The sequence below is a fragment of the Agelaius tricolor genome, unplaced genomic scaffold (assembly GCF_023055355.1).
Source record: "Agelaius tricolor isolate 1412-34295 unplaced genomic scaffold, bAgeTri1.0.p SCAF_4, whole genome shotgun sequence".
NCBI lineage: Eukaryota > Metazoa > Chordata > Aves > Passeriformes > Icteridae > Agelaius > Agelaius tricolor.
Genome location: NW_027269264.1, coordinates 46,680,731 through 46,816,014, shown reverse-complemented (window position 1 = coordinate 46,816,014; position 135,284 = coordinate 46,680,731). Strand labels below are relative to the sequence as shown.

At 39.8% G+C, this 135,284-nt stretch overlaps 4 protein-coding genes across 18 annotated transcripts; 1 reads left to right on the top strand and 3 right to left on the bottom strand.

Moving 5' to 3' along the window:
- Positions 1-17,659: 17,659 nt before the first annotated feature.
- Positions 17,660-51,096, bottom strand: LMBRD2 (LMBR1 domain containing 2). Of its 6 annotated transcripts, none has more exons than XM_071425541.1 (19): positions 50,940-51,090; positions 49,602-49,768; positions 44,403-44,629; positions 43,886-43,965; positions 41,638-41,733; positions 40,611-40,778; positions 39,545-39,755; positions 36,654-36,728; positions 36,206-36,319; positions 35,449-35,632; positions 34,943-35,124; positions 34,033-34,166; positions 33,719-33,824; positions 32,904-33,001; positions 30,976-31,079; positions 28,870-28,916; positions 27,059-27,161; positions 25,749-25,878; positions 17,660-23,391 (listed from the first exon to the last, which is right to left on the bottom strand). In XM_071425541.1, exons 3-19 carry the CDS (start codon positions 44,574-44,576, stop codon positions 23,331-23,333), a joined length of 2,067 nt encoding a protein of 688 aa, XP_071281642.1. In that variant the 5' UTR covers positions 44,577-44,629; positions 49,602-49,768; positions 50,940-51,090; the 3' UTR covers positions 17,660-23,330. The 6 variants fall into 6 exon arrangements, 5 of the variants coding, with proteins under 5 accessions (XP_071281642.1, XP_071281643.1, XP_071281640.1 ...); XM_071425542.1 differs by lacking the exon at positions 49,602-49,768 and adding an exon at positions 45,203-45,326; XM_071425539.1 differs by lacking the exon at positions 49,602-49,768 and having other exon boundaries at positions 50,940-51,094.
- Positions 51,097-51,145: 49 nt separating this feature from the next.
- On the top strand, positions 51,146-63,106 carry SKP2 (S-phase kinase associated protein 2). 3 transcript variants are annotated; one of them, XM_071425554.1, is made up of 10 exons: positions 51,146-51,261; positions 52,106-52,314; positions 53,821-53,932; positions 54,216-54,359; positions 54,841-54,975; positions 56,206-56,304; positions 57,783-57,910; positions 59,504-59,555; positions 60,204-60,311; positions 61,416-63,106. In XM_071425554.1, exons 1-10 carry the CDS (start codon positions 51,254-51,256, stop codon positions 61,627-61,629), a joined length of 1,209 nt encoding a protein of 402 aa, XP_071281655.1. In that variant the 5' UTR covers positions 51,146-51,253; the 3' UTR covers positions 61,630-63,106. The 3 variants fall into 3 exon arrangements, with proteins under 3 accessions (XP_071281655.1, XP_071281654.1, XP_071281653.1); XM_071425553.1 differs by having other exon boundaries at positions 51,159-51,261; positions 52,058-52,314; XM_071425552.1 differs by lacking the exon at positions 51,146-51,261 and having other exon boundaries at positions 51,796-52,314.
- A 795-nt stretch (positions 63,107-63,901) lies between these two features.
- Positions 63,902-96,129, bottom strand: NADK2 (NAD kinase 2, mitochondrial). 7 transcript variants are annotated; one of them, XM_071425544.1, is made up of 12 exons: positions 95,723-96,129; positions 81,061-81,149; positions 80,621-80,709; positions 79,014-79,095; positions 77,624-77,707; positions 74,391-74,527; positions 73,506-73,584; positions 71,263-71,406; positions 69,119-69,174; positions 68,983-69,036; positions 68,399-68,522; positions 63,902-66,666 (listed from the first exon to the last, which is right to left on the bottom strand). In XM_071425544.1, the coding sequence occupies exons 1-12, from the start codon at positions 96,068-96,070 to the stop codon at positions 66,528-66,530; spliced, it is 1,425 nt and encodes a 474-aa protein (XP_071281645.1). In that variant the 5' UTR covers positions 96,071-96,129; the 3' UTR covers positions 63,902-66,527. The 7 variants fall into 7 exon arrangements, with proteins under 7 accessions (XP_071281645.1, XP_071281647.1, XP_071281652.1 ...); XM_071425546.1 differs by having other exon boundaries at positions 71,263-71,358; positions 95,723-96,128; XM_071425551.1 differs by lacking the exon at positions 95,723-96,129 and adding an exon at positions 81,821-81,916.
- A 4,867-nt stretch (positions 96,130-100,996) lies between these two features.
- RANBP3L (RAN binding protein 3 like) lies at positions 100,997-133,561 on the bottom strand. Of its 2 annotated transcripts, XM_071425538.1 has the most exons (15): positions 133,145-133,561; positions 123,557-123,615; positions 123,258-123,294; positions 122,595-122,672; positions 121,492-121,566; positions 119,605-119,679; positions 118,833-118,957; positions 118,166-118,269; positions 113,886-114,006; positions 112,401-112,500; positions 111,154-111,284; positions 110,030-110,150; positions 109,329-109,471; positions 107,761-107,953; positions 100,997-103,491 (listed from the first exon to the last, which is right to left on the bottom strand). In XM_071425538.1, the coding sequence occupies exons 1-15, from the start codon at positions 133,386-133,388 to the stop codon at positions 103,448-103,450; spliced, it is 1,650 nt and encodes a 549-aa protein (XP_071281639.1). In that variant the 5' UTR covers positions 133,389-133,561; the 3' UTR covers positions 100,997-103,447. The 2 variants fall into 2 exon arrangements, with proteins under 2 accessions (XP_071281639.1, XP_071281638.1); XM_071425537.1 differs by lacking the exon at positions 100,997-103,491 and having other exon boundaries at positions 103,919-107,953.
- Positions 133,562-135,284: the final 1,723 nt, after the last annotated feature.

Genomic DNA, 135,284 nt, shown 5'->3' with positions numbered 1-135,284 from the left:
GCTGAGCTTGTGTTCATTTGTAGCAAGAAGAAAGCTGAAAAGGTTAAACACCCATATGATAAGGAAAAATTGCTCCCTCCCTAGACACAGCTATTAGCAACTCGGTCTGCAGAAGGTCACAAATATCGTCAATAAGATAATGTACCACTTTGGTAGGGAATCAGGATGTTGTTAGATTCCTTAGGGGTAGGAAATAGCCTGTGTGTGTTCCTGGCCCTCTGGGGAAGCAGCAAGGTGAACATGTAAGATCAAGGCTGATGGCAAAGGCAGCATGTAGAAGTCAGTGTGAGAGCACGTGGGAAATGAAGGGAGAGCCCTGTTCTGGCCATGGATGAAACACTGAGCAAGAACAAAAAAGTGCATCGCTTCCTGGCAAAAGCAGAAAATTATTTTAGGCAATTGCTAGACTAATACCACTTGCATCCTGGCAGGCTGCTTATCTCTCATCAACAGGTACTTCCTGGTACTAAACCAAAGCTTGTGCAAGACTTAGAATATTCTTTTATATCTCTTGTGTGGCAGCTGATTGCACATTAATGCATAAGCAGGGAACAAGGCTTATTTAATCATTCACTGATTCAGAAATACTGCCTTTGTGAAAATATAACATCCTTCCATCCTCAATCTTTATTTCATGAATTGATCTCCAGAGACCTCCTGGGAATGCAGAAGAGATAAAGGGCTATGAACATTATCTGGGCTGCTGCCTGGTCACACACTCTGCAAAGAAAAAACAGAGGCACCAAGGGCCAGAAAAATGGTTTTCACTGAACAAGTTGGTCCTTGGAACTCAGCCTCCCACCCCAATAAAGAAATTGTTCAAGTGCAGAATTTGCATTGACTTTCAGGGGTTTGCAGCAGATTGAAACAACAGGGGTGGGCTCTTGAAAGCAAAAAAAAAAAAAAAAGTTAATTCAATATCTGGATATTCAGCTGCATTCTGCTGCCTTTTCTTCCCTCTGCCAGTGAGCCCAGGGACACACAGACACACATGGATATTTACTCTACACTCCTCTGGAAACTGGAGTCCAGCTAATGACATTGGTTAATGACTTACCAATCTGAAAAATTATTAACAGGCTTTCAGGTGTCTCAGATTACATCAGGGTGTGATGAAATTTACTTGGTTGTACCTGCTCTGTCACTGTGCACAGAGCTGTAAGCAGAGTTCAGTGAATTCAGAATTTATCATAAAGGATATAGGGATTTCATCAGTACTCTGACATTTTTCCTTATCATTTTCTAACTAGCACTGAATATATACATACCTAGTTGATGGTTTTTTCTGAACAGCCTGCGCTGTCTGCTCAGTTTGTAGTTCAGCACTGGACTGAATTAACTAAGGAAAATATACTATGAGGCCTAATGTGATCTATAAACTCATGACAGAGTCAATTTAAGTCAATTGAAGTTTCTAAAAATTCAGATTTTCTGTTGAATTTAGCCAGGAGGGAAGGTATAATTCATTATAAACTTTATAAGAAGTGTCTCAAAAAAAAAGGCAGCCCTAGTTGTTTTGCAGTTTAGTTTACAAGTTTTAGCACTGTTTCTTAATCTGCCACCTGTGACCATTGTTGTGGAGAAGCTCTTCGGCTATGAGAAGAACAGATATGAGCATATCTGCTTGTCCTTGGTAGAGAAACCAGCAGGGTTGTTTGTGTGGAATAGAGATTAAAAAACAAATAGCAAGCATGAAGTCCCAGAACACTATGTAGCAAAGATGGATAAACCAGGATTTACGGGATAAACCTCTGTGGTCTTTTTCCTGCCATTAAAATTAAGAAAGTTTCGCATACACTAAAAAAGAAACCTTCGTCGTAAGTACATTGTCAAGGGAAAAGTATTCTGTTTTTAAACCAAGATGTAATCCAATTAAATTACAGAATCACAGAATGGTTTGTGTTGGAAGGGACCTTACAGATCATCTAGTTCCAAACACAACTGAACTCTGATTCTAAATAAAATGCTTTTATATCCAAAAATGCCGTCTCCCTGTGTGGTTTGGAGTTATCCAGCTGAAATTAATTGTCTGCTCTCCAGAGCAGACACCAGCTGGCACATGCAGACTGTGCTCATGCTACTGAGCTAATTCCCTAGAGAGTGGTCACCACCAACCTGCCTGCTGGGTGCTGGCCCCAGACCAGCTCTGTCACAGAGCCCCAGCCCAGTCCCCACGGTGGTCTGACCCCACACCAGTGACCCTCACCTCACCCCTCTGCACTGAGGAGCATTTCCAGCCCAAAGGGTGCATGCTGCCAGCAGTGCCTGAGTGATGGATTGCTCTGCCTGGCTACACAGCTACAGCATTCCTAACTTGTACCTTTAATTGCCTTTTTCCCTTGCTCTTGGGAAGCTCAAGCAGGTTTTGTTTTTTTAATGCTATGTCAGGTGCTAAATGCACTTGACAAGTTTTTTTGAAGGTGATTTGAGACCAGGAGCATTCCAGAAAAAGAGGCAGTTAACTTTAAAATTTTTCTTTTCTTGAAAATCTACAACAAATCTGTTTTCAGTTGGAGAATGAAAAATGAAAACACTAGGTATTTCAGTTTTTAAGAAGTTAAGTGACTAATATTTACTCGAAATAGATTCTTTTTATCCTGTGCCTTGAAATAATGTGAATTTAAGTTCTTGAATATTTCAGGCCAAATAGAAAAAAACAATGTTGTGGGTGTTGGTTTTTTTTTTTTTAATTCTATGGCATTTCTCAAAAATTTTGGCAATTTTCTGTCAACCACAGTGAAACAATGTGATGGACATGCATGAGAAACTTCTGTGCTCAATCCTCTCTCTTTTGTCCACAGAAGAAAACAGTTAAATTGCCCCAGCATTTATTAGGATCAAATACCTTTTGATGCTGAAAAGCTGTCCTTAATCATTGCAAAGTGGGGGAAGTAGCAAAGAATAGAACAAGAACAGTCTGCAGTTTGCTTCAACAACAACCAGAACAATCTGTCCTCACTGAAGGGGGCAAAGAGGAGGGAGCCAAAACCAGAGAGGAGAAGGTTTCAGCAAGCTGTTCTTCAGAGAGGCCTCCCTAAAGACGGTCACCACGTGCTGGAATGTCCTGGGGAAGGAAGAGTGGTTGTGAAGTGTGCTCTTGGCACAGGCATATGCCAAGCAGGGGAGTCTTGATCATTTTTTTACAACCCTGCCAGTCCTCTGAATTGTGGATTTTTACAGTTGTCTGGGATCATGCCAGCACCACTAGGCAGGAGAGGAAAAGGTGGTGGGAAGTAATGTCAGTAGTCATACAGGAGAGGGCAGAGCCAGGCCAGGCACTGCTGCAGGAGGATCTGGAGGGGGCAGTGAGAGGGGAGCTGTGTTGGCTGCCAGGGCAGGGAACTCTGTGCTTGCCAGCCTGTGGAGCCAAACTGACTGCAGCTATGACTTCAGCCTGTGTGGTATCATTGCTTAAACAACCACAAATGGGATGGAATCTTTTCTTGTTATTCACTGGAGCTTCCTCTCTAAATTATCAGGAACTGTTTTGATTCCTGACTCCAGAAATGTACTGGTGGTATGTGAGCTGAATGTTTTTCCCAACCAGGAACCAGGGCACATTTGACATGGCAGCAAATTCAGCACTCAGCGTGCTGGGGACACTCATCAGCACGGCTGGTGATACACAATCACTCTAGAGGGCTTCGTGGTGTCCCAGAGCCCCTTCTCTCCACGGCCTCTGCATTTCAGAACTGACTTCTGCCACCCAGAGCATGAGCTATTGCCAGGCTCCTCTGCACAGCAGGCCTGTGCCAGGCTGCCACCTTGGCACAGGAGCTGCTGTTGCCTCAGTCAAGGTTTCTTTTCTCTGTCTGTGAATAAGAGACTCAGGGATGAGTCAGCAGACAGAACAGACGGGTCTCAAAACAGATGAATACATCCTCACTCATAAATAAGGGCTGGAAGGAAAGAGGTGATGTGGTTGTAAAAGTCCCACAGGAGTGTCTCTGCCAACAGGCCTGCCAACTTTGCAACGGGGGCTTTAATGCAGATTTGCTGGGACATATGACAAAAGCCTTAGAAAGAGGAGAGGTATGGGATGGCTCTTACATTTTCCAGCATTGGAAACAGCAGTGCTGGCAACCAGGTCAAGTGCCTGCATAGCACAGATGCACATGCACAAGAAGAACAGGAGACAAAAGTCTAAGCACGGTCCTCAGAGTGACAGAATCACAGAATAATCAAGGTTGGAGGAGGCCTTCAAGATCATTAAGTCCATCTGTCAACCCAGCACCACAATAATAATCTCTAAACATATTCCTGAATGCCATGTCCAGATGCCTCCTGAACACTTCCAGAGAAGATGACTCTGCTACCTCTCTGGACAATTTATTCCAATGCCTGACCACTCTTTCAGAAAAAAATATTTTTCCTAATATCTAGTATGAACCTTCCCTGGCATAACTTAACACTATTTCTTCTCATCCTTTCGCTTGAGACATGGCAGAAGAGACTGACTTCCACCTAGCTACATCCTCCTTTAAGGGAATTGTAGAGAGTGATATGGTCTCCCTTGATCTTCCTTTTCTGCAAGCTAAATGCACCCAGATCCCTCAGCTGCTCCTCATCAGATTTGTGCTGCAGACCCTTCTCCAGTTATGTTTCCCTTCCCTGAACTCTCTCCAGTGCCTCAATGTCCTTTTTGAAGTGAGTGTCCCAGAACTGAAGCCAGGGTTCAAGGTATGGTGCCCAGCACAGAGGAACAGTCACTGCCCTGGTCCTGCTGGCCACACCATTGCTGATCCAGACCAGGATGCCATTGGCTTTCTTGGCCACCTAGGCACACACTGGAAAACTCCTCATTTCTTCCCATTTGCCCTGGTAGAGAAGTCAGATTTAAAGATTTTTAATTCCAGGCTAGGTCATTAGGCTTTCTGAGCATGCTAATTTTCAGCCTTGGTGGAATTAAAATTTCTTAGCACCCCTTCCAATTTCATAAGTCTCTAAAATTTAGATGTCTGGGTAAGTGTCTCTCTTAAAATGAATGCATGCATTCCCTGCCTGAACAGTGGACATGTATGGGTGGTGTCCTTGGCACATTCCAGGCAAGCCCAAGGGAGTTTGGGGTCAGCTTCCCCCAAAGCTTCCAAGGGAGCAAATGTCTCCCAGGGACATTCACAATGCCCAGCAGAGGGATGGGAACCTGCCATCACAGCATGGGGTGCTGACGTGAGCCCACAGCTCTCATGGGGCATTCACAGGGGATAAAGATGAAGACAGGCCCCTTCTCCACTATCTCTGGCCCTGTATACTTTTGCTTGTGGATTGTTTTTTCCAGTATCAACATCCAGTATCCAGTCTCGGCATGCTCTTCATAGATGAAGCAGACCACTGAGCCAGGAGACTCCAGCTAGAACTCGTGAACTGTGGCTTTGTCAGTGCTGAGTAGGAGAAACAGCCAAATGCCCACACTGCAGTTTTTAGAATCCAATTAGGGATGTCTTTCTATACTGTTCTGTCTCTACTACAATGACTTTAAAGGCTCCAGCAAAACAGATCTCACTATAAAAGTCCTTTTTTAAAAAGAATCCACATGAATGGGTGAATGTAAACTAGTTCCATCTGCTTACTACCCCCCCTGTGTATTACAAACCACTGAAATGAAAAATCACAGCGCTGAGGGAATTATCTGACAAGGAAGATTTTCTCATGCCTTTGACATAAACTTTTGATTCCAGTTAGGCAGCACAGTATTAGTGGTAGGAAATGTCCTGAAATGTGTGTTTGTGCATTAAAAGCTTAATTTGGTAATTAAAAATGAAAAAGAACAGCTTTACTTTACTGCTTGCTTTACTATTTCATTCACAGCTATTGATCTCTAAGACTTGCAAAATTTGGATAATCCCTTTCATGAGTGAACATCCAACTAGGGACATATGGACTGGCACTGGATGTACTACTTCTACTACTTAAAAATTTAAAGGCCTTCTCCACATGACAGCTTGTCCATTTTGCTGAGAGGGCAAGCAAGAGGAGCAGCAGGGTGGACCTGCACTGGCACTGCCATTGCTAGAAACAAGCACCAAGCTTCTGCAGAGCTTCAGGACAAGGCTTGCTCTGTCTGAACTTTTCTTGATCTGCCCATAGATTTGTTTCACATTCTGTGACCGTAATTTCTCTAAGTGATGAGCTGTGGTAATTAATTTTAATTTTGTTTTTCTTTGTATGGTGCAGATTTATATAGGTAGAAATAACAATTAGTACTTCTATGAGTAATGGAGATATTTACACCTAACACAGTACCTGGATGGAGACACAGCATGGAGCTTAGAGCAGTACAGGGCATGAAATAATGAAATCTGGGGCACAGGCTTGGCAGGGGAGGCCTTGCAGCCCCACAGCAGTGGTCAGTTAGAGAAATATGGACTTGGAGCTGGACAAAAAAAGAGAACAAAAAAAGACCCTTTAGTGTATGTGGACTAAACCATACACAGTAAATTCAGCTGTAAAATGTAGATGCAGACCTGTGGGGGAAAAAAGGGCATACTGTAATTGCATGTTAGGAAACAGACAAATGACTTTGATCAGATCCTAGAGCATCAATGTGATATTTTTTCAAGGAAGGACACCAGAAGCGGAAGAATTACAGTTTTAAGTCTGCAGGCTGAAGATTCTAACTTGTTTAATGCATTCTTTGTTTATGTCTTCAGCATGCATGAAGGACCAAGAGAGTCTCTTGGCTTCATGAGGGGAAAGTCCTGCTTTGTGGAACCTCTTTTCCTTCTACAACAGGGTAGCCCACCTAGCTGATCAAGGGAAGCCAATTGATATAACCTTTTCAGATTTCAGCAAAGCTTTAAATACTATCCCTGAGGATCCGTCTGAACAAAATGTCCAGCTCACAGCTGGATCAACACATCCTGTGATGGCTGAGCAGCTGGCTCATGGGTGGGCCACAAAGGGTTACAGTGACTGAGGTGACATCAGGCTGGCGATCTGTCACCAGTGGGGTTCCACAGGGCTCCATTCTCTGCCCTGTGCTCTTCAACATCTTCATAAATGACTTGGACACAGGACTGGAATGGATGCAAAGCAAGTTCACAGAAGATACAAAACTGGAAGGAGCTGTTGACTCCCTTGAGGGCAGAGAGGCCCTGGACGAATGAGAGGGCTGGGCAATCACCAACTGCATGAAGCTCAACAAAGGGAAGGGCTGGACTCTGCACCTGGGCCAGGACAGCCCTGGATGAACAGACAGACTGGGGAAGGAGATGCTGGAGAGCAGTGCCATGGAAAGCAAAGCCATGGAAAAGGACCTGGGGCTCCTGGTCAGTGGTGAGCTGAACACGAGCCAGCAGTGCCCTGGCAGCCAGGAGGGCCAACCCTGTCCTGGGGGCATCAGGCCCAGCATCACCAGCCAGGCAAGGGAGGGGATTGTCCTGCTCTGCTCTGGGCTGGGGCAGCCTCACCTCGAGTGCTGGGGGCAGCTTTGGGTGCCACAGGGTAAGAAAGACATGAAACTATTAGAGAGTGTCCAAAGGAGGGCAATGAGGATGGTGAAGGGTCTGGACAGAAAGCCATGCAAGGAGTGGCCAAGGTCACTTGCTTTGTTCAGTCTGGACAAGAGGAGACTGAGGGGAGACCTCACTGCAGCTACAACTCCCTCATGAGGGAAGAGGAGGGGCAGCCACTGATCTCTGCTCTGGGGTGACAGTGACAGGGAATGGCCTGAAGTTGTGGCAGGGGAGGTTTAGGCTAGATATCAGGAAAAATATTTTCACCCAGAGGGTGGTTGGGCACTGCAACAGTTCCCCAGGACAGTGCTCACAGCACCAGCCTGACGGAGGTCAAGAAGTGTTTGGACAATCTCTCAGGTGTGACTCTTGGGATGTTCTATACAGGGCCAGGGGCTGGACTAGATGATCCTGATAGGTCCCTTCCAACTCATCGTATTCTGTTGTATGATTTTATGACTTTAAGACATAGAAGAGCAATGGAAAAGTAAGCATAATCCTAAAAAAAAAGGACAAAAAGTAAGTGTATTGCAATTGTATTATTAATACGACTATTGACACTTTTAACTATACTGCAATTTTAACTGCCTTATTATTTTTTTTTTCTCTATCAGATTTGGATTAAAGATAACATACTCTGCAGATCTCAATTAACAATAAAATCTTGGCTTTACTTTCATGTAAGGTGTTCTTTCTTTTTGCCCATAAACAAGACCTTGAACATAACATAAAGCAGGAGAGAGGAGTATGAGGGCCTCTTCAAACTCAGCTCCTGGCAGGGGGCCAAAAGGCACTCTATAGCATTTCTCCTGCTCTTTCTGGGGCAGGTGGCACATTTTGCCAGTTGCAAACTGCTTTAATGGGAAGTTAGGCTGTTATGTTGTGTGTCATTTTTTTTCACACCCACAGAGCTGAGGTCCGTCTCAGCAGTGAGATTGCTTTGCCCCTCCCTGTTACCATTTCCTTTGAAATGGGATGGTGGTTTTTTTCTTAGCTGGGAAGTTAGGCAGGTGATATCTCTCTCTCTCTATGGGCTGCAGGGTAATGATGTCCTTAATCTTTTCTTCACAAACAAGGAATAGGTAACACATCTCTAGACCTCTTACTTGAGCCTGTTTAGCAGATAATCAAGAATGATTTTAAATAGAGATGGTAATATGTCCTGGTGATGCCCAGAAGATTTTGACATTGGTTATTTGGATCATCCATCACAGACCCTCCTGTCCAACCTGTGGGGGAACATGCCCTATCTGTGACTTAATCTTTCTTGCACAGCAGCCAGAAAGCTTCTATCTGACCTCTAGTCTAGCAACTGTGGGAACAACAAAATATATGTTGAATTCCCCAAATGCACCCAAGGCTTTCTTTTATAAATCACTTGTTCTTGGCCTCATCTTATACAGAGCAGTAGAAATCTGTGTGGTTTGTGTGGGAAGGGACCAAGGAGAATTCAACAGTGGCCCAGTGACACATTCTACAGGGACATCCTGCAGAGAGCATCAAACAGGGAAATGCAGAGAAGTAGGCACACTCCATGCTGCAGAAATGGTAGCAGGACTCCCCAAATGTTTCAAACTCCATTTGCCTAATTACACCATGTTACAGACCCTGGTGTGGTTCAAGATCTTTTCCACTACTCAAGTCATAACTTTACTACCTAGCAAAGTTCCTGATGATTTTAGAAATGTAGCATCTAACCTGTATGTTTAGGCCTGAGACAACAGAAATGAAGTGCCTGGTATCTATATTGCTCCTTAAAGTTAGTCACCCAGTCCCTAGCCCTTCACACATGTGAATGTTCTTGCTCTGTGTCTTGTTGTGCATCTCCATTACAGACACTGATACTGATGGGCATCCTGCCACAGCACAAACCAGTAGCAGCTACCAGGACTCAATTATTGTAGGATACTGACACAAGTCAGCATTTAAGTGTTTGCAGACTACTTTTTCTGTCTAAAGGCTTATCCTTTAAAAAAAAAAGTCATATTACCTCAAATGGATTCATGCTAGTGAAAAATTTAGTTCAGACATGTGAACAAGAAACCAGACTACAACTACTGTCATGTTTCTGATACACCATTTCTGCATTTGAGGCCAGATAATGCTATCAAGAATTTGCTAACATTATCTACCCAGAAATTGCATAATCTGGCATGTTTGTTATCTGCAGGGGCAAGTCACTATCTTCTGATGGATGAAACCTCACAAGTTTCTGTACAAACAGTCATACCACCCGGATGCCACCAAAGATGGCTGTTTCAATGATGCCAAGAAGAAAAAAAAAACAAACTAAAACACCCACTCAAAACCAAAAAAACAGCTTACAAAAAGTAACAAAACATTTCTTAGAATAGACTATTACAAGACAAATGTTCATTCTAATTATACTATAAATATTATGTAAGCTCTAAGAGTGGCACATTCAGTCTACCACCGCTTGTGTCTGCCAAGGACAGAAGCTGCAGTGCTGTGCTGCAGTCCATGACATGCAGCTTCCTGGAGTGTAAGAGGCTCCTCCGAGCAGAAACTCCAGTGTGGGAGTCCAACTTTTCTGCTGACATGGCTCCCTGCCTGCACTGACCTGGCACAGCCCTGTCCTGCCATCACCAAAAAGGCATTCAGCATTAAGAAAGAAGGTGGCTTTGGCTGCTTTCAGCAGTGCTTTGGCACAAATGTCAAGTAAACACTCCTAACTGCACTGTCACACTGGTTCCTTGTTGCCTATAAGGAACCAGACCTCATCTTAAGAAAAACAGAGGGCTCTGGGCCTTTGGAAAATTTGGAGCTCCAGCCATATATTGCAGCATTTGTCATTACATGACACAAAACTGTGCACGTTTCTTAGTTAGGGACTAAGGGTAAAGTGGGAGGATGAGGACCAAGTGGCTTGCCCCCAGGCAGTGGGTCTTTCTGAGAGGTTTGCTGCCTGACCTCTTCTCCTACAGACATTGTCACAAATGTGATTCAAATCACAACAAACTGAACTCTCTGCCTCCTTTTACCCCAAAGTGGTGGGAAAGCATTTGTTACCTATTCCTTGTTTGTGAAGAAAAGATTAATTTTAGCCTCTGAAGAATCCACAGGAAAAAAGGCAGTATATGAAAATGTTTTGCACTTTAAAATATTGGAACTATCATGGGAGTTAAAATGGGAGTAGCCAAGTCCCCGGCAAGGTAACTACTCTGATTGACAGGACTGCAATGCTGTATATAAGGGTTTGCCAGCAGCACTGGCAAACTATATAAGGTATAAAAAAGGGTTTGCCAGCAGCACTGACAGGTTTGTGGAGGACAGGTACACTGTCATTACTGTGTAGGGTTCCTTAAGCAGCTTGGGTTATCTGCAAAGCCCATCTCCCTTCCACACAGTCCCTGACAGTGGCTTTCTAAATAACAGGCTTTCTAAATAATGAAGTAAGGCTGCAAAAGTCATTAAGTGGAAGTTAACTCTTCCTTCCCCATGCACGTCCAATTCTTTACCATGTTATTCCTAGTCAAAGCTAATGCAGACAGATAAAACAGATTTTAGACAAACACATTCAGGGAGTTAAGTTAAGCAGTTTCAAGTCCAGGTATATCCCTGGTGGATCTTGTACTTTGAATAAAATACAAAACATTCCTAGGTATGAAATCTAGGTCAGTGTAGTTTTTTATCTATCATCAACATTTCAACAGTTTGCTACCCAAACTGAGGCATGTGGAAAGAAAAGGAAGCACAAAAAGCAATACATCTCTTCCTTTTTTTCTCAAAGTTTTGGATTTTTGCTTGGCATATCCCTGGTCATCAGCGTGAGAAATCTTCTGTAGGTTGAATGGATAAGGCATCGGTCCCCTTAATGTTTAGTTCAGGAGCCAAGGAACACACTGGAGCAGCCCTTGGAGGGTACAAGGCTTCTTTTGCAAAGTTTACAAAGCACTTAATTCAATGAATGTCTAGCCTAGAGACTTTCCTAGAAAAATTTCCTGGAAAGGGATAATGTGTTAAGGGCTCTTGACATGGGAATTGTGAAATGTCACAGCTCAAATCCAAACCCACTGAACTCCTTCTGTCCATGCCAAAGAATTCAGCCCTCCACTGTTGCAAGGGAGGGGAAGGAGGTCCTCTTGAACAATTCTGCTCTAGACTTGCCCCATTCTTGTGGAGACTGCTCTGAAAGGGGTTTTTCAATTGATGAGGAAGATGAAAGGATCACTACACTGAGCTCAGGGGTTTAGTGAGTCTTATAGAATATTCAACAGGTTTCTCACTGAGCACCTGCTGTGGACAGCTAGCTAGCTGTACACATAAACAGGTATTTAAATAGATCTTCATCATTGGCACAATCTGTTGTGTAGAGTTTTTGAAGGCTGTCCATGGTTTTCTGGAAGGCAGGACTTTGCCTCACGTGAATACCAAGGTTATTTCAAACACAGGGATACTTACCTTAACTAGGGTCTGTTGGAAAGCAGCCCACAGTTTCCTGTTGCAAGGAAAGCAGCAAGCAGTCCAGAGGGGTGTGTGGTGGTGCGGGATGGAAGTGGCAGTGTTTGGGTGGCACAATCACACATGCAGCTGACAAAGAGGCTGCTGATATACAAGGTATGTGCTCCTAAGCAGACATGCTCTGAAAGAAATTTAATCTTCAAGTATGCATTGAAGTGGTAAAAGGAATAAAGGATATTTTCTATTCTTCAAGGATATTTTTTATTCTTTTCAAAAGGATTAATTGAGGAGTTAGCTAACCTCATTAACTTTTAAACTATTAAAATTTAAAGAATTCACAATTTATAGATTTGACAAGGAAGGAGCAATTAAAATGTACAAAAGCAATAGAACCCAAGTAAAGAGTTTTGCTTTTTTTCCATTACAGATTGAATTTCAGCACTTACATGAGTTTTATGAATCAACTTGCATACCACTATTATGCACATACACCTCAGTTCCTTGAAGGAAATTTTGGCATAACATGGTTGATGTTTTTAACTCCTTCCTGCTCTGCTGTAGAAAATTAAGGTGTGTGCTGTAGCAGAGTGCCCTACTGCAAGCAAGCCACAAGCTCGGATGGACACTCTGTGTCTTGTAGTTCACTCTGTCTCTCTGTAGTTCATCCCTACTTAGCTGGGGACTTCTCAAGCCATGTGAAGAAAAGTTTTTTGCACCTTTCTAGGATCACGAGAAAGTCAGGAACACAGCAAATTTGAAAATGTTGCCAAAGAAAGAAAATTTGTATCCACCAGAAACTTGACTCTGCACAGGTTAAGAGTTGCTATGGTGCTCTTCCTGATTTTGTGATAGAAGCCAAGGTGGAAGATAGCAGAGAGAGTTGGAGTTCTTGATGTTAAAGTAACAGAGAAATTAAAAGTATCTTGAGTGTAAGCATCCAAAGAAACAACTTTTGAATCTAATACTGTACTGTTGGAACCCAAGAATAATTTTGCAGACTGTGATATTTTATTGTTCTCTGCAAGTGCTAAAAGATTTCCAAGCTAAAACTAAAAGCTCAGATCTCTTCATTGTGACATTGGGCCAGCTATTCTGAGTCCTGTTCCTGAGCATACTTTTCTGTAGGGATACTGCTTTAGTATTTATCAGCATATCTACTCTAAAGTAAATGAAGTGTCATCTTGCCCTGTGGTAGATAAGCTCAAATTGCAACACTGAACATTACAGCTCGGATCCCTTTGAAAGATCAACAAGCTATGGGCTCCAGTGGATAGAATCTATAGCTAATCTAATGACTGGTTTAATATCTGTTCTTTGTTCAAATGTACTAATGAGCTCAGTCAAGCCCATTAACAGTTCCCAGAGAAATAACCACCTCAGACATAGTTTGCTACTGCTGCTGACAAAGGCCTTCATTTCAATGAGAGTAGAATCAAGCTTGTTAATTCTTATAGCTCATTAGTAATTATGGCTCCTGGTAATTCCTAGAGCTCATTAGTGTTATTGTTCCCAGTAAATTGTGATTGAATATCTGATTATGTTTCAATAGCCTTTCAACAGGAAACAAGTTCATCCCATTTTCTGGAAGTGTTTTTAAGGTTTTTATTTATTTATAGTTCTAAATTAATTCCAAATCGTTCAGAACCAACAAAAGGGGTACACTCACCATAACTCATGCTGTCATCCCCTCTAGCAGAGGGCTTCCACCTCTGTGGGTACCTGGGACAGACTCTGCCCAGCCACTTGCTGCCCTGAGCCTGCAGATTCCGGTCCTGCTGTTCTAGACTTGCTTGGCTACTGCTTTACACTTCATCAGTGTTCTTTAACTACAGTCTCTGCAATGTTTATTGCTCAGAGAAAACAAGTTTCTGGTGATCTGTGAAGCCCTTCTAAGCATTAGTTCAGAAGGCGTGACTCCCAGTGTCTCTGTCTTCCCAGCCCACCACTGAATTGTCCAAGAGGCAAAACAACAAGTATTTTATTTTGGTGCTCTGAATTGCATGAATGCTCACACTCCCTCCCAAATCACTTCCTTGATTTCCCTGTGTCAGGAAATCCCTAACTTCAAGCCATGAACTTTGCTTGGGTTTAATACCAGAAATGAAAGGCAAAAGCTACAAGGTGGTGGCACAGTACTAAGCTCAACACAGGCTTTTGTCACGCCTCTGCAGTCAAAGCTACATATTCTTAGGCCTTAGGGGCCAGCCACCAGCATGTTGCTATCAGATTTCCTACAGAAAATACATGGTGAGTCTGGAAGCAGCAAAAGGTGATAAACTCACCCCAGGAGTCAGCAGAACTCACACCTCCCTTCCCACCACAGCTCAAACACTCCCTCATGCTTCACTTTGCCTCTCAACACGCTTCCTTTGTCCTGTCTCTCTCTACCCCAGGCTGGCTTAGCCTCATTCCTTTCCACACACAAGCTGTCTCTGAAGGGAGTGGTGCTACACCACACTGGCTGCCACGGGCCTCATGCAATAGACCTGGTAGTTATTTTGTGAAACCTGGGCTTGAAAGCTATTGCTTGCTCACTGAAATGTGTTGGAAGTCATACACCACTTTCACTTACCTACATGACTCCCACAGATTTTTGTGGTGGTGCACCCCCTGCCATTCCTTCCGAGGCTGCAGTGTGATCTGAGAAATGCTTGTTAGGCCTTTCCTTGGAAACACCACCTGGGCTCAGCTCTTTCTGAGCTTATCAGAAACACTGCCTGTTCCCAGGAACTCCTAACAAGCTTGTTTTTCTCATGAGCAGCCTTGGAAAGCATCTCTCTGGCCTGAATGGCATAACATTCCGATTCTCACACTTTCAAAGAAAGTGCCGACCCAAACTGTGGCCAGGATGAAACATTGTTATGATTAAAGCCTTCTCTTTTGCAACCCTGTAAACAGCAGTCCAAGATGGGGCCTATTGAGCTCTCCTGGACTGCAGCAGGCCTGTGACCAGCAATGTCCCTCCGAGGGGGATGCCTCTCAGAGCCAGCAAAACTCCAGGGTTACTATACCTGGATGATCACTGATCCACCATGTGTCCTGGGCTGACACCCTCACTCCTCAAGGCCCAACCCTTTGCCCATCAGGAGATTGCAAAGCAGCCAAAGTGAGTTTTTTCATAGAGCTCTGAGGGAGATTTTTCCACAGCTACCTTATCTTGCACTGACTATGTCTGCCTGCATACCCTCTGCACATATGCTATGGCAAATCTGGAAATTAGGTTAAGTTACAATTATAATTTAGGCTAAATGCTGGTAAGTGATTTCTCTGTTAGATTGTTAAAGTGAAGCTATAAATTAAGGTATAAGTTGTTAAACTTTAGGCTGCATTCATTTTCATCCTTGTTTACACTTTGTCTAGACTGTTTGACACTTGTTTACACAGTGTCTTTACACATACATACACACACACACACAGACACACACACACACACCCCCCCCAGGCAATTTTCAAATCATTTCAGTTTTGATTGCCTGGATTTTTTTTGGTTTTGCTGTTGCTTGCTTTCCCTTGTTGTGCCTCAGTTGTCCTTTGTAAGTAGAGTGAATCTTACCAATGCATTCATTGTGCTTTGTAGTTTAATATTAATTCTGGCTTTTGCTCATACCCTTGCTGGTGATTTTTTGGGCGATCTCAAGCACATTTGTTCAGGACTGATTTGAAACCAGCAAAATCTTCCAAAATAAAAAGCATGAGTACAAATGCTTATGAAAGGAGCAGTCTCTGGGGGAAAAGATGAACAGAGAATACACATGGAAAATTCTCACCAGTATCCGGTCTTTATGAAGTTTACTTAGAATAGATAACCTTTCCTAAACTCTGGAAGTTATTTTTTTGACTGTGGATGATTTAACTATAAGCATTCACTTAGATTGCAACGGCTTAGCAGGTTTCTACAGACATGCCTAGGCACTGGCTAAGTTACAGCACAACATCTTGCTGAGCAACTCAAAACACACACTTTTAACCAGACATTTCTGTGGGAGGAACCTGAGAGCTTTTCTTGTGTTTGTGCGCAGCCCATATTCATAAATCACTCCAGTATCTGACCTCTGTTCATGAGCTGACTCTCTCTTTGCAGTCCAGGTCATGCTGCCTGTGAAGGGAAATTATCTTCTCTCTCAGCCGGGCCCTGACCAACTTTGGCTTTTTGACAAAGCTCTCAAAAAATCCCAGATGGGATTGCAACGGCATGTAATGAACCAGTGCAGAATAAGATGCGAAAGACAGGATGTTTATGGAGAGAAAGGGTGAAGATCTTTATCACAGCATGCAGAGCAGACACCAGGATGAACAAGCACCATGGCACTCTGCAGGTGGAGCTGCAGAGGGAAGGGTAGAGTTAAATCAAAAGTCTGGTAATTTCACAGTCAGGCAGATGGTATTTCAGAAGATGTAAAATCCACTGAACACTCAATGTAGTTTCATTACCAACTGCTAACAACTAAACAACAGAATTTATATTCTTCTCTGAGAAAACAAACATCTGACAACAAATAAATGTAAGTTAGTATTGAATAAGGACAATTCCCATTAACTGAAATGCACAGATGGTAGATTGGTAGATTTAAGAGTAGTAACTTATCACTCTAAGTTCTGGAGGAAGAGTGTGGCTGGTTAACTATCTGGAAAATGATTCACTTCCCTATTCAAACCACCTCTAAAAAAAATATATATATACACAGATCGCTCACTGAATCACAGAATAGTTTGCGTTGGAAGAATGTAAAGATCATCTAGTTTCAACCTCACTGCACTGAATGTGAACACCTTTAGCTAGATCAGGGTGCTCAGAGCACCCTCCAGCCTGATCTTGAAAGTTGCAAGGGATGGGACATCCACCACCTCTCAGGGCAACTTGTGCCACTGTCTTACCACTCACATTGTCAAATACTTCGTTATATTTTACTTTAATCCACCTTCTTTCAGTTTAAAACCATTATCCCTTATGGGCTCTATCTTAGTTGTAAACCCCCCCAGAAGTATTGAAAGGCTGCAGTGAGATTTCCCTGAAGTCTCCTCCTCTCCAAGCTGAACAAGCTCAACACAGCCTTTTGTCACAGAGGAGGTGCTCCAGCTCCCTGACTGTCTTTGTGTCTCTCCTTTGGACTTGTTCCAACAGATTCATGGCTATCTTATGCTGGGGACCACAGAGCTGGATGCAGCAGTGGTGGGTCTCACCAGAGCAGAGCAGAAGGGCAGAATCACCTCCCCCAACTTACAGAGGTAGTAAAATACTTAAATTAAAAAAAATTCTCTTCTTCCTTTACCTTTTTTTTTTTCTGTAGGGAAGATAAAAGCAATAAACATGTAAGCATGAGAAAGATGAGATGGAGTCAATTCCTTTGCTGTGTCCATCTCCTCACAGCTGCAGTGGATCAATCTCTTGCCTTCATTGTCACTAGGGGCCTGCATGAACTAGAATTGTCCTAGTATGAGTTCTCACAAAAGAAGAGGAGAGTATGGACCCTACCTTTCATCCCTCCTTATGCCCCACAGAAATACTCAGTGCCAACTTGGTCCCAGAAGCACACAGGGTTCTCAGAGGTTTCCCTGACAACACCACGTATGCAATATTCTTCTTGATTTCCCTTCTTAATCTGCCTTCAAGAAGATTCAAAATGATAACCAAAACAAGGTTGGATTATCTTCTAAAGCATGAATATACTTTTAATAAAAGTATAACTTCCACCTGGAAAAAAGAAGTAGGTCAAGTTTCTCTAAAAGACTACTTTCAAAAACACCTCAGAGAAGTATGAATATCTAAAATACACCAGGGAAAATGTATTGCAGAAATTATTTATTTCATGCCAATTTAAGTATTTGATTAGATATATTGTAACACACATTTCAAAAATATAATCCAGTAACAACAGTAATTCAGAACACTACAGAGAAAAATGTTTAACTCCGTGAATTTCAAAACAAGGTATTTATGCATACATATAAGGCAAAAGAAGATAGTCTATCCATAAGCAGCACTCCTACAGCCTGTCTTGATATACACTGGAGAATGGAGGTCTGTTACTAAACCTATACTTACAAATGAAACCTATACTTACAAATGAAACCTATACTTACAAATGAATTCCCTTATCTTCCAGATGCCTCTACAGAAACACAATGTATTTCTATTGAAAATAATTAATTTCTACAGTGACAGCTAAAGTATCGCTCTGAAACTACTAGTTCACAGGAATATGTCAAATATAACAACATTATCCTGAGGAAATAACTGAAGCTGCATACTAAAACACACACATGCACACAAAAGCATGCTGAGGACTTCATTCCAATGCATTCTAAGAGAAACAAAGAATAAACCTGATTGGACTTATGATACCCAAACAGAGGGTATCAAATATAATGCAATAAAATGAACAACAGCAATTAATGTATTTAACAGGGATCTAGTTCAACGTGCCTTTTTGATTTTGGCTAGGAATGCTGAATTTCTGTTAACATAATCAAATGGTGTAGGAGTGTCTCAGCTTCAGATTAGACTATTTAATTAGAGGCACAGCTAGTATTAGGTGACTGCCATGAAGCAGTACATATTCCTGCAGAGCCCATTAGGGAAAAGGAATGTAAAAGTTTCAGAAAGTTTACAAGATTCACAACTAAGCTGCTCTGAAAAAAGTAACAATTTTTTGAATTTCAAAGAAAAATTAAAAAGTTAGGACACGATATATCCCCTTAGTAGTGTTATTGTTAATAATTAAGATGCACCTATATGTCTGTAATGAACCAGTCAGACTTTTTTAAGAAGCTTCATAAAAAGTTTTCCTTCATAAAGTGTTCTCTATTTGGTATTATGAATGCCCCTCAGATTTCAAGTAATTAAAGCAATAATGAAAACTGAAACTAAATGTAGTATTTTTCACATAATATTTACAGTACTCCAAGACAAATTTAATAAAATACAAATTACCATAATTATAGAAAATCATAGTAATAATTTTTAATACTTCCTATGTAAAAATCATTGTTCATGTTATATTTTACAATAGCACAAAAAAATATTGAAAAGACAGCAGCTTTCTACCATTCCTGTTAACACTGTTAATGACTACTTTACAAGTGCTTGATTGCAAAATAAAGTCAGATTACATACCATGACTTTTCCAGTAGTGTAATTTATAGAAGCATAAAGTTTCTTTTTTTCTTAACACTTTACTGTAGTTAAATAAGAAGCTATGTCGTCCTTTGCCCAAAGGAAACACTCACTATGAGCACAGATTAGAAGTTACATTATCTTTTACCTTCCCTCAAAAAAACACTGCCTCACTTCACAACTGAGAGATGCACCCCTCCTTAGCTCAGTAGGGCACATATTTCCCAATATACATATCAAAATATGTATTAAGAAAAAGAGAACTACAAATCTAGTAGGAGTAATAAGTTTGACTACAGCTTTTTGCCTATCCATACGTTTTAAGAATTCCAACACTGATTAGGTACTGTTTTCACACTGCTTTTTGAAGCTCATTGTGACTTGCACACATTATTTTCACTCATTTAAATCTTTGACAGGAAGACATTCAAACATTTGTACTTAATTTGGGTGGGATTTTTGGTGTTTTGGGGCTTTTTTTTGGTGTTCACTGATAGGGAGAAAACTGCAGAAATGATGGCAAGAAATATACACTAACTGCTCAGGAATTCAGGAAGTGAAACAATAAAGATATATATAATTTACATTCTTTAGCAGCAAATAAATATGACTCTATAAATACACTGACAGAAAAATACTTTAACACTCAGTTTCCAACAGCACAGTTTGCAAGGGAATTGTATTTAAAATCACCTAATCTGGAGCATCAGAAGTGATGCAGGAACACTGTTAGTCTAGAATACAGTCACTGCTTAAACACATCAAAGCTAGTTTTAACTTCATTTAGCTGTAGGGCTACTAGGACTGGAGCTGAAAGAAGCAGGAAAGAACCCATCAAGAGTTGCCACAATCTATCTGAGAAGCACCACGGAATCCCAGAACAGTTTGGGTTGGAAGGGATCTGTAAAGGCCACCTAGTCCAGCCCTCCTGGTTAGCCAGCACATCTTCAACTAGAACTGGGTGCTCAGAGCCATGTCCAGCCTGGGCTTGAACGTTTCCAGGGACAGGGCATCCACAGCTCTCTGGAGTGGGGTAAATGCTTAGGGACACAGCCCCCAGCCAAGTTCTGCACTATTTGTACTAGCAGTAACCAAACTTGTTTGAAACTAGCTCAAGTGAACAGCAAATATCATTCTTCTATAGTTGTACACCATATTTCTTTATTGAAAGTATTCCAGATTCAGTCGTATGAACCCATAGTGAGTTTTCAAAACATACTTTAATTAGCCAATAAATTGCATGTAATTAGAGCCTGGATAACTCCTGGTCAGCAATACACACTATGGAGGAAACCTGACTTCACTTATCAACTCCCTGTTTAACCAAACAGCATCCAGGGAGGATGTGACACCAGGCATTGCCAAGCATGATACAGAGAATTCTTTAGAGCTTTTCAGAGCTCAAAAAGCAGCCACTGGTTCTCCCTTACTGCACTGCAACATCAATAATGTTCAGCTCAGAATGTCTATGTTAGAATCTGAAATCCCACGCCATTAATTTATCCAGTCAACTCTTCAAATTGCTGTATTCCAATGAAATCTGCACTAGGGACTAGTTACCTGTTTTATATAAAACCCCGACCACGTTTCCTCTGAAAATTCTGTTTGCAGCCATTTCACTGAGAGGGGAAAAAACAGGCCTCAAGAAGGCTCAATCCCATTGTCTGGTCACCAGGGAGTAGGTAAACTTATTTCACAGATTTTCAGAAAACAGAAGCTCCTTCTAATAGCTTTTCTACTGGCTCTGAATTAGATCCCTTTGAAGTGACATCTCAAGAGTTATATAAAGAGTTTGAATTTTATTTCTGCCAAAGGTTTTTCTAAATAAACTGCTGATACAAATTTTTAAAACAGAAATATAGAGTCTAAGAACAGTCATATGGATGGGTGCCCAAGAACATATACAATGCCTTTCATATAAGGATGAATTCAAGATAGTACTACTAAGTAGTTCAAAAATAAATTAAATAGGTGCTGCCATAGAATTCCTAAAGAAATATCTGAATAGAGACTCATCTTCTCAACTTCCAGTCCCTGATAAGATTCAAGCTTTTACAAACACAAAGTACTCAAACTAAAAAGTGACCTCATATGAGTAGTCTGGAAATTGCATGAGCTTGAATGCCTGTGGGCATGGCTGACATTCACTGTATTCACCTAAGAACAAAACTGACAATTATTTTATGTCTGCTAATTTATTAATATAATTATTTCTATACAAATAAAGATTTTTTTTCTCCTTCATAGTAACAATTCAGTGTTTCAAAACAGGCAGATCAATGTATTACAAATACCACTACTGTTACAACACATGTACTAAAATCACAGGAGGTAGAGTTAGATCCCCATTAACAATTACTTGAGAAAACACAGACTATTGTTAAAAATTACTAGAATATGTCATTCATGAAAACTTACTTTTCAGAATAATTCATTCCTAGCTGCTTTAAGGGATGTGTTTTTTAAGCATGATAAAGAACGTATGATAAAAACATGTTCTCTTTTAGTTTTCAACATAATTTTGCAAAAAGCACATAAGAAAGCTCCCAAGTGGTAAAGATTTCAGACAAAAACCAAAATGGTTTAAATTATTCAAATTATCGAAGTTATCACAAATTTGACCACACCTTTTACCTTATGATTATATTTGAAAATTCATACAACTAACTATGGTTTAAAAATATGCCTATACTAATGAAATTAATGTGAAGCTTTTTTACAGTGTTAATAATTGGCATTTTTGAATGGCAAAGTATTATTCTTTTTGCAACAACCTACTGCAAAATACAGGCACCTTAAAAACTGATATATAATGCAACCAGGGTAGTTAGGATATAAAAAGTGTTTACCATTACCTAGTCATGCTATGTATTTCCCTTCTTTTAAAGAAATAGTCTAGGGTTTGAAGCCGTGCCTGAGGTGCGTGCAAATTATCATGTTTCAGTATTTAACTCCATCTTCATAGTATGTTTCTTTTACAGTTACAAAAACACTAGTGCCATGATTTTGAATCATTACATCTGTAAAGATCTTAAGCAGACATTGTATCTTCAATAATGTATTCTTGCTATTGCACATATGCTCATATGACAGTGACACTCAGGTCCATATTCAATTTCAACTATTTACACATGCTAAAATCATGTATCTGCTTATAATGTTGGAAAAGAAAAAATATAGCCTTTTTTGACCAACACACATCACTCCAAAATTTATACCAAAAAAACTCATGGAATCACAGAGTACCAGGATGGAAGGAACCTCAAGAGCTATCTGTGGACACCAAGCTGTGCGGTGCAGTTGATAGTGGAGGGAAGGGAAGCCATCCAGAAGGACCTGGACAGAGACCTTGAGAGATGCGTCTGTGCAAAGCAAGAGCAAGGTCCTACACCTGGGTCATTGCAATCCCAGGCACAGCTTACAGGTGGGGCAGGGACCTGCTGGGGTGAGCCCAGAGGGGGCCACCAGGTTGGTGAGAGGACTGGAGCACCTCCTTCAGTGAAGATCAGCTGAAAAAGTTGGGGCTTTTTGGCCTGGTGAAGAGAAGCTTGTGTGGAGACCTCACAGGAAAAACCCTCCAGTGTCTGAAGGTGCCTAAAGTGGAAGCAGTGGAGAGGGACTCTGTATCAGGAAGTGTAGTGAAAGAACAAGGGGAAATGGCTGAAAATGTGAAGAAGACAGATTTAGATTAGAGATGAAAAGAAATTCTTTACTGTATGGGTGGTGAGGCACTGGCACAGGCTGCCACGCAGAACTTGTGGATGTCCCATCCCTGGGTGTGTTCAAGGCCAGGCTGGATGGAGGGCTGAGCAACACTAGAAGGTGTCCCTGCCCATGGCAGAGGGGCTTGAAATTAGACAATCTTTAAGGTTCCTTCCAACCCAAACCATTCTGTGACTATGATTTTACAGTCCAACCTTTCTCAGCAAAAGCATAGTTGATATAACTGCACTTTGGATACATCAATATGCTCTCACAACATTGGTTAAAATACAAAATAAAAAATTCCAGAAAATCTCTTCCCCAAACTTAGACTGTTACAGTTCAAGTTGAGCCCTAGGTATATTCGTGAGTTTATAATCTATTAACTTTAAATAGTTTTCTCCTTTTGGTCATGACACAAAAGCCCACACTGATGCACAACAGTATCTACAACAGCAGAAGCATATTCCTATCACTAGTGGTGAAGTTATCATACACGTGCATTCCCAAAAGAGTTGTTCCTTCATGTTTTTTTTTAAAGAGTCTTTGATGGTTCAGTGACATATTGCAAATACAGTATTTTCCAAGCAATGAGTAGGAGCTAGATTTCCACTGAATTTTCTTTAGCTTTGATGATCTTAGACATCATCAAATATTTTGCTTCGAGACATTGACAGGTATCTTCCACCAGGCTGGTACCTGCAGAATCAATTTTAGAAGTGAAAAAGTGTCACAGGAAATAGAAAAATAAAGACCCATTAAATCATCTAACTCTCACTGCAATCTTTCTCCTTGACTCCAGTGGATGATCAATTTGATGTTCTACTGAATTAGTTTTCATGAGAATTTTAAAGACAGTCATTAAATTAAACCTCATGTGACCAAGAGAAACAGTTATATGAATACTGGGAGTCTTAAAGAACTGTTTCCTAAAACAAAGGAAAGAAGTTGGATGTTTTGGCTGAACAGGGCCTTTCTTAACAATCCCAACCACACCAACAACTTAACAAACCAACAGAAACCCAAAACACAATAAACCCAAACAAACAAGGGTACATAAAGTAGCTGCGGGTGCTTAACAGTACATCTCATGGGGTATTCTTAGAAGAAATACAATATCAAAGATAATGCCTGCATCAAACAAATGCCTGTATGCTTAATGGTAAAAAAGAACCTTCACAAATTGTTGATCAAATATATTTTAGAAACACTTTAAAAGCACAAAGTCCAAAAGAGGGACAAAGAAGCTACTTGCTGGAGTATTTAGTAAAATCTGAATGAACACAAAGCCAGAACCTGGTATCCTAACTGCCCTTACAGTCCAAAAGTGTTCTATTTACTGCAGGAGCTCTAGTTTTGAAAACTAATGTTACATAAGCTACTTCTAAATTAACTGAAATTCCATATGCAATTACTCTTGACTTGTTACATCCAGGAAATGAAATGAAGGTTACTAGGCAAAGCCTAACTAAGCTTTGAAGCTCCTGATTTTCTTTTTAAAGAAGAAGTTTAGAATGTTCCGCTTTGAAAAGCATATATAGATTCCTGGAGACTTCTGACACTGTGCTTGAAAAGTATTTGCTCCAGAATAATTACATATACCTACTCCTGTTTATAGTAGACAATCCCTTTGACACTGCATGGAAGCCATCTGCTGACAGAAATTCTAGGGTAGCTCCTCTTTAAACTCTTGTGTTTAGAAACCCCCAAGTGCTCAAATGTGGTGACATGAGACTAAACCAGTTGTCTGAATCAACCTGTGAAACCTGGCAGTGCCATTTCACAGCATTCTTTACATGTTTCTGAGCTGGAATTTGTTATTGACATTATAGATAGAAGTCCACTAAAACAATGACTAAAAAAAAAGCACCCATACAATGTATTGCTTGTTTCTTAAATAAAGCACAGCTTAGCAGTTACATAAGGTACTCTGAGGAAATTTGGTGTTGCAGTCACAACCACAGAACCACAAAATTCTCTACTACAGACAGAGCTACACAGTGCAGTCTGGTATTCTCTGTTCAGGAAGATCAGATTTTAATTTACTTTAGTAGCTCCAAGATCTGATACCCAGCTGCATTCCTGCAGCGGATCCAGTAACATTATTTCCTGCAGCCTTTTCATAATGGATTTTTTACTGGGAAATCAAGTGAGCTTTCTCCAGCTGAGCTTTGTAGGAAATCAGGGAAAACGTTACACTGTACCTCTGTCTGTTGAGGCATACACCTAGACCTGGTAGCTCAGTGTGCAGCTGCAGGTTGTGCCCTGGATGTCAGGAAATGGGAGCCCTGGGCAAGGTGCCAAGAACAACTAACGAAGGGCACAGGGACCTTTGGCCCAGCCAGTGGACTGGACACTCTGAGACTGTGCAGTAGCCAAGGGTTCAGCTGGAACAGCCTGGAATACGGTGCACATGGGCTGTGAGGGTGTAAAAGCTCAGGGATTCTTTTGTTTGGGGTTCCTCCCTAAAGGCACCAATTCAAGCTGTTATGCTGTCACTGCACCATGATTAAAGGAACTAAGTATCTGGGACTCGACTATGGGAAGCCTGTGGTTGAGCTGGAAAGGGAAAATTTTCTGACTGTGAGAGTGGGGTGAGTAGGGAGGGAAAGGGGGACTTGGTCTGCCTGGTCCTTGGGTCACTGGAGCTGCCTGTGGTGAAGGGGCTTCAGTCCCAGCAGTGAAAGTCTGGGGTGGCACAATTGTGATCCCCACACTGCACCATGAATGGCCACAGATGGTCACACCAGGAATGTTTCCTTAACATGCACGTCATTCACTAGTTTTACATGCAGTGGTTTTCAAGTTATTCCATACATAATGTTATATCCAGTTCAAATCTTATTCTGACATTTGTAAAAACCTGGAACAACTTCAGGTTTTAACAGGTTTTAAAATTATTTCCTAATTATAGGGGAAAAGGAAGAAAGGAAAAAAGTTAGATGAAATTATAAACTTCGTTTACAAAACTGTTATTATGAAACATTTAATACAGCTGTCATAGGTCAGAAAACAGTAGAAACTTTTAACTGGAAATTACAGAGAATATTCCTCACCTTCCTGAGTCCAGTTCAAGCGGGTCATCATTAACAGAGTCTGCATTAAAATCCAAAGGTTCTGCATCCTGGAGGAGTTCTATTCTATCTCTTTCAGTCCTACCATTTGAACGGGTATACTTTGATAGTGCTGAATAAGTAAAAGGAGTGAAAGACACTTATTTGCCTTGTAAAGAGCCTGGAGGGTATGGAGACATTAAATTTAAAAAACCACTAAGAATAACAAAGTAATCTCATCCAAAGCAAAAGTGTGATGATTTAGAGTAGATTTAGTATTAAACCAAACTTGCTCAAACTTGTAGTATTTCGATTTTGTATCTCCACAGAAATGCAACTACAACTTTTGCCCCTCTAATAGGTTGAGATCTACCTTGCAAAGAATCATGGAAAATAAGAAACTAGTGGCAAGCATTACTTTTAAATGATCCATTCATCCTCCCAGCTTCATGCTTTAACTAAGCTGTTCAGACCAGTTTTTTGTTTGCTTTTGTTTATTTTTAAAAAAATCAATCTGATGTGTTGTTTTGCAGTTCATTCTGTGACCTTCACTAGGTCAGTACCTATGTCTTGTTTTAGAGCTGGAATGCTACACAGTCACATGATGAACATTAGAATGCAATTTCAGTTAGTCTGCCACTAAAAATCTGGGTTTGCAACTTTGTACAGAGGAGAGGGAAATCTACGAGTGTTGTCTTAAAAGCATATTCAAAGCTTCCCTCCTCCTCCCTTTTTTCCTCCTTTTTCTTCAGTTTCATTTGACTTGTTAGCTTACAAGAGCACAAAAAATACAGAAAAAAACATTCATATTCTGACAAACTTTTTTGGAAGTTTAAAGCATCCACAAAAAAAGTATTTTGCTAATACACATTATTAAATGAAGGTATATACACTTATGTGATGCTACATTTGTTGGTCATCTGATTGCTCCATTATTCCAGTCTGACACAGCTCACTTGCAAGCAGAAGACGTGAATTTTAAGATTTACAACACCCAACTTCAAGATGCATCATGAAGTTTCTTTGTTGACAACTGCTAGCCTAATGGCAATCATATAGCCCATAAGACCAAGTAATTGGTCTGAAGAATAGTAAGAATCTCCAATCCCAACCAGCTGGAGATGGAAAGAAATACAGTACTCTTTTGAGTGCCTTAAATGGCAAGGCGACACTGAGCCACAGAGGTGAACATTATCAGCACAGCATCTAAGACAAAAAGAAGAATATTTGAAACTACTTTCATAGCCAGTGTTGTGAAGAAAATGTACTGAAACAAAACAAAACAAACTTCCCCTCCAACCCACAAAGCTTACGTCTATTGGCATTGGTCTCTGAGAAGCTGGATTCTTTCTGGTCTGTGTGGACAGCTCTGCTTCTGGTAGAATCCTCTCTATTTCCATACCGCTCCTTCCATTCCTGGAAAAAAAGACCACCAAGAAAAATGTAAGTTGGGAGGAAAAAGCAACACAGCAACTAAAAGTTCAGTATCTAAATACAGGAAAAATTTTTGTTTCATTTTAAACACAAAATGTGTTCCTTCACTAAACCAGTTATCATAATTGTTCTTAAGAAAAAGACTTTTTTAAAAGAAATTGCATTTCAAATCTGCTCTCAAAGTTCAGCTAACTGCTCTAAGTTATGGTGGGAACTGCTGCTTTTATTGATCACTACTTCCATCTAGTGGCAAAATGAAAAATAACGAGATGTACATAGCACAGAAAAATTCATGGCTTAGTGTCAGGTCATTTCACTGTATATTAAATGTATCATAGATTTGCTGTTTTGCTTCCCAACAAGTTCAAGTTTTAAAACTACAAGATGGAGGGAAAGGATCTGTCCTAGGGTGACATTATGATGCTTGTATCCCCAGTCATCTGTTCTGTTTATGCTGGATATTATATTCTGTGCCTTCAAGACTGGTTCTGAGAGTGAAGGTGGGAAATGAAAAAGAAGCACGGAATTTGTTATCAGGGACTGCACTCACTCCTCCACATTGGACGGATCAGAACAGAGCCCTCCTTTGCTTTTTAGTTAGTTTAGCTAGCTGAGGCAGAGAAGATTTCCCTGGACTGGTTTTCTTTTCTTCTTGGAACTGTTCGAGCCTGCTCTGGGCAGCAGCCTTTCCCAGGGCCAGAGGGACTGATAGCAGAGTGACCACCCACAGGAGAGACTTTCTGGATTTGTCATCTCTTCAAAGAGTTTTGTCATCTGGTATTGTTTATTTTGTGTGCTGGGGAGTGCTTTGCCTGTTAAATAAACAGGTTCTTTCCACTTCTCTCTGAGGAAATTTTTCCTGATCCAGCTGGGGGAGGGGCCGTGTGGGTTTGCTTGCAGGGGGGCCCTGTTGGAGGTTTTCTCCCAAATTTGCCCTAAACCAGGACAGGATCAAAAGAAAGGTCTATGCAGCACTGGCTGTCATTGGGGATTAAACTATACCTGATATTGGAAAACCAAGAGATTTCAGTCCCAGTATTGTCTTGCATGCACCCTTTCTCTCTTTTTTTTCTAATCTACCTTTTATTGTGACTTTCTATACTAGATTTTGTTACAAACTAGTGAAAAATGAAAGCTTCACAAATCTTTCAATACAATATGCGCAGAAAACACGATTTGAATCAAACATTCTGTTTGTTATACAGCGGAAACTATTAATTCTGTCTTAAATGTAATTCCCTCCTCTGGGAAAAAAACAAAATATAACCTATGCCTATGACTTTCCAATGAGCACACAAAACAATAAATTTGGGAGGAGTCCACATTTCAGTATGAGAACTCTGCAACTGCAGTTATTTCAAGCAGAGCAATATCAGTGTAAGAGACTGGTAATATGCCATTTTAAGTTATTCTGTATCCCTAGTAATCAGGACCCTTTTCAATGCTTGTTATACCTATTGGCATACACCATAGCACATTGAGTAACAATGGTGTCCAAGTAGTGTTATTAAAATTGTCCTCTAACCTTCTATAAATAACCCAGTCAAGACTATTCAGCAAGATTAAACTGATTCCATCAATTATTTGGGACTATTTTATTGTGAAATAGGTAATTCTGAATTAAATATCCATGATAAATCCCATCAGATATTGCAGTGTAATGTTATCATTAGCCAAACAAATCTCATACCCTTCTTCTGTTTTCACCTTCTTCCTGTCTCTGTCGTTTTCTTTTCTCTAAAAATAAAAAAAAAACCTTCTCTGAGCTCCATATATGGAAAATTATTAGCATTTTTTAAAAATAAACAATGAAAATCTGAAGTTAACTAATGAAGATTCTTACTGAAATACATGCCTTTTACAATTAAACAAAAACAAAACAAAAAGCAGCTTGTCTATCATTATGGGACTTCCCATCAGAATTATTTTGTCATGATGATATCTTGGATCACAGCATAACATTTGGATATCAGCTAGCAAAGAAAAAAAAAGTGAAACAAACCCTTAGAAATAACTGGGAAAGTAAGATATTAAGAAAAAGAAATGAAGAAAAAACTTCAGCATTTTTGAATCAAGATATATAACATTACAGTATCAATGTCATCATTACCTTTTATTTAAGGGAATGAAACTTTGGTCTTTTACCAAAAAAACCCATACTATTTCTCTAAGTAAACACAGGTTTTTCATTAACTGTTGGAATAAAGGTATTCCATAATATAACACTGTCTCCAAAAATTTTAATTTCTAAACATTTACTCAAAAATTACAATGGCTTTTTGCAACTTTTAAGAAATACTTTCAATAAAAATTAATGCAAAATAAAAAGCTTTCCATACCAGCAGGTAATTCCAGTTCTACACAAAAAACATGCCTTCTCTAATTAAACACAACTAGTTGACATAAGAAAAAAGACTGAAGAAATGACTGAATTTGTGCAGCTCAATCAATACACAAAAAAAAGATTAGTTTCTTGATGATAAAGACAGTGTAAATGTTAACCATCCTTTATGACAGATTACAAGCACCTGCTAAGGTATTATTTGCTCAGTGACACACTGTAAAATATTTAGAAATATCTAAAATTCAGATACTGGATGAGTAAAACTGGTACTTCATTTAAGATGTCAATGAAGTCCATCAGCGGACTTTACACAGTGACCAGAGTGCTCTAAGCTTATTGCAGTTTGTGCTGTGGCCTTCCTCAGTACAGCTTTCAATATACTGACTGACAGTATGCTTTTTTTTTTCTGCAACATTTCAGACAAATGTAAACCAAAAGCTACTATATGATGATGAAAAGACTGAGGTACTTACTGCATTCTTTACCTCAGTCTTTAAGACTGAGACCAGTTGTTGTCTGAGTACCAGGTTCCCTGAGCTGGAAGGCACAGATGGGGAACAGAATAAAGTCCCCAGAATCCAAGGGGATATGATCTGTGACCTGCTACACTGCATGGACAGACACAGATCTGTGGGGCCAGATGGGATCGACCCAAAAGGACAGAGGGAGCTGGTGAAAATGCTCATCAAACCACGTTCCTTTCAATTTTCAATTGGGTCACAACAACCTACACAATGCTAAAGGCCTGGGGCAGAGCACTTGGAAAGCAGCTGCTTGGAAAAGGACTTGGGAGTGCTGGCTGAGAGTGGCTGAGCATGAGCCAGGGTGTGCCCAGGTGGCCAAGAAAGACAAAGGCACCTGGCCTGGCTTAGTGGTGTGGCCAGCAGGACCAGGGCAGTGATTGTCCCTCTGTGCTGGGTACTGGAGATGCCACATTTCAAATCCTGTGTCCAGTTCTGGGCCTGGGTCCAGTTCTGAGTCCAGAGAAGGGCAATGGAGCTGGGGAAGGGTCTGAAGCATGAGTGTGATGAGGAGCAGCTGAAGGAGGTGGGGGTGTTTAGCCTGGAAAAGAGCAGGCTCAGGGGAGTCCATATCACTTAACAACTCCCTGACAAGAGGGTGTAGTGAGGTAGGGGTTGGTCTCCTAAGTAATAAACAACAAGACAAGAGGGAATGGCCTGAAGTTGTGCTACGGAAGTTTGGATATTAGGAAAAAATTCTTCACTGAAAGGGTTGTCAGACATTGGAATAGGCTGCTCAGGAAAGTCTGGAGTCACCATCCCTGACGGCACTTAAAAGATGTGCAGGTGTTGCATTTGCAGACGTGGTTCAGTGGTGAACTTGTCAGTGCTGGAATAAGGCTTGGATTCTATCTTAGAGGTCTTTTCCAGCCTTGATAATTCTATAGTAGTATGATTTCACAGGGAGACTGTGACAGAAGACCTAATTTACCTCTTCTGATTAGCTCTTTTCCTTCATCAATCAAATCAGAGGTCATTTCGCTATCACCCATGAACTGCTGGAACCCCAAAAGATTCAAACAACGAGTTCCTAAACTGGTAAAAGAAGAAGCAATTTCCTTTGTTAATTTACAATTAGTAATTTAGATACATTACAGAACAAAATGTAAAACAAACTATTCAGAACTGTATGAACAATCCAAGTAAAAAGGAAAAACAAAGAAAAAAAAGATGGACTATTACACCAGCTGAGAAAACAGAAAATTCTGAACTCAGAACAATAAGTGGTGACCCAGAACAGTAGGGTGACCTAGGTGACCGAGAACAGTAACACATTCCTAAATACAACTGGAAGTGATAGAATAACCCTACTCAAACAGAGATTAAAATGCATATAATCTGAGAGTAGTGCAAATGACACTTGCTTTAAATGTGTCTGACATGAGACGTTTGCTTTATATGTTCTCAGATATTACAGAATTTGTACCTGTATCATTAACTCTTCTTTGCCAGAAGACAATTACTATAAAAATTCTCCTTATTCTGATTTCTCTGTTTTTGAAACAGTAACAACATAGGAAATCCACTTTCACCTCAGGGTTTCACTCAGGAGAAGGTGAACTGCCTACTTTTAAGCTGTAGGGATGCTGGCTGCCCATTTGGATAGCCATTGGCAGCAGTCAGGTAGCAAGCTTGCTCCACCTTTTTTAAGCCAGTCCTGGAACTACATAGCATGAAATCACTTTGATCTTTTCAACTTCACACCAGAAAACAAAACTGCTGTTTTTGTACTGTTTTCCTTCCTCCAAACTGGAGTATTGGTAAATTTTTTCCTGATACTACCTTAAATTTAAGACTGCTGGATTAAGCAAAGGAGAATCCTCTTTCCTGAACAGATTTTCATTCAACCTTAGTTTTTGCATGTATCTTTATTAGCAGAGGTCATTAAAGCAACCCTCTCTCCTTTAATTTTTATTCTTCCTTTTCACTTCGGCATTCAAGCCCCAGGATGATCATCATGGACAAGAGATCCAAGAGATCAAATTTCTCTTTTCTTGTAATTTGCTTTCCTGTTTGTTGTTCATTTTGTTTTTTTTTTTTTTAGCTTTACCACCACTTTTGTCACTTAACTTTTAAGGTAAAAGGGAAAACTCACAACTAGATACCCGTTACTTACTATCTATAGATACACATACAATATTAATGGATATCCAAGGCATTTCACTACATTGTACTTGACTAAAAAACACAGAGATTGCTTCTGACTGAATGGTAATGCAGAATTGAAGATACTAACATAAATTTGTATTTCAGCAAGATCAGACTAAAAGTATCTCATCCCTTACAGTGATCAAAAGGAGACATTTTGAAATATAAAGCAAGAATGTAATGATGTTTTCCGCAGTTACCCTTCCAGCGTCCAACAAACTGTGCTTTAGGGAAACAAGATCAAATTACTTAATCCAGCATGTGTTACCAGAAGTTTCATAACACATCAGGAACTTGATATGAGTCTTTAGAAAGTTCAATACCTAAAAATGCTGCTAGGCGTCATTAATTTATTAGAAAACTTTGCTGAAAACAGCTTTCTCATGATAATTTTAATCTCAAAAGCACAATCTAAATGTCCTCAGGCTCCAAAGTTTGAACAGATCAACCCTTAAGATCTAGGAATGAAGTTTAAATTAACTCAGTTATGAGTTAATACAATCTGTATTTTTAAAATACATTTCCCCTATATAAATAGCAATCTACGGACTTAGGTTTGGCATTTTTATTAGAATGACACAACTCAACTGCTGGAAAAGGAGTACTGAATCTCTTCCTGAATTAGATGAAACTAGTTTTATTACTGTAAAGAAGCACATTAATAAAGAAGCTTTATTAATGTAAAGAGGATTTATTTTGCAAATCACTAACCTGAAGTACGTAGCAATACAGAGAATGACAACAAGCATTGGGTAGTAGATATAGAATCCATCTGCAATGAAGGACAGCACTCTCATGGATCCCATTATCTAGGAAAAAACATTCCCAGGAACAAGCTCTAATTAGCTATATTCTACACAAACCCATGAAGAATGTGCCTTCTCACAAATACACAATCCTTTACAGTAATTGAAATATAGGCAATATTATCACAGGTCTGCTTGAGAATAAGCAGATGTAAAGGTCACCTCCAGCACTTTGAGATTTCTAAAATGCTAGATTTTGTAGTCTCACCCACTCTAGAACAAGGGCAAATCTGGTGGATTGTTTTCATCTGCTGTGAAAAAGTCTCTAGACAACACAAAGAATCTAGTTACTAACAACAAAGACATGAGATATAACTTGCCACAGAAACCAGGTCTTCAATAAAACCAAACTCACTAGTTTTCAGTAGGAAGTTAGGATTGCTCCTGATCTATACGGATGGCCTACATGCTAAAGCCACTGAAAGCTAAAACTAACAGAAATTAGTATTAGGAAATGAAATTGGTATTAGGAGATCAAGAACACCCTTAACTCTAAAGTACAATACTTTACTTTCTTAAGATAAAGAGGGGGGGGAAAAAAGCTATTGATGACTTCTGGGAATCATTACCAAACTCCTCGCCTATAACCAAGTATTTTTTACCATGTTGGAAAGATTGAAAAGCTTTGAATATCTGTATTTTACAATAAGATATATTTAAAAATACTGTGTCTATTCTCCAAACCATATCAAAAGCTCAAACCCATATTTTCTTACTTACAGATGTATAAGCAGTTGGCTGAGTGTTTTTGTGAGAGATTGTTGCATCCATATGGGTCAAGCCCAGAAAGTTCAAGCACAATGGTGGAGTAAGACGGCAAAATAACCTGCACAAATGCAAGAGGCAACAGCATTTAAAAGCATTTCTTACATAACATACAAAGTCACAACTGGATCTATCATAGAACAACGGTGTAGAGCTCATTAGGAATTATACCCATAAATTACAAATTAAAGAATGTAAATGGAAGTTTCATCGACATTTTCAATTCAGTACTTGATAGAACACCTGTAAAACATATACCAAATACTTACATGCCACTGAAAAGGAGACTGTATGCATCAGTCTGATGATGTGAAGCTAAGTAATAATAGTTAAATACACGGATCCTGAAGACAGTAGAGTAAACACAGATACTTAAGAAAAATATGGTAAGAAAACAGGCCATCTAGGGGGAAAAAAAAGGTGTTGTTAAGTTGCTTAAATGTAGAATTCTATTAAAGGTTTTAATGTGTTTAGCAGATAGCCTGTCACATGCAGAGACCATCTCCAGCCTTTACTTTTCATTTTGAGATGTGAGAACACCACCAGCTCTGAGAAGAGTTTTGGGAGTTTTTCAGAGCAATTTAAATTGGAAATTATAGCATTTTACACATAAGCTAACACAGCTGACCCTAGAAACATTCTACTACTTCTTGTTAATGTAAATAAAATTGCTATAATTGCCTCAATAATTACCATGACTGATCTGGCACTTATTCGCACAAAAAAAGGCATAAACCAAGTGTTTTCAAATCAGCCTTTGCTAAATATACTGGAATTTTTCAGCTCGGTATTTTACTGATAAATTTATGCACACATATGCTAGCCACACCTTTAACTGGACTCCCGGTCATTCGCAAATTCCTGTTTAGGAAACTGAGGTCACACACATGACTGTTTAGACAGAAAGTCTAATTCACACCTATGTTCCAACCTACTGTTGCAGAAACACATGATATTCAGGCCAGCTAGGTCATGCCTTCACCAGGTATTTCTGAGTTTTAACAAGTGGCAAAAGGCAGACTTCCTCCACACAAAGAAAGTTTAGTACCATATATTTAGAGACCTCCTAAAAGTTGACAGATTATTTAGAGATTTATTTAAAAATCTATTTTATCTACTGCTGTTATCATAACCATTGATCTGAAAGTATTTTTTTCCAAGTGACTATCTCCAACTTACCTCTATGTATATATAATTGTATGTCTTTTCTGCCAGCTGTATGAAAACCGCAAATAGTGACAGAACTGGTTTTGTGCTGAAGAATGTGCACTCTGACCACACAACAATTACAGAGAATGTGGCCAGCACAACTGCAAGCACTCTGTAAAACCATGGTCGGAGAAGGCACTCCCAGTACCACTCTGGAAAAACAAACACACAGACATATCCGAAACAGGTTAATGAAAATTACACAACCAGAAACAGAACTCGCTCACAAAAGGCTTCAAAGTTTGCTGTTGCTTTATTGCTTTATAATATAACTGCTACTGAATTTGTAAATAAAATTGAGGCTTATGGCCAAGAGCATAAATTAGTATCTGATAGCTCTTCTTCATAAATACATTAATATTCCAGACATGCTTCCCTCTGCTGCAGCTGAACTTCTTACATAAAACAATTGGTTTTTGTTACAGAAAGTATCAGTTATGCTTTAACATACCTAAAACCCGCATGACAGCACTTACCAACTGTTGGTGTATAGAAGTACTGAATAATTTTATTTTCTGGTTCCTGGGAATGAAAGGTATGAACAAACTGTCGAGTTGCACTGCTTTCATTTTTTGCCACATCTTCCAGGTAAAATGCTTGCTCTAAAAGAATTTGCCACTGGACCTGTGTACGACGATGTCTCTGCACTGAATAGATTACCTACAATAAATTGCAAGAAATTAGGGTTTCAGGGTACTTGTTTCAAAAAATGGCAGAAAATCCTTGCAAAATCCCTTGAAAACACATACATTGCAGAACTGCAAAGACTGTACCTTCAAAAAAGCAGGTAGGTAATTCTCTAAAATACATAAATCATGGAAGTACTACATACACGATTACTGAGTTTTGCAGCTCTTTCATCACAAACCATCTGTAGCAGGTAAATCCTACTTTTCCCAACCTACCTCTTTATTTTTGCATCTCAGTAAATATCAAGCTTTTACTATAATTTCTTTTTCAGAATGCACTGTCAGTCAACCATTATAAGGTTTATTCACAGACAGCTATAACACTATCAAGATACAACACAAGAAGAACATCTTTTACACATCCAGAACTTTGATCACTTGGCATATTAATTGTCTGTGCATTCTCTCACCAAGAAAAGTTTCTGTTAAGTAGCATAAACCTACTGTACTCAACAGTCCAGACAAAGTGCATTCAAAATCTTTGCCTCATTTAGGCTATTGTAGTGAGAGTAAATGCTAGTCATTCTCCCATCTATTAATATACCTGCTTGTGAAGTTTGGCCAAACTTTTTTCACTGGGATAACTGTTCTGTCTTTCATCAAAATCTTCATAATCATCCATGTTTCTACCCATTCTTTCCTGGTACTCAGTAGGGCACTGGAAGGAAAAGGGAAAATTAACTGGGAGACGAAAGAGTAGCAAGCAGCTTTGGCTAATTATTTGTAAAAGTTTCATGCAACTGAAAAGCTCACTCTTAGCATACATTTTTCTCTCTTTCTACAATGCTATGTCAAAATACATCTGATAATTCCATATGTCATAAGAAAATACTTCACAAAGAATTTCAACTCAGTCTCAACAGAAACTCAGAAGATGTCAACTAGAGATTTTATATTAAGAGCAAAAGAAAGTAATGTACAAGTATTCTGTATGTGCAGGAAACACCTCCTCCCAGTTGAGTAATTATGGTTGAAGATGAGCAATTGGTTACCTTTTTCAGTATAGTATCAACACATTTCCTCAAGGGGTGGTTATATTTGATACTCTCACTTACTTTACGGACTTCCTGTTGAGAGAAAAAAATAACAGAGTAGTTTACCTATGCTACATTAAAATGTCAATAAAAAAAATTTTCATTAACCATAAATTTTTACTGGTCAATTAAGAGTTGCAGCCCTCCCAACAGTCAGCCACCAAAACTTAAAAAAATACAGCTTCCTAAAAGCCATAGTTTTACTAAATATGTCATAAAAGGTAAGTGAAGTATTGTAAAGAACAGTTAATGGTTGGTTTTTTTTAAAAGAACAGCAGTGTACAAATATGCAACTATATAAATGCATGGAGGATTGGTTTCTATGCATGAAGGCTGAAATGGAAAAGACTTTCTTGTTTAAGTTACAGATAAAAAGGACATAAAGAATAAGTCCCACTGAATGACTCAGGGCACTGACCACTACTTTAGGAAGCCAGTTCCAGTGTGATACTAACTACTCCCCTTGTGGTGAGGAACTGCTTCCTAATGTCCAGTCTGGACCTCTCTGGACACAGCTTTCCCCATGCATCCTGTCACTGGCTGCCAGGGAAAAGGGATCAGCATCTCCTTCTCCAGGCATCTGAACAATGCTCTTAGTAATTTGCTTCAACTTTTGGTCAGCTCTGAAGCGCTCACACAGCTGCATCAGATGACTGTTGTTGGTGCCCTCCAGCAGAAATATTCTATCTTTCTATCCTGGTAAAAGAGGGTTGTCATTGCTCATTTTCTAGTAAGTTTTGTAGTTATGTCCCACTTAAGATGTTTTAACTGTTTTAGCAGTTTCTTCTAAATGCTGTTATGGATGAATGAAGATTCTGTTACTATTATGTGATTAAGAGTCTATTTGTGTTTGTCATGGTTTGACACTGGCACAATGCCAGTGCCCCCATGAAGATACCCTCTCCCTGGTAGCTGCTGTGAGATGTGACCAGAAATAAGCAAAGCAGGCTCCTACTTAGGAAAGGAAAGAAAACAGAACTTTATTAACTACTCTACAACTACAAATAAAAAGGAACACACACAGGGAAAATGAAAACCTTACAAATGCATTTCCTCTTCCCCCCACCAAATTTCCAACACAATACATTTATTCCTCATATCACCAACTCTCGGTCCAGCAACACCTTTTAGACAATCAATCCTCAGTTCATCAAGAGGAGAGGAGTCCTTCTTGTGCCATGGGCTTCCCCTGGAAACACAGCTGAAGCCTCGTGTGTTTCTGTGTCACTCGTGGCACCGCCCGGAGTACATCTGCCATCGTGACCTCTTCCTTTCATGTCCAGTGCTCTCACCACTGAACACGGACCAGAGCTGCTTCTAGGGCTGTCTTTTAAGGATGCTCTGTCCTGATCCAAAAAAGGCACAGTCTCTCCTTTGGGACACCTGTCCCCACAATCTCTCCTTTGGGACACCTGTCCCCCCCATATTTTTTCACCCCCTGGGGCTGAGGGGCACCAACACTGAACCCTCTTGGTTCTGAGGCCATTGCCTCCCCCTAGAATGCAGTCTCTGTATCACAAGGAACATGGTTCTGTCCATGGCTGTACAAAAAGAGTCCAGCAAAAGCCACTCCATCATCTCTTCCCACTAGGATTCTTCTCTACTCTTCTACTATCTCTCACTCGCCCAGACCTCTCTCACACTGGCCCATTTCCTTTTTCATCTTCCACTCTATCTTCCAGGAGAGGTCAATGATCTGTAAAGTTCTCATTCTCCAAAAAGGGGTTAAAAGCTCCTACACGCGGCCGGCTGAACCCCCGCCTCTTCTCCGTCCCAGCCGTGCTGCCGGCACAGGCCCATGTTTATCAAGCTTCAAGGTTACAGTCTCAGGCAGCGGCTCTTTCTCTCTCTCTCTCTGTGTCTCTCAGGGGGGGCTGCCCGATGGCTCCCGGTGTCTCTCTCTCTCTTTCTCTCTTCCACCCTTCCACCCCGGGGTCAGGCCTACCTCTCCCGGCCGCATGGCTTTCCCCTCCCCCTGCCCAGCCAGCAGCTGGGCCGGGGGGAGAGACCCGAACTCTTTCCCGCCGGAAACCCAAGAGGGCCCTCCCAAGGGAGAGCTCTGCTTTTAACCCCGTGTTCTCAGAGGCGTGTCCATGTCCCAATGGCCAGGTTAAATGCCAATATTAAAGCCTGAATATCCATTGGCCCAAAACACAGCATCCCAAAAAACACATTTCCTGTCAAACCACCACAGTGTTATGTGTCAGTACAAATAATACAAAACACAAATTTCCACCCTATTCTACAACAGTTCACACATATTATTCCAAGCCATGGTACCCCAGCAGAAGAACCAGGAATAGCTATTCAAAGGGCTAGTTTTCCATTCTGTTCTCGAACTACATTAGAGCCTATTGCTCACTAATACTCTATTAATAATAGTCTCTAAACAAACTTTGAAAGAAACAATTATCTATATGTTCTCTTCTTAAAGAGCATGTAATTGTGGCCCCACAATTTGGAAACTCTTCTCGAGAGTCCAGAAATACACTGCAAGCAGAGCATAGAAGAAGTACATAATTTTAACACTAGTGAAACATCTATACACTGCCTATTCAAGCTCACTCTGTTATTTGTTAGTGACCAGTACTACACCAAAAGTGTCAATAAAAGAATAGACTCATCAAATAATGGTTATCAAGTTGCTATGACTTTTAAGTTCATCACAGCAAGGACTATTTCTGTTTTGACTCTTGCATAGGAATGAGTGTTTTTAAGTGGCACACTATAATAATTTTCTTAGTTTACAGATATTTTACACTAAGCTCACTTTACAAGTGTCCAACACCAATGAATTCAGACACAACAGCAGCCTTCACTCTTTTCCACAGGGAAAGCTAGTTACTTACCTCCATAATATCCTCTAAATTCTCCTCTGCATCTGCTTTTTCAGTCATCAGTTTGGCAGCTTTGAAATAAGTCTTCATGAGTAGATAACCCCTCTTGGCCCCATTCCAGTGAGAACGAGGGATTTCCACCAAACCATAACCCAAAAGCAACACAAGAAGGAACAGACCCCATGTGTTTGCAGCAGCTATTCCAATAGTCTGAAGCTGGTTCCTAAGGAAACAACAAAATAAAAAACCCAAACAAACAACATTCTCCTATCCTGGCTGCAAGAAACCAGCCTGAGGTATCAGTATGTACCAATATGGCTTTCAAGTTTACAGGAACAGACTCTGGTATCACCTAGATTTTTGCCTGGAGCCAGTCTGCTGCCTGGCCCTATTTAAAGCTGCCATAATTTTCCTGTATATCCTGTTCTGCCCACTATGGATGGCAGATACGAATTGGTTTGTTTGTTCCCAAAGAAACTGTTCTCCTAAAGGAATATGTTGCCTTAGGAAACAACATGAACTTACCAAACCTACTGACAGTGAGGTCAAAATAGCATAATGGCAGTCACTGTAAGAAACAAATTCAGAACCCAAAATTTGTATTCAGAATATTGTGCTCAGGAATTTTATTCAGATGGAATTTCTATTCCATCTGGTATGGAAGACTATAAGCAATTTATCGATGTCAATTATTTTAACTTCCCTTTTCACCTTTAAAGTCTACAGTATTAAGAGGCACTACATAGGAAATACTGATTTTTTGAAATATGTTGTTCTGAAAATACTGGAAGTTTCTGCACTAACTTTGCAAATGTGTTTGTATGGAGAAAAAAGCACCACTGTAAATACAAGAGGATTCCTCTGCTGTGCATACCAAAATCAGAGTATCAAACCCCAAATTTCTATAAATATTCAAAAAAGCCCATTTCATATAAAAAGTTAACATAATTTTCTAACTGACTAGCAAAATATTATGACTAAAACTAGTTTTTTCAGAAAGACCCATTTCATCAACAGAAGAAATTATCCATGACAATTGTGTTAGAACTCATGTAAGTGTTTACAGCCTTATTCTTACCATTGTAAATTGAAGTTTGGGTTTACAGCCACATATATTAGAAACGCTCCAAAAATCAGCAAGTAAGTGCCATAATAGATGGCATTCTCAATCAGAGCAGTTTTAATCTTTCCAGTGATGGAGAACCCTCCTGATCTAGCATATGACTGCATAAAAGGGAGCAGAATCCTAGGAGAAAACGAAACAAAACAAAACCACATCAGCCAATCAGAAAAAAAACCCAAAACAAAAAACAACAAAATAAAAAACCCACCAACTCCCACCAAAAAAATCTCCCAAACACCCAAACCACCAACCTCCCCAAAAAAGAACTTTAGCAGTGTCAGGTTACCGAGGCAGGGGTGTTAAAAGTTTTAAGACTCCCAAGCTTCTAAGAAATTAGCCACTTAGATGTTTTTATTCTAGATGTACCTGTCTGATGGCAAACCTTACACAAGCTGCAGATAAAAACAATACAGTTAGCTTTGCTATGAAAAATCTGTGATAAGTAAGAATGAACTACCAACCCTGATATCCTTGAAATTACAAAAATAATTATCTGATAACAGGTTGATCAGAAACTGCACAAAGCACAGACAACCCAAAACCCCACACACAAATCTTTTTTCTATAGTTCTATCTAAAGCTTTGTGCAATATATCTGATAAAACCAACTAATTTACAATATTACTTAAAAATCTCCCAAATTATTAATAGAATTATTTTGGTATCTGGCTGCCTAAAACCCATTTATTTCAGACAATTTATCCATAAACACCTATACATGTAAATTGCTTAGTTTCAACTACAAAAGGGAACCAAAGATAAATGGCTGCCACCTGAAAGTTGCTTCCACAGAAGCAAGAAAAAAAAAGTATGACTAAATTAGTATAGTAATTATAACCGAAATTTCACTACTAGCAAATAATATGCAATTTAAAAGCTCTTTTCCATACTGATATACATTTTTAAAGAATGCTATGACTGTTAAGACGGTCCATTTAAGAACTGTATCATACTCCTTGCCATATTCTTTTGCCTTACTTACCATGTTAAAAACTGAGATGTCCAATACACAACACGCCAGAAAATTGGCATAATTCCATCAGGAATATAACTCCAGGGTTTGAAACATTTTTGCTTGCTGTTACAATGTAAAGAAGACTATTGTCAGTTATAGAGCCCTGAGTATAAAAAGCATCTTCTATAAATTCCTATCTAGGAAGTTCTTTGAAAAGAACATAGAAGTACTACAATACTATTCAAGTACACAGTCAACAATCATCTGTCTCCCAAATAAATAAACTGAATAATCACTAGAAATATTTATCATTTTCCTCACCACAAATAATATATTTGGACATGACATCTTTCTTAGAGAAAAAAACCCAGAAGCTCAAGACTGAAGAGGACTGACTATTCAGTAAAGCATTTTAAGGTTACAGTTGTTGGTTTTCAGTAGTAATTATTTCATGCACAGAAAGAACACTTGTTTAAACAGAGAAGCATTAAATTTTAGTTAGTGCAGGTTTTTAAAAAATATCTAGGCACATCATCATCATCTAGAGCTCTTAGTCATAAAAAGAACATATTAGTTGTTTCTTCTGCCACCCAGCTGGATCAAGTCAGTCTTATATAAATTTTGATTCAATAAGCCAATACTCTTCTGACAGGTAGTGCTCACTACAGAAGACAGGAAAGTCCTATGAGCCCTTTTAAGAAAAAGAAAAGAAAAGAAAAGAAAAAGAACAAAGGAAAAGGTGTCCATCTAAACTAAGGCAGTTTATTTTTTTTCCGCACACCTGGCTGGGTAATGAAGCAAGGGTGAGTCAAGGGGCAATAAAGTCAACTTAGATGTGATTACCTAATGAGAAATAATTGGTATTTTCCAGGGTCAAAGTAGTTAAGCCTGAGTCGTAAGTTTTTATGTGCATGGCCTAAATATTTTCAAAATTATCAACTTAAGATAGAATGACAGTATGACTAAAGGTTTCAGCACCTCTCCTATCAGAGCTGCTGAAACCTCTATGACAGGCTGAGAGAGCAGGGGTTGTTCAGCCTGGAGAAGAGAAGGTGCCAGGAGACCTTACAGCACCTTCCAGTACCTTAAGGGGGTTTATAAAAAGGAAGGAAATTGACTTTTTATATGGGCAAAGTGACAGGACAAGGGGCAATGGTTTTCAACTGACAGAGGGCAGGTTTAAATCAGAGATCTGGAAGAAATTCTTTACTGTGATGGTGGTGAGGCACTGGCACAGGTTGCCAGAGAAGCTGTGGATGCCCCATCCCTGACAGCGTTCAAGGCCAGGTTGGATGGAGCAACCTGGCCTAGTGGAAGGTGTCTCTGCTCCTGGAAGATGATTGGAACTGGATGATATTTAAGGTTCCTTCCAACCCAAACCATTCTGTGAGTCTAAGAAAAAAAGTCTGTCTGAAGCTATAAATAAATTGAAAGATTACTGAATAGTTTTCAAATTAAATAGGTTTAATTAACATCCACTGGGTGGTCTTAAGAATAGGGTGCAATATTGTGTGACTGTCATTTCACCATTTTTCCAGGCTCCTCTTTGGGGCAGCAAGACTGGCAAGACTTTGCACAGACATATCAGCTGATATCTTAAAGGCTCAGATCATCTTACAGATAACTACACTGCCCACATCAGTCACACAGGGAAACAGCCAGCATAGGCTAAGGGATGAGCAGCCACAGAAAGAGCCCACATTAGTCCACTCCTCCATGGTTAGAGATTGCTTTCTTCCTGCCAGGACACCCCTAGCAGACTACCATTACTTTGGTGGAATACAGCACATTTCAGATAACTGCAATTACCATGTATATGTAATTATAAGAAGCAATTAGATATGTCCCTGACATATAAGACAAGCAGCTGATTTCATTCATATGGTATCAATTAAAGGTATAAAATTAGCTTTTCAGGTTTGAAGTCTTTAAGATTGTAAAGGATAAGCATTCATCAAAGCCTCTCCTCATAACTAGGATTGCTCAAAAAGCTTAGTCCTATTGCTTTAACAAAAAAAAAGGAAATCTAGTGACATTAAAAAAGAATAGTTGGGTAACCACCTAGAACTACTAAATAATTACTATGTAATTACTCTCAGCAGATAAAGATCCACCTTTCATCACCTTTTCCCTCACTGTCCTGTGTATTTACAAACTTCAAAATTTGCATCACACAGATAATACTTATTCATCAGTGTTAAAAACTCAATATGCTATCAATTAAAAAAAGAAAATCATAAAATACAGTCTAAAGGAAAAAACATGTAGTTCATACCTTGGAGCAAGAGTAACGTAAGAGCCATTACTTTCTGCAGGACTGGAGTTAACCGCAAGCTTGCATCGATTATAGATAGTCTAAAAGACAAATTATATCAGTGACCAAAGAGGTAAAATACTTATTTAAAAGTAGTAAGTCTTATTTTAAAGACATTTCCTGTACTCCAGGTTTACATTTGAAATTAATTATACCAATAAACATTCAAATCAAAATGCAATCAGCAGTCAAGGAAGTAAAATGCTGACAGCGTCCTTATGCTGCCTAAACAGATAAAAAAAATTGTTACAAACAAATGATGAAATTTTAAAATGTTTGAAGTAGATTTGTTATCTGATGAGACCGACAAAAAGTAAAATTAATTATGAACACGAGGCATTGTCATGTTTAATTTATTAAGATACTATATAGAAGATTTCGTTGGTGTTTCTAAGAGATGGTCTCCTGCAATCACTAGTTTAGAGAAATACCACAAACATTTGATGGGATTAAGCAGGAAGCCCTGCACATTTCTTACCGTACTGACATCCAGAGGCAGTATGAATACAATCAGGAAGCAGAGATACCAAGCCAATAATGTTGCTATGATCACCAGCCTGTGCTGTTTCTTGAAGTCTCCATACCGGTGAAGTAGGAATAAGGCCAGGAAAAAGACAAACACTATCTCGAGGCCCAATGCTGCACCACTCATTGTTAAATGTTGGCCCCAGCCACACCACAAGCACTTGGGAAAGCAGATCAAAACTGCAAGACAAAAAGACATTTAATTACATTAAAATCTCTGGAAGATATTTACACAGAAGAGTTGTTCAATGGACACTTTAAACATATTAACAAACTTTTCATACTTCACATGACCAGGATTCTTATCAGACAAAACCAAAGATTTTCAGCAAGGTGCCCTGAGGTCCTCTGAAGAAATCCAAACATGTCATTCCAATGCTGTCGTTTCCAGCAACATATTAGGAAAACTCCTGTTCATCATCTTAATATACAATAGATCCAGGAGGCAAATCTCTGTCCTTAAATAGACTACTGCCCAACTTTAGGTTCAGGACAAATTTCAAGATGAAAATCTATTCTGCTCTTTTTTTTTTTTCCTTTTAGAAGCAATCAACTAATTTCTACAAAGGGTTAAATATTTAAATCAAATATTTCTGGATAGCTAATGAACAACATTTTAATGGAGCATACCTCAAATACATATTTAAAATCTATAAATAAGAGTTAATAGAGCATAAAAATGCAGCAAAGAATGTGTTAGTCTACTTGTAATGCACCTCTTTGAGGTATGAAATTTCAAGAATGTCAATTCACCTTCCTACTCCTCTGGTGCCATTCAGAGAAACAAGGGTCTCAATTCATTTGGTATAGTTTGCCATGATGTATTTTTCCTTTGCTTGTCCTTCTGTGTTTAATTACTCCGTTACAGTCAGGACTACTGTAAGAAAGTTCATATAGCTTCATACAGACAAGCTATGATACAAATGGACAGTGAGCTGCACAAATCCACTACAGAAAATTTCACTGACTTGCTACATCTTTATTTAAACTGCTTCAGACCTTTTTAATAAGCATCATTTTATCACAGGCATTTTATGCATTATTAAAAAAAAAAGTGTATTACTCTGGCCAGTCTGACTTGTCTCTCCATCAAGATTAACATTTCGCTGATTTGATTTAAGAGAAATAGCTTTTGCTATGGCTTTGCTGTTAAGACTTCCAGTACGTTCACTTTCCTGGAGATTTAAAAGAAATGCTATTACTGAAATTCCCCTCTACTTACTTTTAAATCTCTTTAGAACTTGGTAAAGTGAATCATTTCTTTTACTAATTTCTCAGTAAACTCTTTAAGCAGATCTATTAAGCTTCAGGGCACTGTGTAGGGAAAATTCTCTTATTTACACTAAAAAAACTCCAAAGTTTGTGATGCCATTACTACCTTAAGGACAAAAAGGAACAATTATTCTATGACTCTTTTTTCTCCCTAGTGAGTTACCTTCCTGTTTCTAGTCAAAGATTCACACACTTTTTCTTTTCTGCCTTTCATCAAACATGTTTATCAAACTATCAACACTTCCATTATGACAAATCACCCCCTTACTATCTGTCTGTACTCTACTTTAGCTAAATTGTACATTAAAAACTCAGGATATCCCACCTATTTCTCAATCACTTATCCAAAGCAAGTCCTTGACTGCTCTTTTGTACCATTATTGCTTCCTCAGAAAAGCCTTTTCAATTTACAGTATAGCAGCCAATTCAAGAGAAGCAAAAATAACAAAACAATTACTAATCAGCTTCATTAAGGCACTGCTATCTGGCATGCAGCTTTTCAGGCCCATTACAGCCACACCTTTTGCTACGTAAACAAAAAAATTATACAGCATATACTTCATTAGTCACAAAGTTTTATTACAGTCACACCTAAAAGGCTTCTACCAAAACACAAGGTAAAAAGTTTTTGTGCAAGATGCTGCACTCAGCTACTATCATGAGGGCACTTTCAGAAGTATTATAAAAATGTACTGAATATGCTAAGATAAAGAAGGAATTGGTTCCTACCACAACTTAAATCACTTTCAAAGATAGAAATGACTTTGCAGTTATCAGTATACTACATCTTTATGTTCTTCTCTGGTTCCTATTTTAATCTCAAAACAAAAAAAGAAAGGCCTGTTTTTTCAAAAGACTGAGACTAGTAACAGAGTTGTTTTGAATTAGTGTATGCACATTTTCAAAATAACAGTTTAAAATCTTTAGATATATACCATTTAAAACCAGCTCTCCGTGTAGAAAGATTAAATGGAAGAAAATCCACAAAGTGAGAAATGCAATGCTCAAGAGGAGCTCTTCTGATGAACTAAGTCCAACCCAACAGTGCAGACATATCTAGGACCTGTGCTACTAGAATCAGGCCTTAAAACACATTACTGCAGGCTACAAAGCCATGCCTTCTTGTGGAAAGCAGCACTTGCCACTGAACCTGGTTGTTAGCTCAAAGAAAGGTAAGCTTCTTACCTATCATCCTGTTTCATCACTTTATTTAGACAGCCATCTCACTACTGGCATACAGCTACCTAGTATCAGCTGACTGAAATACCAGAATCACTAAAAAAAATCTTGTCCTGAAGTAACCACTTCAGGAGGGTTCTCTAGTACTGTACAACCTTCAGTGGCTTAGAGGATGCTCCTATTAAAGCAACGACAAAGTAACAAGAGCCCTTACCATGAATGGAGAAGTATTCATGGGCATACTCAGTTTCTGAACAACCAGGCAACTACAGATTAATACAAATAAGATTAAAAGCTGAAACACTGGCACGAGAAGTGCAACTTAACCAATAAAACGTAAGGACATGCTCTTGTGTTGGCTTAGGATTTTCCTGCTTTTCAGACACAGATAAAATCAGCTAAGTTTTTAATTTTACCCAGCTACTAACACTACATGCATCATAAAGGGCTCAGTTCAGGCTTAATTCCCTTTATATGACAGACTCGCTACTATCGACAGTATTAAATTACCCTGCCAACCTAAGAGTAACTGCGCTCACGACATCTACATTACAAATTAACTTCTCTGCCTGGTACAGAAATCTCGAGTTACTAAATGAAACAGCAGAGAATGAAAAACCCCATACTTTCTTAGAGCTTTAGTGCAGCACCAAATTTACCAAAGACGCCCCAGTACTATATTCCTAAAGAAGGGCTAGAAAGAGTAAAGCATATCTGTGAAGGATTCCACCAGCCTCCCAGCAAATGCCTGAGGAGGCCTGAACAGACGTTAAACACTGCTTCACATGCCTTACTAAAAAGTATAAACAGGAATAGGATGTTTCCTTCACAAAGTCAGCTTTCTTAAGGCCTCCAAATTCTCTCCCTCCAGGAAACACAACACTACTTCTCTATCCTGTATTTCTGTGGTTGATTGCTCCTGCTTAACACAGGCACAAAACTCTACTCAGCTGTACCCGTTTCCCCTCCTCACAAGTTTCCAAATCTTTAAGGTATTTTGATTTACACTACCACTTTCAGAAAGACCTGAAATCTCAGGTAGTTTTGTGCCTTCTATAGTTTTAATCACCCTACTATTTGATTAGCGGAACTCTGAAAACCATTAAAAGTATTTGACAAGGGAATGGCCTCCACAGCCACAACAGTGGCTCTTCCCAGCTTTCCTTCCCAAGAAAAAACATCCTAAGGAACAATCAAAGTCCTACTAAGCAATATATAAGATTATAAACTGATCCTCTTGTATACAGTAGGTCTATCAGTCATTACTTAAATAGATTAGATTACTTCAACTATTTGTCCTTGACAAACTGATGCTGTCATTTACTCACCTATTATATTCTATGTACTTACAAATAACTTTAGCACCAGAATTTTTTTCAGGAATTCAAGAAGAAGAGGAATCTGCCAATCTGTAGCTCTGCCTGTCCTTCAAATATTACTAATAAAGACAGCCACCATGCTTCTGGTTTTCCTGTCTGGTACCCCAGACATTTCTAGAATACTAAAGACTTTTTTTTATTGTTCTTCAAGCATTCTCAGGTAGAGATCAAATTAATTTGAAAAAGCTGCATTTCTAGACATTTTGGATATTTCAGCTGAAACACCTGAAAAACCAAACACTCACTTTGTATTTTTAAAGATCATAACTACATCGGTCTGAAGAAAACCTGTCACCCGAAAAAGTGAAAAAGCTGCCAAACTATGAAAGGGATTATCAGAGACAGCCAGTGACAGAGCTGAGAGCCTTAACATAGAAAAATTATATATCTGGGCAACAGCATCTGCCACCTCAAGCTGAATTCCCAGCTCACCTGCAAATACAAAAGCTGCCATCTCCAGCAATATATCAATGGCCAGCTCAATTATGACCTTCTGCCTTTCTGTCAGAGAATAATCTGCTAGTTCTTATTATATATTCTTATTACCAGCACACTTCACTTGGCAAAAAACCCCAGTGTCTGGTTTCTGAAGCCTGCCCTGCTCAGCAGAATGATGCTGCTAAGAGTCATGAAGACTTCGCTCTACAGCCATGCAGTAGTAGACTACAGCCTTTAGTACTGACAGAACTGCCCCACACTAAGAATCCTTGATACTTCCTTCTTAAAACAACAAAATGGGCTAACTTATTATTTCAGAACTGATAGACAGAGAAGAATAAGAGGCAAAGAAACAACACAAGTAGTCCCTTCAGCTATTTCAGTATTCAAGTCTGCATAGTGTGTTGTGGGGATTTCTTTTAGGTTGGTTTCAGGTTTAGGGGAGGGGTGGCATTGTGGTTTTTTTTTTTGGTTTTTTTCTTTAGTTGGTTTGGGTTTTTCTGTTTACTTTATTACTACACACTGGCCCTTACAGCTTGGAGGAAATACTAAGTATTTATAAACAAAGAGGTGCTTTATCTCTGTACAGTGAGAAAGCTATCTAAAGAAATAAAATAGCCACAAACTGACTAAGAAAAGCAGAGAAATTATTTGATTGCACTATTTGAGAGAAACAACCTCTGAAATTAGTGAAGAAAGTAATTTGCATGGCTTTGCTCTTCTAGGACACACTCATCAGTCTATATACTGACTGATACATTATTAGTACCTGTAAGTACAACTATTTTGTAATGAAGAAAAAGAGATTTTGCAGGAGACTAGGTTCTACACAGTAGCACTAAATACAAGACAAATGCTTGACCAAGGAACATTAAGGTTCTTGCGTTCAAATGCAAGGAAGCTTATTTGCTTTACATGGTGCTGCGTTGTCCTCTACTAAAGGATCACAGAATCTTTAAGGTTGCAAAAGATCTCCAAGATCATCCAGTCAAATTTTTAATATATTAAGTACCACAGAGGCTGAAGCTTTCAAACGGTTTAGGGAAGTATGCTGAAAATAACACACAGAAGAAAATAACTCACTTATCAGAGGAACTGAAATAGAATCAAATATAAGCACTGTACAGTTGCATGCAGAACCTAAAAAAAGAACAGAAATCACTATCTGGGCTACCAGACTAATGCACTCACACAAAGCAGGTGTCAGTAAGGCGGTCACATGACTACTGCCCCAACACTGCATTCAGGCAAACACACTATTTGTTAATTTCCAGACTGTAAAAAACACTGACATTTTCCGCAAAACCATATTTTGATTTCCCATGCATTAACGAAGAGTGACATGATTCGCAAAGAAAAAAGGGGCTGCAGAAAAGGTGAAATAAACTCAGATTTTTTTTTAAACCAAAACTCCACCTCTTTTTCATCTGATTATCTGCTTAAATAATCTTTGAACAACTGTTCCGTGACTTAAGATAAAACCGGAAACGTTTACATGATACTTTTTTAAAGGTTACATGGATGTTGATTTGAGTCACCTCATTCTCTGTATGTGACTGAAAGCTGTCTACTCTTTGCTACGGGCTCCATTACCACCCTCAATTTTACAGGCGCGCGTCTCCATCGTTATGCAGTAAACAAAGGACAGCATTTGCAAGCAAGTGGTTGACTAATAGCGGGGCTGTAGGTGTGTTCAGACCTAGTTCTCCATCCCCACCAATTTCAAAACAAGCAGTTCGGGAAAAAAAAATGCAGGAAGAGCTGCATTGCTGAAAGTCCCGCGGGCTGTGAAACACACTGTGAAAAAGACGGTGGGGTTGGAATAAGCACGGTGAGGGTCAGGACCAGCCACACACGGGCAGTTTCAGGTGTTCCCAGAGAAAACCTTCCACGCTGGAATGTGCCAGCGCTCCCCGGCGCCAGGCCTGTGCGGCACAGCACCGAGCAGCTCCAGGGACACGGAGCCAGCACCGCCCCGCGCTACGTGCCCGGGGTCCCTGACGGGCGGGCAGTGCCCGGGATTAAGAGCCTGGAAACGAACGCGCCCTCGCCCAGCACTGCCCCGCGACCACCCTTCCCCCGCGCCCTTGTCACCGGGGACGCACCCGGGGGCTGCCGCTTCCCACCCGGCTCCCGTCTCCGCTCAAGAGAACGGCCCGGCCGTGACTCGGCACTGCGGCCCCCCTCCGCCCGGCCCGGCGTCTCGCCCGCCGCCGTCTCACCACGGCCGAGCCGCCGCTCAGCGTTGCGTCCCCCGCGGGGCTCCGCCGCCCGCCATCCCGGCTAGCACCGGGCTCAGAGCGTGGCGCAAGGAGCGGCAGCCGCTCCCGGCTCCTTCCGCGTCGGAGCCGCCGCCATTCGCCGCCCGCCGCCGCCGGCCCGGCACAGCCCCGCCTCTGGGCGGGCACAGGACTACGAACTACAGCTCCCGGCAGCCTCTGCGCTCTCTCTCGCTGCGGCTTCCGGCCGGCGCCGGGATGGCGCGGTGCTGAAAGGGCGCGGGGCGCGCGGTGGCGCGCGTGGGCCTCCAAGCGCCATGTACAGGTACGGGAGCGCCGGGGCACGGGAACACCCGGGCACGGGAACACCGAGACCCGGGAACACCGAGACCCGGGAATGCGCCGGGACACGGGCATAGGAGTACCGCTGCTGGGCTGCGCGGGAGCCGCGTGGCGCCGGGGCTGCGTGTGAGCCCTCGCAGATCCCCTCGGGCGGCCCGGCTGCGCGGGGATGGCTGAGGGGCTGCGCGGGGGAGCCTCGGGAGCGGCTGTGGGACCCGGGGGAGCGGGAGGGAGCTCCCGGGAGTGGGAGCAGTGCTGGGATCAGAGGTGTGTGTGCGGCCCCGCGGGTGGTCTAGCGGGAGCGGGGGGTTCTGCCCTTGGGGCTGGTGGGGGTGCGGGGTCCGTGGGCCGCCTCTCTCCCGGCCTCGGGGAGAGCTTCCCCCGCCTGCCCGGGCATTCCGTCCCGCTTCCCGCGCTGCTGCCCCGCCCTGCGCGGGTCCTGCCCCGTGCTGTCGCGGCTGTGTCCGGGTTCGGTGGTGTTGGGAGGCTGCCGCGTCCCGCCGCCTCCATTGGCCCCGCTCCCTGGCCCCTCGCCCGCCCCATCCGGGAGCGGGGCGCGCTCGATCCCTGGCGGGCTCTTCCCCCAAAGCCTGCCAGGGCGAGCGCACGCCTGCGCTGTGGCCGCTGCTTGTGCTTCCAGCGCCCGCATATCCCACACTCAGTCGCCCTGTGCGTGGATGTGGAGTGCGGGTGGCTGAAATGCTTCAAGGATCCCCATCCTGTGTTTGGTGCCAGTCTGGCAGTACCCTCAGAGCCTCTGGGTTTTGCTGTGTCTGCAGAAAGCACCTCCAGGAGATCCCATCCTCTAGCACTAATGTTTCCTCCAGCTTGGAATGGGACCCCGGCAAGACCTCCGAGCTTCTCTCGGGTATGGGAGTGTCGGCCCTTAAGAAAGACAAGCTGGGCAATGAAAACACACCACAGGACCTCCTGGTGTCGTCGTCCTGTCTTCCTCCAAAAAGGCAGAAGGTGAAGGACAACGAAAAGGACTTTGTTATCGTGCGCCGGCCATGGCTGCTCCGAGAGGCAGAGTCAGGTACTGTCCCCCTGGTCCAGGTTCTGCTTGCCCTTTGGTAGAGATGGAGAGTGGGCATCACAAGTCCACCCTGCTTCATTGTTTAGTTCTTTTGCTCTTACCCAGCAGAATGGCACTTTTAGATCTAGTGGCTTTCAGGCTTGGGGTGATAAATCCTCTTTTATGTGTGCCTTTAAGCCGGGGTGGTGAGTCTGGCTCCAGAATTGTGGTCTGTGAAAAGCATGGTTCCCTGCTGCCTAACCCCGTGAGCACGTGTGTGTGTGTGTGTGTGAGTGTGTGTGTGTGTGTGCTGGGGGGTTGTGCTGCGTGTCCCTTTGCCTGTTTGCTCTTGTCTGTGGGACATAGGTGGCACTTTGGACCAGCAGGGCTGTGTTGTGAATTAGTGTTTTAAGGTTGCTCAAAGAATTGGCAGCAAAAGTAGGTTTAATGAAAAGGTTTGTTGGCAACATTCACTCTAGTTACCAGATGGTTAAAGCACACAGAGAAAAAATAAGCTAAAATCAATCAGTTTAAAACCAAAGTCAATCCAAAAATTACCTGTTTAGAGGCAGGAGGAGAAGGGTAGGTAAAGAGTGCAGGCTGAGGTGTGCCAGCAGTGTTCCAGCTCCAGATGGAAACAAGCAACGTGAGGGACTGTGCCAGAGAGCTACAGGGAAAGCACATCAAAGGCTTGGAAGCCTGCAGGGCTGGAAAGGGAAAGAGCAGGGCTCTTGCACTCTTGAAAGGGGTGTCATAGGATACTGGGTTCCTTTCCCTGGTGTCAAAATGTGGTTTTAGTCTGGATGAGTATGGGATGCAAAATAAATAAGCAGCTCTCTCCAGACATTGTGCTGTCATACAGAAGGTGGAGGTGCCTTCAGACATTCCTGTTTTTATATAAGATGCAGTGCTGGGTCAAAGGCAGCTGTTACTGAGCTCCACCATCCAGAAATCTCCCATGTGAATCATGACACCTTCTGGGGCCCTGAGAGAAGCTGTGATTTGTACCACATTGTTTCACATAATTCTTGGAGTGGTGATAGCGTGTGTGTTTTAGGAAGCAGTTTGTAGTACCTGATTTTTTTCTGTGTATCACACAGAAGCATAGCTTACCTCGAGCTCCCTTCTTGGACCCTTGTGTGCATAGGAAGAATGGGCATTTTGGCAGAGGGGGAAAAACACCCAGAGAATCATACAAGCATTAGATTATGAAGACAGTAACTAAGATGCTCATGTTCCCCAAGTGAGTATGTGAGTATGTCCATGGCCTTACTGTGTATACAGAGTGACTATTACAGGAACATTTGCATTTACCAGTCGTGCCTAGGCAAAGATGGTAAAAATGTCATCCTGCAATGATGAGCTGCAAGGGAGATGAATAGTGGGGCTGATGCCTGATGTAGGCTGATGTATAGCCTACAGAGAAACTGTAGAGGGGCTTTTAACAACCAGAACCAACAAGGCATCTGACCGGCAGGCAAAAATGAAACAGCTTTAACTAGAATGTGCTTTGCTCTTTCCCAAAAGGTATTTCTTTGGATGCACTTCCAGATGAATTGCTTCTGGCAATCTTTGCCTATTTGCCCCTAAAGGATTTACTGAAAGTTTCTATGATTTGCAAGAGATGGCATCGACTTTCGTAAGTATTATTTCTCTTCATTTAGTACTAAGGAAAATCTTTGTTTCCATAGACCATTAAATGGTCTGGTTCTCATCTTATTTATACATATATAATTCAATTTAGACCATATGTGGATATGTATAACCAAAAGATGCCTCACATGTTTTAACATTATTGTAGTCAATTAAATAGTTTTCCCTTCTCTGCCTGTTTTTGACACCAGAAACTTTCTGTGGTTCTACCCACAGCTTTGACCTGTTACCCATTTGAACTCACTAACAAGTAAAATTCTATGCCCCAGATTTGATGAATCTCTCTGGCAGACTCTTGATTTGACTGGTGGGAATCTGCTGCCAGGAGTGCTTGGACAGTTGTTGCCCGCAGGTGTTACTGTGTTCCGCTGCCCGAGGTCTTGCATTGGGGATCCGTTGTTTAAAACAAGCAAGTAAGGCTTTTTCTGCATCTTCTGAATCCTGAAGCTGTCTCAAATATTCAGTCTGTGTGGTTTTGGTTTTAAGGTAATAGCAACCAGCAGCAGTTTGTGCTGTGTCTGGAGTGTGGAAGAGCTGCTCAGTGGTTAGGCTTGTGTTGAAACAGGAGGATCTGCACTCACCTGTCAGTTATTTAAAACCAAGTTGATGTGATTTTTTTTTTTTTTAATATCAAGCACCATAATGCCCTTGCAGTTTCTATCTTGTAGAGGCCTGAATTATCATCATCTGCAGCATTTTTACGCGGTACACTCAAAAAATCATTAAACTCCAGCAGGATAGACTTTCAGATGTTGAGGAATGAGGAATTACTAGAAATATTTTCTGCAAATTGTGCATGCTTTTAGTGTTTGGGGTATATTTGTGATGTGGGGAATTTATTGAGCACGTTTTAATGCAATTTTAATAACCTTTCTCCTTCTCTTTTTTTGTTAGTCTTCTTAAAATTCAGCACCTGGATTTGTCAAACTGCACAGTGTCTGCTGCAGATCTCCACAGTATTCTTTGTCTGTGTGAAAAGCTGCAGAACCTCAGCTTGGAGGGTCTAGTGCTTTCTGACAACATCATCAAGTGAGTGACATGTTTGGGAATATTCAGTAAAACCTTCTATTCGGTGCCATTATTTTGTGCAGGCTAATGAAAGAATGCAGTGGAAACTTGTTCATTGTGGGTGTATTTTGAAATGACTAGTTTAAGGTGGCCATTTAGTTTTGATTTTTTTTTTCCTCCCAATTCCCCAGAGTAGCAGGAGGTTTGAGAAACTGCTCACCTCTGTGGTTTATGGATCCATATTCCCACAGCTAAGCTGTACAGCAGAGCTACTTTTATTTTTCCATTTTTTTGCTCCCAAGAGAACTTTGTGTTTGGTGTGCAGGTTCTTTTCTATTCCAAGGGCTCTCAATAGCTCTCCCACCAGGTACCCGTTGTACTTCTGCACTGTTGCTTACTTTTTTATTGAACTTATGAAGTCCTTGAAGATTACAGATTCTGTCAAGCAGATGAAGTGTTGTTTGGTTAGCTGCAAAGACACTAATGGGTGTGTAGTCAACCTCCTGTTCCATCACACCAGAGGATTGTGGAGGTGCCACCTATGGGCCATAGGTCAGATGGCAGAGACCCTGGCTTTCTGATACTTTTCTCACTGCACAGAGGGGGAACCAGAATACAAATAAAGCAATATAGTTTGGCTTTTTATACTATTAGTAGTAACAGTTAAAACGATCAGAAAATTGGGTACTAATCAGGCAGTAATTATGAAATTTTATCACCTTCTGAACAAATATGCATACTCAGTGTACCAGGTTTTGCTAACTGCATATGTGCTCTAGTCTTGCAAACAAATGCATTCAGGGCATCTATTTGGACGTGGGTTTTGTCCTGGAATAACCTCCATCTTGCAGAGGGGTGACATCAGAAATGGGACAGTTGCTTTGTCTTTTGTAGAGCTGTAGTAATCTCTGATAAGCTGTGATATATGTTTATTGGCATACAACAGAAGAAGGTGAAAAGAAACCATTTCCTTGTAAACTTGGTTGTTTATAAATATGCAGACTTGTCAGCAGTGTCAAGTACATAGACAAGTGTCCCTTTTAATGTTGTGCTTTGATGCAGCAAGTAGAGAGTTTAGGCCCTCAGTGACGCAGGTTTGTCAGCTGATTAAATAAATATGCAGTACTTCATGTTTAATGAACAATTCCCTGTCCAGGAAATTAGGTCTTAAAAATAGTCACATCATAGCAAAGCAAGCAATGTTACAACATTTAAATTTTATCATATTTTTCTTTTTTCTTCTCTCTACAGGAGCATTGCTAGAAATCCCAATTTGATACGACTAAATCTCTGTGGCTGCTCAGGGTTTTCTGCAGAAGCCTTGGAGCTGATGTTGAGCAGTTGTTCTATGTAAGACAAAACCAGGTTTTGCTATTCCTGAAACAAATTATGTTTTTTTTTCCTTGGGCATCCCAGTTATTCTTGTATCTTTTTTTTTTTTTTTTTTTTTTTTGAAATATGCCTGTTTTTGGTCCTAAATGCCTAACAGTCTAACAGTTGATTATTAGCTGAATAGTCAGGTAATTTCTTCCCATCAAGCAATTTTCTTCTTTAATAACAAAGATGTACTTTTGTAGTTTTTCATGGGTTTTCTGAATCATCTTCTTGGCTGGGTACACCCTATTTATGTTCCTTTGATATCATGTAAATTTGATTTTTTTTTTTTATGAAAATAGTATGTGATTCTCACAAAGACCAAGTGTGTGTTTTGGAACGGCAAAGTTCCCTCTGCTATCAGAGTACAGGATGAGTAGCAGAGAACACTGTGCCTTTCCATGGTAGAATAATTCTTCAGTAACCTTCTAGTTTATGAAGGGCTGTGTTCAGATTGACAGCTCCAGTGATTAAACCATCTGCTGACAGAACATCACTGAACTGAGCCCCAGTGAATTCAGGATTTATATCCCGATCTTTCTGCTGACTTCCTGTGACCTGCAGGACAATGTACATAATCATTCCTTCTGCGAAAGGATGTTTTTTAATCAAATTGCGAGTTAGTGGGCAGCCAAAGCCTTAATCTTTCTGTTGCTTGGTCTGATTACTCAGATCATGAACTCTTTAGGGGATGGCAGTCTGTGCAGTGCGCAGTGAATACCAGATGGCAAATCTGATCCTAGGAATGCTAGTGGCAATTTAACTGTTTTTTCATTTTATGTAGAGAGTGCCAGCTAAATGCTCTAGTTGTGTATTCACCGTGTCTTTGTCCCTTGGTTACAGCTACAACACCTGCACACAGAACAATACTTTGTCCCAGCCCCATGGTGACAGGCTATAGGTAATCAAGCACGTAAAGAGAGTTGAGCTCACAGCATGATGAGTGTTTATATAAAACTATGAATTATTTTATGCTAATTAGGATTAACTGGTCATCTGACCAACGCTAATAATGAATGGTAGTTTTTCCTCTCAATGTGACCATCTGTTCATTTGTAACAGATTCAGGTCACAAACCCGATGAAAAGACAGTGTCTCCTTGTGGCAGTTCCTAGAGAGAGCCTTTACTTCCTAAGCCATTACTGAATTATTCCAGTTGAAAGTGGCTTTGGGAAGTCACTTTAACCCCTTTCCCAGACCAGGGTCTAAAATTAGCACTGTCCACGTGGATGAGGATGTTCTCTTGAAAATCTCCAGAGACAGATTTGGCTGGGTAACCTGCTCCATTCATTAGTGCTTAATTATTGTCATACTAGAATTTCTAGGCATGAATACAGTAAGTTGGCGGTTGGTATGTTACAAGTATTTGCTTTAAAAGTATCAACTGTAATAGAAAACAGCAGAACTTGAACTGCATTTCAGCCGTTCTTGTTAACAACTCTGTCTCTGTGTAGGCTAGAGGAGCTGAACTTGTCCTGGTGTGAATTCACAGCCACTCACGTCAAAGCAGCAGTCAGTCATGTTACTTCAAAGATCACCCAGTTAAATTTAAGTGGATACAGAGAGAATCTACAAATAGCAGGTAAACAGCAATGTGACAAACCTTTATCCCACTATGGGATGAAGCAGTAGGCTTTACATTTTCTTCTGCTTGGCATTCACTCTTTGTATAGAAGAGTAATGTACTAACAATAACTTTTGTGCTCTGTATAGTTTCAAGTTCTTGCTGTCAGAGACTCTTACTCATAGTTCTAGCTCCAGCATGAAGGGTGAGATGATTTTTCTTCCGAATTTAGGAACAGTCAAGTGAAAACTAATTTTTTTCTTCAGCTGAAAGCTTCTTCACTTTACTTGTGCAGTAAGTCCTGGAAGCAGGATTTTGTGTGCTATGAATTAGCTCCAGGAACAGTATCTGGAAGGCTTTCTTAAGGCTTCTGCTGTTGTGTCTGCTGAAAACATATTCTAAAAGAGAACAGTTATAGTACGTGCTTGAGTTTCAGACTGACATCCAGATATGAGTTAATTTGGAAGGCAATCTTAGCAATCAACATTTAACCACTTACTTGCTACTACCTTTAGAAAGAAAAGTTTTATTAAGTTGGAGGCTGATAGAAAATGCAGGCAAGTCAAGATTTGGGGGAGGGTACATCAAAATGAAAAAGAGCATAGCTAAAGGGTGAAAGTCCTTTTGTAGTAAAGAGAATTTAAATTTTGCAATGAGTGAATATGACAGTAGGGCATTGGATGACATGCAGGAGGCGACCTCTCATTTCTGTTTAAATATCGCACAGACACCCTCATGCATTCTCTTTGTGGGGAAAAAAGGCAAATCTTCTTATCTCAGCCTCAAACTCATAAACAAATATGTTACATAATCTTCTCCACATCAGGAATTTGAACCTTGGTCCCTCTAATTGAACCATTAGAGACCATGGGCTGACCTCTTCCGTTTGTCAGACACTTTCTCTGAGTGTCTTTACTCTGTTTCAGTGCAATTTATCAGGCATAAAACTTAGTACATAATCAAGGTATTGTTTCGTTTAGTTTTTGCACATGAATTCTGAAATATCAAAATTCTATTGCACATTGTTGAGCACCTTGCAATGGCTTTTAGGTAATACCTGAACTACATCTGATCTGTGCGACTTACAGACAATCAAAGAAAGTAAAAAATTTAGTTTAAATCAGAAAAAAACATAACTTCTTGTCATGAGAACTTTTTGTGGGTAAAAATGGTGATGCCTAAAGGATTTGGTGCTCTGAAAGGATATTTGAAGGATATTTGATACGTGGAAAATTTTCATTACTTTTCCACTACATGTAAGTATTTCAGGCAGCTCACCATTACTATGTCTCCAGTAGGTTTCACAAAAATACCATTTGAATTATTGCCTTCCTAAGTTGATGGTTGATGTAACTGACTTCTAGAGATAATTTGCTGAACTAAATATATCTGTTTTGCTGACGGTTAAAAGAAGTCCATGTAAGGTATCTTCATAGGTAGACTGTATGCTCTAACTCTTAAGCATGTATCTTTTATTTTAAAAATTGTGTTTCAGTTGTGGGGTTCTAGTAGAAAACATATAAATGAACATGTGTGGACATCAGCAGGCTGTGTAAAGCACTTCCATCTTGCTACTGAAAGAGGGACTGACTCTGTGTGATCTCTTTTCAGATGTGAAAACGTTGGTGGAGAGATGTCCTTTGCTTGTCCATTTAGATCTCAGGTAAGAAGACCTGTGCAGCCAGTCCTTAAATCCTTGTGGTTCGGGGGATTAGCACTGAGGCAAGGTTGTGTAGGTAGCACTGCACTCCAGAAAATACTATTCAAGCTAAACCTACAAAAGACTTGCTATCTGGCATGACCTAATCTGGAGCAGGTAAGTAATTGAAGATGTCTTGTTACCCCAGCATAAATGTCAGGTACCTACAGGGTTTGTTAACTAACAGGAGATGGTAGTTGATAGGTAGAATGGAAGGAAATATTTACATGCCTACAGGTCATTAGCCTAGCATCCCTGAGAGGGTTTAAGTCATCTCTAATACTAATTTGGTACTTGGCCATATAACTGTAAAAAAGGTACATTTTGGTTTTGACTTAGTCACTTTTCAGTATTTTGAAATCTCTGGAAAACTTGCCTATTCATGGCACAGGTTCTGCTGCAGAGTATCTGTATGAAGAGAAACTTCTGCTTCACTGCCCCTTTGCATGCACAGCACATACATGAGAGATGGGTTGCTTCCATGGTCAGCAAAAACATACTTTGCTGGTAGAAAAAGTAGATATTCAGTGAATTCCTCTGGCTGAATTTTTAAAATAGCAAATTTACTGCTGCTGTGTACTTAAGACTTTATTTAATGTGTTCTCTGTACAGTGACAGCATGATGTTAAAGCCTGAGTGCTTCCAGTATTTTAAACAACTTGTGTTCCTACAACACCTGTGCCTTAGCCGATGTTACCAGATATCACCTGCTGCCTTAGTGTAAGTAACCTCTAATTAGCTTTGGTTTGCTGTTCATGCAGAGGGTGAATTAATTTAAATTTGCTTTATTTTAGGTTTAGAATTGCAAATATGGTTTCAAAAAAGTTAATGGTACGAGGAATCGGGAGTAAAACTAAGATAAAATAACCCAACTGTTAGAACTGGTTATCCCCTGAGAATCCAGACTGGAAGGAAGCTGAGATAATCTTTCAGTGGTGTCAGTCTATACTCATGGACCTGGCTGCTCCGTGCATGCCTTGTGTCTTATGTTAGTGGCATTATACCAGTGATACTCATAGCTGGCATGGGAGGTTGCAGTCCTGCCAGTGACCAGTACTGATGTCAGTAGCAGACTGAGTGTGGAGGAAGGTTTGGAATAGCTGGCAGAGTTGACAGTACTGGCTGGACTAGTAAGCTGTAAGTAAGCGTGTATTTGCTTTTGTGTGCACTTTTATCAGTTATTGATTGTGATTCAAATATGGCTTAGAGTGACTTGCTCATGAGGTCCTGCCTTTTATTAGTATAGAAGCTTTCAAGCCCAATACTTTCAGGAAAGGTGTCAACAAGAAAAAAGGTTGAGAGGAATAGGGCTATTGGAAATGAGGATCTGAAGAACCTTCGTTGTGGCAGCACATGCCTCAGCCTTTTGATTTCATCTAGTACTTGCTTGTAAGATACACAGTTCAGATAATGACTGGGAAAATGTAAAGCAATCAAGAAGCTGGGTCTGGCTACTCACCAAAATATTGCTCCAAACTGGTGACTGATTGATGGTACTCAGGGGCTTGTATCCCCTGAGCCACATCCTGGAACTTCATCTGTGCAATTTACTTCACTTGTTCTAGATTTTTAAGTCCAAGGATATGAAAAGGGAAGAATCAGTTTGTTTTCAGTCTGTGAGAGAGACTAGCAAAAATGTAATTTATTCAGCCAGTTTGCTGAACTATCAGTGTTGAGTACTAGTTTCAATTAAATCTGTGCTTAAGTAGTTTACACTCTTCTAAAAAATTAGTAAAAATGGCATTAGGTAGCTCGGGTACAGGCTGAAAAACCCCAAAAAATGTTTTCAGTTTCATGGTTAATTTCCTAACTCTCTCTTTCTAGAGAGCTTGGTGAAATTCGAACACTGAAGACTCTTCAGGTGTTTGGAATAGTGACTGATAGCTCCCTGCAGCTCCTCGAGGAAGCACTACCCGACATGAAGATCAATGGTTCACACTTTACCAGCATTGCAAGGCCAACTGTTGGCAATAAAAAGAGCCATGAGATTTGGGGCATCAAATGCAGATTGACACTGAGAAATCCTAGTTTCTTGTGATCATGTACAATGCACTTGATGCCATGGACACACTGTGCATTGAAGCTCCTTAGGAAAAAAAAAGTGCTGGAGCACCCTTTATCATAGTACTGTTACTGTCTAACTTGGTTTTACACCCTAATGTTGTTTCATATTATTTTATATCAGTTTTTTGTACTTAAAGCCTTTAGAAATTGAGGATCTGCGAGCAATTACAGAATATTTCTTTCAGCCTTTCTTTGTTACAGGGGATCTTTGAAAAAAAAAAATGAAACAAATCACTGTCAAGTGATTTGATAAGTACAAATCAGTTACTTACATTGATAAGTAATGTCAGCCTCTAGCAACTGCCTGCAGCTTCTGGAACAGCTTGCAGAGGTGCTAGATATCTTTGTAAGGTTTATTAAGGAGTTTGCGGAATTCAAAATGAGTACTTCTATATATTAAATCTATTCAGCTATGTGACTGAAGAAAAGGTACCGCAGGATGAATGAATCAAGCTTGAAAACAGTAAATTGGGGATATCTACACAGAAGCAGCTAAGAGCTCAATACCTTACAAGTTAAGCAGCATAAAGGAGCTATTGTGAAGGTTTTATTTAGGAGGCCACAAATAAAACTTTTGTCTTTAGTAGCCTTCATTTTTAGCCAAATACAGTCTGAGAAGCCTGTTCAGAATTAGCATCTGTAAAAATAGATGCTGGTTATCCATTATTTCATGTTGTGGTCCTGGGTTTTCTGATTATGTATTACAGAAATCTAATGTAGCTTTGTGAGCCTGATCATAGATAAAACTTTCTCTAAGATCTTTTCTAAGTGCAACTGATACATTGGTAGAAGTTTAGCAGGAGGAGGGCTCAAGGAGTTCTAGATATGACCAAAAACCAGAACCTGGGACTACAGTGTAAGAATGCTAAAAGGGAGAGATGCTTTGGTGCTATCAGGAGACATACATTTCTTTTTTATATTAGTTTGTTTGTAGTAGCACTTTGCTTCTTGTATTTGTATCACTAACCACTATTATCTAGTGTTGATTTTTATTTTAAAGTCATAGGAGAAGCTGAGTAACTGTCCAAAAAGAAAAAAAAAACCAAATAAAAGATAGGGACAGGTAATGATTTTAAATAGACCTTTCACTTGCATCTGTTATCAGGGTCCTTCCTCATGCATAAGCCTAGAATGTTCGAGCAAGTGTTTTAGCTGATAATTCCTAGGGCAAAACTTGGACCCTCTGTAGGACATAAACATGCTGCTGTTTTTCCCATGAATGCAGTAAGAATTTATTCATGGATGTTTTTAGGAGTAGCCAACATATTACTGTAGGTGTTTACATAGATACAGCTTTTCCCATTGCAGTCTTGAGAAAAAGCATTCAGAAATGAATACCTGTTAGTGCAGAACAGATTGCTTACTATGGAAAGATTGTATGAGTACTAGAATTTGATATTTAACTTGACTTTCTAGAATATAGTAAATAAAGCATTATCTTTTTAACCTAAGGTGGTTTTGTTTTTATTAAATTTAACAGTGTAAATAACAGGTATTAATAATGGGCTTGTATCCCCTGTGAAGGAGTAAATGGGCAACACACCTTGTGGAAGTTGGAGGATACAGAATATTCCACTGCCTCAGTTTGCTGCCTTAGAATTATACCTTAAATTACTTCAAGAAGAAAAAGTAAATCTTTGCAGCACAGCATTACTGTAAATTCTTCTCCTTATGCATAATGTAACTCCATGAAACTTCTCTTGCATTTAATAAAGATATAAGAAATTGCTTTATTTTACAGAATGACTGATGGATGGGAGAGTGCTTTCCCTGGTTTGCTACCAACTTTGTGTCATGGGTCAAAAAGAAATTTCTCCAAGCAGTGGTGGTTTAAAGGACAGGGTGTTATCAAAAATACTTTCAGCATTTATTAGACTATGCTTTAAAACCCTGTGCAGAATTGGAACAGTAGTAGGCCTTTAACTAGGAGGAAAAATCTTACATACCAGGTTCAGTGTTGAAAGGGGATCATCATCACTGTTGCCTGTCTATTTAATAGTTATGATGACAGCTTTAGTAGACATTAAAGCCTTTTGGATAAGGTGCTCAACTGAACCTTTCCTAAGGGAAATAAGTAGCCCTAAACACTCCATAACAAAACCTACCTGCTACATTGATTTGTCTCTGTACTACATGTAAATGCATGAAGGCTCACAAACCATTAAAACAACCTGAAACAGTAAGTGAGAAGAAACTGAGCACATGAAACACTTTTGAAGGTTGAAATCAGGCACAGGATAGCTTAATTTATCAATTAACCTTTTAATTTTTATTACATAATGTATAAACACCACTTGGAAAAAAAAAAAGCAAAGAATAACAGGTCTAGTTTAGCAGAACACAGTGTAGACTAGCATTAAATGGAAATACCATGGACTTGACTCAGTGGGTAGAGGAGGTGAAAAATCACTGCCAGTCCACACAGATTAAATCAGTGTTAAACCAAGACTCAGTCCTGTCTTAGAATAGTGTCTACCAACTAAGTTGTCTGTACTGCAATCCTTTGTCACAAAGACTCCTTAGAAAGGGTTCTACAGTTGCTTAATAAAAAAAAAGTAGGAGCTTACTATTAAAAATAGATTTCTGAATCATCCTAGTCAATTTTAAGCCTTCACAGTAAATGCTTCAACAGAACTGTAATTTAATACAGACAAAACCAGTAGAGGCCACTCATGAGTAGGTCAGGCTTCCATTTTGCTAAATTAGGAATTTGACTGAAAATTTACTAAGTCTTAATCTAGATCATACTTTGGGGCTGTAGGGCCTGAGAAGATTACCTTTTAGTTTTGATGTTCATAATAAGGAATGACAGGCATGTTTAAGAGGTATGCCTACCAATCTGACTAACCAGTCTCCATTAAAACTTCACAGCACACAAATGTCTAAATAAGCAGTTATTGGGATTTCTGCCATAGATTTGCTGTGTACATGTTCAATACCTAAATCTAATCTAAGAGTGGTAAGAGTCCTAGGAAGGAATAAATTAGTGTTAATGGCATTGGTGGGCTTGAGGATTCTTTTAATCCTAACAGCATATTGTCCAGTGTACATGACAGAGGCACATAATAAACAATCCCTAACTGGTTACAGATGGATTGAGAATAACTGGAACATCCTAGTCTGCGTGCACACAACTTTTAGAAAGATTAGTCTTTTGTGTCTTTACTTTTAGACAAGCTTTGCACATTATTTTAGACAGTGAGAGCTCTATTCTGATAGTTCCTGAATTTACCAACTTTTGAAAGTTTTTCCCCTTTGGGTCTACAATCACAGCAACCAGAGAGTGTAAATAACTCTGCAGCACACTTAGAAGGTGAAATGTACACAGTGATAGCTTATTCAGACATCTCCATCAATTTCACATTTTCCTAGAACTGAATGGTCTGGTCAAATCAATATCCTCTAAATTATGTTTTAAGTTCTATTCACTCTAAGTCTAGAAGGAAAAAACTTTTTGTCCATTTCCTCCACCAATAAAGAGCAGTTTATATTTTGCAAGTGGCGATAAATACACTGATTGATTTGCCACATTGGAGAACATTTCCATTAAACCTGAGAACATCTGTTACAGAAGTCTCTTCATTCAAAAGTCATTTTAAGAAAACTCACTCTTGGAAACCAATCTGTAGTAGACAAAACATACTATTTTCAAGTCATGTAGCAGAAGAGTTCCTGCTGTAGGAATATTTGTTTTCCCAAATTCTGCCTCACCTATGCAGTTATAAGCACAGATTTCAAAAGGCAGTCACAGTTCACAGTTTCTCTAAAAGATTTAGAAGATTTTGCTCTTTTTTAATCAGAGCTTTTTTTTTCTATTATCTACTTGATTACCTAACATGAGCAGAGACATGTGAAATTAATGTGTTGTCATTTACATATCACTAGAATTCAGCATAGGATTGGAAATGTAAATTTTCTGGAGAAGGTAAAAACATGCTGGGAAGACTGGAAGACATAGGTATTAGCTTGCACTCCAACTCCTAATACCCAGCATGTCTCATTCTTCTTTAAATATAAGAAATTCAAAATCTAAAATTCCAAACATTCAACTTAATAAGGCCAAATATAAGTCTTATGATAGCCACTTACATACACTAGTGTTCTGATAATCTGCTTGCCAGTTAATCCATTCAGGGAAGAAATATATCCTAATACAACATGATTTCTATAATTTGTAAATTCTTCATGAAGGGCTCAAGAAAACCTTTGGGTTTCAAGTCCCTATCTAGCCAAACAGAAAAACTAAAAGCTACCTCAGTCAAGATGTACTAAACCAGACTTATACCCTTGACGTAAGTCTACAAAGTAGAAAAAATACTGGAAGAACAAAAAAAAAATTGCCACAAGTTGTATGAAACTACAAAGTTGTACAATTTTCTGAAAAGCATACAAAAGATTTGTATTTTCACTTCTTTTACATCAACATCATGGTTTACCAAAATCTATATATCCTTGCATCAAATTGCTAGTTTGACAGTCAACTTTTCTACAAAAGTGTATGTATGAAGTATTTAGTTTTATCAGTCCCAGACTGTTACTATAAAACTGTACATCTGAATATTTAATGCTACTGACTTAATACTTGAACCCATTTACCTGTGTTTACAAAGCTTTCATGTTTGCCATACAAGTTAAAATGTCAATTTTCACTGAAGTTAGAGGTAACACTTCAGACATTTACACTAGATGCAAAAAAAGCTTAAATATCAGGCTAATGATTCCCCAACCCAAAGGAATGAAAAGCATTTCAAGCTTCCTCCAAATGCTCTTGCACCCGAAAAGGCCAACTTCCAATATAATGCAGCATTGTGATATCCCCATGGTTTCCCTCTATGGATCCATAAATGTTTCAGCAAAAGACATCAGGGTCCTTCATTCTTCCAGCAGAACAGTGCACAGTGAATCCTCTGTGTCAATCAATATTGAAGCTATTGCCCCATCATTGAACTCAAAAGATGTTCCTCCATCTACAACCATACAAGCATCCCAACAACGGGAACGGACACAGACTCTGCAAAAACCCAACAAGTAAGTTATCACAAAACAGCTAAAAAAATTAAGTATTTCACACAAGCAGTTAACAATAAAACTGGGACATTCTTTTGCTTGAGTCAGTAACTGCTTAACCTCCACTCAGCATGGCACTAAGCACTACAACCTCCCAAGTTATTAGTGCTTTGTATGGGCTTGGCAATGAGTCCAGAGAGGACTGAAGGACTTGGTCAATGCTCCCACAGTCTGAGCACAGCCTATAATATAACACTTAATGTTGAAGCTGAAGCTTAGCTGTAATTTTCAAAGAAAGCTATTGATGATCCCATTTACTTAAACTTCGCAGAAAACTTCACAATTAATTTAAGATTCTAATATGTGGTCTTCATGTTATGTGAAATATATGTTTTCAAGTAGCAATGCTTGAGGTTCAAATATTTTGGACATTAGTGTAATCTTTTGTTACAATAATCATTCAGAAAGAAGAAAAGTAATTACAAACACAAAGCTGAAGGTCAGGATGCTTGCCAGGCAACTTCAAGAACTGCAGCATATTATTGTCAAGACATTATTATTATTAGAGTCTGACATATTAAAGCTAATAAGTGTAAATCTAATCTTACAAAATTTAAGGCATCTCTTTTAGAGCTGGACAAGACAGAAAAAAGAATTTGGCTCAGAGCTCATTTAGACATTTGTTTTGATATAAAAGGTTGAACTGACACTTAATTACAATTGAAATACTGTATTGCTTTCAATAGTTTATATGTTATTGTTTGTATGTTCAGTTATTCTGGTGATATAACTAATGCTGTACACGTTTATATTTAATTGTGGCAAGCTCCACATATCATAAAATCATTTCGATTGGGAAAGAACAAGTAAGATTATTGAGCTCAACCATTAAACAAGCACTACCAAGCCCACTACTATGTCCCTAAGTGCCATGCCTACATGTCTTTTAAATACCTTTGGGGATGATAATTCCAACACTTCCACAGGCAACCTGTTCCACTGCTTTACAACCCATTCCATTATGATAATTTTCCTAATATTCAATCTAAACCTCCACTGGCAAAAGTGCCCTAAGTTAAAATGAAGAATTAGCAAATAATTCAGTTTGGAAATGCATTTAGTCCCACCTTCTGCTCAAAGCAGGCCTTACTTTAAAGACAGGTTAGGTTGCTTAATGCCTTGCCCAGGGAAATTTTGACTATCTCCAAGAATAGTGACAAGACAATCTATGAGACAACTTTCCTATAAATTTTTTCCTATAAAATCATGGCTGTTGCATTATACTCTGTTTAACTCAAGCCTCCTCTGTAACCAGACTTTGGTAGCTGAAGACAGCAACTGGATTCCCCCTTAGTCTTGGCTCCTCCAGGCTAAAGGAAAGCACTGTTTGAGTCTTTCCCTTAATAAACCACTTGTTCCAGCCCCATTATCCTCCCAGTGGCCCTTTCCTGAATTCACTTCTGTCTGTCACTGTGTCTCATACTGAGGGAAATGGCACATACCCAAAACTGGGCACAGTGAGATTCTTTTATTCTGTAAGATTGTGCAGGGATCAAACATTAAAAAGCCATAACACAACTAGGAAACATTTTCATCCTGCTGTTACAAGAACAATACTCAAGTAATTCAAAGCACAAACTGGATGTTGAAACACTTCAAGGGAAAGTCCTGGATTGCTCAGACTTTAACAGATACACTGAACTAAGTAACTCTTTGCTATTGCAGCCAACACTTACTTTGAAGAGAAGCCACGCTGACGGCTACTTGAGAAAACTCTGTTTACAATAGGCTCTCGAACACTGAAAAACATCTTTGGTTCCTCTGGACTGTAGAGCAGAGAGTCATTGTAATCATTTGTTACTGTAAGCAGAGGAGTCAGCCATTAGTTTTTCCAGAGAAAATTATTTACTCTCAGAAACACACACTCCTCCAGGGAAGAGTGGCTTCTCTATCAAGAGGGACCATCAAGTCTTGACAGATGTTTAACAGTCTTTACATGCAAAAAATTACTTTTAGGGAAAATTCCTTTCAGTTCTACTGCATGATAAACACTCAATAGCTCTGTTCTGGTGATTAAATATTAAACATTTCAAATTTTAGGAGAACTGAAATTCTCCTGAAGAGGATAATTTAAACAGAAGTCTAAATAAGTGCTTTCATTTCAAGTAAGACATTGTTTGACAACTGTGCCTAATTAATGTCTGTAAGAATGACTACTACTGCAAGAGTGCTAAAACACTGAAAAGTGAGTAGTACAGAATACAAACAAAATGAACTGGCCAAAGATACTTTTAAAAAAAATCTTGTCTTTTTCACTCACCTTTCTGTACCAGTTCTGAGTTCAATGGCATATTCAGACTTCCATGCTTTTTCGCTGTTGAGCCGAGAGAAAGACCCCCAGTTAGACAGATGTATCTATACAGACCTTGGCCAGTAATGCCACATTGCTCACTCACCCATCTTAAGGATCTCTTCAATAGCTTGATGTGCAACCTTGTTAATATTATAGGACCTAGACAGAGAAGAAGTATTGTTTGCTAAGCAGTTCAACTAAGGAAAAAACTGAGCAAAACCAAAAAACCTTTCACACTGATGAAAAACTAAATTCAACATTTGGGGAGGAAAAAGAATGCTGTTAAGTGTGAGCTAATAACAGTTAATTAAAAAAATAAAAGTCTTAAATCAACTCTTGCTTTGGCATCTACCTGTGGCCTTGTAAACCTTAAAAATTCATTAAGTGAAGTCTTCAGAAAAGAAGAGCATGGGATGTAGTCTGCTTGTCAATAATCCCCCAATAACTGCTGCATTAAGTTTGCATTAAAAAACTGAAGCTCTAGAGATTGTGTTCTTACCCTGTCTATCCAACCCTTGCTAATTGATTTATTCTCTTAGTTCTCATTTATGAACCCAACACTTCTCTACAAATATTTTACCTCTTTATTTATAACCTAAGGTGTGGTCTTGAATCTCACAAGAACTGGTGTATATAGAAAACAAACAGTCAGATCAGATATTTCTGCATTTGACACATTTGGACGAATGAGTTAACATAGCATCAGTTTGAACTAAGGCAAAACTCCTAAAAAAGTCTCCCTCCTCTGCTCAGACTCAAAAGGGAGTAGGTGCTAACCACAGCCACTGTGCAGCAGTACCATGAAGATCTCATATGCCCAGGTCTCAATACAGCTTAAAATCCTCAGTCCAGCACTTCTGTCATGGCAGTAAAACACCTCAGACTGCAATACAGATCCACTACACCCCTATCTGACCCCAGAGCCGCTGAGGGTGTGCCCAAGGCTCCCTCTCTTACACTTACTGCCTACCTGCAAGCCTGAGGAGATGCTATCAAGGCCTCCTTTTGCACAAATTTTGGCAGCTACAGAAAACACCTAGACATTTAAATGTCTCTCAGTCCCAGGAAGTCTGAAATTCCAGGAAAGCCCCTAGACAACAGGCTAAGGGGGGTAACTCCACTGAGGCTTGGCCTCACTTTAGAGAAGTCCAGAAGCACATACAGATTACAGCAATGGAGAGGAGCAATCCTGGAGCTTGGTGCCTTGTTCTGGGTTTGCTCAGCACAGAGTGTATAAGCAAAAGAAATGCGTAAGAACAGCTGAATTAAGACTGTACTTTCCCAACGTACTGAACACTAGGAAAGTTTCCCTAGCAGTCTGCCAATTTCATCCTTGGCAGGCTCCAGAACTAAGCTATGCTGCCTGAGTACAAAATTCTGAATTACAATGAAGAGTAAAACCTAGTAACCATGGTTACAGCATGAATACTTATTTTTGAATTTCATTAAAAGCTTCTGTTTTAGTTCATCTTAGCCTACCCCACAAATCCAGTGACTATTGTACAACTCTAAATTATGAGCACAAACACATCTCTCACATCTCAAAACTAAACTGATTAGACTTATATGCAGTACTGCAGCACGTTTAAACTGAAGTTTAAATATTTTATCCCCCTGATTAAGCTAGCAGAGTTCTGTGTAGATATGGCCATCTTTTTTTAAGGGGAGTATTTTGGCAAAGAGATTGTCCCCTGTCAATTAAATATGAAAGAAACAGGAGGCTTGTTTCTTTCTCTTTCAAAGGAGAATGGACAGTAGATGAGCCAGAGCTCATTTAACACTGCATTTAATACATGTTTTTCCATTCTTCTTAGAGCTTAGATTTTTAGAAGTTTACTGGGCTACATCATCTAAGCATTTTAATTTTAGACAACAAGAATAGTTCATAGATTACCTCAGTATGCTCTCTGCAAGTCACAGCAGAATCTCTTTCCCTCACCACTCCCAACCACTCATCCTCACATGTGGCATGCCACATTTTTCACTGAAATTACACCTAAGGCAAACTTCTGTCTCAGTGCCACAGCTCCTCACCCTTTCAAGGCTTCCCTCCGTGCCCGCAAGTAATGAGTGCCCTGGTCATCTCATACATCTGGAACAGCTCTGAGCCATACTGACAGTGACAATATTAGACTGACTTACCCACAGCCCAACAGAGTCTCAGTAAGGAGAAAATGCATAGGCAAAAGAGGTTTATCTTGCTTATCTGAAATGGTATTTTCTGTCAAAGCAGCAACATGTACTCACCATGCTTTTGATCCTGTTCCAGTACACACATTAAGCCCTGAACTCTTCTGTTTCTCCCAAGGACCATCATCAACTGATATTTCATAATAGGAGGCCCTATGAAGCGAGAATTTAAAACTGGGTTTGCAGGACTTAAAGTTCTCCCTGAATAAGACAGAACACACAGCCTTATCAGGCACATCACAATTTAGAGGGGCTACTTTCAAATCTGGATCACAATTTCACAGACTTTGTACAGTGTTTCCCATTTTACAGCAGTTTTTATAATGGACTAAAATGATTTCTAGCATAAACTTTTAGGCACTTTTTCTGCAGTCACTTTTCCGTTAATTTATGCACAAAACAACCTCTGTGGTTCATCTGCAGGGCTTGCTGGACTTACAAATAAAACTGTAAATAATTACCTTCCTTGCATACCTGTTGCACAAAACCTGTGTTTATGCTGCGACTGGGTCTCATTAAATTATCACTAAACATTTCAACATCAGTAAGTAATAGCATGATTGAACCTGAATTCTTGATCACTTCAGTAATTGAAAATCCAGTGATTCTTCATTAATAGGTTTACACAAACAGGCTTACACTTCTCTCCAGGGCAAATAATTCCTAAAACTCAAAAGTACTATGTCTTGATGCACAATTATCTTCTGCATGTTATGGCTCATCTTTCAGGGGATTCCTAGTGTTAGGCGTAGAGACCAAAGTTTCTCTCTACAAGATTCAGAATATCCAAGAGTGTATTTATAAACTTAACTTGTTGATATTCACAGCTCTCTTCAAAATGTGATACAGGGTTCAGATTAATAGATATCCTCTCAGAAATACCACATTTGCTGTTTCATGCATGACTGAGTTTCACCTTTCTTAGTAAACAGAACTTACTGAGCTATTATTTCAGTCTAGAAACACAGCTCTTGACTGCTTGGTGCCAAACAGTTTATACTCTCAGTAACTAAGGGCATGTTTTGTAATCACTCTTGAAAAGATGGGGAGATTAGAGAACTGAAAGTAAATTAAGAACACAGGTGCACTGCTTGATTCAGTTAAATGTAATTTTTACAAGCTGGGTATGACAGGTTTTCTGGGGGGTTTTTTCTTCAATTTACTTGTTTTCATCACTGACATGCAAAATAAGACCTGACAAGAAGCTCCTAAAGTTATTCTTTCTAAATAAATAGCAGACCTGTGTATTTGAAACTAATAGAAGATTCGTCTTTATGACATTTAGGTCTTCAAGTGTAAGGTCCCAGTAAAACACTTATTTCTAGAGGTTTGTTTCTAGAGGTATTGTTTTCCTCAGTGGTTCTCAAATACCAAGAGAACAATGTACTTGTGACACTTATAGCACTGGAAAACAGCTTTGTGTTCCTGTATCCCTGCATATTAAAGAAACTTAGAATCTTGATAAAATTAGATTTGATTTAGTAGAAAGCAGGATTTGTATCTCTTTGAGCTTAATTCCTTCTGCCAGTCTGAGGCTGAAGTCCAGACAAAAAAATAAAGCTCACAGAACATTTATACTGTTTGCAGCTGCAATCAGTGTCCCAGGCACTGTACAAACACAAGCTGTTAAACTCTAAAGTGTCTCTAAACTCTTTCCTGTTGTTGTTTTGTTTGGGTTTTTTTTTAAAGATAAACAGTAAATCTCCTTTTACTGCAGCCCCAGTCATATTTCCAGTGTCCTTCTTACTGTCTGGCTGCCAAAAATGCATTGGTCTTAAGGACAGAAAGGACAGTCAAATGTATCCTGGACAAGGCAGTACCATGATTTGATACAAACACAGTTCTTAAACAAAGGAAATATATTCCATCAATAACAAAGTTTCTGCCAAAAGCAGGCTGATATCTTTGCATCTAATGACAGAAAGGCAGAAAAAGGAGTCATGATAAAAGCTATTTCTGCTTGGTCATGCTAAAAGCTTATGAAAAGATATTTAAGAAGATGTGGAACAGATGAGGCAGTTCAAGGACTGATATTTAAGTCATCAATGAAAGGGAAAGAAAAAAGTCAGGAAAAATGAAAGAATAACCAGAGAGGAGGCAGAAAACCAGAAATCAACATTACTGCACTTACATCTTTGAAAACACACTCTGTAATCAGCAATAATACAATCAGTGTTAAATATTTACAGAACAGAAGTGAAATTTCACAATAAAATCTCATCACTGATTGTCCATTGCAATGTCATAAAAAGAAATTAAGTCAATTGTGCCTTTCTGTAACAACAAACAATTATACATACCTGGAGGAAAGAGATTCTCCAATGAAGACTTCATTGAGTGCTCTCACTGGTAAAAGATGTGGGCCAGAAATATCAGATCCTGCAGATATCAAATATAAGAGTTTTGAATCATGGATTTAAAACACAAGTTTTCAAAAGCCATTCACAATTCACTGGAAGACAGATTCTGCTGCCTGGGTTTGTTTTCCAGACCTAATGCTCCATTTTTTTCAAGGACTTTTCAAGGACTCATTTTTTCACTGATTTGCTCTGTGGCCAGTCACTGTCCTTTACTGGAGACAATAAATATTTAAACCAAGGTCAGCAATGACGCTTAAGTTCAGACACTTTTCCTTGAAAAGTCACAGTCAACTAGGCAGAATGAAGTCTTCTGTCAGTCACACTTCCAGCCAAGTTAAATTACTGGCAGTGACTTAATAGACATTTCTGATGAAGTTCAGAGAATTACACTTCATACCACAAGGTAATTAAAGGGGATTAACAAGTTGTTCATGTTGACAAGGACTTCTTCGTGAGCAAATGCAGTACTGGACACAGGTTAGGCACAGAACCATGCATCTTTCAACCCACCATAAAGAAAAGAGCTGAAGGTGTTTAAGAATTATCTACAGACAGACTCTCACATCTAATATTTTGTTTGCTTATTTGCTGGTCCAAGACCAGCTTTTACAACTCTCAATTAACCTAACTTAAAAGTTAGCATGTGTACACAAACACACACACACATGCTCAAATAGTTACAGTAACTCTAAGAGACAGCATTTTAAAAAAGATCAGGTATTTTGACAGCAGGTTATTTCAAATACTAAAACTTTTACAAATCTTTATTTTCTATTCCAAGTTATCATAGCAAAATGATTATATTCTTGTCAGATTTTAACCTACTTTGATCCTGGAATCTTTCATTTATGTGAGCCCTGCTGTGTTGCTCTTGGCTTAGCTGCTGTTCATGTAAATCCACTGGAGTTGTGTTAATCCCAGTTCCTTCAAGATACAGTCGGATTCTTTGCCGCCACTGCCACCTAAGAGAGGAGAAAGAAGTCAGTAAGAAATATTCATTACAAAATTAGATAGGATCTGAGAGTCTCCACTCTCAAAGCAGAACATCTTAAGAGAAGGAGCTAAATATATTCGAAGTCATATTTCAAGTTTTATAGGTTCTACTATAACTTCTAAATTTAAAAAAAGTTAATAATACGCAATTGTAAATTCTTTACATTTACCAATTTGCTACCTAATATTTTTTGCATGTGTAAAATAAGAGGCCACTGGCCAAAAGTAGCCACAAAAATTGTACGTAACAAACTCTCCTCTTGAGGCATATGATTCTAATACGTGAATGAATGCTGATACAATGCTTTTAAGACTAAAGAGCTGTCAAGAATTTACACAGAAATACATGCTGTATTTTTAACATCTTTTGTTTGTATTTGACATTTCCAGAAAAGCAGCCCTATGCATCCCTTTATATACAAGGGCCCAGATATCCTCTCATTTTAACAATTCCTCCTGGCCTAGGAATTTAGGGTGCTTAAGTGGAATTCATTTGAAGCAAGAGAAGGATATAAAAGCCATGTTACAACATTCTGATTTTTTTATTCTTCCCTAGAGAAATAAATTCCTTTTCCTCTTACAGCCTAAGATATTTCATAAAACAAAATAGCAATAGTTTTGACTAGGAAAGCAAATCACAAGAGAGTTTGTGAGCAAATCTTTTCCCTGATCATACTGTCGATATCCAGGACATTAACCAGTTTTTCCCAAAATTACAAGAGACTTATGCTTTATATGACTACATTGCTAGTTTTTCCTCTATTCATCTTTATAGATTTACATTTACACATCCTATCTGCCCTTAAACCAAGTATTTTAGCATGCAGTGAGTATCACTATACCAGCCTCCTTACAATGGTCCTGGCTAGAACATATCACATCCCCCACAAAATTAGAGAATGGGATTGTACCCCTATTAATACCCCTATTCTGAGAAGCTGCTACAGCACTGACCTCCAAGATAAAAAATGTGGGTAGTCTGATATAGTTTGTCCTTTACAAATCAATAATGTTGGTTTTCTCATGGATTACAAGGTCCATGTTCGCACGGATTATTGCACTGACTGATACATCATAGATAAGGGTAAAAAGCCTATTGCCCTTTTCCAGTTTCTGGCAACTCACCATCCACGAAAACTCCAAAATACCAGAAGCCCTTCCGGACAATGATTCAGTTACCCACGTATTCCAAAGTTTGCTTAGGGCCAAACAAGAACTCTCAAATGAAACACCTGCTTATGTCCTTGCTTAAGAATAAATAAATAAATAAATAAATAAATAAATAAATTTGTTTGCTTATTATTTTATTCATTATTTATTTATTTCTTTATTATCTCCTATTATTTCAGAAAAATAATTTGAGAAATCCTCTCTGTTTTGCTCTGGTGAGGTTTTAGCTCCATCATTAGCAGGAACAGGAACGTCAGCAACAAAAATATAGCTTTGTTTCCAACAAAACATCAAAATCACAAAATGTCAAGAGAGGTTATCTGAATAAGCACTATGAGTTTTACTTAAGCAAATTGGAATGATGGAGACTAAAAAGCTTCTGTTTTCTAAACCTTAGAATATGTGAGTAGAAAGTGTCTGTTCCTTTAGCAACACATATTGAAATTCTTCACTTATTTATCCTGGCAATTCTATTAATTTAATTTCAGAACTATTCTATGGCACAAATATGGTTACACTTCAAGTTACAAATTTAATATGCTTGAAGTATAAACAAAAATGAATTGCTATATACTTTCACATGAGTGATTGATTTCTGTTTGATAGTCTGTCATCACAAAAATATTCTGTAAAGTATTTATACTACAGAACAGTGTCTCTTCATAAGTAGTTATTAAAAACTCTTCTCTAGTCTGTCCTTTAAAATTCAGCTTGTTTCTTTTTAAATCAATTGAGATTATTCTGTTTTAAGAATATCTAGTACTGGAAACATCAAGCTATATTCAGCATGAAGAAATGTTTGCCTTACTTGTCAGCAGAATTTAAGCCATTTTATCTCAATCACCAAATCCCTAGATGCAACACACTGACCATTTCCTAACTCTATGTGTTTCACACTAGCTTCTATTCTTATGGCCATCACTGTACTATATGTTTTTGAGTCCTTGTCCTAGAGTGACTTTATGATGCTTGAATCCCCAATTGTCTGTTGAGTTTATGCTGGATATTAAGTTCTGCACCTCTAAAACAGGTTCCAAGAGTGAGAGGGAAGAGAGGAAGCGCAGAGTCTGTTATCAGACACTGCACTCACTCTCCTGCATTCCTGCTCACAGACTGCACTATCTGCAGCACGGACAGACAGGGGGACAGAGCTCTCCTTTGCTTTTAGTCAGTTTTCTGCTGGCTTAGGTAGAGAAGTTCCCTGGATTGTGGCTTTTCCTTTTTTTTGGAACTGATCAGCCCTGCTCAGGCCTGAATACCCAGAATGGCACCAGGAGCTCACACCGGGGCCAGGACGCTGCATTCCAGCACCTCAGGGGTGGATGAGAGACTGAGCGAGCCCAGCTACAGCCCATGACAAGCACTCTCTCTGAGTTTGCCATCTCTTCAGACAGGGAGAGGTTCTATTGTTTAATGCTCTTCATTTTTTTCATGTTTGTGAGTACTTTGCTTGTTAAATAAATAGTTTTTTCCATTTTTCTTGAAAGATATTTTATTTCCAAACCAGCTGGGGGAGCGGCAGTTTGAGTTTGCTTTCTAGACTACTTTCACTTCAAAAGTTTCCTCTAAAATTTGCTCTAAACCAGGACAGTCCTAAAATACATAAACCAATATACCCCTTACAAGAATGCAGTTCCTCATTCATGAATTTGCTAAGTCAGAAGTGAAAATCTATTATTGCAGGTCATCCCAGAAGACTTTTTTCTGGAACTGGCAGTTTTAGTCTCGCTCTTGACCAAAAACCTCATTTTTCAACATTATAAACATCTACACAGAATTCACAATTTGAGCCATTAAGAATTTACTAAGCTTCAGCTGCTTCTTAGGAATTGCACATGATTAGGTGTTTCCCAATCCCTCTATGTTTTTGAAAACCAAAGATCAGTGAATCCTACCTGAACTCACCACGATAAAGCTTCTGTAATGCTTCAGGAAATGAGTATGTGTATCTCACAGGCAAGCACAGGTGGCCTTCTGATCTGGTAGCAAAAAATGACAATGAAAATTACAGTATTACTGTTCAGATTTGGAAAACAAAACAAAAATCTCCCTATGTGTTACATCTAGCAAAGCTACACTTCTTGGACCTTTAGGAATCTCTACTGTTCTTGCACAGTACCACATCAGCAACAATACACTTCTCTCAGCTCCTGGAGTCTGTGTGTCTGAGACAAGCTATTTCTCCCACATTTCCCCTAAAAACTGTTCAGCTAATAATCCTGCAGGAGTATATAAGCATTAATGCAGTTCCTGTCACCATTCTAAGCAATTTAGGCTTAATAAACCTGGCAGGTGAGGGAAAAAAATCTTTCTCCATTTACACCCAAGTTAGCAACATGAACAGCTAAGCAACATACCTAAGAACAAAAGAATCTCATGTCAAAACTAGAAGACTAAACAGTGCTCCCTTCCACAAGTAATATGTGACAATTTGAAGGCGCTTGTTATTTGAACCCTACTAGTCAGGCTTGATAATGCAGAATAGCTACTCTGAGCATTTGAAAAGTTTTGGAAGAGAAGGTATTAAAGGAATTAAACATTTTGACCACCACCTTATGTACTAGGAATAAATTAACTGTCAATATCAAAAAAAGCAGAAATCACAAGCAGAATCTAAATCTGGACTTCTCAGCAGGCAGAGCTTTGGTGAATTCTGAGTTTCACTTGCCATCCATTTGAAGGTTATAGCAGCCAAGCAATACTAACACACTGTACCTACTGAGCTGTAAGATTGATGTGGGCAGGTGGGTGCAGCTTGTGCAGAGTTTATAATAGGACAGCTAAGTGCCAACAATTGGTTCAGGAGTTTTCTGAGGTATCTTATGGTTTACATTAAGAAACAACAGCAAACTTCTTCATCTGAGCCTCTACTGAATCCACCTTCTTCACAAAAAAATTAAGGTTTTGTGTGTTCAGACACCACACTTAACTGCTTTTACCAAGTCCTTCTTCCTAAGTTCTGTACTGCCATTCTAGCCTCAAACTTCTGGTTAGTAATACAAGTTAACTAGCTGCAAGTGCTGTTACATTGGTGTGTGAGAACATCTGTGGCACTGTAACACAGGCATGCTTGTCCAATACTACTTAATGTCCTCTCAGATGAGACAGGATAACTCCCTGTGCAAACTTCTCTAAAAAACCCAAAAGATTCCCTTGGTATCTACAACCCACTAAAACAGACATTTATGCTGTCAAATGCTACAGGTATGCCTCATGTACCACAGAAACAGATGCACAGTGTGCCTAGTATTAAATAAAGCATTGTATTCCCAAATTTGCTTTTACCTTTCAGGATCAGTATTTATTCCGATGACTGGTTTAAATTTATCAAAGACCTTACTGGCTGCCAACAACATTGTACCATCACCTACAAAGAAAACAGATCAAAAGTTAGTTTCACTTCACATTCTAGTACCCCAAACAGAATGTCCTCCAGCATTAGCATTATGTGCGTTTATATCAACAACAAATCAGGCAAGCTGGACAAAAATACAATAGGACAAAACTACTGACATCTTATCAAATAAGAGTAGTGACAACTGAATTTGAGATAGCAAACATGACTGGAAAAAGTATGATTTATCTGACAGCTATACATGCCCAGGCAACTGAACGTGGCAGAAGCAAGCTTTAAAAGAGATTTATGGGAATTTCTGTACATTTATCAGCAGGTAAGAGAAATTCTTTAGCAAAAGTAAATTTAGAAAGTATTGCTAAACAAAGCCACAGGAGACAGGAAACAAAACCAAATGTTACTGTGAGTCACATAAAAACAATGACTTTAGCTTCACCCCAGTTGTCCTTCTAAAAGGCAATTTAAAGGTCTTATTTGGCCCCAAACAGGCACACTTGGAAAAGAGGTCTTGGGTAAGTAGAAATCTCGGAATTAGAAATCTTTAAATGTACTGGTTTCTGCAGATATTGGTATTTTTTCCTGTCTGTTAAACAGAAAGAAAACTATAACCTCATTCAGTCTTTGCAAGAAGATATAAGCTCTGAACAGCACGAAGACATAAAGCTCTGAAAACCTCAGATGGTGTACTATTACTTCCCAGCTGCTTGCCTCAACCATGAAAAATTTTGCCAAAGACAAACTGGCACTTTGGGGAAGTTCTTTGAAATTCACAAGAGTGTGATAGGATGCTCCAGGAATAAACATTTCTACCCATTCTTCATGGTGCTCAGTACCTAAGGGCAAACTGGACTAGTGGGAAAGAGAAAGCTGTGGTCAAGCCTATTTTCCACAGATGAGTGAACACTACGTCAGAGCCCAGCAACACAAGGCTGTATTTGCAGCATATCCCAAAAAATAACACTGAATGAACTGCTGCAATCCAATATTAAAGATAAACAATCAGGTTAATTGCTCTGTTGGTTCATCTGGAAAACACTGATCAGTGGCACAAGATGCTCAGAAGCTGCAGACTTTTTACCTGTACCATCCAACTTGATACGCCAGTCACTGGATTAAGTGTGAAAGCAAGAAAGACAGTTTGAGCAAGGGGACCATGAGGTAGTATGTTAGTCTACACCTCACATCCCAAAAAAACAATGTAGATTTTAGGGCTACATAAAATTACATGACATCGAGAATTTTATCCTCTTTAGTTGAAAACTATAGTAAATTCTACAGTTTATATTGTTTCACACATGAAAAACTTTTTGAGTGGCCATGCACTGGGGTTCACTTCCATGGGCTACAATTTTAGGTACTAGAGGTAGACAAGATGGTCATAACCACTGCTTTTTATAAAATTTTCTGACAATCAGATTAGCACTTTGTTTTCAGAATGTGCATTATTTCCAGTTGCTTCAAACACTGCCAAGTATTTTTGAGAAACACATCTATGAAAACATACTGAAACAAATACTTCCCTTCCATAAAGTCATACCTCCTGCTGATATAACAGCATCTGCCCACCGAACTGTCTCTTCATTATACTCTCGACGCTTAACGAGACGAACTTCTATCCTTTCGTTCCTGTAAAGTTCAGAGAAAGTCTGAATTCCAATATATAATGTTTCTTGTCACAGCCTTCCAGAAAGTTGTCATGCAGCTAAGGAGTAATTGCAATCATATTTGGCTTAAAAACACTTAACACACAAATCCTGTACCACCTTCTTGCTTACTTTTAAGACAATAATCAAACATGCTGGCCAACTGAACTGAGTCAGTTCACATGACGGCTCTTTCAGGAATGACTGCTCATCTGCACCTCTCTCTTTTTTTTCCTATTTTATTGGCATTCATAACAGGAGGCTTCCTTTTGTTTTCACACGATCCATGGATATTTGCACTGTGTCTGAAATCTTCACACCCATGCACTCTTACCGTAAGCTGTCCACAACATGCTCCACGTTTTTTGTATGAATGCGATGCCGTTCCAGCAGACCAGCATAGTTAGATCCCTTCAAGGCAAGCTGTAAGACACAAATGGTATTTATAGAAGTTAAGTACAGTAAGTGCTCTTGAGCAAAGCAAATAGAACCTATAAAAAAAGCATGCTATTTTCTCTCAGCAGAGATACATTCTTATAAGCCTTCCATTAATTACATTTCTATATACACAGCAGTCAGGTTATATTGACTAGTTCATTAAGTGAATCAAATGGCCACAGCAGTCAAGAATCACAGATACGCAAACAAGCATACTACATTGACTTCCATGCAACTTCAGACACTTTGCTCCTCCTGAATCTGCCAACTGATATAAAGACTACATGATTCCATATAGTTACACTAAGTATATTTCTGCCATGTGCTGAAACACCCAGTTAGCTCAGAGCTGTGCTGTAGAAAAGACAGACAAAAAAAGCAACAGGAATGACAATTAAGGAAACAGAGCCTGAAACACATCCAGCATTACCCTTCAAATTGTATTTGAGCTAAAATGGAAGACTGCCAAGTGCTGACAAAGGTGACATTTTCTCTGGATCAAAAAAAGCTTAAGGACAATCTACCTAATACATTTGATACTGTTCCCTGGATTTTACACCACATTTGTTAAACAAGTTGATAACAATAACAAGACAAACTCTGTAGGTGCATTCTAGTCTCATCCTTTCTGGAAAATGGAGAATTTGAATACTTACTTAATCTCAACACACTCTTCAGACCACAGAAACATTTTGCAGTTTATATAGATACAGTCATAAGCAGGCATGTGAGATTACTGACTTGTTGCAGATTAGTTTGGCAACAAGTTTTTGTGCGAGTAATTCAGTCACCATATGTTCCTTATCTTATTTAGCAGGGGGGGGCCTCATCTGGGGCTGATGCTGCCAAACATGTGTGCGCATAGAGATAAAGAAAGTGAAAGAAAGAGGGTGCAAAGGATGTTAAGCAAAAGGAGTCTATAAATACATTCACAGTGAAATATATTTACAGCAGGCTCCTGATACTCCTTCTAGCCTGAATTATTCTACAATTATACTGTCACTGCTTCCTTTTCCCTGAACAGTTAAAACCAATTTATCAGCAGAGAAACAGAACTTCTCCTAGAGTTTGGCCAGAGGAATTCATCTGTGCCAGAAGCTCTAAGCAGCTACTTCCAGCAATTTATTCAAGTGCCTTTATTCAAAGTTTTATACCATTCCAAGAGAAAGTGGTGCCAGACAGCCTTGTCTAATCCCATTTTCATAGACTTCTCAACTCCACAGAGAAGGGGAGAGGACTGTCAGGATATGACAGTTGAAGTCAACCACAATCCAATACCCAGGAAATGAAATCTTTATTCATCTGACATCCATTCATGTCAAGAAATCCAAGCATGAGCTAAGCACATAAGATAGACTCAGCACCGAAGTAGTTACAGACAAGGATGTAATTGGCTGCTCTGGAACTGCACTGCTGTGTATTAACAATTGGCAATTAACTTGCAGGAACAAAATCTTTAGGTGGTCTTAGAGCTGGGATCAGGAAACCACTTCCAACAGAGACTCACAGGCTGCCTGGATGTATCAACAGCACTAAAGGAAGACAATGGGAGCAGCTGCCTGCCAGCTATGCATGATCACACACAGACACAGGTATGTGGATGATCAGAAAACAGACAGATAAATATTGCAGGTTTTTCCAAAGCTTGTTCACATTGGTTTATTGGGATACAGGGTGTTATGTCCCATTAATTGCCTCTCACACTTAAATCCTTTGTTTCTTCCCTTGAGCTACAATGCCTGTGCACCCCAGACACCTCTTAGTCTTGCTGAGTCCATGGTGTAGCACTGGGAACTTGAATATTGCCCCTGTGGACTCTGCGGAGTGAAAGATTACACAGGGCTATGCTAGTTACAGCACAGCCCATTGCCAGCCTGCTGACAGCCTCCCATCATCCACTTGGAGGGGAAAGGAAAAGGCAGAAAGGAAAAAAGGAGGTATATAGACACCTGCTGCTGAGCAGCATAGGTGTAATTTGCTAGAAGAATTTTCAATTGCATGTTCAAAGCACAAATTCATCTTGCCATACCACAAGAACAAGAAAACCACAATCAAACAATTTCCAAAAAACTAAAATCAGGTTCCTCTAGAAGTATCTGCAGTGAATGAAACAAGCACCTGACAAGCAGACTGCTGTGACAGCAGGCTTTTTTCAGGCTGCTGCTAGTTCCACACAAAATAGAAACCACAAACTCCATCTTGTAATTTTATGTACCTCATTTATTCGGCTCATATGTCAGCATGCTATTTTGCAACTTGATGGAAGAGAGCTTTTATCTCTGAACAATGACAATGTAATATTGTTATTGTTATATCAGTGGCAAGCCAACAGCTAGCATTTCCCTGGCATCACCAGGAAGGACAGGTATGAGTAGCGCCACTGCTATGGAACAGGGTCTGCTCTGTAACTTACATTTGCCATAGCTGAGTTAAATTATTTCAGCAACAGCTTCAGAAAACAGAAGAGATTGATCAGCAAATAAACTATCAGTATTCTGACAACTGGATGAACCATTTCAGCAGCACTGTAGAACAGGCATTGAATGTGTATATCTCCTCTTTGAATTTACCTCTAGAACAACTAAGCACACATTACTAAGCAAGAAAAATGAGAAGTTAGGGCCTTTAGTTTAAATGACTGTGCTACATTTATGGAGTTACTAAATTGTCCTGATTTGCAAAAGGCTCCGGAGATTACAACAGTCTGTTCATCTCCAGCTTCATTCTCTGTGTTCAAAGATAACTTGCAAGTTCATTCATCTAAGAACTGGCAAAAGGGAAGCCCAACTGAGCCTGACCACAGTCAAGTATATCCAACAGGAATGCTAATCAGCAGCTGCTCTCACTTGACTGCTCCAAACAACCAGAGGAGTGCCTACAGTCCTTGTGGTCAGAAGCACAGAATCACGGAGTGGCTGAGCTAGAACAGACCTCTGGTCGAACCCCAAGCTTAAGCAGGGCCATCTGTCCAGATGTGGATGGCTTTAGAAGATGTTCACAGATGGAGCCTCTACCACATCTCTGGGCAAACTATGTCAGTGTCCAGTCACCCTCGCAGTGCAAAGGGTGTTCAGACAATGTTCAGACAGATGTACCTGTATTTCACTGCCTCTGCTCCTGCCTCATATCCAGCACCTGAGTGCCACTCTAAAACTATGACAAATGCTGCTACTGGAAAGAGGTTTGCACTTAGGGCAAAGTGTAAGACCAAACTGAGAGCAGCATCTGCTTTTTATTTCAAAAGAGCTGAAGACAAAAATCAGGCAGTCCAGTTGCTGTGTGCATGACCACCTCCTTAAAGAGCCTTGAAGACACTTGGGATGTACAGACAGCACAAGGACAGCCTGGCTCTTAAGCACAATCATAAAACAGGCCCCCAAACCTATGCCAGGCTTGGCTTTTGTCAACTGACACCTCAAAAAGGCACAGAGGTATTAGATTCCGCATGAAGACAACTTTCAAGCTCTTCTTCCTTCAGAGTAACCTCTGATTTAGAATTAGGCCTGTTAATCTGACCTTAATACTACACAAAATAAAATGCAAGAATAAGCCTTCCTTCTGTAGTCTAAGCCTGCACCTCTGGCAAGTCCCAACTCATTTGGTTTAAACTGTGGGTCTGCTGTCCTTTAGTAATGTTTGCCCTGCAGGAACAATGTTGTACAGCAAGGACAAGGCTTCTAGACACAAATACAGAAGCCAACACAAGCCAAGTAATACCCACTGTTGTCTACATATGTGGATTATGACTCCTGATTTAGAAAATGGGAAAAGACATAGCTGAGACCTACTGGCATTGCTTATTAAGCATTAGGATAAAAGAGTATGTTCTCTCCATACAGTAACATGCATATTGTCTGGAGTGAATTTGTCAACTCAGCACCTTCTGCATCTCATCCTAGCAGAATCACAGAGTGATTTGGTTTGGAAGGGACCTTAAAGATGATCTAGATCCAGCCACCCTGTTCTAGAGAAGGACACCTTTCACTAGACCAGGTTCCTTAGAGTTCCATCCAATCTGAACTTGGACACTTTGACAGACACTGCATTCACAAGTTCTCTGGGTAACCTGTGCCTGAGCCTCACTACCTTCACAGTAAAAAACTTCTTCCTAACAACTAAACTGCTAATCTTCCCTCTTTCAGCTTAAAGCCATTCCCTTCATCCTATCAATACACTCACTGACAAAAGGTCCCTCTTCAGTTTTCCTGTGGAGTCCCTTCAGGTACTAGGAGGTGCTCTAAGCTCTCCTCAGAGCCTTCTCTTCTTGAGGCTGAACAGCTCAAACTGTCTTGTCCTCACAGGAGAGGTGCTCCAGCCTTGTGACCATCTTTGTGGTCCTCCCCTGGATTATCCAGTAAGATTAAATGGAACTTTTCCAATGTGCTTTGGCCTTATGCGTATGCATATATACTCTCATTACTAGGCTTAAGCTTAATTTACAGCACTAACCTTCATGCAGTCTTGAACTGCACCAGGGTGAAGTTAATACCAATCACTTGTTTTACAACTGTTGGTCATTGAGGAGTTAAACTAAATGTCTGACTAGAAAGAAGAAGAAAAAAAAAAAATCCAAAAAAACCCCTAAACCCTAACAACAAAAAGCATAGATCTAGAAACAATTACTCTCTCAAATTTCCACAATGAACTTGCCCACACATGCACCCCAGCTGGAAAACAAGAACAGATCACTGCTTTACAATCTACCTGATTTCTACAGAAAGAACCACAAAATAATACAAACGGATTTAGAGATCAACAGCTGAATAGCAAAAATTTGAATTTTAACCTCAAGACAAAAATACAATGAGCACTAACATAACAATGTTTCTAAGCAAAGGATGGCACCTTAAGTCCTGTATTTTCAGAAACTGTCCCTTGAGATTTAACCATGTGTCCCAAGTATAGACAAAAGTAAGTGTTCAGTATTTGCTCTGCTTAAAAGAAACAAGATTTTGACAGACTTATAGAAAAAATATTTTTCTCAATACATTAAGGTTAGAACTAGAACAGCTTTGAATATAGGACATGTTTCAAGCCATACACTTCCCTTAGCATTCCTGACTAAACTTGACTTTCAATCAAAACTTCCTTAATTATCAAAGTCAGACTGTCAATCTACAGGCAAGTGATTATCCTGTTCTAGTGCTAATTACTTAAGACAAAGCTTGATCTGTCATGCTAAAAACAAATGCAATTTTCCTAAAAGGTCAGGCACACACTAAACTTCTGGATTTCTTAGGAGCTCTAATGAAATATTAAGCTTCTCTATTTGAAAATGTAAAAGTAATCCACATACAAGTACATAGGATTAAAGCATGGTGCAGCTTCTGAATCTTAGATAATAAAATGCCAACAACAAAACAGATACACAAACTGAGCAGCTAGCCTTAGCAGAACTTGCCCAACAGGAATCTGTACCTTGGAGACATATTTCAAGTGTCTCAAAGAAAAGGGTCTCCTAGGGCAGGCAGAGCAAGCTTGAACCACAATGCTGAATGGTTAGCGTTTGTACCAGCCATTAGCTGAACTGATGGCGGAGCTGAATTTGGTGGTTGCACACAACAGATATCCAGGTTTGGACATGACACTCACAGTAAGCACAGGACAGCACACCTACCCTCGATTTATAGCAGAAAGTAAGTACCATTTGTACTTGGCTGTATTCACACCAGTGACAGCACATTTGCTGACAACACCAAGGCTTGGTGCAGTTGATACACTGGAGGGTGGAGGCGTCATCCATGGGACCCTGACAGGCTTGAGGGCTGGGTCTGTATAAACCTCATAAAATTCAACAAGGCCAAATGCAAGGGGCTGCACTCGGGCTGGGGCAATACCAATACTGGCTGTGGGATGAAGGGATTGAGACCAGCCATGGAGAAGGACTAGAAGGTGTTGGTGAACCGACAGCTGGACACGGCTCAGCAGTGTGAGCTCACCTCCCAGAAAGACACCCCAGGCTGCATCCAAAGCCCCGTGGGCAGCAGGGCAGGGAGGGGATTCTGCCCCTCTGCTCTGCTGAGACCCACCTGGAGCACTGCATCCAGCCCTGGGCTCCCAACAGAGGAAGGGCATGGACCTGTCAGAGTGAGTATAGAGAAGAGACACAAAGAGGATCAGAGGGCTGGAGAACCTCTTCTGTGAAGACAGTCTGAGAGAGATCCTTAATATTACTCCTTTCACAGAAGTTGCCTGACTTCTTAAAAGGGGAAATGTGGTCTAATTGTTCTTGCACTAGAAATAGTAAATGCATTATCAGATCTCATAGTTTGGCTATAGATAAAGACTCAAGACAGTAAGGCAACCATATTTAGAAAAAAAAAATGGTCTAATTTAAGTATTTACTGAAAAATTCCAGACTTATTGAATAACAACATTTGCTAAGTCACTGACTTAATGTAGCACATTGACCCTGACTGGCTGCATGCCAGGTGCTCACCAAAGCTGCTCTTATCACACCCTTTCACAATGAGATAGGAAAGAGAAAATGTAAGGAAAGGCTCAAAGTTGAGATAATGACAGGAAGAGAATACTCACCAGTTACCATCACAGACTAAACACACTCAGCTTTTGGAAATGAACTGAATTTATTATGAATCAAAATCAGGAGAGGATAATGAGAAGTAAAACAAATCTTAGAAACACCTTCCCTCCATCCCTCCAATTGTCCCAGCTCTCCCTCCTCCGCCCCTCAGCAGAACAGGGACATGAGCATGGGGTACACAGTCAGTTTGTCTCAAGTCGTTTTGGTCTCTGCTCAACTAGAGGAGCTCTTTTCCCCTGCTCCAGCCTGGGGGCTGGAGATATCCATAGGAGATTTTTCAAACACTTCTCCAGCATAATTCTTTTCCATGGGCTGCAGTTCTCCACAAACTACTCCAGTCTGGGTCCTCCACAGTGTGCAGTCCCTCAGGAACAGGCTGCTCCACTATGGGCCCACATTGGGGTCACAGCTCCTGCCAGGACCCTGCTCCAGTGAGGGCTGCTCTGCACAGGCCACAGCTCCTGCCAGGAGCCTGCTCCAGTGAGGGCTGCTCTGCACAGGCCACAGCTCCTGCCAGGAGCCTGCTCCAGTGAGGGCTTCCCATGGGGTCACAGCCTCCTTCAGGCACACCCACCTGCTCTGCTGTGGCTCCTCCAGGGGCTGCAGGTGGATCTCTGCTCCCCCCTGGGCCTGCAGGGCCTGCAGGGGCACAGCTGCCTCACCAAGGGCTGCACCAGGGGCTGCAGGGGAATCTCTGCTCTGGCTCCTGGAGCAGCTCCTGCCCCTCCTTCTTCACTGACCCTGTGTCTGCAGAGCTGTTCCTCTCACACACTCTCAATCCTCTCCTCTCTGAGAACAATTACATTTGCACAGTAATTTTTTTCCCCTCTTAAATATGTTACCAACTGAGTTGACAGTACCACCTCTAAATGGCTTGATCTGTGCTGGTGAGGGTCCATCTTGGATCCATCTGGCATTAGCTATCAGACATGGAGGAAGCTTCTAGCAGCTTCTTACAGGAGCCACAGCTGCAGTCCTCCCCACTACCAAAACCTGGCCACACAAACCCAATACACTCAACCTTTTGCTATCAACAGGGCCAGTTTCAGTAGAATTATGTTGGCAGTACAGTTTGCAATTACAGTGTACAGTAATACAGTGGATTAACCCATTTTGGGATACCCAGCTCCTTTAAGGCCCTGCAGTCTAGTTCATTCAGACTTGCACAAGTGCTCTGAAACCCTCTCTAAAGTGAACCTTACAACCAGTCTCAGTGAGCAGCTGCAGGTTCTGAATGAAGTTCACATGCACTGGCTTCTGATCATTTATTAGCTAAAAAAATCTAATCCATAAATACATTGTTTACAGGAAGGCTTTAATAATGAGTAAGCATCAGAGAAACCAATCAGGTTCCTGAAACAAACTCCTACTGTGGATCAGAAGTACCAAGGTTCAGGTTTACGTCTCCCATAAGGCCTTAAAACACAAATCAAGTTTTCCAATACAAACTGCTATTGAGCTGCAAGCTATAGCATTAAATCCAATTCTTCCCCCCTTCCCAGGATTATTACACATTATACAGGCTCTAGCCACTTGCTTTTAAAAAAGTGTGCTAAGTTAACCAATGCAGTAAGTCAGTTCTTACCCCACAAGAAAGGCCAGAAGGCTGAAGTTACCTGACTAGGACTGATTTACTAACTTGCTGTCAGTTGCTCAGTATTTTTCCCAATATTGTTCCTGGCTATTTGCTATGTTTCCACCAGTTTGCTGCACCACCCCCCACACTGCAGAAGTCCAGAGGACTACTTTAGCTAGGAAATTTTTTCCTTATATTTTCCTCACTTTCTTCTTCAGTAATTTAGACCCCCTCACTTCCATTACACCATCACAGCAAGCCTTCAAATGCTGCTGTACGCTAATGTATCTTCTGTAGAATAATGACTATGAAGTACAGCTATTGTAGCATTTTATAAACCATTACTTCTGTAATATGTGATTTAACTGCAACATTATGTTCCTGAAGCTTTACAGAAATGTTGCTTTAGGACAAGAGTTTGATGCATACATGAAAAAAAGTTTTAATGCCATGTTCATCCACCACATTAAAGCATTATTGTCATTTTAACCACATGTGACGAATACACATAGTGGTTTGTAATTCAAAGGCTAAGGCAGAGCAAATTGTTTTTTTAACTATAAACAGTGGTAACTGCTTTCTTCACTAAAAGATCTCTAAAAAAACCTGTGTATTCCAGGCAATTCAATCATTCTCATTAATACAGCACAACACCAACACGATGCTGTACATCACAACTAACGAAGTACTTAAAGCCAGCATTAAAGTCACTTCCAAGAAGTAGCCTTCTTCAGCTGTATACAGCATAGTATGATTGGTGATACAGTCCCAGAAGTTTAATTTAGGTGAATTACACTGAAATGCCCTACTTTTATATCTATTTGCTATATGTGACTGAATATGCGACCATATACTTGAATGGTGTACTGGAAAAACAAATCTGACAAAAAAAATAATTACTCCATCACATTTAATTCTTTCCATCATTTTCCAGACCCCTCTTAGAATAACAACATAGGAGGAATAATTTAATAAAGCAGATGCCAGTACAGTGACTTAACACTGATGCAAATATATCAAATTTTAAAGGTAAAGATAAACAAATGAACACCATGTTTGTGTAACCTGAAAAGCATTTGCATACATCTCAGTTTCCAGTGGATTAGTTAAAAAATTTTATTTCTGAATAAGAAAAGTCTTTAGCTTTATATAATCCTAGTGGAATATAACCTGTGTCTTGAATTCTGTATGCTTCAATTCACTAAAGGGAGTTAGTACTTCTCCCTCTTTTCAGGATAAGGAAGAAAATAGTAGAGTCCTAACAGTTTTAAAACACTTTATGTGCTCTGTAAAAGAACATCCACTGAAAAAATTCACATTACAAGGTAAGAAGAGATGGGCAGTCTGAGTTCAACAGAATAATGAAAAACTTCACAGTATCACCTCATTCATTAAGGAAGTTTCTACTTAAAAATACTACTTTCAAATATACTCTGTACATATGGATCCACAAGAGGACACAGGGTTAACTGCCCTCATACTTACTGATTTTCAGAAAAGCAACTTTTTTTTTAGTTGTCTACTAAATTACCAGATTTTATTTTAAAATTAGAATTCAGTTGAACTTTGAAGTTTGCATATTGCTTTTTCATTCTGCTGCCTTCTTTGCATTTGCAAAACTCAGTATTCTGAAAATATTTGACTACTTTCTAAATAAGTGTTTGAGAGGATCACAGGCATCAGCATTGGAGCACAGTCTTCTAAACCAGAAATCTAAGAACAAAATACCTGGATATTTTCCAAAACCGTATCTTCAGGTGGTGGTATGAGAGTTACAAGCCTGTAACACTAGTGCTCAGGAAAAGTAATTCAGAAGTGATACTGAAAGGGTATCTTTCACAACTTAATATAAAAAATAGCAGATAATTTTTTCTGTAATTAAAACCAAAAATCCATCACCTATCAAGGTAGAGGTAAAACAGTACATTTCCCACAAGAAGGAATTTTCTACGAGGCATAAAAACTTTTGCTGCATGGACTAGCAACAACTGGTGCTGTACACATCTAAATTAGGAGCAGGAGGGTGGGAGGATAGCGTCCTGCTGCACACACCCCCCAGACCCCACCCACAGCTCTGCGGGGTTGTTTTGGCACACAACATAGGAGATCCAGCTGAAGCTCACCTACCTGCTGGGCAACACTCCTTCCTTCCTTCCTGGCCAGCCCTGCTCAGGATGCTGCTGCCGCCCTATGCATCACACGTGCAAGTTCATATTGACGGCATTCAGGGGAGACAATATCCTGACAACAGGTTACCTCTTCCCTACCCAGACACTAGTTTTCTATAAAGCTGTATGAACTTCACATCACTGAGATTACCACCCCCAGCAATTAGTTGCAGTGGTCCAAAAGAGGCAAAACTTGTTCCAAACCTCCAACTTGCTCTCCCTTCCTGCTCCAAATAAAGACTCATAAACCAGCCACAACAGAATATCAACTTTAGTCCACGCTGAATAACCTCCTTCCAACTAAGTCCAAGACAAACATAACTTTTCATATGACAAGACATTTTCAAAGATAATTAGAATTGTGTATGAAATGTATTTGGACAGGTAAATTTTTCACCTTCCCTAAATACCTTACAGCTGTGAGAAGTCAGCAACTTACCACATCTGCACTATCAAACAAAACAAAACCCAGAAGTCAGGAAACAAGCCCTATTACTGGGGCATTATATTCTCTTAGTTTACATAAGGACAACAGCAGCAGTTCCTCTGCATGGATTTACTGAGAGTGAAATAAACAGAACATGAAACAGCCTTCAGTACTAATTGACTGGATCATTCATTTTTGTAACTAGTCATATTTAGATGCCAATCCCAGTAAGCTAGGTCACAAGAAATGCAAATTGCTGTCACTTCTGGTAAGCAAACTGTTTGTAGGGACTTGGGAGAAAGATTAGTATAACTTAGAGTTGGTAACTGCAAGTTTTAGAAATCCAACAGCCCCTTAAATTTCATAAAGCAAAGGCAGCATTTAGTAGATCTGTAAAAGTAGCCCTTGCTCTCCGTCTTTCAACCATTAGTTTTGCTCTTTTGCTATCTGGACTGCTTCTTTACCTCTCCTATCTCTGTCTGCACAGAGAAAGAATATTTGAGTTCTGGAATTGTGACCCTGCAGCTTTGACTTTGCAACATTTCATAGTGTTTGTATAATACAACTCACATAGCATCCAAAAGTAAAGCCACAGAAGGGTTTAAGCTACAGGTGCCCAGGGCCTTTATGGCTTATTAGAAATGTCAGCCAGTCACCTCCATTACTGGTATTCTGCTTCTTGGAGGATACTGCGATTTATACTGTGCATATCATAGATAAAGACATATACTATGACCTGTATAATATTTTAGCACATATTGGTGTATGCCAATGATTCATCTTCAGCCTCCTTAAACATGAAACAAATCTCCTTTCATTAGGATGAGTACCCAAAGGCACCATCATTTCTGCATTAAGTTACTTCCTGTATATTCAGCCTCAATACATAAACACACTGATTGAAACAGCTACCTTCAGGACTGCTCGCCTGTCTTGGTGACCAGGCAGAACTGACTAAGCCCCCAATTTTCATTAACTGTGCTATACTGATATCTGAAGTTTCCAAGTACAGACATCAGCTATCTTCTAGAAACTTGCAAACATCTCTTTTGCTCACAACAGGCAAGGCAACAAGCCCAGGTATGGCTGCTCAAATCTAAACCTCAAACATTGCCTTGAAACTGAATTTCTGTATTTCAGATAGCCAGTGTCTGGACATCTGAAGGTCCATGACAGAGGATGACAGCACCATGCTCTTCCTTTCGTGCTTCTCCCTTACACTACAATCCTCCTCCAGGATCACCCAAGCCTGAGCCCCTACAGTGCAACCCACCACCAACAGGTCTGGGTCAGCCAGCAGCTCTGAGCATCAAAGGAGCCAAACCTCTCCTGTGCGCTTTTGCTTTCACTCTTTGCCTGTATCCCCAGCCTGAGGCTTTCATATGCACTCTCACCCTGCCTTCTGTGTGGCACTTCAACTGAGCTGCAAACCCAAAGACAGTGTGCCTGGGCTCATTTCTGAGATCAGCTGCCTTGGAGCAGCTTCCAAAGTCCCCCCAGGAGAAACAGAGACACAGGGAACATGGATTGCAGCTAACACCAGGGAGCAAAATGCATCGTGTTCCCAAGCTGCTCACAATGGCACTGTGGGGGAAAGACACTTCACAGCAATCACTCAGCTACAAAGTGATCTCTCCAACGGTGAGGATAAGAATCTTCTGAACCTTCAAGTAACATATTCAGTGAGGCTGCCATTAACTCATTCTGAGGAAAAAAGATCTGAGACCAGAGTCACAGCAAAACGCAAATACTGAAATTTTTACAGGTTAGCTAAAAAATTTAAGAGATGGGCAGCAAGGATAATTCCTTTGCTCTCTTTTTTCTGATTCAAAAAATTCTGCAAGACCTTTTCAATGTGCTGTTGCACAAATCTTTGTATTCCCGCCCATACAGCAGGAGCTTAACTCAATATTGCTACACACATAGTTAGGCAAGTTGGGCTTTGTCTACCTGGTGACACCAACTTTTATTGCTGCAATTCCTCACAAGGCAGTATTTTAAGGGGAAAGGTAGATATTAAAAAAGCACCAGTCCCAGAAAAGAAATTCTAGAACTGTCACAAATACCAAGAATTATTGTGTACCTCTAAGTTTCTCCAAAAGGACAAACTTTAAGGTGTTTCTGCAACCATTATAATCACCGAGTTCACAGTTACTTCTTTAAAAATGCATACTGAGGGCAATACAGGTTACCAATCATGCAAAATATGCATTCTCACAAAAAAAGAAACTGCAGCTACCACACCATCCAGTCATGAGCACCTTAAGGGACGTGCAATGCTGCTCACTGATTCAGTGTCCCAGTCCTACCTGTACAGAAGCAGTTTGGGAAAAGTGACCAGACAAACCCAGTCTGCTTCTCCTGGGCTTAACTGCACACTGAGAACAACCTCTGTACTCAACAACAAGAAATAATTTCTCACAAATAGCTAAATGAGAAGAAAAAGTCTTACAGCTGAGCTGTAAGACACCTTTTTTCCCCCTAACCAGTGTATAAAATAAAGTACTGGGACACCTCAGCAACAGGAAGCTACATAAGAATTAACACAGAATGACATTCAATTTGTTGAACTATAACTACACAGCTATACAAAACATGTAAAAAATGTCTGGACAGGAATTCCATAGGAGGTAGAAGACCAAGCGAAACACACAGACATTGCTGTAGATACTGTACATTTTATCCCTGATTCTTTACAAAGCAAGGCTATGCAGCCATTTGTCCTTGCCATATAAGTTAAGCACATGTACCAGTTTAGTCCAAACATTGCAAAGTAACAGAGATTTAAAATATTTCCAGTTGTAAGAGACCAAAGACTTGACAGACACAAACGAATCTGTGGACAAATTAATGTAATAGATTTATCCAAAATAAAGGCATAAAAATATGATCTCATGACATGGACTTCACAGACTGCTGGCAGCCAAGTAACTCCTGCAGGTACCATCCTTCAGCCCACCGGTGGGAAGTGAACACTGGAAGATAGCCACCGGGTAAAGGGAGAAACGGGCGAGGTCACTGAGCATGATGGAGATGAAGACAACAAGACACTGGGTGCACATGTCAACTCTCAGAGACACTTGCTTTCCTCAATATACCTTCAGTAATGGACCTTTACATTAAAGGTTTCTTAAAGACTAAAGAAAAATGCTTTTCTAAAAACTATGACAAGAAGGGTGGATCTGAGAGAGATGTGGCTGTCTGAATGGAGGAAAATATGTAAGGATGGAGTGAGGATGTGAGGCAAAAAAACAGAGGAAATGCGAATCAGTCCATGCTAAGACACAGAGGGAATTTTTTGCAACATTGTGCTTTCCACAGCATGCACTTCTCTGATCTTTATACTTCATACAGTAAGAAAAAGACTGCAGTTTGCTGAGAGACACTGGAATCCCTCCGAGGGTAAAACCCAAACACGCTTACTGCACAAGTCTCTCGGCAGCCTGCAAGCGATGAATGTCCAGCGCCGCCACTCATGCCCCTCCCCAGGCCGTGCCGCTCGGCGGCTCTATCGGGATCGGGGGCCGGGGAAGGAAGCGGTGGGAGGGCAGAGCCGCCGGCAGCAGGGGCAGAGCCCGGGGACAGCGGCCGCGACCCCGCTCACCTCCACAGCCGCCGGCTCCGCCCCACCAAGGCCCGGGGAAGCACCAGGGACACTCGGACACAGCGGCCCGGCGGCGCCACTGGAACCGGGTATCACACCGGGAACCTCTCCGAAGTCGGGCATCACCCCGGTCATCCCTCGCCGGAGCCGGGCATCACCCTGGGTACCCCCCCGACCCTGCTGCAGCCCCGCGTCAACGCCCTCGCTGTCCGGGACCGCCGGCCCCTCCCGCCGCTCACCAGCTGCTTCAGGTCCTCCTCAGAGAGCCCGGCGTAGCGGTACCGCTGCTGCTCGAACTCGTACCGCGTCGTCTTCACCACCACCGCCACCCGCGACGGCCGGAACCCGCCCCCCGCCGCCCCGGATCCGCACGGCGCGGCCCCCGCCGCCCCCCGCCCGGCCGCCGCCGCTACGGAGGGGCTCAGCCCGCCAAGCGCGAGTAGGCGCCGGTGGGCGCCGCCGAGCAGCGGCAGCCACGGCGGAGCGGAGGAAGCCGCCGTCCGCTGGCAGAGCAGCGGAGAGCGGCGAGCTGCCGCCCGGACAGCGAGGCGGAGGCGGTCGCAGGGTAAGCCCCAAGAGGAGAACATCTCCCGGGCTCTGCGCCGCTCCCCGGGGCGGGCGCGGCGCTACCGGCGGCGGCTACGGCCGCTCTGCGGCGGCGCCCGGCACACATGGCCCGGCCGCACCCGCCGCCCCGCCCTCCCCGCGCGCAGCCGCCCGCCCCACCAATAGCGAGCTGCGCCGCCGGGTACCCGCCCCTCCTGGAGGCGGGGCCTGGGCGCTATCCTCGGCGCGTGCGCCCTCCTCCGCGTGCGGTGCCCGCGTGCCCCGCCCCGCGCCCCGGGGAGAGCCGCCTGCGCAAGCGTAGAGGAGACCTCTCTCTTTCTCCCCCTCCCCCCCCCCACTCCCCGCCCGCCCCTGCTTGGCCCCGCCCCGGCTCCTGGAGGCGCGCGGGACGGGGCGCGAGGCACGTAGGCGGCGCGCGGGGGATGTCCCCGCGCCCGGCCCCCCGGGCGCTGTGAGGGGTGCGAGACCGACCCCGTCGTGAGGGGAGAGTGACAGCGTCCCCAGCGGTTCGCGCTGCTCCCCAGTGCTCCCCCGTGTCCCAGGGCTCAGCAGCAGCACCCCCGGTACTTCCCGTGCCCCAGAGTGTTCCCAGGACCCGCCCGTCCAGTGCTCCCCTCTGTCCCAGGGGACAGCGACAATGCCATCAGTGCCCCGCTAGTACTCTTAGTGTCCCGGGAGGCAGCGATAGTGTTAAAGAGATAAAGAGGGAGAAATTACTTGGTCTTAGATTGCGCGTGTAGAAATCTCACGTGTTGCTGCTCCTGTCCTCGGCCTTTGTGATAGCTTTACAGCACCGCAGAAAGGCAAATACGAACTGATAATAGTGCATTAGCAAAGCTTCAGATAGCTTGAGGGAATAGACAGGAATTCTGAGACCAAGCAATGTTCTGAGACTAAGCAATGTTCCTAAACAGCGTCCCCAACACCCGGGGGCCCGCGACCGTTCTCTCGTTACTGGTGACACGCCACCCCGTCGGAGCAGGGGGGCGCGGGCCGGCACCATGCAGGCGGTGGAAGGGCGGCGGCCTGCTTCCCTGGGAAGCTGGGGAGGGAGGCAAAAAAACTTTCGGAAAATAATTCAGAAAGGTGGGAAAACACAGCACGTGCTGTGTCTTAGAAGGACTAAATACTGCATCTGGTGCGGAAAGCTGGTGAGGTACATGTAGCTTAAAAGTTCTTTTTGTTATCCGTGCCTGTTCTGGTCTTCGTGACATTTACCAGTGTCAGGAAGGGCAGAAAGGACCTGGCCCGCAGCGTTGCGAGACAGCGTCTGGCAAGTCCAGGTTAAAAAAAAAAAATAAATTATCGATCCTGAGTTACTTTTTAATATTGTAAGCAAGCTGTCCAGAAATTCTGTGGGGGTTTGCATGATTATCAGTGCCTGCATGTGCAGGCATCGACTGCCACAGACGGTCCTTCTGCACTGAAGGTTTCACTTAGACACGCATTTCTCATTACTCACCTTGTTTCTCATCTTCCCTGGGGGAAGGGATCGAAGCAGCAACTCCTGCCTGTCAATGCAGCACTCCTCTACAGTGCTTTGCCAGGAGTCTTAGGAAATAAGCATAGCTGCGGCCATTCTGCTCTTCCCACAAAACAAAGGTTCTCTCCAGTCTTTGCTGGTGGGTAGGAGGATTTTTTTTTGTCTACTGATTAGCTTAGCCTTGAAGGAAAATATCACAAAACAGATTACCAGGAAACCAATTAAACATAACTAATTCCCTTGCTGACCAGAAAATGCCTCATTCTGTATAACCATTAACTTTAAGGTTGTACAAAGCAGTAGGTAATACAACATCCTTGAGACCTAAGAGATATAAGAGGTTTCGAAAATTTATGACTCTGTTTTGAATGGTATCTATTTTATAACTTAATTGACCATTTAGCTGCTCCTCTAAGATTTTTGTGCTTTGTGTATTGTCTATTTACATTGAATTGTTTTGATTTTTGAAAATCAAATCAGCTTCAACCATTAAGTTTGAATATGAAACAGTATTTTATTCTAAAATCATGCAATTATCATGTTATGGTCTTTCAATTAATTCCCACAGCAAGCTTATAATAATAAAATATTAAATATTTATTTTAAAATGTAAATTCAAATCAGTAGATGATTAAACTTCTGGAAAAAATGCTGAAGCATGGGCTATGAAGTGATTAATCCATAGTTCCCAGAGGGAAGCCTCTGACAGGCTAGCTCTTTGTCAGAGTACACAGATTGTGTGATATCCCATTGTCTTTGTGGAAAAGGATTTAAACTTTCTATATCATATGAAATACAGTTTGCATCTTACTTTATAAATGGACCTACTTACAAAATGTTCATTAGACACTAACCCCTCCCTCACTACAATTCTTGATTTGAACATACACCTGATACAGAGCAAGAAGACACGCAATACTGTCAAATGACCCTTTACCTATTTTGAGATATATTCAGTTTGTGACATATGACATGTCTCTTCATGCTCCATTTTCAATGACTTTAAAACAATATACCCAGAAGATTAGGGGATGGATTAATTCATGCAAAGTTAAACAAATAAATATAGGAATTTAAACCTGGTATCCTTGTAGGACACAAATATGGACTAGGAGTGAATTTCTACTGTAACAACTTTTTGAACCCCTTGCTGACCAAAACCAAGTTTGATTTGGGCATAGAGTACTTAAAAATTCTTCATGGAAACAGATGCCTCAATACTGCCTGAAGTTAAAAAATGCTTCAGAGAAATGCCCATTTTAGACACCAAGGAGTACAATACATGATGTAAATTTCAAGACACAAATCCATAAAAAACCAGACATCCTTAGCTCTATATGCTTCAAGTTATATTGTGAACTTTAAAAAATACCTATGTAATACACAAAATATTCTGTGTAACAAAGTAACTGGAAAAATTTCTACATAAACAATAAATTATTCCCTAAACTATTTCACTAGCTGTAAAACTGGCAATGCACAACTGTGCCAGCTGTTTTATATAAGATAATCTCCATATGTAGTTTATTTCCACCCAAAAGAATGTATATGTTGGTTGTAGTGCATTTACAATCTGGGACAACTATTCATTTCTACTCTTTCTTGAAGTCTTTGAATAATGCCTTCTTGTGACAGTTTAATTAATAACATCATTAACTTACCCAATTATTTGCATTGTCTAGACTTACTCTATGTGACCCTCAGTGCTACTGGTAGCAGAAAATGATTGTGGTTTAAAATGGTTTAAATTGTGTTTAAAATGGTGATGCTGTCAGTGTTAGGTGCATGCACAGGGGACGAGGTAAACACACCATCACAGTAACATTTCATAAATCCAAGTCCTTGGATTTTGAGACCAGCTGACTGCAGCTGTTAATTCTGGTAATCCAGAGGAAAACTCCAGACTAACATTTAGAGAGCATCACTCACGCAACAAATCAGAGTCCTACAAGGCACGTAGATGAATGTATTAGCAAGTGAAATCTGATAGAATTTCTGATCCCAGATCCTCTCCGTGTGCTTGCACTTTGCTTGCAACATGTGTACCCTCATCACTGATTGCATAGTTGAGTCATGTAATTTAGTCATGTAATTTGTTTCAGAAATTCCAAATTACAAAATCAAGGAAGAAGCTTAAGGAAAAGCATAGTAAGTATAGCTATTCTTATAAATGCAAATTACTGATTTTTTTTTTTTACAAAAACCAATGAGAAGAGCAAGCTTTCTTGTCTGCGCTTCTATTAGAACATATTTTAATTATCAGAGATTTACTTTTCTACTTTTCTTCCCACTCTTTGCTTATGCAAAGCAAACTATACAATCCCTCAAGTGGTCTAATACAATTGACTTCAACATTTCAGAAGCAATTTGAATATGTTCAAACAGCTGCAGACACATTATTTTGTATGAATAATTTTAGTGTTTGAGAAACACAAACTGTTCTGATTTGAAGTCCACTTTTTTGACAGAGAACTGCTGTAGAATGGGCTGTGCAGGCTTTTTCTAAGTTTTACTGTCAGCATGGCCCCGTGGTAAGGCCTCTAAAACCCATCTAAGGGAAATGAAGATGCTCTTTCCCTCTCTGTCCATGTCATACTGGCTGTCACTAGCAGTGAAAGCAGATGTGCTAGAAGTTTTTTCTGTATTTATATATTCAATAGAGATATTACCTAACTCTTAACTTCATACAGTCTGCCAAAACTATTTCAGAGGTCACTAAAAAGCATGACATAAAAACCTGAGGGACAAGATTTATGAAGAGATACAAATGCCTCCAGAATGTAGAGTAGGACATTCAGTTTGTCCCATCCAAGTGGATTCTGCTAGAAGTTCCTAATCTTAGTAGAATATATTATTATTATTATGAACTGTTAGTTTTCCCTCCTTGGGAAAATTACTACTGTATGAATATATAAGATCTTCCTCCTCTACATCCCTTATGTATATAAATTAGTCACTGGGGTTTCTCATAAATAGATTTTTTATCTGGAAAAAAAAAATCATGTCTACTTTCACATGGGCTCATACGGGTTTCATATTGAGTCATGTCTCTACACCTCTCTTCAGGCCACAGGGACTTATCCTTCCATGCTCTGCTTCTCCTCCCTCCCAGAAAGTGCTGTAGAAGCAGAAAAACACCAATTTAGGCCCACCAGCACCTCAGAAAATACCAATTTTACCCTGAAAATTTTTCCTCAAAGGATGCTTTTCTCTGATTTCTGTCATTCAGCAACTGCCAATTTTCATGAAGAATTTAAATTGTCTCAGAGCGTTCTAACTCCTGTACAATTCTTTGAAACTGAACAGTGGACTCAGTGTGGGTCTGACAGATAGGTGGATGGCATGCACAACCACTTACATATTGTTTCCTTAGGAAAGCAGTCTTGAGATTCTGCAGCATGGAACTCTTAAGTAACGGAAGCTCTAACTGGGATGCAAAATAAGACTCCTAGTTACACAGAAATTTAAGTGGTAAGGAAATTGTTTATTGTTGAGGTGCGGAAATTGCTCTCAAGGTGTCATAAAATGACAAACTACATTTTAAAACCAATTTAATACATTACATAATGGTGTACCTTCAGGTTTGAGGAACAGTCAACCTTAGTGCCGTGAGACTAAAGAGAACACATAATTAGGTTTTTAAGAGCAAAAATTTTTTCCTCTATTATCAAAGTATCCAATGTTTTTAAAAGAAACATCTCTTCTCCTCCTCAGCTTTTGGGAGATGAAGCTTCATGTTTGAGTGTGTGTGCACATGAGTGTATGTATATATGTATATTTGTGTATACATGTAAGGATCTTGGGAAGCGGCAGATCAAAATAGCTTTTATTTATAAACCTTTTTCTGTATGCTGTGGGAGCACATTACAAAGTTTAAGTCCTTGTCTGAAAAAGTTCTGTTGTCCCTGCCCTGGAAACCTCCCTCATTTACCAAGGATTTTACAGCTGTAGTAGAATTTAGAGGGGTATCGTGTCACTAAGGTGCTTAAATCCTGTTCCACAGAAGCTTTGATTATCAGGACAGACTTTGAAATCAAACTCTGCATTCAGCTCATAGCCAGCTGAACTCCAGGGCAAACATATCACCGTGACCTGTTGCTAAATACATAGGGCTGCTGTGTTTTACAGCTGCCTGAGTTTTTATAACATGGAGCTTTGTCCCTGAGGATGAGTTGCAGCAATGAAATATGAAGGTCAGTGATGTAAATATTGTGGTGGTCAGGAGTGAGGCTGATAACAAAGGACACAATGTACAGCTCATTATGGAAACAATATTTTTGTTACTGGCAGACTGGAATCAAAGAGAATCCTCATGCTTCACTGTTTGACACAGGTGCTCTGTTGGGAAGCAGTTCCTTTTTCCTGAAGGCAGAAATCAAGTTCCACTTAAATTTACTGTCATCCAAATGCTAAATCAATGTCAGACAAGTGCTAATTTTGGTGGGCCATTGCATCCAGTGTAATACAGACAACTATTTCAGCTTCATCTGCATACTAATCTTCGCAGTGCACTGAGAATTCACGAAGAAACTAGTACTGTTCCAACTTCATACCATTTTCAAATGGGAAAACTAAATTGTAACTTGACTGATCAGGTGTGTTGCAGCTTTTTAGATTGAGAAATCATTACAATTACCTTAATTAAAAGGACTGGAGATATTTCAGAACATTGTTTCAGCTCTGAGGATGACAAACAATGTGCAGGACATCAGGGAAGTGGCAGTGGAGAGATTACAGACAAATTCTAATTTTGACAGAATGAAAACATGGAACATAAGTAGTGTGTCTTACTTTGCATGGGCTTATGAATGACCCTGCAAGTCTTGATTCACAGGTGAATTGGAGTTTTTTTCTCACAAAAATGTTTAGGTAGAAGGCATTAATTTGTGGAATGACTTCTACAGAGCAACTGTCTTGGCCACTGTTGGAATTATTGTGCACATGAGAATGTGTAACATACTTATGAATGATGCTGTTAGGAATAGCAACAGCTAAGGCAGAAATAATCTCAGATAATCTCACACATTTAATGTAGATATATCCTGTTGTACTGTGCATGCATTTATTTGTGTATATCAAAGGGACAATTAATATACACAAGTGCAGGTGTTGGTTTTGTTCAGCTAGAAAGGTGTTCATGAGCAAGCAGATACACTTTAAATTTTAAAGCTGATATAGCCCTTAGAACGGGCTTTTACTTCTCCATGGTCAAATGTTTTGGTGCGTACAGTTGAAAGATGCAGATCATGGTTCTTTTCCCTTAAACAAAATTCTGCAGCAAGTATTCTACTCCAGATATTTTCAAAATAAACATTAAATATAACCCCTTGTACAGGGGGTGTTTCTAGAGGGGCTAGTTTCCATAGGCATTGGTCATTCTAATCTGCCACCCCAGGATTTGCTTGCATGTTCTTGCAAACAGGATGCTGAATGTTACCACACAATTTAAAATAAATGTTTTCAGTGAAGCAAAATTTAAAGCTTTCCAAATGTATCTTTTAAATAATAGATTAAAAGTAACAAATATCTGTTCACATTTATTATTAGTTCATGCTTATGTGGTATTATCCATCAATATGATGAACAAGTACTTATCCCCTATAAAATTCCTCAATCTAATAATGTATCTAAATATATTTAATTCTAAAATTGAAAGACTTTGTAACAGTTCTTGACTATTGGAATCCATGGTGTTATTCTCAGCTCAGTGCAAAGCAGGCTGCCTGGAATCCTCAATAGTGCATCTGAAGTTCTTTCTCAATGAATTAAACTTAAGCTGTCTCTAAAATTAATCTCTACTTAAAAGTAATAAAGTAATATGCATCTCATTTCCTCCCTCCAGGGGCTGATGAGTCAGCTTAGACATTTTGGGAAGATGAGTTCCCAGCTGAGCTGTTGTAACTTCTGGCAGATATCATGAGCAGACAACAGACTGCCTGCGGTTCCATCTAGAATGATCTGGAAAAGAATTTATTGAAAAAAATCTTGCTTATTTGAGCATATTCATGTTTTGAAACAATCCAGCATTTCATAATACCAAAGCAGTAGGTTAAAGTTTGGATATGATCAGTTCCTGGTTTAGGTAAATAGGTAACTAGATAACAGAGGATTATTCACAAATATTTGAGCATGTGAATCATGAATGAAGCCTATGACCCTCCAAGTCAATAAAGACAAGCACAAAAAACAGTAAGGAATCTGATGTCTAGGTAGGGCAATGTACCCAGGATGCAAATTATCTCACTCTATGGAGGTACACTGCTTTAGGACTTCATTACAGATGCTCAGAAAACTGAGAGAAATCCAACATACCTTCAAACAGCTCATTGGTTATGAGAAAGTGGTTTTGGTGCGTAATCTCTGTGACTTTGACTCATCTGCAGAAAGTAGGTAGAACTGACTAATAATGTCAGACACATAATACCACTACCACAGTATCTGCTTAGAAATTGCTACTACCATCTGGCTACCCCTAAATACTTACCAAGAGTTTAAAATCTTTTACAAGTGAAATGAAAGCTTGTGTTTGTCAGAATATTAAAACTGATCTTCCCCCTTCTCTTTCCTGATATGGGAGCATTTAAAACCAATCATACAGTGTCTTTTTTCTCTGCTTTAGATATTACTGGTGCCTGCTGAAAAGAATAGAGAAACTCCAACTTCCAAAGAAGTTAATTCTTAACTTTTCCTTCTTTTTCAGTTTTAATCACCATCAGGTATGTGTGTGTTAGCTTTATAGTTTGGAATCCTTAACAACTGAGAAGAATTTAAAGTAAATTGACAAGAAATGCCAAACAAAGCAGTTTTTCACGAGTTACTGTGGTGTTGCTGAAGAGCCAGTTCCTTTAAGAAGTTTTAAAGTACTTTACTGCAAAACAGAAAGAAAGCTCTTGTAACATTTTAAATCTTGATAAACTGCAGTGTAACAGAGAGTCCTCATGAAACTGAGATGGGAGTATATGTAGAGTGGACCAGAAAGGGTCCCTAAAACATTCTTCAGTTCTGCAAATGCATGTGCTTTTTTGCATTTGTATATTAGGATACTGTCTGGCTCTCGGACCAACACACTACTGGTGTTTGGAGACTACGGGCTCTCAATACCAGTAGTCTCGAAAACCCATGCAATTCTTTGTGGATCCATATGGGATACACTCTTATATCTCTGCATGCTGTGATTTTTCTTGTAAGGTCTATGGCTGGGTATGGAGAGACTTCTTGGGACTTACCCAGTCCTAGATTCCAGAATCTTTGAATTCATTCTAATAGCTTCTAAGATAAAATTACAGAGAGGACACCTCAGTCAAAAGAGATGATTCCTCAATCAGGATGATGTTAGGAGAAGAATTCAGATCAGTGAGGTGGAGTATAAGAACTAATGCATAAAACTTTTCTTTGCCTAGTGACAGTGCTGTCCTTGTACCTCCCATGTACTTTACTTGTTTGACTTTGTTCAGCTAAGAAGTTTACTGTTCAGTCTAAATTCACTTCCTCAGCTCACTTTACAGGCAGAGGGAAAAGATAAATACTTTCCAAAGACTTATTGGCCCCATCCACTCTCAAAATCTATTTAAAGGTTAATTGTTCTTTTTCTCTCCACTTAGATTTACAGAGTATTTTGTTGGTAAAAATATTTAAGCTATAACTGGTAAAATATGATCTGATAAAAATATCAGGCACAGCAAATTTCTCTTTATGGACTTTATGAAAAGTAAAGCAAATCAACTAGGAATTTTAAAAAATATTGGAATAAATGTCTATACTGAACTCATGAAATCATACAAAAATGTCTACTACCTTATACATTGTCTGTATATAGCATTAACATACTGTAGATTAAGAATTTTCTGTAAGGAATGCCTACAACAGTCTTGCAAATATACAGAATCACTTAAACATCCATAATTCACTTACTAAGTATATCATATTTGCTTTCTTCTTCAGTCTCAAGCACTAAAGACAATTGTTATAAAGATACTATAAAGATAATAAAGATCTAATTTTTGATGTCTTTTACAGTGTCATGAAATACATCATCTAGGCAACTGCATGAGTTCATTTTAACAAGAAGGAAATTGCTATATTAAGAAAAGAAAACCACAGCGGGGGGGGGGGGTTGAGAAAAACAAATAGAATGGAATGACATAAAATGCAGGCATATTTTGTAAATTCTCATATCTCTTGTAAAGAAACAGTCCCTGAGGACTTAGGCTTCTTAACATTTATATTTTCTTAAGGAGAGGTAATCTCTGAAACTGAGTTATATCAATATAAAGAAGATTACTTATTCACATACACCCTTAAATGGAAATGAAAGAATGAAAATTAAAATGTTAAAACTAACGCTCTTAAAAAACCAGGATCTGTTCTCTTGTATCTAAATGGACATTTGTATGCTGATATTTAAAACTGACCTCTTCCTGTTCAAAACCCATAAGGCTTATTATTCTTCCATTTTTGTAAAAGGGAGCTCCAGGGACAGTCATGAGTGAGATTGAATGTCTGAAGGTGGAGAGTGACTTGGGTACCAGTAACTGAAATCTGTGCAAATTAAAACCTTGTGGCTCTGAGAAGAGATTAAAATAAGCAGAAGAGCTAGAAGCCATTTAAAAAGTGCTTGAAAAGGGATTGTTAAAACTGTTGTTACAAACTGGAATAAATGAGGCACAGATGCTTAGACTGAAAGGACCAAAAAAAAAAAAACCAACACCTCACACATTTCAGAATCTGTTTGCTGGCTGCGATCTGAATATTTGTATCAGAAGTTTCTGCAAATCAAAATAAATATTTAACTTGTATATCTGTTTGGTATTGCAGTCTATCAGGAGGATAACAAGATGGTGAAAGGCATTAAGGGAAGCTGTATGAGGTGCAGCTGAGGTCACTTGGCTTGTTGTCCCTGGAGAAGAAGAGACTGAGGGGACACCTCACAGGGGTCTTCAACTTCCTCATGAGGGCAAGAGGAGGAGCAGAAACTGATCTTTTCTCTGTGGTGACCAGTGACAGCACCCAAGGGAATGGCCTGAAGTTGTGTCAGGGGAGGTTTAGGCTGGATATTAGGAAAAGGTTCTTCCCCAGAGGGTGGCTGGGTGCTGGAACATCTCCCCAGGGCAGTGGTCATAGCATTATCCAGCTCAAGAAGCATTTGGGTAATGCTCTCAGACACATGGTGTGACTCTTGGGGTGTGCTGTGCAGGGCCAGGAGTTGGACTCAATGATCCTTAAGGGTCCATTCCAATTCAGAATATTCTATGATTCTATGATAAAGGAGATTTTTTTTTTCCTTAGGGGAACAGTACTTATAGCTGTTACTGTTCATTTCTTGATTCTTGATGAATAGTTGTTGAAAGGAATGTTTATAATATAAGGACAGTATGTTACCTAGCTGCAGAGGGAAACAAATCCTGTGAGCAACAACTCAAAGTTGCCTGATGTAGTCCATCTGTTGAAAAATCACGCCTAATTAGAAGCTCCTGTATCCCCTGTGGCAGTTTGACACAAGCAGTGAATTTGCTCCAGAAATATGACTTGTCTTTTGCTGAGATAGAAGAGCTTTTAGGTTTAACAGCTCTTTCTGCCTTACTGTCTGCAAATGTGACTGTATCCCTATTGTGAGTTGCATTAAAAGAAGTGTTAAGGCATTAATATCCTATTTTAGTGTCATTTTTCTCTCTGAGAAACCTAGATTTTTGTTATGGTGAAGAAAGCTGGCAGAAATGGTGCGTAAATGTTGTCCTGCAGATTTTCTAGTTGAGCTAGTTGTTACAATCAAAGAACATGTTTTAAATAAAGTTAACCATGACATAATAAATATCTTCATAAAGACACTGTGCTTCAGGCTTTTAGTAACAAGCTAATCACTGATGTGAATGGACTCATTCTTCACTCACTCAAGGTAAAATCAGTATCTCAACATCCCTAGTAATTTCTACTGAAATATACTGGTAAGCATTTAGATAATGATTGATAATATAAAATTTCTTAAACCTGAAGCTTTTGTCAAGAGTATTCCATGGCTATAAATGTGTTGCTACTTTAGCTGGCAAAATCTTACATTTTAACAGTAATAAATCAAAATACTAAAAGGAATTACCTGACTTGTACTTGAAAAAGGGATATCTGTATCAGATAAAAGTTATAGTCAACATAAAAAAAAAAAAGGTCCAATTTTCATTACTTTAAGCAAATACCCTGAAAGGATTACACATTTCCAGCAAAACCTCCACTTACCAGATCCAGTGCTGCTCACTTGACTTAGTTCTTCGTCATCTTCATCATCACTATCACAGTTTAATGGCTGAAAAGCTGTTTCTGACTCTGTGTCTCCCTGATGAGCATCTGGCTTTTGCTCAGCAAAGCTTCGCAAGGCCACAAGGCGATGATGTATTGCTGCATAAAGGTGTTCAGTGTCTTTTGAGCTTGCCTGCAGAACATAAAATGTGCAAAACATACAGTGCAAAACAACTGAGAAAAATATCTATTTTAAAAAATTCATTTAAAAATATTGAAAGAGTTGTATTTTGTCCTTTCTAATCAAAACAATCAGCTTAAGATCCTCACTTAATAATTAACATCCAAATATTAAATACAAATAATGTGAAGTTCTCTTATGTTGCCTGAGCTTTACATGCAGCTGTTGATTATTTTCTCTATAGTTACAAGAAACATAAGCTTAAAAATTACTTTCTCTGAAGAACAGATCAGTTTTTATGGAGTATTTGATATTTGGAAGATTCCTGAGCTTGATTCTAGAAGTAGGAAAGCCCTGACATGTTAATATATACAGTCTCCAGGTGGATACTCTAGGGGTGGATAACAAGCCTCTTCAGTGTCTGTAGAAGCAGCTTCCTGCAACCCTTGCCACACCCATACAGCTCTCATATATTGTGACTTCCTCATACATGTCTATTTTTACTGCCCAGTAGTGCCAAGACAAATTTACGGAATGTAAATTACACTCTTTATGAAAACAGTGCAGTACACCTGGAAATCAGGACATTAATATTTCTCACATGCAGACCAGCAGTCCAGCACAGCCACAGTTAAGTCAATCCCTGTTAAGAAGTGACAGATTTACAGTACTTGCATACACACTGCATGGTGCTTTGCTTGTGTATGATATGTGACACTTCCTAGAAATGATGATTTATTTGTCTTTCCCAGCAAGCTGAATCCTTCCTAGAAAGATCTGCTGGGGAAACCATAAACATCCTTAGACTCATGTGGATGTCCTCACTTTCCAACTTGGGACATATGTGCTATCTATTTGCAAATAAGTCCAGCACATTTTCTTCTCCAATTTAGCCCTTGCTGGAGAAAATCAGGGTTCCCAGGACACCCTTGGGTCTTACACAAGGTGATATTGGAACTCTGTATTCTTCTCAACTGAGAAATGGAGGTCCTGCCCTGGTTGGATTTATTGCAAGTGCTGTGTTGAGAACCATGGCAGAAAGCTGCTGCCTTTTACCAGAGTAATTTACAAAATGTTAACTACCTGTGAAGAAATTGTAAGTGTATTGCTTTCATTTAAAAAGAGCCATTTCTGCATATTATTGGAATGATATCCATTCCATTGGTGGTATGTGAACCAGAGTCTGGAAACGTCTGTCTTAAGGCCAGATCATATCATCACACCTGGTTTTTTTATTCTAATGAATTCCATAATAAAAGTCATGTAACATCTAAGCTGAGCACAGTTTGATAGAGCATGAAGGCCATTTGCTAAAACCAACCTTCAGCAACCCTTCAGAATTCTACATGAAGTGGGGTTTTGGGTGCAGCTGTTGTCTCCTACTCACCTGAGTTAAAAATACTTGAACAGAATGGTCCTCTTGATCTGTGGCAGTGAAGCACAGGCTCTTTCTGTTTGCTCTTTTTATAACCATTTGTTCCCACAGTTGGGTGTTGAGAATCAGTCTCAAGCTACCTTGATTTCGCATAACTAAAATAAGAAGGTTAATATGATAAGATATGCTGCAGCTGTTTTCTCCAGCACTTGTATACAACTAATATTTTCATAAATTATTCTTTTTAATTTGGTATAAAATCCTGATATAGTGAGATTTTTATTTTTTTAGTATCCAAATATATTAGTTTGTTTCAATACGTCTGGCACACAAAGGAAGTAATCTGCTGAAACTGTGCAATACAGTACAAAAAAGTGACAGCACAGTAAAAACAAAATTCCAGAAGAGTCTTGAAACAGTGCTGCTGAAAAAGCAGAACCAACAAAGAGCAAACTGTTAGCCTGGTGACTGGGCTGAAGACACAGTACATCAGAGATGTACACAGAGAAGTACATCAGAGAACCTAACAATATACGTGAGCCCAGTTCCTCAGTCTGTAGCACACAGAACTTTATCGGTAAAAAGATTCTTAGCAACTTGACTTAAATACAACAATGTTCCCAGATTTAAATGTTCTGAAATAAACTCTGGCCAACAATAATACAAGTTATTTTCTGTTTTCTGTATGGGATATTTCTTTATTTAACTCATACTTAGCCTTGACTGTAACATTCCATGCTTATTGCTAGAAGTGTCATTAAGCCTCAGGGATCCTCTGCCTCTTTCAATCCAGCTTAAAGAAAGCTTATTAAATACAAAAAGCTTGCAGTTAATCTGAAAGAGAAATACATAATGAAAACTGCCAGCTAATGCTAGTTTCATTGGCTCTAAAATAACAACTTTACAACTTTATGGTTGTAAAACTTTTGATATGGCTTTTAATACATCCGTGTATTACACGGCATGTGCAGAAAGGTACATAAATATATCTATACATAGATATATAGATATATACCTTTATCACTTAAAATGAAAGGATCTGTGAACTCTTTTCTCACCATAGAAAACATTCAGCATGAGTCCCAGTTTACTTTTTCAATTATTTCATCTTTATTAACTCTTTGTCTGTTGAGAAAGTTGCTGAGGCCCTTCAGTTTTGCTGCTGCTGTGTTTTTAAGGGTAGCAGCAGTCTGTGATATCCACCAGCACAGCTAAATTTGTTGCAAAAGTTGAACAACCTTACTTCCTCACTCTTCACAAATGTTATGCAACAGGATACCAGTACTGCTAGAAGAGTACTGCTCCAAAGATAGTAAAACTTTTGTGTTCTGCTAAGACAGAAAAATTAATCAAAAATAAAATAATGTTAAGATTTTTTAAATCATAATTGCTGTTTTCTGAGAAAATAATATTTTGAAGACAAAGAATAACAAGATACGCTCAGCCAGGTTGGAAAGATAATTGCTATTTTAGCTCAACTATAAAACAAATTACTTTTACAACACATTGCTTTTTTTCCACAAAATTTTTTTTCATAAACCCCATCTTTACTCAAATCACTTCCAGCTCTAAGGTTGTGGTTACAGCTAGTATACTATGTAGATGCTTATAAAATACCACTGAAATAGGCACTTACTAAAAGAGACTACAAAATGAACAAATATAATATGAAAAAGAACATACCAACTTACAGAAAAATGGGTTAGCTGAGGCATAGCTTAAAAAAGGCAAAAATTTAAAATATAAATTGAAGTTATTTTGAGATTGCTGCATCTGCAACTGATCTAGATATTCTTTTCAACAACTAAAGTACTCACCAGCAAGGTTTTATACACACCTGCAATACATTTTGTTCTGCTTCTTCTCCAGTTATAACTTCAACTTTATCTAACAGGATTTTCTCCACTGGCTTGGAAACACAAGCAGCTGCTGATTCAATTAGTGTTGCATTCTTCAACAAAGGTCTTTCTGTAGGAAAAAAAAAAAAAAAAAAAAGAAATTATTTCTGTACAAGGAATATTTTGGCAATATTTTTAGGATAACAAAACTAGTACAGGTCATACAGGATGTGACCTCAGTAATACCTGTGGTATCTGACGTTGTTTAGTGTTATTAATAAGATTTGGCCAAAGGAACAAACATTAGAGGAAAAGGCAGGAATACAAAATACCTCACTAAAAAGGTTCATACAGAATTGAACAGGGCTGTTTATAGTTGCAGAAGTTTGTCCCAAGGGACAAACAGGAACAATCAGAAACAAGGCCTAAATATTTAGAAGCTGATTTTCCAAATTAAACTCATCTGATATATTGTTATGCCAAGTATACATATCCCAATATTCAGAATAATAATACATATATAATGAATATTTAACAGGAACAGAGAGGGACAATATTTGAAAGAAACAACATTGTTACAAAGCTCTCTATCCTTGAATAATCTATACACAAGTTCTGAGGGCTTTATATTTAGAATTTTTTACTTATAAGAATGCTTACACAAATCACAGGATCTAATACATCTGTTAGTAAAGAGGAGCACAGAATTTATCAAGAAGGCTCACAATCGGGGCCTGTTGGGGACTCCCTCACAGCCTAGGTTTACATGGCTTGCTTAGCAGAAAATCTAACACCAGAGTCACAAACAAACCCTGAAATCTGTCTGTGTAGAACTTTCAGTCCCACAATTATGATCCAAAATAACAAAGTAATTGATATGAGAATTTGAAAAATGCAAGCAGCAGACAGCCTAAAATTTTAATTCAACAATGCCCACAAGGCATTCATAAAGGTCGCTGCATTTTTCTTCAAACAATAAATAATAATCTGTACTAAATAATAATATTTTGTAGTATTTTTTTGAGTAATTCAGATTATGCTTTCTGAAGTTAGTCCAGTTCACATGTCATAAAACAAACTCTGCCTGCTTTCTGAAAATAGATTTTGGCACATACTCTAAGCATACTCATGACTGGATATCTTGAGAATAGATGAAAATTATTGACCACCACTCATTTGACATCCTCTAAAATACAGTAAGATATAATAATAAAGCTAACTGTGCTTATTTGCTGAGTATGCTTACTTGTTTGTGGCCTGACATTAGAAGATCCTGTGGACATGGACATTATTTCTCCTTCGTGTAAATCAGCTTCATTGCACAGCTTGGGATGCTTCTCAGGACTCTAGAAAAACACAGGGGAAATAAGAATTCCTATTTTAAAAAATGGCTATGTTAATTTATATCAAATAGAACATTGAATAATGATAGCATGCTAGGCTGAAGATAACCAATTTTAATAGCATCAGAGTAAAAGTAGCCCACATGATACAATTTCAGTCTCTAGAGGAAGTAATATTACTATCATAGAATCAGTACATCTTTCTTCCTCCGAGAAGAATGACCTCTTTGTGTGGATCCTGGACTAGTATTTAAATCCACTGAAGAATTTAGGTGGTAAGGTACTGGTTTATTTCCAGTTCAAGCCCATAAGTTCCCAGAAGAGTAGTAGAAAACACCCAGACACCACAAACTTAACTTCAGAAGACTTAAAAATTTCTATCACCTTCAGTTTTGCAGATAAATTTTATTAGTCATGTCTAAGTAAATGCTTGTGGCTCCTGACAATGCTCAGTGTCTCAACTCATACCTTATAAAAAAATCTTGGCCAGAAGACATACCCCAAACCTATGGTTGCCAAGCTTTTTACCTGGCAGATAAGCATACAGTTTTCATCCTACTTCAATTGAAAACTGAATTTCAAATCTGTTTTCAATGGTGCAGTCCTCAGCTTAGGAACCACTTTTTTGTCCTAGAGTCCTTCAGGGCATAAGCTGCCTCACAAGCATGCACAATATGCTTTAACATGGACACTCTCTAAGGCGTCCACTTTTTCCCTCATACTTATTTATCACAGAATCACAGGATGGTTTGGGTTGAAAGGGACCTTAAAGATCATCTGGTTCCCTTGCCATGGGAAGGAACACCTTTACTTAGAACAGGTTGCTCAGAGCCCCATCCAGCTCGGCCTTGGATGGTCATCCTGGATGACCTCCAGGGATGGGGCCTCCACAGCATTTCTAGCCAAATGTTTTACAGTGGTCTTACCCCCTCAAAGAGAAGAATTTCTTCCTAATAGCAAACCCAAACCTACTGTCCTTCAGTTAGAAGCCATTTCCCCTTGTCCTGTCACTCTTGTAAACAGTCTCTCTTCAGCTTTCTTGTAGGCTTCCCTTCAGGTATCCAACCTCTTTACAGTTACTATGGAAGTTATTAGAGCAGTAGGAACCATTACATTGTTTTATCTTATGTTGTGGGTGTTCCACTTCACATGGAAGAGATAAAAAACTCTTTTTCAAATAAAAATCCAGGAGTGCATATTGTTAAGCATTAGTAATTAAAGAACCTGTCTAGGGTGGTGAATATAGGAATGCCTACCCATCCAGCAGCATCCTTAGGTATTTTCTCCTCAATAGACATTGGAACCATATTTACTCACATCTTTAAAAGAAGGACAACCTAAAAAGAACCAATATCTGAAAAAGTAATTGCACTCTTAAGTACACTGACCTTGATAAAAAGTCTGCCAGCATGTGCAGATCCAACCAAAACTCTTTCAACCATGTTTTCCCCAAACACAAAATCTGAATTGCTGCTGTTTTGTACACTTCTTTCTTTGAGCAACTGACTTCTGTGGGGACAAAATAACATAATAATGTGATTTAGAACTATGTAAAGCACTTTAAAGATTCACCACACCTAGCATTAAAGAAAAACAAAAGAGTAATGACCTAAGTAATCAGATAAATTCTTTAAGAGAATTTAAGAATATTCTCTATGGAAAATTTTACAAAAGGAACAGAGTATCACAGTGATTTTCATTAAGATTATTGAGGCCATTCCTTAAGACCAAAGAACAAGCAGCAAAACAGCATGCCACTTCTCCTCAGGGAAGTGTCTTACTCCAGAAATTTTAATGAGTTACTTTAGTTTCCTTTTGCTCCTTCAAAGGACTACCAACAATTAACAGCAATCCTTTCAACTTCTCCACCTCTGTGCAGAATAATGTACACCCTGGTGCCTTACATATATTCCTTCATCATCCTCCTCATGTTTCAGAAGTGCAGGAAGGCAATGTATTCACATACACACACAAATACTGAAGAAATGTATAGATTTGATAGCAGATGGCTTAAGATGAGGTGTGAGTAAAACAGGAGAGAAAAGTGTTTCCATTTTTCAATTACCTGTTCCAGAGATATACATAAAATGAGAAGAGAACTCAATACTTGCAATCCTTTGGTACTGGCCAACTATATTTTAGAGATTACATTCAAGAATATTCTATACAAGTAGAATTGATTGGACCTGCTAATTACATAGCCAATTTAAATTAACAGGGTTCATTTTTTGTAGAAGTCACTAGAAAAGTCCTTGTAAACTCCTTTATGTGGAAGTTGTTCCTGCTGCTGGCTTGGTTTTGGTTTTGATTTGTTTGGTTTTGTTCTTTTTATGAAGGGGTTGTACATTGTTTGTGCTTTCTGTAGTGCTTAATCCTGCACGTCTTGCTGGCATAGGCAAAACCATGCAAGTTCTTTTCACTTCTGTTCCAGAAGGATGACTTGGCAGAAAGGCAGCCTGATACTGTGTCACAAGTGGTGCATTCTTCAGCACCACTTACTTCTGTTTCACAGTATTTATCACCCTCGGGAGGGCTTAACATAACATATGTCATGTACAGGATATTCCTGTTAATTAGCTGGGTTTGTTGGCAGAACTTTGATGATTTCCTCTAAAATAGTTTCTCTGTTCACAACTACAGTGTGCTTAAAACCTCTTCAAGGATGAAGGGCTTACCGAGTACTACCTCTCTCAATCTTTTTTAATGAGAAAAATACTCCTTAGCATTCTCATGCTTGATGTGTTGCTAAGACAACACATTTGCTAGGAATAAAACAGAGAAATCAGAAAATACTTGTCTTTTCAGACTTTAAAGCTTCTATGCATGTTCTGGGCCATGAACAGGAAATCTGAAGTGTGTTAATGAGCTTTTATTCTTAAACACATCCCTCACTAAAATTCACTGGAATGTGATCAATTTCCATACTGACATTTCAACTGCTACTTCTAGGCTGTTCCAATAGCAGCTTAAGGACAGCACCCCAAAAGAGCTAAAAAAACAAGAATTAGAGGCTTATTTCTAAGAAAAAATGTGGGAAATTGTTTTGATTATATTCAGAAATGTAAGAAAAATTAATCAATGCAATCAGTTCTCTTTTAAGAGAAAGTTAACTGGAAGTGCCAGCCTTAAAATGTTATTAAAACCTCAATAGCCTTATGTTGCTGTATGGCAAGAACAAAGTGTTCTTGCCAAGGATGCATTGTCAGGGATGCAAAGTGTTCTTGCCCCAGGGATGACATTTGTCATGGAGATACAAAACACAGTCGCTGATATCACGGAATGATCACTAAGAAGGAACAATGGGAGGAGAAATATGGATCAAGTACTCAAATGGGATTATGAGGGGAATGATTCAGGTACTGGCCTTCTCAGAGTGTCCAAAAAGGTCTGAGTAGCCACCAGTTCCAGTGCTGGCCTCAAACCCTTTCAGTTTTGTAAGCAAATCCTTGTGCAAAGTTGAGTTGATGTGACTGCAAGCCTGTGTTTTCCCATTGTTGTATTTCTGTCACTTATGACACAAGCTTTCCAAGCTTTTCATCAGATTCAACAAACTGTAATTTTTTCCTTTACAGTTTATTATTATAGTCAGCCCAGGAAATGAAAATTAGTGGTTTCATGGAACATGGACAGCTGCAGCAACTGTGGAGGGATAACAAGGTATTTTCACTCACCTCTCCACAGAATCATATAACGGATAGATGAAGATGTGGAAGAGGAGCAAAAGTGAGAGAGAGCAAAGCAATCTCTGCATTTTATTTTATAAATGAATGTCAACAGTTAAGCCTTGATTGGAAATTAAATGCAAACCTAAAAAGTTGTTTTCTTAGCAATGAGGTCTGGCTGCAATGTTCACTTACTGTTCAGCATGTATACAGAGTTTAATAAAGTAATTTGTTTCTTATTGATGAGAAAACAGCAATGCCAGAAAGATTTTACCTAAGTGTTTTACAGCATCAGTCACTTAATATGGATCAGAAGAATGGCACTTACATCCTTCTGCAATCTCAGAATAGCAGTAGGCACTTGGTAGTATTTAAATTAGTTCTCAACTGTCAAAGGAACCAACATTTACCATGATTGTGATAGAACTAGTATTGTAATATTCTAGAATTCATGAGGCCCAAACACCCCAAGCATGGTGTTTGTGAAAAAAAAAAAGAAAAGGGAAAGAAATACCACAAGTACCTTTAACTTGTTGGCACTGAATCACAGTGTTGCATTTCTCTACTTCACAGGAGAAAGTCACTCACCAATCTTTTCCTAGATATTATGCAGCTGACAGAAGGTAAATAAATTTAAATTTAAAGTACCAACAGCAGCTGATTTAGTTTTTCTTACATGCATTATCATCATTCAGATTCTCCTAAAAACCCAGTGTGCTCTGTGGCTACATGTTGTCCTCAGAGGGCATAACAACAGCATTAAATGTAATAGAAAAGGTTAGTTCTTCCAAAATCACAGCAAGCATCTGCCCTGTAATGATTCTAATGGTTCTTTCTGCTGATAGGAATTAAGAATCTAAGTTGTCTGTGCATCTAAACTCACTTGCCTCCTCAGAACCCTGGCACTTTGCTTCACAATCTTTATCTGTGGTCCATCTAGCCCTGTAGAAGACTGGCACAGACTCCTTTGCAATTTACATACTCTATGCCCCCCTTGGGTAGGAGAGGGAATTAGGCAACATTAGAAATCTATTATCTGTAGATACCTAGCAATTTTGAAAAGTCATTCTCTCATCAAAAGTGATACCAGGTGTATTCCTGATGCTCACAACTTCCAGGTAAAAAACCCTCATCAACATCAGCAAGCAGTATTAATACCACAAGACAACCACAGACCTAGAGTTCTCATGAGTCAGTCCCCAGAGAGAGGTAATAGCCCACTTTTGCACCAGTATGACTTTTTCTCAATGCTGGCCTTGAACCCTTTCTGTTTCCCAAGCAAAACCTTGTGCAAAGTTGAACACATGACCAGAAGCCAGTGTTTTCCCAGCACTGTATTTCTGTCACATATGACACAGGTTTTCCAAGCTTTTAGTTAGAATCCGATTTATCTCCAAGAAGGGGCTCTTTCCATCACATACAGTGTCAAGAGGATGGGGAAACATCCTACTCCAAGGACATCAGCTTCCTCACAGAAATTCTGAAGTCTGTGCTGCACAAAAATGCCAGCCTATCACAGTCAGCACAGATAGCTTCTTGTGCCAGAAGTTCTGCTTTGTGAATGAAAGTAGAGCATCAATTGCAGCATTCACCTGGTATTCCAAATCAATCCTGTATTTTTTTTTTATGCTTCTTGTGTCCAATATGCTGAAATATATTGGTTATTCCTCAAAAGAATGAAATTTCCTGAGTTTCTATGAACCTTTTTTATGAGATGCAGCAGACATGCAGTCAGAAGAGAGATGGCAAACCAGAATAGTTTCTGGCTTGGTTGCCAGTGAGAAACCACCTGTCCCACAGAGATTAACTGCAGTTAGGAGTCCATTTTTTATGGCATATGAAGCTCCTGTGAATAGACACAAATCCTGGCACTGCACACAAACAGCAGAGAGCCTGTGTGGGTGCAGATAGCATGGGCTTAGTACCATGTTAGACGTAGGTGATGAAAGGGCATGCCACCAGCCAAGTGACAAGATGAGGTAGAAATATAATAAACAAAATCTTACTGTGTTTTTTGAGAGCTGGAAAGACTCATTGTAATAGATGATGCCACTGCTGTTTTGGAATTTACTGAATTCTCAGTGGATGAATAAGAGCTGTCTTCAGATAGCTAGGAATAATAAAATCAAATGGATTAATTAGAGCTAGTATACTTTCTGCTATTAACAGATCTGCTAGAATCCTGAGTCACTAAGGTATAAAGATACACAGACAGATACAGATATGGATAAAAGATGTTGTAGTTGTCCTCCAGCTGGGTACTAAACCAGTGCCCTCAATTAAAATACTAAAAGATTAAAATACTAAAAGATCTCACTTTCTAAATAAACAAAATCCAAAACACCCAAAGCTGATTGTCCCACAGAACCCTGATATCAGAAAGGTAAGACAAGCCTGCAGAGAAGAGATAATTTTTCAAACACAGTCAGCATGAGTTTAACATTTCATATCATGTTAGTGATACAGTAATTCCACTGAAACTTACATGGGAACTTTCTTGAAAATAATGCATTTTTTAATGCATGAATAATTAACTGCATAATTAAGTAATTAATTAATTGCTTTAAAGCAGCACTGGTTTGTTTGGTGTTTGGTTTTGATTGTTTTGAGTGTTTATGTTTGATTGTTTTTTTTCCTTAATTTGAGTTCCAGTAAAATTATTTTTCTTTTTACCTGAACACATGCTTCTTTCTTAGTCATTAGAGATACTACAGGAATTTCAGGACAGGTCAGGGCTTGTGGGGGCTGTAAAGTGGCAGGTCTAATGACATTCCACAATTGACTTGGTGACAAGGATCCTTGCAAAATACAAAGACAAAATATTTAAACATATACTTTTTCTTCACATCTAATTCATACCTATATGTCTTGCCTCTTGACTGAAACTTTCAAAACATTTAAAAATAATATTTACTGTTTTTATTTGCTTCATATTGTGCAAAATTATAATGGTTTCTAAAATACACACTCTGAAGTGAAAGCAATGTGTTATCCTATCAGGATAAAAAAGTAATGAGTTATATACATAAACATTTTATTTGTACTTACAAAATTTATTTGTATTTATATATTTAAGTATGTCTTTATACTTATATTTATTGCTTTGTTTTATATATGTCTTCTGGCATTTCAGATTTAATTCTGCATCCTCAGATGCCAAGAGGTTTCTTCATTGCCTTCTCCAGGAGCAGAGGTATTCAGTTAGAAATGTGAAATTTCACTATGGAAGGTTACATTCAGTCCACTCAGGAAATAAGTACTCAGAGCAGATGGTCAGACCAGAGTTCATAGGACATTTACACTGTCAAACACATACGTTATGAACTGCATAAAGATACCTAGCCTATCATTCAGTATGGAAAAGAGCTGTTCTTTTTTTGTCTTCTATATCACTAAAGGATGTTTTTGTGGAGCTACAGTGAAAAAATATTACAATGACAGTTACCTTCTCTTGGACTTTTGATGATGTCAGAATTTCTTTGAAGAAGAGCTGAGGTCATGAATATGTTATTCTTCTTCACTACAGAAAAGGAATTTAAAATTAAATAATGAGTACATCCAAATTTTAACCATTAATTAATATTTCTGTATCCACTCCCTCTTTTGGTAGTACCTGAGCAATATTCCAACATATCCATCTGAAAAAGATCTCCAAAATAAGTGTTACTGTCTCTGTTTTTACAGGTGGGCAGACTTTGGCACAAGAAAGCACCAGAGGTTTCTTGGCTATGTCACAGTCTTTTGGATGTTAATGAATTTTTTAATGCAAAATCTTTCTTCATCTTTTAAAACTAGGTGTTCCTGCTTTGTAGAAACATTGAATGCTACCTGGTCAAGTTTTAGGCATTTTTAAGATGATTAAGTGAGGCCCAAACACATAGAAATAAATAAATAGCAAATAAATGTACCCTGCCCTGCTCTGCGAAAAGAGTTAGAACAATGGCAGTGCTCTATTGATGCTTTCACTGTTTTAATAAAGATATCAAACACCAGTGAGAAGGTGATGGCAACGATGCTGTAAAAGTCTAGGAGGTAAGGGGGATAATTTGTATGTCACTGATATCCAAATAACTGTGGAGCCAACCAAGGACTTCTGGTAGTAACGCACTGTGAGAAAGTGCAGGATGTGGCTGCAGAGGGTATCTACACAGGTAGGGCAGCACTTTTCCAGGACAACCGTAAGCACAACACAGCACAGCGCAGCAGGAATGAGGCCAAGATGTGGGCATGGGCTGTAGGGCCATCAGGACCACCCCAAGGCCTCTGACCCATTTCCAGAAAGAATGAACTGCACATGAGAACTGATTTGCATTAAAAAGAGAAACTCATTTCCAGGGTGGGGAAACCCTTCTATATAAAGGTACCCTGTGAAGCCCAGGTGTGTGCCCCAGGATCCTGGACATGCCTTCAGCCAGACCAGTGCTGATGCTGGAACCAGGACTGGTAATCTGTCTTTCTCTCTTTCTTGCTTTCTCTCTTCTCTTCTTTAATCCTCTTTAATTCTCTCTCTTCCCTTTCAGCTTAACCCTTCATCCAAAACACACCATGTGGTTATAATAAGAGATGAGGACTTATACCAGTTTTCATGCTTAGTGTGTAATTTACCAGTAAAACTTTTTAAGCTTTTGCAGAACCTCTGACTTCTGTCATTCCTTTCCACCGTGAACCCCCAAGATTTGTAAATCTTGGGTGCTGCCTTCCCCTTAAGGGTGCGATGCCACACATACACCATGTCCTGTAGAATGGCACAACTGATACAATACATACAATCACCACTTTTTCATTGCAGTAGTGTATTTTGCTGCTATTAAATTGCTGGGCACTCTCAGCATTGTTTAGAAATCCTCTACGCCAGTGTCTGTCAAGAACTTGTCTCTGATAACAGACATAGGCTAGGATTTGAGACCACTCCATCTTTCCTGTTAGTGCTAAGAGAGGGAGGATATTCTCTGGATCCCTGGTTAGGTGGAAGACAGGCTCCTAGGACAGAAAGTTATATTCCTGTAGAAACCATCACCATTATATTGCAAGCAAGCTATTCATGTAATTACCATAATTTCATTTCGGTTTTTTAAGTATAATTTGTATCACACTCAGTAAATGCATGCTTTTAAATTATTCAAAGATTTCTGCCCCAGAGGATTCCCCAACTATGAAAAAGAAACTTATCTTTATTGAAATACCAGTCCTCCTTATCAAACAATCCTTTCTCCCATCTAAATACCAGATTAGTCCAACACACTTCAGCTTTTCTTGCAGGAAAAGCATTTCTGCACACATCTTTATTTTGCCTAATACTTGCTTTTCTACATAAATAATTATTTTTATTTACCTGTCTGGGAGGGAGGGAAAGTAGGAAGGATGTTAAATGAAGATGATCTCCCTCTTTGCTGTGTGAGCGCTGTATCTAAAAGAATAAGAGATTAAATTATCACTTGTTTGGAGCATAAAAAAGACAAGTTTTAAGGTTAGCCAGGCTGATGTCATGCTTTCATTGACAGCAGAATAAATTACTGTCTGCTACCCACCATCTTTCTGAAGCAGATTTTTAGGTTATGTCTATGCTGCTGACCCCAGGATGTCTCTGAGGCCAAGGAGCACAGCCTGGCTCAGGGACACAGCTAGCCCTCTCTGTATCAGCTCTGTCCTGGAGACTGCCAGGTGGAAAGGTTCAAAACAGAAACAGACAGTGACTTATACCTTAAACAGTGTGGGCAGTCAAGAGGGAAAAAACTCCAGCTTCCTCCTGCACTCTGCTTTATTTTTTGGTATAGGCATGCCCTAAAATTTCTCACATATCTATCCCAGTTTAACTTTAAGAGTAAACCAAACTTAGCTTAAGTCCTCTTGGCTACATTTAGATGTGATTTAAAAAAATACACTGTACATATATTAGTGCCTGAATTCAGAAGTACTTTCTTGGTACCATCCATATGTTAAATAAAGATTGTGGAAAACAGATGAGTCTCTCTGCACAGTAGCCTCAGGGATTTGTGTTCATTTTCATGGAAACAATGCACAGTCCTTAATGAGCCTTCCCAGTCAGCTCATGGCTGGATGGCAGGTGGGCCCTTCTGCAAACTGTTACATCTTAAAGATTGCCCAGGGAACAGTGATCTCTTCAGAAGCCAGGGATATAATTCCTTTTCTGACCTCATCCTCCCTTAATTGTGTGAGCAATTCAGAAAAATTATATGAAATTTATGGATTTTTCACTACTTTATGTAATATTATCTAAGTATGGAAAAAATAATGTATTTTTAATTAAAAACATGTTCATTGGAAACTACCAGCAAGTATCAATGTTTAAGTTTTCATTACTTGCAGCAGGCTAACAATGCAGAAACATGTCTTAGGTGGGAGAATTCATTCTTTTCATTGCCAGATGAGAATACAGAACTCCAATCAAAACATGACTGGAGATAAATGTCATACCAGTGTCAGACTGAGAGTCAGACTTCTGGAAAGTCAAAGATGATGATCTTGCACGTTTTCTGGAACAATTAATGAAATCTAGAGAAAAGAAAATATAATGTAATTGGCAGGAGGCATCAGCACCATGTTATAATACTGAATTAAAACCTGAACAAAATAAATTCTAGGAGAGACTTAGAGAACAGCTTTAAGGCAGTATCTAAGAGCAGAAGGGCTTTGGAATCTAAGTCAACACCTGTCACAAAGCCCTGGGGAATCTTTATTTCTATTAAGTTCAGGGAACCCAAATCAAGCACTCCAAATCAGTTCATAGTCCATGGGCTCAGAAAACATTAAGAATGAGGAGCTACATTATAACATTACCCAAGCAAACAGAAAAAGACAGTTAGGAATTCATACAGCTGATGAATACACTTGGTCTTTTCAGGGCTTCTGGAGCTTGTCTTTCTGATAAATATGAGAGGTAAGATGGAAGAACTTCAGGGAAGACAGGCACATGTATATTAGGACAGAGTAGGTGGCTCTACAACCCACAAAATCTTAGTCTGGTAACTGGTATTTGCCCCTGCTCATAGAAAGAGTCCAAACACTGTTTTCACAGAAAATAGGCAGACCTATGAATAATTTGGTTATATTATGCTGTTTCAGTGAGGTGGTGATTACCATTTTCAGCTTTGCAAACTGGGTCTTCTGCAGGCCGCTGGAAAAAAAATAAGCATGGAAAGGTCAATGAAATAGAACAATCATTTTCTAGACAGAGACACGAAATATAACAGTCCAGCATATATGCATTAAGTCTTGTTTTTGTTTTCTATTCTTCCTTGTTCTATTTTCAGACTATTTATTATAAGTGTTAACCAGGGCTAAAATCTTATACTGCTGCCAGGATAATTGTCTACAGAATCCCTATTTCTTACCAATTTTTATCAATAATGAAAAAGGGGAAAAAAAAGGCTTTTTACCTTCAAAGAACGATCCTTCTTCTCAAAAACAAATGTTGGCTGGGCAAGCACTGATTTCTCTGGAAAAGAGAAGAGATAGTTTTCAATAACAATTCCATCAGTATTTATAAATTAGAGCTTTGAAAATGCAGTGCAATAACAAGCAGGAGTTTATCCTTTTGTTACAAAGGAAGAAACTAAAGTGATGTACAGTACAGTACATTAGGAAAAGAAAAGCTAAAATCCCCAAATCTGAGTATGAGTTTTGCCTAACTAGATGTCATGGGATTTGGCCTCATATTTTTAATATTTATCTTTTTTTTAAAAAAAAAAAAAAGTGCTTTAACCTTTAAAGAAACATCTGCCATCCTTTAAGAACAAGGGTGAACTGCATCTTTGCGTAGCAGAAAAGAGCAAGGATGTGAAATGTACAATATCCTAAAGGAAGGAAAACAAGAGAATGTGTGACACTTTCAGCTACATTCATACATTTTGCTCTTTAAGCTTCAGGAAGGTGGATCTCTAGGGTCAGTTTTAATGTGTGTGTATGCTAAATAAACATATGGAACTCTATAGAGCCAATTTTAGTCTCAGCATACCTCTGCATCTCTTAGACATAACTAAAAATATCTTGGATCTATGCTCTTTTTTTCTATGAAATATTTTTCTGCTTACATTTGCCTCACATCAGAGTTTATGTTGATTTAGGGTTCACTACTTCTACATCTCATACAACTTCTTCAGGCTGTTTACTTTGTTAGGTTTGTGACCTTCACAGCCAGTGCAACTCTAATGGACTAAATTTGGTTGTCAGTGTAAAAGAAAAAGCTGTTTTCACCAGCACCACTGATTAATGACACATTTATTATATGAATTAAGGGCACAATTAAGGGGCAAAAAAGCAGACACAAACAGATCTTTTTTTAAAGACCACCCCATACAGGATTCATCTTACACTAGCTTGATACATCTGTCATGTGCAGTAAATAGAAACAATCAGCTTCTGGCTATGAGCATATTTTAGCTGTGTACTTTAGATGACAAATGGAAAGCTCAATGCATGTATTTCTCTCCATGGCTGATAAGTACAGAGTTCAGACTAGGGTGACTGCTGAGCTATTTGACTGGCCTCTGGCCAGAGAAATCTCACACTTGGTGCCTTGTTAGCTGACATTTGACAGAATATTTATCACATACACAAGATTTTTGTAAAACTCTTTTCCTCTGTTACCTCTTTAACAAAAACATCCAAGTGAAAATATGTGGATAGGTATTTTTGTCTAGAACTACACACCTATCTGTGACCAAACAGTTCGAGCTTTAGTATCAATTACTCAAAGGTTTAATAATGTAAACATCAACCTATCATGGAAGAGTTAAGATTACTATACCAAAAATGTATTCAACTATCAAGGAAAAAGTAAACATTGTTAAAATAAATGCTTCATGTATGCAAACAGGGGCAAGGAGCATGAAACTTTCACTCAAACCCAGGGATATACAGACAGAGGAAGAAGTATTACAGTTTTGCTGTTGTTAATTTTATTTTTACTTGGGCATTGTGTGTGTGCAAAGAACAGGATTTAACAAATTTAGCATGCTTTGCTAAATGAAATGAAAAATTAAATGAAAAATGAAAGCCTATTTCTTCCTTAATAGAAAAAGCAGAAAAAAGTTCACATTGTTCCACTGAAATAAAGATAACTCTCTGTCATTGAAAGTTGAAGAAAAATTTCATAATCTGGTTGCAGCTAGAGGGTCAATGGCATGGCACAACACGAAGCAATTCCACTTCTATTCACTAGAGGGGAGTGGCACACATGAACAATAGTATTTCACTTAAATATGACTTTTTTGAAGAGAATAGGCTTTTTTCTGTCCCCTTAAAAACAAACAAAAAACCCAAAACTGGCATTCTTACTGAATGAAGGAAAAAATACAAAGAGTAACTGTAGAAACCTTCATATTCTTCTCAGTAGTCCTCAAGCTCAGAAGCTTGCACTATTTTTAAAGGTATATTTTCTCCAAAGAATGGAATTAGCAAAGAGTAAACTGCTGTGAAGAAAGAATAGACTTTCTCTGACAGAGTTAACTTTTCCTAGACCTAAAAGTCTGTAGGGGATTTGAAGGAATTAAGAAAGCCCACTACATTTGAAACAGTGAGATGATTTTAAAATAATATTTTAAAACCCAAAAGTTCCTGAAGAAAAAAAACCATAACTGCTTAATTACCAACAGAAACACGTGAAGCTACAGCATAATGGTACCCTTCAAAGATAAATATCCATATTTTAATATTGCAGTAAATATAAATAATATATCCGACCTACTGCTCTTGAGCCAAAGAGCTGCCTGTAGATTAAGTCAGAGATTGCTGAGGCTGCCACAGTTATTTATAGTTTGTACAGTTCTATAATGCTTCTACTCCAGTCAAGAAAACCTTTTCGTAATTCCTGAAGCATATTCCACAAAGCTCATCAGTAAGATCTTCACTGCTCAATCAGGCTGTTCATAACAGGGTTTTTAAAATATATTTGTGTTAACTATATATGTATCCTAAGCATAAATTTCCATTTACATTTTCAGCTTCTCAGATATTCAGCACAACACATCTGCAGCTGATCTCCACAGAAAATGACACTCAGAACTTCTTGTGGATGTAACAAAAGGCCATGAAGGAGTTACCACAGTTGTGCTGATGTGGTAATTTTAACACTGATCAGTCCCTCTGCATTTCTCCCCTTCATTCCCTGCTCTAAGTCTGCCTCTGGCAGGGTGGCTGTGCTGGCTGCAGGAGAAGTGAACCCAGCCACGCAGTGCCAGACTCAGCCACAGGAACAGGCAGCAGCAGCCAAGGCCAGGCACAGGCAAATGCAGACAGAGGAACAGGAATGGGTGGGCTGGAGCCATTCTCCCTCATCAGCACCACCAGGACACAGACACAGGCTGGCTAGTGCCTGGTTCAGACCGGGCCACTCCAGTTCTCGGTAGCTTGGCACTTGTGGATAAAAGCGGCTGTTGGAAAAGTTACCAGAAAATAATGCCAAATGAGCTGCCTCTGGCTGCAAGGACTGGAATAATCCACCAGCCTCAGCCAAGAGGCCAGACACAGAACCTGTCTGTCTGCACATGAATAATCACCACAGACTGAGCTCTCTCTCCCTCGCTACAGTTCCCCTGAAGCTGCTGAATCAGAAACCAAATGTTTGCTGTATTCAAAGACCAAAACAGGCCTTGCCTGGAAGATGCATTAGAAACATTTCTTGGTCTGAGATCTCACGTGGATGGTGTCCCAGCTCCAGCCTCCTGTCCTGCACAGAAGCACTATCAAATGCTCACACCTGAGCTACCTGACACGGAAGGTCCCAGGTTACAGGATGGAGACCGCATTCCATTTGAAAGAGCATTTTGGGAAAAAGTAAGTGCTGGCTGATGCCTTAGGAGCACTAGCCAGAATAACATACAAGAAATAATGTAAAATTGCTTTTACCAGATTTGCTTGTATCCTAAAAGCCAGCATTGTCCATGAGATGTAAGAGTCTCTCTGTCTTTGCTGTGATATTCCACTCTTCACTTCCATTGCTATTGCCTTTTCTAAAGCTATTGAGACTTCACAAAATATATACATTAAAAAGTAAATGGGACGCTGATGATTTTGAAAATTTTAGAGTTGTTATTACTATTGTCCCATACTGCCCTAAACACAGATAATTGATCCATAACCTTTGAGGGCTAAGGACACAGTGGAGAGAATATAAGCACCTATCTGTTTCTAATTTTCAGGCAGTACTACACCTGAAATAATGCAAAAAGTGGTGACAGTACTGTTTCTCTCTTTCTCTCAAAAAAATGCAAAAAAATTCCCTCAAAACTTTCAGAAGGTAAGATAGGACTTGTGATCTCAATACAAGTTTTTAATTTCTGATGTTGAAACAGTTAATTTTTATGTTTTCAATTTTTAAAAATTAAATCTGTTGCATCTCCATCATTAAAAAACTGGCCAGAAGACTGAAAATTCTTTAATTCATATCCATAGCAAAAACTTACACATTTTTTAAAGTAAAGATTGACCAGTTGCCTTGGAAAGGCTGAGCCCAGCAGTGGCAGCATTTCTGGGATAATGAATTTAAGAAGGGCAAAAAAGTACTGCACAAGGATAATTGCAGCTGTGAGAGGAGTGAGAATGTGAGAGAGGAACAGCTCTGCACACACCAAGGTCAGTGAAGGAGGAGAGAGAGAGAACGTGGATAGTGAGGCAGCTGTGCCCCTGCAGGCCCTGCAGGCCCAGGGGGGAGCAGAGATCCACCTGCAGCCCCTGGAGGAGCCACAGCAGAGCAGGTGGGTGTGCCTGAAGGAGGCTGTGACCCCATGGGAAGCCCGTGCTGGAGCAGGCTCCTGGCAGGAGCTGTGGCCTGTGCAGAGCAGCCCTCACTGGAGCAGGCTCCTGGCAGGAGCTGTGGCCTGTGCAGAGAGCAGCCCTCACTGGAGCAGGCTCCTGGCAGGAGCTGTGGCCCATGCAGAGAGCAGCCCCTCACTGGAGCGGGCTCCTGGCAGGAGCTGTGGCCTGTGCAGAGCAGCCCTCACTGGAGCAGGCTCCTGGCAGGAGCTGTGGAGAGGAGCCCTCACTGGAGCAGGTTCCCTGGCAGGGCCTGTGCAGAGAGCCCCTCACTGGAGCAGGCTCCTGGCAGGAGCTGTGACCCATGGAAAGAGCAGCCCTCACTGCTGGCAGGAGCTGTGACCCCACTGTGGACCCACACGGGATGAATTCATGGAAAATGACAGTGTGTGGAAGGGACTCAAGTCATAGAAGTTCATTGAGGACTGTCTCCTGTGGGAATGATCCTGGAGCAGGGGAAGAGTGTGAGGAGTCCCTCCTGTGACAAGGAAGAAGTGGCAGAGACAACGTATGACAGAGCTGACCATAACCCCCATTGCCCATGCACCTGCCCAGTGAGAGGAGGCAGAGAAAAGAGGGAGTGAGTTAAGGCTGTAAAGGGTGGGAAGACTTTTTTTTTTTTTTTTTAAGAATTGGGTTTAGTTCTCACTAACATATTCTAATTCTAATTTGACTGGTATTAAACTAAATTGACTTCCCCTCTTTTTCCTGTGATGATAATTGCTGAGTGTTCTCTCCCTGTTCTTATCTCAACTCATGAGCCTTCCATAATTTTCTCTCCCCAGTTCATCTGACGGAGTGAAAGAGTGGTTTTGGTAACACCTAGCATTAAGCCAGGGTCAACATACCATAACATTAAATAAATAAAACAAACAAAAAGGAAAATAATGGCACAAACCAAAACCAAACAGAAGTCCCCTTCTTAATCAGAAAAAAACTTTCTCAAATAGAATATGATACTTGAAAATTGCATGATGTCCAAATAATTTCACTGACTTAAAAAAACCTTTAACTGCATCCAACTTTTGCTTTACAGCATCCTAGTAAGCACTGCACAACACACAAAGGCTTCATGACAATTTATAATTAGCTTATGATTTTATCCTATCAAATACATTGAATTATCAAATTTCTGTGCTCTGATATGGTACAGCATACTTTGGAATCTTTGCATGTTATTGCTATAATTTGCAAAAACAGAAGCAGAGACCCTGCTGTATTTTGATGCTACAGCTTAGATTGCTGGTTCCCACAGAACTCTAACCAAACGAGGTTAATCTATTGATTAGTGAATCTATTGATTATTATTATAACAAATTCTTGCACATAAGACTGCCATTTTGATTGTTTCACATCTAAACTATCTCAATGAGAACATGTAATTTGGGAAGATGTTGAGAAGAAAAGAAGATTTAATGTCACTTCAGTTACTACATCCCCAGAAGTAGTTTTATGTCACTAAAGTAATACGGGGAAAAAAACCACATTGAAAAACTTTGACTCTGTCACTAATGAATATGGGCTATGTAGAGCTATTACTTGAAAAAACACTAAGTCAAAATTTTGTGGCAATATACATGAAAGAAGAGAAGCAACAATGGACTAGCATTTAAGTGGGAGACATGGATTGAGAAATTTACATTGATAAATAAAATTAATAAAATAATTTAATAAAATTAATTATTTTCACTATGCTAGATGATGGTCTGTACATTAGTGACTTCAAGGAGCAACAGAGTTAAACTATGTAATAATATGACCAATTTTTATTCAAAATGCTGCAAAAACATAGAAAACTATCAATACTTTAGACAGCAAAACTGCAACAGGCAGAAGAAAAATTCATATAGTGAAAAAAAGAAAAAAGTTCAATTTACAAAATATTACGCTCTCTAAGCTTGGGCTCATGTCTAAATATCGTTTCTGGCTTTTGATAGAAAAGACATCTGTCAATATTTCCAGTGATGGACCATTTTCATCTAAAATTAGATGGAAGTTAACGAAAACTTTTGTCTTCTCTCAAGGAGAAGTCAAGAACAGGATTTGCCAAACCCACAACAGAACCATAGTTTCTGGTTTTGAAATACTCATGGAAGTTCACAACATCAAGCAGAGTCAATTCACAGCCAAGAGGAAGTGCCACAGTGCTGCCAGCCAGCATCTCGGGTCCCTCCACGGCCCCACTATGTAAGCCAGGCTTCCCTCTGCCAAAACTTAAATATTTAAAACAGATGACATGAGGCAAAATGGGGGCATCCTTGAACTTCATGCAACCAACTTAATAAAATGGATCAGCTTAAAAGGACTATGAGAAAGGGCTTATGAAATTTCCCATTGCTGACCCCGAGTTACAGGTTGTTCCCAGAAGTGGTGGGCAGGTGAGCATTCCTATGGAATTCACACACAGAGCTGGCAGCACCTTTGAAAAAACAGGTCACTAAGTAAAGCTCTAAATGTGGACCTGGAAACCTTGGAAACCTACTTTCAGATTCTCATCTATTAGTCTTTATACTTTTGATTCTTCTTATGAAGCATATTTAATCCTTTCTAAGACAACTGTCTTTAAAAATAAGATCAGTTTTAATACCATGACTGGGGATTTTCCAAGCAAGCTTACATAATTTTTTTTTGCTAGAGATGTTGTAACACAAGATTGATTGCTTCAATTTCCATCTACATCTATTATATGTACATAAGGGGTTTTATTTAATCTGTAAACATTAAATAAGAAATAAAAATAAGGTAATAAATCAAATTAAATTCTAATCAGAAGAGTTTCCCATAGACAAAAGGAAATAAGGTTATAAATCAAACTAAATTCTAATCAGGAGAGTTTCTCATACACAATGGTATCAGAGATGTATGTTGCTATACAGCAACATACAGCTTCAGTATCTTAGTCATAGTTCCAGACCTGTATGCTAATGGAATTTTTTCTTTTATAATACTCTTCTGAATGTCAGTGTACCAATAAATTTCCAACAATTCCTCATGAATCCTGATTTTCCAAATCAGTTCAACAGCAATCATTCTAAATAGTTAAAAAAGTATTTTGAGTATGGTTAAAATAAGGTACTTCAAAACTCTTGAGATGAAATCTTTGACAAAGCTTTTTGTTATTTGAAAAAAAAAGGACCACCCATTGCTGTGAATTTTATTTTTAGAGAATTTAAGCATATATCACTGATATTTGGCCACTGGCTGTCCTTGCTGCAGGAGCAACTGTAATTCAGTGGCCCATGAAGAGACTGCTGGACACAGCACTGGGCTCTGTTCAAACACCCTGTAGTAAATATGAAGGGCACATTGCTTGAGTTCACACAGCATCCTGTAAATACAGTTTGGGGAAACCAATAAATAACTTCACACCTCCCTGTTTGAATCAGCAGAGAGTACATCATCAAAGAAGGGAGTTTCTGTTTCATTGCACACAGAAAGAATACAGTTCATCTAATTGACAATTTGAGAAATAAAACTTCTGAAGGAATTTTTCCTAGAACAGCTTTACTACATTTTTGGGACTCCAATATTGCACACTCTTTGTTATACAAATAGTTCATAACCCACATAAATAATTTCCCTGTCATCAGTGGCAGCAGTTATGAGAGCAAGGATTCTTCATGAGGGCACAGTCCTGCATAATCAGACTCTTAATATTTTAAGACATGTTCATTCTCTCCTAAGTCACTCTTCTCAATACTACAGATTCTAAGCACAGATAGGGATTAGGGTGGAAAGGGTTCTTCTATCAAAAAAATTCCATCTAATGCCCCTAGCTCCCACTGTGGTTCATTGCATGCCATGTGAGAGATGAGATTTAAAATTTAAAATACTTCTCTTCAGCCATGGAAATTCAGGGGACAGCCTGTGGAAGCGTTTGTAGATACAGCATATGTCACACCCACTCACCTCTGTAGAGCACACTTCTCATCTTTCATCGGGGTATAACATAAACAGGCATCAAAATAGCAATAAAAACTCTCCTATCTCAGCAACATTGTAACATAATTTCTGAGAGAAATGTAACCCAGTTGGCTTTATTTCAAACATTAGAGTGAAGAAAGTATTTTTGAGAGTCTCATCACTGGAGTGTAATTTTAGCAGTGCTGCAAGCCCAGAAGTAACTGTGTCAGTAGACCAGCAGGGCTGTGCCAAAAAGCGCAACCAAAAATTATTTTAGAAACACTGAAATGCCCCACTGCTCAGAATTTTTAATCTATTGTAAATCTATTGTAAAATAGATTAAAAGACAGTAAAATACCCAATGCAAGGGCAATAAAATTCGTCAGCATAAAAAGTGTTACCTTTTTCAGGGCATTGTACCAAATTTAAATTTCATAAATCCCTACGAGATAACACAGAAGTTAGATAACACACAAATCCTCAGGGGGTTTGTGCAGAAATTTAATGTATGGGTAATAAGGTCATGACCCACCAACATTCACACATCCATAAATTTCAGTGAGTAGGCTGGACTGTGTGCTGAATATTAAGCAAAAACTGAAAGGCTGGTCAACTGACAAATTAGCCCAACTTCTCTAAAATGTATCATTCATAACATCAGGCTTAGCCCTTGAAAGTCCTCTTGGTAATTTCGGTTCATTCATCAACCCCTGTAGTAAACAATGGCTGGTGGCATTATCTGCAAAAAGTCCTTAATATTAGCACTTGTTTTCGTTATGCATCCTCATCAGTTTTTAATGATACTGATAAATGACTCTTAATTCATGGCTCTCCTCACTACCTAAATAAGGGATTTTGGTGTCCACCTCTGCAGACAGGCATCAGTCTGAGGAGCTAGGGCAGGACAGTTTTGCTCCCAAGGTGCAGGGCACGTCAGGGCATGAATGTCCAGGAAAACGAATGTTGCTTCCAGGTACGGCCAGGAATGCAAATGCTATTCCCACCCATTGTCAGGCCCAGCATCTAGGAAAACTGCAGAAAGCTGGAATGGCGGGGGAATCAGAAACATAGAGAGTCCACATACACACATCTGGTAGTGTCCTTTCCTCGAGTAAAATATGAATTGGAGGTTTCCGACAGATTACCAGTAAAAACAATGTAATAAAACAGCACAGCCAGCCAAGCTCTTGTTTCGCATTATACACTGCACTGTTACCAACCAGCACATTCTTTGTGTTTATCCCATTCCCAAAAAAAAAACCCGGGGGAACGCAAGAGACATGCAAAAGACAATAGCTAACAAAATCTACCTGTAAAGCATTCCTCTTTGGGATCTAGCGTGCTGCCGCGGGAGCCTCGGCAGGGCCTGGGCATGGTCTGTTCTTGCAGGTGAGCAGCTCGGGGCACAGCCCGGGGACCACCGGGCCAGTCTCTTCTCTTGGGGACGTCGGGCACCTTCGCACCCCGCCGGGCTCTGTCACAGCCAGCGCAGGAGCACCGCGTGCCTGCACATAAAACATTCCCTTTGCGAGCAGGAATTGGCTCGTTTCTCATTATGAGGCCAGCATGAGTACCCTTTTACATACACCTCTCTCTCTGTAGGTAATCGGACATGTTATATACGCCGGAGCCGGCTCTGTAAACCTGCCCCCCGAGCCGCTCGGGGCCTGGGGACGCCGGTGCGGGCGGGCGGCGCTTCCTGCAGCGAGACGGGGATGGAGCGGCGCCGGCGGCCGGCGGGGACAGCCCGGGGCTGGAGCCCGGGGCCGGCTCCTCGCCCGCGGGGCGGGCCATGGGAGGGGACTCGGGAAGAAAGCCGGGCACGGGAATGCGGGGAGGGAGAGAGGGCGGGCGCGGGAGCTGCGCTGCTCGGGCGGTGCGGGGGCTCGGACACGGGTGAGCTCCCGTGAATACTGTGCCTGCTGGGGGGGGGGGGGGGGGGGGGGGGGGGGGGTTGGCTTTTTTTTGTTTTCAAAAAGAAGATTAAATATCAAGCAGGGTAGGCGAACACCGTTGTTGTTCGCAGGCTGACGTGAACCAAGTGCAGCGTCAGCACAAATAGGTGTTGCGGTCCCTCCTTCCAGACGCGCTGTGCTGCGAGGTCTAAAGCCTCGCCTGTGCGTCCTGATGCTCTCTTAAATGGCAACAGCCCCAGATTCTTAAAGTGGGAGCTATTTCAGGCCATAATGTACTGCAGGCCTGGTGTCAAACTGCCTATAATCATAACAGTTCAAGACAAAAAGGCAGAAACAGAATCATACGCCTTGTCTAATCTGGTGTCTTTGCACAGCCAATATCAGATGTTCCAAAGAAACAAAGAAAAAAAGATACAAGAAGTCCAAGAGCACACAGATGCTCCGTGGTTTTCTGTCATTAGAGACTCAGTGTGTGTTGGCGTAACTTCTAAAGTGTGCCATTTAACCCTTCTGCAGAAGAATCAGAGAAACTTTTAGACTGGAAAATACCTCTAAGATCAAAGTCCTACCTTAACCCAGCATTTCCAAGTTCCTCATTAAACCATGTTTCCGAGTACCACATCTACACCTTTTTTAAATACCTTCAGGGATGATGACTCTACCACTTCCTTTGGCAGCCTATTCCAGTACCTGACAACCCTTTTGGTGAAGGAAATTTTCCTAATACACAATCTAAATCTCTCCTGGAGCAACTTGAGGCCCATTTCCTCTTGTCCTGTGGCTTGTTGTCTGGAAGAAGAGGCCGAGCTCCACCTGGCTGCACCCTCCTTCTCTGGACATGCTCCAGCACCTCACTGTCCTGTGGTGAGAGTCCCAAAACTGAACATAACACTTGGGGTGCAGAAACCTGAGCCTTAACTGTTAGAACTTGGTATTTTTGTGAATTGTATGTGCCACTTCTGTATAAACCTTAATAAGTCCTTGACTTGTGGTGTGCACTTCATCGTCACATTCCACAGCAGTCACAGTATTGCATGAAGTTTGTAATTTTTGTTTTGCAAGTTTTCAGTTTAAGTTGAATATTGCCTAGTTACTATTATGTGCAACACTCCTATTCCACCTTCTCAATAACATTTCATTGTTTTATACTTTTGTCATATATTCTGGTTATCTTCTTATCTGAGATACACTGTTCAAAATTTTTCAGTCATTATTTCTTTTGAATTCACAAACACCCTGCTCTAGATGGAGGTGGCCATTAGGAAGTTGCAGAAAAGGTAATGGCACAGAGCTATGTCTAATTTGTCCAGTGAAACCAACTGCACTGTCTGACAACAGATATAGATATTTGAAAGTAATGACTTTAACTCCCATAACAATCTTTGTAGAGTTGTGTGGGATTAATAGATATCCATAAGGATAACTGCTGGAGAAGGAGAAAGTATTTCTGTGGAAACATCACATTATCCTCTCCTGTTTTCAGCCTCAGCATCCATTGCTAACCACTGCTCAAGAAAGGATTCTGTGGTACCAC

Bases quoted from the DNA above. Each gene is read 5' to 3' on its own strand.
- LMBRD2 (XM_071425539.1), bottom strand. From the start codon at position 44,576: ATGAGTGGTGCAGCATTGGGCCTCGAGATAGTGTTTGTCTTTTTCCTG. The intron at 39,756-40,610 runs GTAAGAATAAGG...TTGTTTCCTTAG, and splicing joins CCAAACTTCAATTTACAATG to GAACCAGCTTCAGACTATTG. The intron at 23,392-25,748 runs GTGAGGAATATT...TTGATTCTGCAG, and splicing joins CTTGAACTGGACTCAGGAAG to GTACCAGCCTGGTGGAAGAT.
- SKP2 (XM_071425552.1), top strand. From the start codon at position 51,978: ATGCTTCAAGGATCCCCATCCTGTGTTTGGTGCCAGTCTGGCAGTACC. The intron at 52,315-53,820 runs GTACTGTCCCCC...CTTTCCCAAAAG, and splicing joins GCTCCGAGAGGCAGAGTCAG to GTATTTCTTTGGATGCACTT. The intron at 53,933-54,215 runs GTAAGTATTATT...TCTATGCCCCAG, and splicing joins AAGAGATGGCATCGACTTTC to ATTTGATGAATCTCTCTGGC.
- RANBP3L (XM_071425537.1), bottom strand. From the start codon at position 133,388: ATGAGAAACGAGCCAATTCCTGCTCGCAAAGGGAATGTTTTATGTGCA. The intron at 121,567-122,594 runs GTATGACATTTA...TTATTCTTTTAG, and splicing joins TGACTCTCAGTCTGACACTG to ATACAGCGCTCACACAGCAA. The intron at 111,285-112,400 runs GTAAGCATACTC...TTTTTCCTACAG, and splicing joins TAATGTCAGGCCACAAACAA to AAAGACCTTTGTTGAAGAAT.
- NADK2 (XM_071425544.1), bottom strand. From the start codon at position 96,070: ATGTTCTCCTCTTGGGGCTTACCCTGCGACCGCCTCCGCCTCGCTGTC. The intron at 74,528-77,623 runs GTAGGATTCACT...CTCCTCTCTTAG, and splicing joins CTTTATCGTGGTGAGTTCAG to GTGGCAGTGGCGGCAAAGAA. The intron at 69,175-71,262 runs GTGAGTACATGT...TTCTCTGTCTAG, and splicing joins GGAACAGGATCAAAAGCATG to GTCCTATAATATTAACAAGG.